The sequence below is a fragment of the Scleropages formosus genome, chromosome 11, assembly GCF_900964775.1.
Source record: "Scleropages formosus chromosome 11, fSclFor1.1, whole genome shotgun sequence".
NCBI lineage: Eukaryota > Metazoa > Chordata > Actinopteri > Osteoglossiformes > Osteoglossidae > Scleropages > Scleropages formosus.
Window position 1 is genome coordinate 14,686,141 of NC_041816.1, and position 144,179 is coordinate 14,830,319.

At 40.6% G+C, this 144,179-nt stretch overlaps 4 protein-coding genes across 6 annotated transcripts; 2 read left to right on the forward strand and 2 right to left on the reverse strand.

The window, feature by feature from the left end:
* The first annotated feature begins 29,176 nt into the window (after window positions 1–29,176).
* Window positions 29,177–39,306, forward strand: rgma (repulsive guidance molecule BMP co-receptor a). Of its 2 annotated transcripts, none has more exons than XM_018763745.1 (5): window positions 29,177–29,408; window positions 29,881–29,960; window positions 31,777–31,895; window positions 36,295–36,809; window positions 38,385–39,306. In XM_018763745.1, the coding sequence occupies exons 1-5, from the start codon at window positions 29,343–29,345 to the stop codon at window positions 39,072–39,074; spliced, it is 1,470 nt and encodes a 489-aa protein (XP_018619261.1). In that variant the 5' UTR covers window positions 29,177–29,342; the 3' UTR covers window positions 39,075–39,306. The 2 variants fall into 2 exon arrangements, with proteins under 2 accessions (XP_018619261.1, XP_018619262.1); XM_018763746.1 differs by having other exon boundaries at window positions 29,365–29,773.
* Window positions 39,307–45,008: 5,702 nt separating this feature from the next.
* Window positions 45,009–48,800, forward strand: LOC108941152 (membrane protein FAM174B-like). The gene is made up of 3 exons (XM_018763748.2): window positions 45,009–45,748; window positions 46,179–46,310; window positions 48,336–48,800. Exons 1-3 carry the CDS (start codon window positions 45,471–45,473, stop codon window positions 48,337–48,339), a joined length of 414 nt encoding a protein of 137 aa, XP_018619264.2. The 5' UTR covers window positions 45,009–45,470; the 3' UTR covers window positions 48,340–48,800.
* Window positions 48,801–52,183: 3,383 nt separating this feature from the next.
* st8sia2 (ST8 alpha-N-acetyl-neuraminide alpha-2,8-sialyltransferase 2) lies at window positions 52,184–69,350 on the reverse strand. Its single transcript, XM_018763258.2, has 6 exons — window positions 68,858–69,350; window positions 65,261–65,317; window positions 56,976–57,107; window positions 56,630–56,887; window positions 54,920–55,213; window positions 52,184–54,004 (listed from the first exon to the last, which is right to left on the reverse strand). The coding sequence occupies exons 1-6, from the start codon at window positions 68,947–68,949 to the stop codon at window positions 53,692–53,694; spliced, it is 1,146 nt and encodes a 381-aa protein (XP_018618774.1). The 5' UTR covers window positions 68,950–69,350; the 3' UTR covers window positions 52,184–53,691.
* An 11,243-nt stretch (window positions 69,351–80,593) lies between these two features.
* slco3a1a (solute carrier organic anion transporter family member 3A1a) lies at window positions 80,594–116,516 on the reverse strand. Of its 2 annotated transcripts, none has more exons than XM_029256035.1 (10): window positions 115,756–116,516; window positions 108,748–109,207; window positions 86,341–86,439; window positions 85,693–85,965; window positions 84,480–84,644; window positions 84,157–84,355; window positions 83,364–83,499; window positions 82,437–82,609; window positions 82,248–82,312; window positions 80,594–82,100 (listed from the first exon to the last, which is right to left on the reverse strand). In XM_029256035.1, the coding sequence occupies exons 1-10, from the start codon at window positions 115,909–115,911 to the stop codon at window positions 81,724–81,726; spliced, it is 2,103 nt and encodes a 700-aa protein (XP_029111868.1). In that variant the 5' UTR covers window positions 115,912–116,516; the 3' UTR covers window positions 80,594–81,723. The 2 variants fall into 2 exon arrangements, 1 of the variants encoding a protein (XP_029111868.1); XR_003797994.1 differs by having other exon boundaries at window positions 82,036–82,100; window positions 82,248–82,346.
* Window positions 116,517–144,179: the final 27,663 nt, after the last annotated feature.

Here is a 144,179-nt window from a genome sequence, read left to right on the forward strand (position 1 = left end):
GATTAACACCTCCTTTCTAATCCGTGAGGTAATAAGCATCTCGTGACGAAATGTAAGCTCTAACATGAAAGTAAAGGCTGTGAATTATTGAACTTAACATCATGCAGTCATTTGCAAGTGTATTTTGCCTTTCTAAGATGTCAAAAACTAAAAACGGTTCAACTCGTTCATATTATTTTCTGCATAAATATTAAACGAGAACACGTAAGACAACACCGCACTGTATATCACATGACTCCAAACTGTGGAGGTTCGTAGTGAAACGATAACACAGCAGAAGCACCCAAGAAGAGTCCTGCTGAGCACAGGGAGAATATGGGTTTGTTAGTGCTCCACGTTCGTATGTTTCGCTGTTTGAACGAGCCAAGTTCTTGCTGGCTTGTTCCCTGGATAGCTTACAGAGTGCCCCCCCCCTCCAAAAGAAAAGCCCAAGCCCCAAGAAGTTCCCTTAAATGACAAGCCCAGAGAGGCAGCCTGCCATTCCCTTTCCAAGGTCTCCACAGGACTCCTGGTGGCCATGCCAGGGCTGTCACAGTCTGAAGAGCAGCCGTCTTTGTCCCCATTGTTCCATCATAACCCCAGCTGCCCTGTGCCAAACTAGAACCATCTGAGGATATTGATCTGGCTGAGAATGACAGTGACTGAACTGGGGGGGTGCTTTCTGTGCTTTCATAATGAAGGGATTTCACTTTGATATTCTAATGCACTTGTTTCCCATGTTAAAATTGTCCGTAATACTATTGAAAGTCCGGAGCCCTCTTTGCCTGTGAAAAGCAAAATGAAGTGGCATAGCTAATCTTCTACTTCAGAAGTAATGAATGCCAAACTTAAATAATCACAGTATCAACACTTGAATGTCAACAATTTGATAAAAATTAATGCCAAACTTGAAGTTCAAAGTTTTTAATCCTGTTTCAGGAGAGGTCTGCACTCCTGTGCATCAAGTCTTCATTGTTATGTAAAGATTGCAACACCTTGGTAATGAAATGCTTTGCAGGTTCTCCAGAAATTCTAAATTGGATGCAAGTAATGAGATAAAAAGCCTCCTTTCTTATGCTTGGTAATAGTAAGACAGATATCCCATTTGTTAAAGCTGAAACAAACTTTATTATAAATCAGTTGAGAGGAGATGTCATTGCGTAATGCAGAAGAATCTTGTTTAGAAAGACAGCTTTTTGAAAGGTAACCAATAAATACAAAACCTTATTTCCATTCTATTTGTATTATAGCTGTCTATAAGGCACTATTTGTCTAACTGGTCACTTTTAACCCCCATATGCTTCCGTTCAACACTTCTCATTCACCACTGATCTCAGTATAAAGGTCAACGTGGAACTGCAATGAATAACTTAATATTACATCAGTTTCACCCTGACAGTAAAAATGCACAAGTGAATTAATATTTAACTCCATTCAAATATATAATAAAATAAAATAACATGTTTAAAAAGCCCCGTCCTGGGTGTGTCCCCTTCCCCCTCCGGCCTTACGCCCTGTGTTACCGGGTTGGCTCCGGTTCCCTGCGACCCCATATGGGACAAGCGGTTCTGAAAATGTGTGTGTGTGTGTGTGCGTGTGTGTGTTTAAAAAGTGTACAGAATTTCACTGGGCTGGAAGATACCTTCATCTGAAGCAGTCTGTTATTCTTCCAAGGACAGTGGGACTGCTCACTCCATACTAGTAATAGGGTGGGGAAGAGATAGTGGAACAATGAAGGATGACAGCGTGGACTCTATATGATGATGTCATTTGCGAGAATGGAGTTTAGATAGAGATGTTCGTGCACATAAAGTGACAGCAAGAACTGGCTGACCTTGCCAGAAAATCATTGTGATCACATCAGCGAGGCACTTTGGGAAGTAGCCACGAGTTGAGGAGAGAAACGACATTTAAAATATAACATGCAAACAATTAATTACATTTTATTATTCTAGATTAATATTTTTATCCTATACAAAGTCCTGATCAGAATGTAACTGTAAAATCAGAAAAAAATGTTTTAACTTTCTGTATTTGACATGATTAGGAATTTGCAGAAAATGAACACATTTGTGGTTAAATTGGCAGAGAACCTCTAAAATGAGGATGGTTTCAGAGAAGTGCGTACATTAATTTGTAGCTGGCTGTTGTGTTTCGGTTGCCTCGTGGGCATTGTTCTTGGGGTTCTTTGATCCCTTTTCCTCTTTGGAATTCACATGTCTCTCTCCTCCTATTCTCATAAATGGGACCCAGTCGTCAATCTGACAGTTGCCTGCATGAAGGGGTCATACTCCTGCACGGGGACTCAGGCTGCCCTGGATCACTTGTCTTCCACAGTTCCCCGTTTCACCCTCTGAGACCTTTGCTGAAGGAGACAAGCTCTTAACCATTTGTTATACCACTGAAATGTTTTTATTGTTGAAAATGTTCTTGTTTGCTCTTGTTATTGCTTTTCCCTGACCACAGTGTGCTGAAGCATAGGTTGATTCATTTCAATTATATACCTAAACATATATTTATTATTTAATTGAAATAAAAAAGGAACATTTCTACATAGTGCACTTTCAGGGACCCAGCTCCCAAGCCTGGAATAAGCTTATTTTCAACATCGGACTTTTTCACAATCTGCCGACCTCCACAGAGTTCAAGAAAAGACCCACCTGTTCTCATGACACCTTAAGACTGTTGAACTTTAGCTCTACTCAGACACTACATGGACTCTAGCTGATGTGTCTCACTGTGCTCTTCTAAACAGCTCAATAGTTTGATTACAAAAGCTATTCTCATAATCATCGTTATGAATCATAGTCTTAATATAAAAAAATTCATACATGCTAAAAATATGGAACACAATGAAAGTAACAAAAACAGCTGCAAATTACTGATCTCATGTACTGTGGCTTGAAATGAGCATTCGTCAGTCTCAGTTCTTTTCTGTGGCTTGGCAGCGTGTTTTAAATGCTGGGGCACTGAGTGAGCATGGAGGAATGGAACACCTTTCCTAAACAGGTGTGAAAACACTTTTGTCTCTGGTTGATATCCTCTGAAGGAGACACACACCCATGGAAAACTGTAAATGTAGCATTAAGCTTTGTAGTATGAATACTTTGTAGTATGAATTCTTTTAGCAGTGATTTGCAGTATGGAGAGCATGGAAATAAAGTGGTCACATAGTAACACCCCATTGTCATCAAGTGGACGACACACGAATCACTTGGGACACGACATTCTAGCTATTCACACTGCCTTTATGGTTAATGAATCAATACAAGTTCTATGAATGTTTGGCTTTCTTCTTTGTGATTCACAGTATGTCACAACTACAGTACTATGAACTATAGCAAAAATGCCTTCTTGTACCTTTGTACTGATTCCGTGTTGCTTAATGCCTTTTACATATGCAGTTTCACCGCTTGTTTCATCTTTGTGGTGAATTTATCCATCTGAAGACTGCACAATTTGACAACCAGGATTATTAAAAGTATTCATGATGGAATACTTACAATATGTTGAACATGTTCCAGCTATCGTTTAAAAGCTGTAATTATTTAGAAGTGTCAGTGTGAGCCATGAATTAGATGCTTGTAGAGAATTAAAGTAATTACTCCCTGTCAGGTCCAGCAGAATCAATAACGTACTTAATTAATGGTATAGTTCACATATGTCTTCAGAGAGGTGTCTAATTAAAATCAAACTCATATTTTTTAGCGAATAAGTCTTGTAATTTAAAATACAACGCTGAATAACTCTATATAGAGTTTTTTAAAATCTGTTTCCCAGAAATGTTATTTGTATATTTATTTAGTTCAGTTCAATTTATTTTTATGGAACGCTCAGACAGAGAGAAGGGGGATTAAGAGGACCTAGAGAATATTCCTTTTAATATCTCAAAGTATTTTAATTTCCCATAATTCTGCAAGTGCTTGATAATTTGTATTTTAAAGTGTTGTATATATCAATGTGAGCATCCAAGCAGATTTATATTGTACACACTGGATTTTTGAAATATCCTTACATCCTTTACAGCTACATATGCTTTTGAGGTTTTCATTTCCTTAGAAAAAGAATTGCAAATGGATAACAGCCCCAGTGTGAAATATGTAAGAAGCAATGACAAAAAGAAAGCAGAGAAATGCAGTGATTACCCACTGTTGCACTTCATAGGTACAGACAATTGCCACCCAGTGCTCCAGAGGCAGGGGGTATTGATGGAGCTGTCAGTCACTTGTACAACAGTACAGCACCACAAGACGTGCGTGTTTCACTCCCAAGTCACATAGCACCCGGCGCAGTCCTGACAGGGGGCAAAGCAAGGCATCACCTCCCCAAGTCTCATCACCATCATTCTACACTCCACACCTGTGATACACAAGTTATTTCAAACGCTGTTTCCACCTAAGCACTCAGTATTGAAACATCGGTTCTTGCATGTGCAGTCCAGCCATACATATATATGCTCCCCTTCAACACAAGGAATGGGGCAGTAGTAGTCACAGTTATGTCAGCTGGCCTTCTGGTCCAGAGTGCTGCGCTGGCAAGAAGAACTGTATATACTTGTGTACACACTGACTGTTTATACACTCCAGACACTTCAAAGTTGTTCCACCGACAGCCTATATTATACGTATATTATGTATATAATATATATTTCAGGCCAAATCTTTCGCACATATTTCGGTTTCTTTTATTTTAAACTTTTGCTGAGTAGCATGACAGCACAGCCAGTAGCAACAGTGCTTCGGAGCTCTTTGGCTGAGAGATTGGTAGTGGGTTTGACTCCAGCTCGCTCTGTTCCTCCTGTGTTCGAGTACCTTTCCTGTACGCGCTCCAGTTTCCTCCCAGTGTCAGAACGTGAGTGAACCGGTGACTTTAAAGTGCATGTTTGTATGAGTTAATATGTGTCTGTGTGTGATTGCCCTGGGATGGACTGGTCCCCTGTCCAGGGTGTACCCTACCTCGCGCTCTAGTTCTCAGAAATATTCTCTAGATCACCGGACACTGTTGGACAAAGAATTGCTGATGACATATGGATGTGTTGATTAAAGGTCTGCCATGGTTCTAAAATAAATGTAAAAGTACGTACACCTAGATCATCACGTAAAACCATTACACAAGATTGTTACTGTATTTAAATGGGTTTCATTTATAATTTTTTTTATAAATGTTGTTCCCATAAATTAGCAAATATGTGAAAAATGAGTGCAGACAGCAGACAGACATTCCTTCCTCCGTGAATCTTCTGTTTTGTGGGTCTTGTAAACAGGATCACAAGTGAGGCCATTCTTCGAGATGTCTGGGCTGGCTCCCAGACTGCACTGCGGCTGACAGAAAGCCTCTGTCGTTGCTCCCAGCTGTATCCTGACAAATCCACAGAGCCTGTGAGGAACAGTGGCGGGGGATTTCTTTCTGGCAGCTCCCTTTGGCCTTTCTGTTGACTGACAAATCTCTGCCATTTCCACGGAAGAGAGGAACATTCTGGTTGTGTCTCCTCCGGCGACACTTTCTATTCAGCAAGGTGTGTTCAATCAAGTGTCTCATAATTTGACAAAGTAATTTCTCCTCATCACTTGTCGTTTTGCAAAGCTTTTATGTCCTGTGTTTGTATATTCACATTTTTTTTAATTCAGCTGGTGCTTTTCTCCCATGAAATGTACAGCTACTTACAATGATTTATCCATTTATACACCTGGGTAACTTTTACTGTAGCAATTTTTGGGTAAAGTACCTTGCTCAGGGTTATTACAGCAGAGGGTGAGAATCAAACCTCTGATCTTTGAGTCCAGAGGCAGCAGTGTAAAATAAAATATATATTTTTGTCGTATAAAAATATAGATTTGTACATTTCAAAATAATTATTCCAGAAATAAAGGCAAAATTATTGAACGGAGTACTGTATATTGAGACTAACACTATTTTCCTGCGAGAATTCAGCAGTACGTGTGCAGAAATAACAAAAATACTGCGCACACTTATCGCTGTCTGCCAGGTAAGAAAGTATTCGCCTAAACAAAAGAACTCAGCAGGCAGCAGGAGTGAACCCACCCAGGTTTCAAATCCATGCTTTTACACTCACTGGGTGGTGATAATTGATGATGGCACAGTACAATTAATCCTTCGCTTTTGGCAGACCTTTTATAATTACTTCTATTCTTAAGCCTTACTTAGGACTCCTTTGATAGAGACAATACTACCTAGTGTCCTTTGTGAACAAAGAAGAGCTGAAGAAAGGGGAAAGAGGAGAGAGGAGACGCGCTCCGGTTTTGTGTCTGCAAAGGGGCCATGGGGTGCTGCTGCGACAGGGAGACTATTCCTCTGGACTTTATTCTGTTCTGACCCGGGTCATTTTTCCCAGGAGCTCAGCAATGGCTTCTGCTCTCTCTCCCCAGCTGAGGGATTAAGGATGGCTGAGGGAGAGGTCAGCTGGGCTTCCTCCATCTACCCAGAGCCAGTGGTCTTGCAGCCTAGGAAGCACACCTTCCCCCCATAATATTTTCATTGGCAAAAAGAAACAAATTGGCCTTCTCTCACACCTTCCTGCTGAGGCTGCAAAATACTGGGGGTCAAGGCACAGATGTTCTGCATGCTGCTCTCTCAACCTGGAGTGGTGCTGGACTGTGCTAGAGTTGTGCCCCAGACCTACAGTCTTGCGTACACCTACTCAGTGCCAGTGCTCTGTTGACACAGCGTACCTTTACATTTACTCACTGAGCTGACGCTTTTATCTAAAGTGACCTACAACGTTGAGATACCTTTAAATATTCACCCGTTTATAGAGCTTGAGTAATTTTATTGGAGCAATTCTGGGTAAGTACCTCACTCAAGGGTGAGTTTCAAACCAGCAACCGTCGGATCCAAAGGGCAGCAGCTCTAGCTGCAGTGCTATCAACTGTCCCCTGCGTAACAGTAGTATTGGGATTTTATCTCGATCCTTTTTAAATTCCTTTCTCTTGGTACAAATGAGCTGCCTGTGCAACATTAACTCTTATTCATTCATTTGTTCGTTCATAGATAACCACTTGAGCTACTGCAGCCAAGCGCAAACAATCACGCACACACAGTCGCTCACACACTTCCACGGTACATTGGGGCAATTGAGAGTCGGCTCTTCACCTGAACCATGTCTTTGTACTGTGGGAGGAAACAAAGCGCCTGGTGAAAACGCATGCGAGCGCAGGGTTGTTATTCATTTGTTTAACCTTTCAGATGATCCTTTTTTCTCCAAAGCAGCTTAGAGTTTTGAGATACTTACGCACATATAAGTTTGTCCAATTTTCACAGTAGAAACTCATGAAAAGGATAAGCTCAAGGGTACAGCAGGAGGTGGGATTCCACCCTGGGCCCTCCAGTGCAGGGCAACATTTCAGCACTGTACTCCCTGCTGCCCCATATTGTGTTTTGTATCATGTATTATGTATTGTATTTTGGCTGCTTTCAGTGTTGAACTAAGCAGAACTTCCAGACACACAGAGGCATCATTTATTTACACCACTTTCACACTTCAGGGCCAGTAACCACCATTCATCCTGTCCATGGGGCACAGTGTATTTCAGGGAGCCCTGGTGACCACTGCCTTGCTTACAGCTGGAACACAGAACTAGCTCTGCCTGAGGCCTTACAAAGAGCTAAGAACTGTCCCCAGACACCGTGAGGAATCTAAAGCAGCAGATGATCCCAGACATGTATGGGAAGCAAGGTTGGAGCACACTTGGCCTATTTAATGAAATAGTGCAGAACAGCACTTTTCCATAGCTTCGAAGCATGCGTGAAAGAACCTTGTGTACATTGTTTCTCTGGTAAATTTCATAGATTCAAGGCCTACAACTATTTGTCTCTCATTTTTACAGCTTGCTTAAATATTCTTGTAACAAAGCGCACATTTTCCTTTATGTAACTTTGTGGGTTTAAACTCTAACGTATAGAAGTACAAATGAAGAACTCTTTTCCGCAAAGCTAGAGAATACGTGGGTATGGATGATGAGTTTGTGACGTAGCAACCTTAAAGATTGTTTTTGCCTTTCTCTTTCACCGCAAATCTGGAATAGTTCCCCTTAAAGAAAGACAGACTTAAACAAGAATGACCATAAAACATTTTTGCAGCTCTTAATGTTGACAAGCGAAATGGTAAAAATGAGCAATATTAGACAAAGGGAGCACAGAAAGCAACAACTAAGGTGAGTTTTGCTGGTTTCATGCAGTTCAGCATTCGCTCTCTCTCATGTTTTTCCTGAATTGCAAAAGGTGAGAAGACATCAACATTTTAAAGCTGGCAGTTGTGGAGTTTTCTGCCAGCTATCTCAAACGAAATGGCTGTTCATCAAAATTTTCTCCTACTTTTGGTCACCAAAAATTTGTGAACTAGAAACTAGAGTTTTTGTGAATGTTATATAACGCGTGTCCCAGATAGCAAATACGCACTTGATTGCGCTTGTTTTTTGTCACCAAATACCATCATCAGGATTTCCTTTTATCAGATTTTTTCAGGCTCTAAGTAGTTAGACATTCTCAATATGGGGATTGATCAATAGACATTAAAAAACCGTACTGTGTGTGCAGTCCATGACTCATCGGAGTGTAATATTTTCCTGTCGCTTGGAAAATGTATTACTTATCACTTATCAAATTATTGTGGGTTTGTATTGTCAGATATACGTAACATCAAGACATGCCTGTGTGACAATCAGACTAAAGTGTGTGTGTGTGTGTGTGTACACACACACACACACACACACACACACACACACACACATACATAGTCACTCTGAATATTGCTTTGACCGTCACTGGCATGTCACAGTTCTCACCAGCACAATCAGCCAATTCCACCATCAGACCATCTAATGCAAATCAACTAATCATGAAGCCCAGAAATGATCATGTAACCATGGAAAAATTACTGGTGTGACTTTCTAATCAGAAATTGCCATGACTTTTGGTAAGTAGAATTCTTGAGGTAATGTTCAGATATTCATCTTTTTTATAATATTTGTCTAGGATATACAAGATGCAGAGCTGGACAGAAGCAATATTTCTAACATATAGTTCATAAAGGCTTTGCTATACCTTGAAAATGAAGTATAATAATGCACCAAAATGTTTCTAGGCTCTAAATCTGATACTTCATGCAATTGTGTGTTTTTCTGTTGCCTGAAAATGGGTTGTAGTCGTCTTCTTTTTTTTTTGTCTTTTTTTCCGTCAATATATTGCGCTTAGTAAAAGGCAAGAAAAAAAAAAAACCTTGGTATTCAGTGCACTACACATGGCCTTAGCTGGTGCTTCTCAGCTGTGTGTCTCCACAGCTCATGCCGTAATTGGAGTTCTAAAAGATAATAACAAGAGTAATATCCTGCCGGCGCTGAAACAGAGCTGGGGAAAGCGGTGGGGGGGGGAGGGGGAAGCTTGTTAAAATTCATGGGGGAAAATGGCGTTAACTGCAGACTGCATTTCTGAGCTTTGACACTTTCAAGGACACTAAAGGTCATGATATTTGTCTGGCTGAGTCTCTGGTGACGGGACCAGAGGGGATTTTTATACCAAGAAAAATGCAGATATAGACAGCGGAATTCCAAGCCAGACTCATAGATGCTCAGTTGTTTACTCTTCTTTTATATCAGTTTCTAGCGGGATCACCCTCCACAGACAGACTTCGGGCTGTCTGAGCTTAGCATTTTTGTGTTCCGTATATGCAACCTGAACAAAAAATACACGTACTTTTGTGTAGAACTATGTCATAGTCTCTGTAAACCATAGAAATTCCCTCTCTCTCTGCCACACACACACACAAACGCAGTGTCTCAGAGGTCGTCCTGACTCTGTGTCAACACTCCAGTCTCACCTCCTTGTTGACTCCACACTCCACCCTGCAGCTGTGCACCCGGAGGGACTTCCATTCCTGGTCGTCAGCGAACCCAGACAAGCGCTCGCACCTGAGACCTACACGCATGACTGGGAGCAGAGAGGGATGCCCCCTCCCCGCTCGGTTCATTCTCTCCCAACTGGGGAGAATGACAGTAACCGACGGAACAGGTGCGGCTCTGACAGACACTTGGAGCGAGAGAGGCCTCGTGATTGATGGCAGTTATTTTTATGAGTGGCCGTGTTATTATTCACTCTTAATAAAGAGCTCCATTTTAGTAATTGTATTTGAACAATGCCTTAGCTCTCGTATTGCCTGGAAGTGGTGCGGCTGAAGTTACTTGGTTGTTCTCCTGTTTGCAGTTAGTTGCTTAGAATTCAGTCTCTTTCCATTACCCCTGATGTTTGAAACGTAGGGCTGTTTGTGGCAAAGGGTAGCCTGCATGCCAGACAGCTCTGCGTTTGGAAACGTAAACGAATGTGTCAACCTCTGTCAGTATCTGGCACAAGCGTGGGTTGTTCTGCATGGACGGCTCATGGCAGCAGGTTTCCGAGCCGCCGCTCCGAGCAGGAGATTCACCGGTTGGCAAACTGCGCTGTTGCGGAGTAAGATGTGCAAGAAGCAGGAAAAGGATGGAATCCCAACTGAAGTCAATATGCATTCATTCTCCATATTTGCAGTCAGACCTATTCACAATGCTTGTAATATTTATGCCTCCAGTGAAGTTCATTATTTACCACTTTTCACTGGGGAATGTTGAGAACACCCTGAAAATAAACCAGAACAAATATTTGCTTAATTAACAGTCTTCTGCTCTTGGAAAGGAGTCAAGGAGAATTTAAACAGCGTGAAAGAATATGGTTTCATTTAGTGCACACAAATGTCTCCGTAAGTCTCTGGATGCTCTTTACCATTACAACGTGAAACTTCAGTCCGACTCGCTTCAAATAGCGAGGATTAGGGATGCAGTTGAGAAAATCTTTTGTGTTTTACAATTTCCTTCCAACTGGTCACTTGAATGGATTTGTGTTGCAAGCTAGGGTACTACTGTACAATTAGCAACTTTTATAATGTAAATAATGACAATGGGTTTTTCAGCGTAGATGGGATGGATAAGCTACTATGTCGATGCCCACATCCCAACTCCAGCTGTACTACAGCTGCTGACAGGTATCTCACGGCCCATCTGCTGCTTTCGGTCTCTGGGGTTCAGGCCCCGCCCACCACAGATGACTGATTTAGCAGAGGACACGACTGCGTCGGTGAAGGACGAGTTCCAGATTCCAGACGGACAGTAAATGCGCCGCATTGTGACAATGGAAACAAGCTGTACTGTACTCATATGTTGATGCTGTAGCTTATCAAAATGATGATCTTTACACAACTTTGTGCATTTTATTTTAAGAGAATGACAATTATTGATCTGCACCATCTGTAACTGTCTGCTGGTGAAATGCACTTTTGTTTGCTTTGGGGAAAAGTGTTGCGGGCCTGAAGCTCGAGCCCTGCTTGGGGTACCCTGCGACGGACCGGCATCCCACCCAGGGCACGTGTCCCGCTCCACCCCTGCGCTGCCGGGTAGGCTTTGGCCCACCGCGAACCCGCCTGGGACCAGCGGTCGTACACATTGGTTGGTTGGTAAAAAGCTGCAGTACTATTGAGGAAAGACTGAAGGTTGGGGTTCTGCAGACAGACTCCTTTGTTGGAAGGACAGAAAACATGCCAAAACGTATTTTAGAACAAGTGCTGTTGAAGGAGAATCTCTGCGCAGCTGAATTAGTCCCACCTTTACATTCCCCCGCTGTTGCTGGGAATAATCACGCTGGTCTATTTCAGCTGAACAGTACTTGGTATTTGTGAGGCCTGACAGTTGAAAAAGCCCAATTAGAAAGCTGTTTAAACAGAGCAAGCCCTCAGGGTTTGTTCCGTCCCTTTGTTTGCTGTTTCTAGTTGCCTAGCGCTGCTGTATTCATTGCAGCTACCAGGAACTTATTTTCTTTTTAGGACCAGCTCGTTGCAGTTTTGATTGCATTAATTTTTTTTTTTGTGTAGGGAATTGATTGGGGGCCTGAGATAAGAGCAGTTCATTTATGTGCGTTTCATTTCCAGCTCTCCCTGGGCGCTGCTGCGTGACCCCGCATAACAGCTGCTGCTATCCGTGGCTAATTGTCCTGATTTATTTCAGTCCATGCTTCTCTGTCCGCTCATCTGTTCCAAAGCGTTCCTCCCTGCCTCCTTCAAGACAGTGCCCAGCAAATATACCCATATCACACGAAACGAAGGGCTTCTGCACGTGTGCACATACGTACACATACGCACTCATTCAATACAGAAGAAAAGGCTCCCCCAGCAAGTGCGCACATAGGCTCATCCATTATGACAGTAAGAGGCCCTGCTCGTGCACATGTATTAATTCATTCAGCACAGGAAACAAAGAGCTCCCTGCAGTTCTGCACATATATGCTCATGCAACACTCAACACGAAGCATCCTGCATGTACAAATACATACTCATATATTAGATAAAACAAAGGGCTCCCTGCATATGTGCACTCACACATCATTCAAAACAACCCTGCCTGCACATTATGTGTATTTACAATCACATACGATGTGTGTGTGTGGTATAGTACGAGTATAGTATGTGAGAACAGGTATTCACCTATTCCGGTGTTGTTCCAATGAGTTCTGTCCCTACTTTGTTGTATGTATACTGCTGTAGTTACGTGTAATTTTTTTCATCGTCAGTATTTATCTATCTATATACCAGTTTATTACACACATCACACATTATCTGAAACCGCTTGTCCCACGCGGGGTCGCGGGAGCCGGAGCCTAAGCCGGCAACACAGGACGTAAGGCTGGAGGGGGAGGGGACACACCCAGGATGGGATGCCAGTCCGTCGCAGGGCATCCCAAGCGGGACTCAAACCCCAGGCCCACCAGAGAGCAGGACCCGGTCAAACCCACTGTGCCACTACGCCCCCCCACCAGTATATTAATATATATTTAAATATAGTGCTGCTTGAAAGTATCTAAACCCCTTGTGTCCATTAGTTTAACCACAAAGTCACTATTTAATCAGAACCAGTGTTTCCCATCTGATGTAATAGATGCATAATTACCAATTCCATATGCTAGTTTAGGGGAAATCATGCATGTAGAAGAAAAGTAGTGCAGGTGCAAAAATAAGTGAACCCAGAGTTGCTTTGCTTATCATTTCATAACATTTAGATTTTCGAAGTTTTTTTAAAAATTTTACAGAAGAATAAGGACTCTTCCTACCAGGTTCACATACTTTCAAAGAGCAGTGTGTGTATATACATACACACACAATTTACAGGAAACAACATACACTGATTGTATCCACACCAAGAAAAGCAGGATGTATAAAAGCTTTATACATGAATGTCTACATTTATTTTGTAATTTTGCCATATGTTTAATTTCCTGGAAAATAAATAACTTGAAAATAAAATGTAAATACAAGAGAAGGAATGTCAGCTGTCATAAGCAGTCAATGGCCCAGATTGCTGTATATATATTTCTCTTTACATAATACATAATAATGTAATCAGTTTCACCCATAGTGTGTGTGTGACAGAGAGAGTGTGCTCCACTTATGTATAGATGAGTCACCCATTATAAGTAGTGTATCTAGCAGTGTAAGTCATCTTGGTGAATAAGGTGTGTGGGCTGATAATACTACATAGTTTCCATTGGAAGTTGCTTTGGAGAAAAGTGTCTCCTAAATAAATAAATGTATGTAGTGTATGTACACGCTGATAAAGTCATTTAGCCAATTCCTATTTTTGATTTGAGAAAAATAAATTGTTTATTGCTTGAAAAAGTTTGGCAGAGCTGTCCCATCCTTTTTTCCTAATATATGGTAGAAAAAAAAACTGACCTAATACATTGTGCAATTGCTTCTCCATGTGTGATTTATTTAATTAATTTTACCTAATTCCACATTAAGAGAAATGTATTGATTTTACAATGTTTACCTCCAAATTTGCCATTCCAAAAATCATAAATTGTAGCAAAAGCAGAATATAATAAATATAAAAACAGAAAAAAGAATGAACTGAAAACTGAATTGCAAATAGAAGAAAGAAGGCAACAGATTAGTTAATTTTCTTTGCTTCGCCAATGCAATTTATTTTACTATTGTTCCTGAGTTTGCGGTCATTGCGTTTATCAGCCATTGATATCCTTGACAGGCCTACGCCACGCCAATTTTCATGCTTCAAAAGGAGATTACTGAGCTCCACCCCAAGAGGAAAAAAAAAAAATCAACAATAACAAAAACTAAAGATAAATTCTGCTGGGGACTTAAATAACTATATGTATTGGTACTGATCTTGGTGTTTTTCCAGATAGTGATAAAGATCTGGCAACACATTTTCATTTCCGCGGAACATTGCAGAACTTCTTTTCATTCATTCGCTCGACTGCAAAGGCAGCAGCGTGCTTACGGGCTCACTGTAAACATGGCAGGTGGGAACCTCAGCCACCTTGCACCGCCATACCAGCAGTTGCTCTCACTGGGTTCAGGGGTCACCCCGTTCCCACCATGGGGTCCTTTCATCGGCTCAGGCAACTGACACATCTAGCCTCTCAGTAGAAAGCGAGGGGTTTTGCTTCGCTTGCATTTGTGCTCTAATTAGTATTGTTTGAATAAGGAATCAGTAGCCCTGTGAAATTCTTTTATATAAACTACGATAGACTGCCACTCAGACCACACATCCCCTAGGTCTCATCACTAAGTGCCTCCTCATCGTTTACATCTCAAAGGTACGTTTTTAATACATGTGCAAGAATTTTGGGCTGGTGAGAAATGTGTTTCCTCAATAGACTTAGTACTCAAGGTCCTACTTTTATTCTCACCAGACATTTTGGCTCCCTCAGAGGTATTGTTTGTCTTCAGTCTTGTACAACATAAGCACTTGTCATCAGGACAAAGCTTTAATCTTAAATCTGTACCCTTAACAAATTACCGTGTTGGGTAGTGCCAGTCAGGAGCTTTTGCCATGTTTTTCATACCCTCACTTCTATATGTTTTGTGTGTACATGTGGCTGAGCAAGACATTAAACAGAAAAAAATATGGAACAAACATCTCATTAAATTACAGGAAAAGACCCACTAAGGTTTAATTAGATCCAGTATAATTCCAACTAATAATTTGAACTAATTCTGTATTGCGGATGCTCTGATGACTTTTTCCCCTAATTTCCTATTTCAGACACACTTGAATTTTTTAAATGCTCCAGTCTGTGATTAATACAAATTACTTCCCAAAAAAATCATCCAAGTATATTTCCAAAATTCTCATAATTATTATACACATTATGCATGATAACTATATCCTCTTTTTTTCGTAGCAGACATTTGTGAAAAGAAGCAAAGATAAAACAAACATCAAATGACAAACTCTGCTTGGAGCTTTAAGAGATATTTTCACATACCAGAACATGTGCTGTCTTGTGAATGATTGATTTCCTTTCAACTCAGCAAGTGAGATGAAAAAATACATCTAAAAATAAATTTTCCAATTACCCTCACACATTTTCATTCTCTGTTTTCGTATTTTTTTCCCTGAAACCCCCTGAACATAAATGAGCTAATACTCTATGTGGAGGTACTTTTACATAGAAAAGGTTGACCCATGCCGAGATTAACTTATTAGGTGACGTCAAGTCCAATTCCTTTTTCCATTACATTGATTAATATACATCTTATCTACAGCTAAGATGTCATCCCTTGCTGCCAGAAAACTTTAGCCTTAGAAAACTGAAACCATTACAGTGGCCTCGATGTTGCTAAGAATATGGATCTTAAAGCAGCACGGTTTTCCTGCTTATAGACATTTTAACAGATGAGTAATCCTGACCCAAAGAAAACAAAAAAATTGCACTCCATACAAATGCAGGCCCTAGGAAAGTCTTAATGATTTCAAGTAGCTTAATGAATTCATACATTCACACCGGAACACTGGCCAAAGGTTGTCTTTACTAGAAAATGCTTCCTTTCCAGACAAGCAGCAATTATAAGAGATTTATACCAGTGATTTACCGCTGACCTCCAATGCAATGTTGGGGTCTTCCTGTGGTAATCAGAGTAATAAGAAGATGCAAGACAAACACTGCAGACTTCTGAAGGCTAGGTCCCGGAGGCAAAGGTGGGTAATTGTCCACCTGTCAGCTTGTTACTCTGGAAATGAAAGATTCAGTTGGGCAAGCACTGATGAGAAATGCACCAATGTGTTAGTTTGTGCTATTGATTTATTGACTTCCCATTCTCTCAGCAAGTGATGAGCAGTTCTAGTGTTCTTACCTGTTCGCTGAATCAGATTTACACTGCGGGAGCATGAAGCACATGCACCACAGTGGCCTGTTACACGGACCATTTGTGACATTACTCATCTGGGTGATTGTCAACAACCGCTGGTCCTCAGGCTATGCGCTTGGGTGCAGGAAATCACATTTTAGAGAGCCTAAATAGAATGTAATAACCTCTCATTACCAGAGTCTTGGCTCTTGTTTTCTGGTTTCCTCTCAGCATTGTTTTCACATCATTTCAGAAGATATGACATTCTATAAAAGTTGAAGAAAATCAATAAATAGGAAATTATATGCCTTTCCTCTGTTGACACTTCATAACAAGGTCGTTATTTAGGTATTGATTTCTTTCAGTGTCTATTGCTTATAACCTTAGGGTTATATTAGGTTTTTATCTGCTGATAGTCCATTTCTCATCATTGATTAGGAAGACTGTGGCAGCTCACTGATTGGCTCACCTGTTTGCATATATGAAGAACGTCTCTTTCTATAGTCACCCTGATGACAAGTAAATTAAATGTTCAGTAATGCTGCTTTAAAGGAAAATGGTTGTGTTCATCCCTGCCTCTTTTGCCAAGGTGGTTTAGTAATGCAGGGCAGTTCTGCAGGTATTCCCCATTTCAAAGACCACACTTCTAGCATTTGCAGAAACACAAATACCCTCAGGAGTGAGCATGCCGGCACAGACCTGCTGTGGGCTGCAGGGAGAGGAAAGAAACATATCTTTGTGTTGTGGAAAGAAGTACGATGAGTGATTGTCATTTTTGTTTTACAGCAGAAACAGTGTTCGTTCTTTCTGTCTTCTCACTAGCCCTTTAAAAAAAAAAAAAAAAAAAAAAAAAAAAACATTGCATTGACGCTCAGGTGCCGACACACACCACATTCATCTGAGGCCAGTTTATACACACGCATTCCTAAATGCTGGTGGAGAGTCAGGATTTCAAGAAAACCAGGGGAGAGAGAAAAAAAAAAAAAAAATCCTTTGATTTTTCCATCATCGCTGGTGTATGTCAGAATTTAGCATGAGTCTTCTGCCCTGCCCCCAAGTCTCATTATATGGGATAATTTCGGATTCAGATTCTGTACGTAGTGTTGGCTACAGTCCCCCACCCCCGATTAGTAATATTGTTGTCAGTGACATTGATATCATTTTCTCATTTGCCTTATACGCTGCTTCAAAACACAGCAATAAAAGGCCACATATCCTGTTAAAACCTCATTCGATTATATCGTGTAGATACTTCTACAAATTTCATGGTAACCACTGCCTTTTGTAATTACATTCACCAGCAGAACTGTCAGATTATTGAGACGGACAGAATCTTGCTCTGATATGGAAGTAAATAAGATTGCTTCAGAGTTTTACCAAAAAGAAAAGAAGACAGAAACATTCACAACTAAAGTGGTAAAAAAAAATTTAAAAAAAAAAAAACATTTAAACAGGCATAAAATAGCAATCATTTTAAAAAAAAATTAAAAATTAACTGTGTTAAGATGTAAGTAAATTACTGAAGTAATATGACCTCTGGTTCTTCTCAGAGCTGTACTCACACAGCCAGTTGTGCCAAATTGCATGAGGAAACAAAGACCCAGGGTGTCATCACCACTTACTACATTGCAGCTGTATGAACCTTGCTGAAAGATAACACAAACTGTTTTACACTTTTAAAATCCATGTATAGGTCATAATCCCTAGACACTGGAATGCAGAATGTTTCTTTAGGACTTCCACGTACTGAATGCATGTGTCAGCTTTTCAGAAGCTTGCTAACCATAAGGGACATGATGTAACTAGTTAAGTTTCATTAGCAATCTGACAGTTCTATTTGTTCAATGTACAATGAGTATATAACAAGAAGTGATGTTTGAAAGCGTGTATAAGTGAGGGAAATAAATTACGTGGCCACCAGCTTTGCAAATGTAGTTTGTCAAAACCTATAGATTTCTGCTGCAAGGAAGTCAACCCTAAAATGACTACCTACAGGTTAAATAAGATGCACACTTCGTGTCTCCATCCATTGAGTCTGTCAAAGTTGAGAAGTTTTTAGTTTAAAAAAAAAATAGCATGAGGTGGAATTCAGTTTGCCACACAGCTGAAGCTCAGAAAGATAATTTGCTCATAGTACGTATATTCATATAAATGGAATTCTCTTCTTGTGCTGAGCTAAAAGTGTTAGCAAAAGTTAAAGATGGTTTCGTAATTACCTAAGTCTAAAAGCAGTTCATTTACATTTATTTATTATTTATTTATCAGATGCTTTTCTCCAAAACGACTTCCAGTGAATTCTATGTAGCGTTATCGGCCCACACACTTTATTCACCAAGGTAACTTACACTGCTAGATACACTACTTACACTGGGTCTCTTATCCATACATCAGTGGAACACACACTCTCTCTCTGTGTCACTTACACACTACATTTGGAAGATTTTGTACTTTAACAAAATAAAACAAGAATAGCACCTCTGTTAGTCTTGGTATAAAGTATAGCAGTAAGTCAGAGCTTATATAATTAAGAAAAGGGAAGATATCAGACCCCTAAAACAGGTGTGCCTATACACATATTAAAGGACCAATTTGTACATTTCAGTTGTAAGTGCAAGAGTTTGTTTCAGCAACAAAAAAAACAAGTTATACACTTACTTGAGTAGTCTGGAGACTAAGCACAAGGTGTCAGTTGCTCAATCAGTTGTTTTCCCATGGTGCTGTAATCAGGGGGAGCGCCAGGAAATGCCAGCACCTGTAGAGTGCCTGAGACACACTGATTGGAAATTAACAATTAGACTACTTTGTCATCTTGTAATTTCCCCAATGAAATTCTCTTCTAAATTGCTGCGTCTCTTCATTTTTGTCTCAATGTAAGTTGTAAGCAATGCTAGTGCTGTACAGTTACCCATACATTCAGACTATTCCATCTGCTACAGAAAAGCGGAAAAAAAAAAAAAATCACTTGATATTTCAAACTAGCTGAATGCCTTTTAATCTTTAAATATGTTTCTTTTGAAGACAGATTTGTCAAATTATATGCATCTTATTGAGCTATTTTGTACTGGCTTCAAATAAGCTGGTGCTGAAGTGGATACAGAGACCGCTTTGCTCGGCCAGTTATGTGCTTTTTTTCTTCTTTACACCAATACCTTTCAGGATATGACAAAGTACTGTACACAAACGTAAAATTTCACCTTAGGAAATCCAGGGCAACCCTAAAATCTGTTCATGTACTTAATTACACTGGTTAGGTTGATAAAGTTTTATTTGTGTTAATATATAAAATGAATACTTCACAGTTTTACCATTGTGGTTATTATTCAATCAAAAGTAAAAGGGTAGCTATTAATCCAGATTTTTACAATCATTCATTTGCACATTGAAAATCAAATTAGGTTCTTTCAAGAATATTTTTTATTTGTTTATCTTTCAAATGGTCACAAAGTGTGAAATATTATAGTTTATAGAAAAGGCTATATTGGCACACATTGTACAGTCCTTTGGCAACTCAGTTGTAATAGCAATTTTTCCTGGTTAATCATTTTCTTGATTGTAAATTATAACATTATTAACGACTGCATAATGCGCTTCTTTCGAATGTGAAAGTGATTTTATGAAAGTGGTACGACAAAGAAAAATCTGACAATACAGTGCTTTCTTACTGCAGAGTAGTCTTCAGGACCTTTCTTATTCTCATTACTCAGTGTCTGGTTTCTTAAATATTACAACTTAAATATGTTAAAAATGACATGATTTGTTTATCCAAAAGATATAGATAATGAAAAATTCTATAGTAATTATATAGTAATTAAATTATAGTAATTATATACTAATACCGTAACAGCATGTATCATATAGGAATAATCTGTTTACATTTATTACTCATAAAAAAGATGGGATAAAAGCTTGTACTCCAACTGTTCAAGTTGTTGAACTGTCACAAAAGCACAGAGTAGTCAAGAACTACACAACTATACTTTACTAGGAACACTGGTTCACTGCTACTTACCACCGAGGCCTTTGCATCTGACTTAGAACGTTGTAAGCATTTCTGCACTTTTTGGGAACTCTCACATCACCTACTAATCCTGAGGGGAGGCACTCATAGCCTGTGAAATCAAAATCTGCAAACTACTGAAAAAGCCTAATGAGTTCTGTAATATTAGTTCCTTAGTAGAACTCTATAGAGGCATTAATTAAAATGTTGAAAGATCGACGCAAAAATGAGGACTACTGGATTTGTTAAAGACTATCCTTTAGATTTCAAATGTAGATATTTAACTTCTGTTGCTTATAATAAATGCTGACTGTTTTAAACATAATGTAGATTTCAGAGAACAGGACAGGAGCTGCAATGACTTAATTGACCAATTTATTTCAAGCACTGATTAAAGGGGTAATTTATTGCCTGAAAGGAGTTAATTTTCTGCTATGGAACTTCTTGTAAGTAAAGCTTCAAAATATTTCTGAGTAATTTCCTTTTGGGAGTGAAGTCATAATTATGACAATGTCAAACACAAAAAGACATGTTTGTATCATTTTAGATGATATTCAGTAGTTACTGAACACGCGGTAAGCATGTTAATAAAAAGGGCACTGTATCTATGACACTGTATACAGCGCAATATTTCTTTTAAGACTATGTTTCCTTGAAGTTCTTTTAATTAACATATTGACAAAAGTCCAGTTATCCATTTAATTTAATGTGTTAAATGTATCTGAACATTTGAAAAATTAATCAGTAATCTCATTAGATTTTATTTGCATTTGTAAAACTTCCTTTTAAATATTGATGTAGAGAAAAATGTTATTACTGAGGAGAAGCCTTTCACTGTAAGCCTTTGAAAGGCCTGTGATTGAAGACAGAGCTGATGAACTCCATTCATCCAGATAATCAGGTTATTTCTTTTTTCGTTCTAACCCATGATTGTGGCAGCCTTTTCCGCAAGGTCTATAGTGCAGGTTCCTTCGCCTCCAGTCTTAATTCCTTCAGTGAAGTAATTATTTGGAAAGTAACTCAGCTCACCTGGTGTGTCTAGTGTAGCAGGTGCTCATTAAAATGTATTATGACACCAGTGTGACTCCAGCTCTCAAGGGCTGGCGCAGTTGTCCACTGAGCCAAACAAAAAAGGATAAAGCAATATTTAAGCGTCAAAACTCAATAGAACGGGGGTTGTCTTACTGCTCATTGTGTCAAAGAATTTGTAGGTGCAAAACAGCTTGGGAGCTGAAGAATGAGAGCAGGGACATATTGTAGAGGGAGAACCTGTGCGTGCGGTTAACAAAAAAAGACATTGCAGTCCCATGAGCCAGCAAACTTGAAAACAATGCTCAAATGAAGAAAAGAAAACCTGTGCAGGAAAGTTTAAGACTATTTAAGATAAGAAGAGGGGAAAATAAGCTACCCTACCAATACTTCCAGCAATATGTATCTTATTGTAATGCATAGGATCTCTGCTAAGAGCATAAAAAGTTGACATACATCTGCATGCACTGGGGTTAGGGTATTTCGTATATAGCAAATGAGGGACACCAAAATATTCCAAAGAACAAATGATTCACAGTTTTGTTTGATTTTTTCCCTTCAATGTGTAATAACATTTATTTCCAATATTTCGCTATACTAAGACAGTCTGGCAAAGTCCTGTTTAAATAGTGTTTCATACTAAAATGATTTAAGGATGGCAGAAAGGTAGTTCTTTGAAAGCTCAGGGTATGAGAATTTTGCTATTGTAATCTCAACATTCTACTTTGGTATATAATTATTTTATGAAATTAGTATTTTCTGTTTTTGCTCTACTTTAGTTTCTATTTTGTATGAACAAATGAATGTTATCTATGTAAAAAAAAAATAAAAACCCACACATTTTTTGTAAGATAAATCTTCATCAAATACTCAATTTGTGTTAGCCCAGACATGGGCACTCCCATTCTTTGCTTTATTTGGACATTAGTATTGTTTAAATAGGTATGTGTAATATTGTTTCAGTTTGAACATGTATAAAGCCTACAACCCACACCTTCTCAAAACTGCAGGAGCCTTACACTGAATCTAATCCCTACCCATTAAACATTACAATCCATTTATAAAGTTGATCCCCACCCACCCATGTGGAAAATAGGCTTGTATGAATCAGCAAAAGCATTTCAGCTCACTAAAACCAGATGGTATATTTTCATATAAATGTATGTTTTTGACATCCAACTAGACAACTAGAGATTAACTAAACAAAAGCTGCCCATGTTTGGGATTGGGCTGCATTATTTTCTCTGTTTCAGTTTACAGTTGGGTTGGTGGGGAAATGAAAGGCGGTAGGTAACTATACCCTATTTAATTAAATCTCGTGTACAGGGGGCCAGGCTACGTGTTGGAACAAGAAGCAGAATGACAGAACCACCTGAAGGCAATTGTGAATCATGAGTATTTTTGGCATTAGGACATGTATTGGGTTTCAGCCTTCTTCTGTTTCAGCAACACTGAACCTAAACGCTTTCTGAGGACCTATTTGTACCAGTCATTTCCTTGCTGTGTTAAAAAAGCTTCTGTTGGGGCTTTTTTGCTGATTCAACCTCAAAATAAGATCGCATCAATGGGAGAAGAGGGGAGAATGGCTATGCTTCATTTTTCCTGTGATCTGATATGAGTAAATGTTTGGGCACTGCATGGTCATCTGGTCTGGAGCCACATCTGACTGCATGGAAGCTCCAGTTATGCCTTTATTGAATTTTTCGGTGTCTCACTTAACTGTTGTAATTAGCTTCTTCTATGATGAGACTTTTAGAGCTGAAATTAATTCCAGTGCTTTGATTCAACCGAAATCCTGGATCTAAAGTACTATTCAGTAGGTTAAGCAGGTTACAGGAAATGCAATCATTTACCCCCAGTGAACTGGCATTAGTTTTGGCTTTGTTACTGCATATTATGGCTTAGTGTAGCTTAATTTCAGCATGTATAAATATAACATGGTGAAGTTCCCCTTCAGAACTGATACTCAGTGTTCAATATAAAGGCAGATAACACTGGTTATTTCCAAAAGTTGACACATAAATAAGGTACACAATTTGGCAAGGTAAAACATAGTCATATGATATATTTCTCAGTTCTCAGAATACTGGACAGTTTTCTCAATTCAGCATTTGATTCACACAATGAAGTGAAGAAAAATTATGCAATAACACCTTGTTTACACATTTCCAAGGCCTACACACAAGCTGGAGTGGTTGGATGAGGCATACGATCTATGAACAGAGCTCTGTTGTGATATAGATCTTTAATAAAACACTGAAACATACAGAGCTTCAATACTTTAGGCTTATTTCAGAATAATAAAATGTTTTAGTGAGTTTAACTAAAGATATAGTTTTTTGAATGTCAATTCATAATAATTATATTTATATTCCTGACATTGTAACTTTAGCTAGGGATTACCAGAATTTGCCTAATTTTGCCCCAGCGAGAAAAAATGTGTAAATTGGCCAACTGCAATAAAAATTCAGAATGTCTAGCGGTCTGTGGGAAATTCTGTCTTCCAGTTTCACAGAGGTTGAACTGTATGAATGCTGACCAGATGACGATGACAGGGCAAAAATAACTGACTTGCAGCTGCAATACTCTGCTCTCACAGTTATTGTGACAAGGCACTTAGGAATGGAGAGAAAGAGGCCAGCATTTGTGTACAGACAGCAGCACGGCTGCACGCTGAGGGAGTCAAACTGAAGACAAGAGGACACAATGCTACAGCATTACTGCATAGAACATCAAGGTCTTCAAAGATAAAGAAATACTGTATTCGGTCACGATAAAAACAAATCTGCCTCCACTGTTGGCAAAAGACATCGCTACATTTACAGTATATACTATTTAAAGTCAGTTACTGAGGACTGTGGCATTTATTTCTGCTTAACACAGCCTGAATGGAGAGATTAGCTGTAGCGAGAGCATCAAGACATCTGCTTGAGATTTTTAGATATTTCATCCAATGCATGGGATATCGAAAGAGAATTGTACCAATAATCTAACGATTTCATGACCTTTAGTAATTGCTGAAGATCACAAATACTCAGATATTGTAAATAATTCATTTTTTAATTGGCCAATTTTCAATTAGCCTGTTATTCTGTAAGAACGTAATGCCAGTTGTTGAGTAATACTGCTGTTTCTTGTGTCTTCAATGTAGAATTCATTGTACTGTATTGTAATTTTATTCCAGGGCCCACAAAGCCCAGTTCTGATCATGCTTTTGTCTACTAGGTAATCTGCTGTATTGACTCTGGCTCTTTTCCCAAGTGTAAAAACTTCCTGAGTATTTCAAATTGCATTTTTTTTATTATTCAAAAACTGTTAAAATATCAAAATGATAATATTCTCTATTGACATGTTTATATTTGGTGCGCAGCATTGACTTGTTGAAGAAAAAAATGCAGGAATAAATTTGACTGTTCTTCCACTGAACATACTGTTATACTACATTTAAACCACTATTTTTTCCTGCTGTTATCTGAAGGATATGTACACTATCATTTATGTAAAAACAATGCATATGTAAAAAAAAAATGTTACATGTAAAAAATAATACATGCTGCAGTATGGAATTTTTTTTAATTCACATAGTAGATTAAAAGTGAATGTGTATTGTGTGTATGTTTCTAGATACTATATTTATCCATAACGTAGAGAAAAATAATGCTAATGATAGCACATTATGATGTGCTACCATTTAAAAAGTATAAACTTTAACAGTATTTATAAATGCTGCAAATGAACTGTAAATATTTTTCAGATGTTTCGATTCATAAGAGTATGCTAATTAAGTCATGAATGTCTGAAAAGGTCTAATAGACCTGTGTGTGAAAAAGGCTGTTACCATAGCAACCGTGCTGCTTTTTCTAGTATTTATTTATTTAAACCCTATGATCTTATTGTTAGTTATTTGTTAGTAGCAGTTTATTAGCCACTTAATGTTGGCTACATCTTTTCAGGCTTGGGTATTTAAACCTGTGAGCACTTTTGTGCTTAAAAATTAGATCCATGTTAATAATTTACATGTTATTGAGCATGATTAACCCCACAGATAAATAATACTATAAATCCTATGCTATATGCTTCTTTCCAAGACACTTTTTAAGTAGAGCTTTTCACATGCACTGATGAGCTCACTATACATTTTATCACAGGATTTAATGGCTGTCACATACAAAGACTGCTGTTAAAAATATTAGATATATCCTCCCTGCAGCAAAGGAACTGTCTAGAAATAGATGTCCCCTTACAGAAAAGAAGGAAAGCTATTATCGTGGAAGAGGAACAATGAAAAAGTATGTACTGAACTCACAAACTATGATGCATTAGCATTACTGCAGACTGTAAATAGAAATGTGAACCACCCAGCATGACTTGTGAACAAAATATTAAGCTTTAAATAGCGTTGAAAAGAAATAAAAAGGAAATGTTGGGCAGTGCAAGAACTGATTCTCCATTCAAAACAAGCAAGAGAACGGCCAGATGACACCGTAATACTCTCTGAGTTGTGAGTCCTCCCCGTCCTGTCGCTGACCTACAGATGCACACTCAAATGGCATCAGCTCAAAGCAGTTCTTCTCCTCCAAAATGACTAATGCAAAGGGAAAATGGTCCAGTGCTTCCACAGTGGCCTTGAACACATTTTCTCTGGCATGGCCAGGATCCACTTATTCCATTAGTTAATACAGCTCCATAAATGACCATCATCAGCTCCCATGGTGCAGCATTTTACTCTGAGCTGTAGTCAAGCCTATTTTGGGTGTTCTTTAGGAATTCTATTAAATCCTGTTAAAAACATTGCCACGGAGCACATTGTGGAGGTGTGCTCTGAGCTGCAGGAGGGCAAGTCTACTGAGCCTTTGGCCAGTGTCCTCTCAGTCATGAGGCACCAGTACTACAGAGATGAGACAGAGGCCCCTACAACACGAGTCTCCATCTCTATCAAGTCGGCTTGAATGTCATTCTTTCAGATTTAAATCTAATCCCCTCATTACATGTAATAGCTTTATCAGTGCAGTTGTAATTACTGGTCAGTTGTTTTGGGGATTGCTGTATGAATTATTCATGAAGCCTGCAAGAGTTATAGACAGTCTTGGAAACTTCCTAAGAAGATGAATCTGTATCTTTATTGCACCAGGCACTCAATTTTTAGAACAGCAGTGTACTTTTCTGACCATCCTAATACATTATGAATGTCATTTTGCTCCTCATTACATAATGTCAAGAGACCTGTAGATAGATCAGTACAGTCTACGTCTAGTTGCAGAGGTGTCGATATTTTAATTTTTTGACAGAAGAGACATTTAGTTATATATGTATATATAGAGTATATTTTAGTGTTTCCTCGGTGCATTCAGATGTCATTGCCTCAACATGACTGATAAATAACATGAGGGTGATACTACGCAGAACATGAACAAGCTCATCACATAAAACAAATGGAAAACAATGGTAAAGGAAATTATGTTGTGATTTGTGATAGCAAAAGTAGTATAACTACAGTGCATTTATAACTGTTCAAAGGTTTTGTGTGTAAAGTGATTTAAAAATTATTTATACCTTCATTTATTATGGATTATTACTTCATATTTTTTAGCACAGATGATGTGCACAAGAGGACTTTCCATGAAATCTCTGTCATACATTCCAAAAGACAGACAGACATGGACATTATTTCTCAATATTTTCTCTGTCACTATTTAAAAATAGCTGCAGTACCATGTTCAGCTGAACTGGAAGAAAGTCAAAAAGGTTCCTGAACTATATCACCATACAATGTGTGTGTTGGGGCGTCTGAATAGGGGCCTTTTCTAAGCATTGGATACTTAACCAAAACCTTGTGTAACATGTACAGTGTATGATAATTTCTTTTACTACCACTATGACCTATGTAAAGCAGACATTTTTCCCACAGCAAATGAGTCGCTCATATACAGTTCAGATTTTTAAATTCCTCACTGATGTAAGACAGGGCTACAGTAAAAAGGCATGAAACACTTTCGATAAAAAGAAGTAGTTGTTTATCTTGCAGGGACGTTGTAAATAATGTTCATTATGAATTCATTTATGCATGCAAATAGAAACTGATAATGTCCAAGCTGCCTAAGAGGAGAGAAAGCTGCTATCTACATAATTGCACTCCATGTAAAGATAAAGCTTAGATAAAGACATCTTTGATCTGGGCACTTAATTTACTATACAGCTATTCAGTTTCTCCGAATAATACGCAAGGATGCAATGTCCTTGTGTCTTTGATTTATAAAACATGCATCCACTGAATTGAGTATTTATTTCATGAGACGTTTAACACCAAGTTACCCCCACTCAAACTAAAAATTAAAAGTCAGATGTGTAATATGTGGACAATATACACATACTTCACTCACCAGCTACTTTGCTGCATACACCTGCCAGTTTTAAACACACAGCTAACCCCCCACACACAGTGAGGCACAAGGCTCTGACTATATAAAACAGGCAAAAAGGGTCAAGAAGTCCAGTTACTGTTCAAACATTAGAGGAGGCACGATTTGAAATCTAAGAAACCCAGAGCATGGCATTATTGCGTTGCACCAGGTGCCTTGGCTCCAGCATCTCAGAAACAGCAACCCTCGTGTAATTATCAACACTAAAGGGTGTTCTCAGAGAATGGGAAATCAAGTCAGTGGTACACCTAAGAGCAAAAACGCAGTGCCAACGAGAAAGGCCGAAGGGGGCTCATGCAAGCGAACAGGCAGAACACATATAAGCAAATAACAGTTCAGTTCAAAAGCTGTATGCAGAAGAGCATCAGAATACATTAGATGGGGTACAGCAGCAGAAGAGTGCTTAGAGTACATCAGAACAAGATGATGAAGCTCCACTGGAAGTATGATTACCAAAACTGAAAACCGAACAGTAGAAAAAATATTGCCTGGTCAAAAAAATTCAGGTTTCTGTTGTGACATGCTGATGGAAAAGTTAAAATCTGTCACAAATCTTTGGATCCACCCCGACTTGTATTAATGGGACAGGCAGATGGTGGTGTAATGTTGTGCAGAATGTTTCCTGGTGTATATTTATGCTAAAATATCACTAAATTCCACTAAAATGGTCACAGTTACTTCAAAAGCTAACATTCATTATCAAAGCACAATGTAACAGCACCTTCCCTTCATTACTTACTCTATGGCTCTCCAGTAATAACATGATAGTATGCTCACTGTATATGCTCATTCAGTTTTCGTAGCTATTATGTGCTGTACATAGAAAGATGTGTTTTGGGTGAACTGGTGACTTTCAATAGCCCATGGTGTATGTGTGTGTGTTACACTGCTCAGGTGTATAGATGGGTAATTGATTGTACATTGTTTGCATGGGTGAATATACCACTCTTAGTCCCTTTTGGATTAAGCTGACAGCGAAATACTACATAATAATAGTTGAACTTTGCTTAGTGCCACTCAGTTGTCTGGTGACACACACACACACACAATGCAATCTGTTCACACACACACACACACACAATTCTGTTCTTGCAAATGTGAAAAAGTGCCCGAAGTAAAAAGAATGTCATTGATTGAACACACCTTTCCACCTCCAAAGTCATGCCTACGATGATATTAATTTAAGGACCTTGGGATGATTGATAATCAGAGAAATAGAATGTCACTGTGGACTCCACGTTTCAGGCTGTCTTGGGTAAAACTGTACCTTAAAGCCAGTTGGAGACACTTTGGGATGCATTTTCATGTGTGATGCTGGATCAACAGCAACTTTCTGCATCGTCGTTTCATTGGCACAACGCTCCAAATTACCGGCGTTTACACTGTTTCTTATGGGGAAAACGGCTTCGCTGTACGTTGCGTCGCCGTAGCTTTTCGCTCCACACCAGCAGGGTGGTGTTGTGGGGAAACAAGGCTCCGTACGTACGTACCTGGATTAGTTCTGCTCTTGAGCGTGACCGCATGTGTCTCGCGCGGCGCGAGTCAGTCGCTCCCTTCCCTTCGCGAAGCCCACGAGAAAAGGCACGTGCGCTCGTGTGCGCAAAGATGTTCATAAAGTCTCGCATAACATCACGGATGTTACAGTTGTAACGCTCACCCGTCATTGTGGGTTATTGGAGCACTCTATCTATGACAATTGCAGGAGAGTCCCAGCGTGGACGCGCACTGCAGCGCGTTCATGGTGTTATTACTCTTAGTTAACCGTTTCCGAACGTCCCGACGAGACGCCACAAAAGGAGGAGAGGTCTGTGTGCGGCGATCGACCGACAATTACACCACTAAATACCTGAAAGCAAATATGCATACAAACAAATTATAATACGTACGGGATATTAACAGTTAAATTGCTCGCGTTAGTTAGAATTATAGCACTTTCCTTTCCTAATAGCTCATGTTTATGCGAGAATGAAGGCAGCTTGGTGTCAGAGTAGTGTCAGTGTGCGTCTGATCAGAGTTGACAGGACCGGCATCTCCACTGTGGACCCATATTGTGAGAAATCACTTTCACTCACTGCACTCTACTCCGGTCTTGGACTCTTGCTTGCAGCTGCGGGAGCCATGGAAGGAAGGCTGCATTTTTTCACTCTCATCTGAATTGCCGAGTGCTCGGTATTTGCATATTGAGGCGACATAATCTGCTGTGTGTTTGCTTTTTTTTTTTTCATTTGGATTGGGATTTTTTTTTTTTTTTTTTTTTTTTTCTCTCCTCTCCGTAGGTTCGGCTCCACCGATTGCATCGCGGAGCTCGTTTCCGAGGAGCAGCAGGGCTGAGAGCTCCATCCATGCAGCCGCAAAGGTAAGAAGAGCAACGTGCAAATCTGTCATCGCATAACATTATTACGCCGGGCTTTTCTTTCTCCACAGCATTTCATCTGCTGCGCATTAAATACCCACCACTGCGACGCTGCTCTAACACATGCACGCGTTAGTAACGGCACGTTCGGTTCGGTACCGTACATGACATGATGATGTTCTCGATGCACGCGGTCGCGGTCTGCGCCGCCTGTACTCGAGCAGTTTCTGAATGCAGCATCTGAACAATAATGAGGAGCAGGCAGCACCAGCAATCGGAGCAGATGTTAAATTCGCGGGGCATATTAAACAATACGAATGTAATTGATTAAATCAGAATACGAAAACGAGCAAGGCATACCATTTGAAATGCAATCAAAATTGCTCTAGATGAAATTAATCTGAACGACATGCAATTGAATTGGATTTGGTGGGGGGTTGAGTTTTAAAACATCATCATGCCGGGTTAAATTCCATACTTTGATACACACGTTTTGACTTTAATGTTTCGATTACGCTCATATAACTTGGTCTTCTTGAAATTCCAATTTAATGTTATTATTCCCCTTTTTCCACAGATTGCTAAAGGTTCAAGGTAATGCACTATTTAAAAATAAGTTGTCTCACCCAGGTTTGCTGCAGACTGTGGGGGGGGGGGGAGACTGTCGCCTGTTGCTGCGAACCGCACCTCGGTTACTCGGAGCTCTATTGGCTTTGTCCAATTATAGGGCTTTTTTACGGTGGGATTTCTGTATCTTGGCCTTAATAAATCGTGTGGGTTTGAACTGGTTGTGGGTGCTATTTTCAGAAAGACTGAGGGGGGGAGAGAAATGCAAGCGCCACCTATCGGACCCTCTAGCACTAATAAGCACAGAATAATTTATTTATCCAGAAGGGAAGATTTCGGTCCAGATTTAAGGTTTTGTTAGCATAGAACGTTAAGTAGCTCAATATCTTAACATGATCGGGGCACTATCATTAAATTTAAAAGATTCGATCAACGCCAGCATAGTCTTTATTTTCGGTTATCGCTCAAGTAGTAATTTGAGAAAGAAACTGCAATAAGTGTATAATAATGCACAATTACGTTAATTCTAAACGAGTTTTGGGTAGCTGTAATGCTTAATCTTTTTTTCTCGCGTACCTCCACTCGTGTCGTTTTTACTGGTTATTGAATTGAAATGACATTTTAAGCGAAAGTCAAAACAATGGTGGTATAAATGACGCAACTTGAGCGTTTGAGGCAAACTGCGTTTTAATTATACTTGCATGTCCGTGTTATTCACATCGTATTAACACAACTTTGCCGAGTCTAACGCTTTAATTTTGTGAAATTGAGTCCTGTGCAGTAATACTGCGCACACGAACGCTGAGGGTCCGACACTTTCTGCAGCAAGGTCAGGGTGAAACTCGATACCGGAGCAGCGCGGGGGGGGGGAGGGGGTTGTTCGAAAACGACGCTTCCTATTGGTGGAGACACTCGCAGGCTGTGCGCTTTACCTCCCCCCGCAGCGAAAATTATTGCCCTTTCCTCGCGAAAGTTCAGACCCTTCGCGCTTCGGAGGAGAGGCGATGCGGCACGAGGTGGAAGCGGCGCGGCGGTGTTCTTGCTTCAGGAGGATGGTGTCCCGTCAGTGTGTTCCAGACCGCGTGGAGCTACACCTCCTGCACGTCCACTTCTTCCACTTCCACTTCCAGCTCCACTTCCAGCTCCACCGCCACTAGCGACGCGGCTCCTGCGCTCGCTCCTCGGACCTCGCTTTCAGCCCCGCGCTGACGCTCGCTGTTGTTCGTGTGCTCTGACTCTGACTCTGACTCAGGGGCAGCAGCAGCGCGGACGGGGCCGGTCCTGCATGGATGGTTATGGGGAAAGGAGCGGGACCTTCGGTGGCAGCAGCGGCCAGGATCCTCGCCGCACTCATTTACCTGTTTCCCGCGGGTAAGGCTGGCAAATAACACTTCACTTGGCTTTATTTTATATTCTCTGTTCAACGTGGTGTGTGATGCGGCGTGGGGGTGTGTGTCACTTTCGGGGTCGGCGATTTCATTCTCTCAGCACCGCTGGAGTTGTTTTTTCAGCTCTCTTTATAAGTTTATACTTTATTTAGATGATTGATACCATCATCGTGGGTGTATTGTCTCTATAAGAGTAGGACCTGCTGTGTGTATATAAATATTAATAAGTAAGTAATTGTAATAAAACACATGATGATGATGATGTTGTGGGCCAGCAGCTGCTCCTTACTTACCCTTCAGCAGGAATACCCTATGAGAATGGGTAAATCGCTGTGAAGTTGGTTATCCTAAAGTGTAACCTCCCGTAAATAAAGATATCAGCTAAATACAGGCTAGTAACTGAGGGAGATTTTGTATTCAGTCTCTATTTTCCAGTTTTTTTATTCTTTCATGAATCATGGACAGCTTCTTTTTTTTTGCCAAAGTTCATTAATGACAGCGAGCAGTCAGATTTGGAATTCTGAATGTGTTGACAAATGATTTATTTATTTTTTTTTAATCTTTACAAGTTTTTCAGCAATTTGTAGATAAAAGTATCATAATAAGGGCTTGTCTGTGATTCATATCTTGTCTTTGTAATTTATCAAATGGAAATGGTGTTTAAAAAAGTAGATAAACTATGTTATTTATAGAAGTTGTACATCTTTTATATACTGGTTGTCCAGGTTTTGCAAAGAATCAAATAAAGAAATAAGTGCAAGTGCTTGTAGCAGTTGCATGGGACTGTACATACTGCACATAGTATAGACACTTTACTCTTGGTCAGTTTATAGTTGCAAAATTTTGCATATACCAGATTTTCAAAATGTTTTTTGGTAATAACTTTTCTGTCGGACTCTCTTGTCTTTTATTATTTATGACTATTTTAAGTGCTTATAAAATCTTAGAACATGACCACTGGAGCAATGTGCAAAACTGCAGTCATTTTATACCTGCTTCATGATTTGAAGATGCTTGGTTTGTGTATTCTTTAAAGTTTATGCATAAACAAGGGAGTGGTGATCCAGAAATGTCAGAAAACTTGAAACTTTGTTCCATAACAGATGACTTTTGATCAGGCAACTTTTTTTTTGTGCTTTTTGCAACTATGCAGGTGATATTTATTGTCAAGGGAAAATAAATCTGACAGATTGAATCTTTTGTTTTGGATCTCAAGAGAACCAGTGCTAAACTTCCAATGAGCTGTTAGAGAATGGATTAAACTTTTGAATAAATTCCAGTTCAGATTCAGATGAAGCCAGGTGGAGCTTGCTGAACTCACTGAACCTGTCTTTGCAGACACCCAGTACAAACACCTGAAATACCCATTGCGAATGAGGTCAATACGTCAGACCTGATCACATTGCACAGAAGATCATAGTTGACAACCTCCCTCTTATTTCTTTCACTTTGACTTCTTTGTGCCAGGCTTGGCAAACTCAGTATAGCTTGAATGATATGTTCTTAACGTGTGAGAACGCCCTTGTTTATTTGTGTAACCCACTCGTGAATGGCAAACAAAAAACATTGCAGTTAATGCATAAATCTTTGTGCTCCCATTTGTCTTATGGATGCAGAAATTGTTCTGATGTGATTTCTGATTTCCAGTCTACCTTGGCCAGTATTGCCGTGTGTGCCTGCATTTGTTACCCTCTCTTCAGGTATTTCGCTTGGCTAAGTAGGGTTTAAATAATTTGTCGGTTAATGCATTGCAAGTAGTAGGTGTTTGTGTTCACAGCGAAAATGGAGCTATGAAAATATTCTTTGTGGATTTTTACCTCGGACTGATGATGTTTAGATGTCACCGCATTCCTCTCGGCTGCTGAAATTGTAGATGAAATGAGATACAGGAACATAGCGTGGATGCCCCAAGGCTGCTTGTGTCTTCATGAGTTATATGTGCCATCAGAGAGGTTTTTCTTTGTCGCTGCCTTAACTGCGAATGTGCTGCGCTTTCTTCATGTTCTTAGTAAGGTTTGTCTCTCCGAAATGGCCCTATTTTCAGCTAACGTCTTGCGCTGTCTCTATGTTTCTGTTTGTATTGCGTTCCAGTCAACCTAGTCTTTCTGTCACTATTGGTATTTTCCATATCCTGTGCACATTTACATTAATTGTAATGAATTTGATGTGAAATCCATCATCATGTATGCAGCATTTTCAGCAGAATATTAAGACCTTGTTGAAAGCACACTTCATGTTTACATGGGCTAAATGTAGCCTTATGTCGGAATCTGCACGTTTTGAATACTTTCTTCTGTATATTTTTCATATGTTCTGTTTTTTTTTTTTTAAATTTTACATCACCTTACCACCAAAGGAAAAAAATTTAAAAAATTAATAACATTCCTGCTGTCAACTTTGCAGTCAACAGATTGATTGAGACAAATATTGGCAAACTGTAAACACGTAAACTATCAAGACCTTTCTTTTGTATAGTTAGTTACAGGTAAATAGAGGGACACATTCTTTGTTGTGTTGTTTAATGCGTTATTTTTTTATGTATCAAAGTGTATGTTTACGTTAGAAGGTTCTGGGTCTCGGGTGGTTTAGAGTCACATTTTTGAAACCACCAGAAGCTTTTAAAGTAGTATTGAAACTATTGAGTAGTATTAAAGTAAAGATACTGAAATGATAGATACTGAAACTTCCATTCCTCACATAATGGGGATAATTTGTTCTGTGATCTCTCCCTGTTAGAATTACTGTTTTGAAGGATTCAAAGTAGCATTGTTTGTTTTTGGATGAATGAAAACATTTTTATACCCAGTTGGGGGGGGGGAGAGACCTAAAATTAATTGAAATACCAAAAGAAATGTTTTTTTTTTTTTTTTTTTTTTGTATGACAAAAGTTTATAGGATTTTTAACTATTTATTTCTACAGGAATTTTTATGTTTTCATTCGTTATCAATAAGTTTGTCGAAAGCAGGATCACGGCAGTCAGGAGGCTGTTCCGGAAGCACTGCCCATGAGACATGCTACACCCTAGATGGAGGCATTTTAATAAATTTCCTCACAGATATTTATGATATAAAGAAATAGAATCCACCAAGTCATTGCTCATGTCTTTCACTCTGCTAAGGATGCAGACAATATGCTATTAGAGGAACTGTATAGATCCACTGTCAAGTTCTTGATTCTTGATCCTGCTGTCAGACCCTGAAAAAGTTACCCTGACTTGCCCCAGTAAAAAAATTACCTTGTAAATAATTGTAAGTACCTTAATGCTGTAAAGACATCAGTATCAGCATAATGAACTAATAATAACAATAGTATTGAATCTGCTGCTTCACTTGTGGTTGGTTGAACTTGTCATAGGAAGCAGGAATATATAGTTGGTTTTGTTGTGTAGGTCGTTTGGTTGGTGATAAATTAAAGGACAATGGCCAGGTTGACTGCCGAGGGACAGAAACCTTCTGGGTTAGTGGCACCAAACACATGTCTCTGTTCCAAACTATCTGCTACAAGGCAGTGTACAGAATACAATGACCTCAAAACAAAAAAATATGATTTTGCTATGATAAAGGTATAGATTTTCTTAAGCTGCTGTAGTGATTCCCCCCCACTTCACTGTATGGTTCCCAGTTATATGAATGGTGATTGAATTGTTATTCTCAATTCTGGTGTAACAGGACAGTAGGAAGGCATTTACATCCAGGAATTAGGTAATCTAGTTTTGCGCTTAAAAATATAGCATGACACATTCTTTTCAGGGACTTTGCAAATGCCCTTTCTTTATATTTTTAAAATGTGGTTTTAAATTAATTTTCCAATTTACCACACACTTTGTGGTTTGCAGAGCTCAGCCGCTTCAGCGAACAGAGTAGTACAATTTGGCCGTCAGTCTTTGCTCTGCGTAGTTGGCTTGGAGTCCCAGGAGGCAGGGAGAACACGATTCCTTTTTCTTTAGGAGCTTCCACTATCTTGCCTGTGTGATGAAATTTGACCTAATCCATTGGTACAAGGGTAATTGCTGTTGGTCCTCTTAATGGCAAATTACATTGTCTCTATTCAGGAGGTAAAGGATGCCACTTCCCATACGCTGCCTTCTTTTCAAGCGTAATTTCTTTAAACGTTATTTTGTAAATATTCCGTTTCTCTAGCCAAGGACTTTTCTTGCCGCTTACTGGAGTGCAAAGGAATGCGATATTGTTACGAGAATGTTATGTGGGCAGATGTCTGAAGATTTGCGACTCTAAATTAGGCAAAATCCCCCCTAAAGCTGTATGTTTTTTTCAAAATTCTGTTCTAATTCTCTGAGAGTTTGTGCAGATATTCCTTCTGAGTGGACCTGTCATTTCTCCTTTCTCCCTGGAGGTCTGTGACTCTTGTCTCCTGTTTGCAGTCAGTTTACAGTGTAAGATCCTCAAGTGTAACTCGGAATTCTGGTCCTCCACCTCCGCTTCGGGCTCCGAGATGGACTTCTGCATTGCTCTGAGAGCCTACAACACCTGCGTCCGCCGCACGGCGCGGACCTGCCGCGGGGACCTTGCCTACCACTCGGCCCAGCACGGGATCGAGGACCTCATGGGCCAGCACAACTGCTCCAAAGACGGGCCCACCTCCCAGCCGTCCCAGACCAGGAGAGGATCTCAGGACCCGCTGCCACCGCCAGACAGCCAGGAGCGCTCCGATGGTCCAGAGATCTGCCACTACGAGCGCAGCTTCCCTCGGCACTCCGCTCCGCCAAACTATACTCACTGCGGCTTCTTTGGAGACCCGCACCTCCGTACCTTCAGCGATGACTTCCAAACCTGCAAGGTGGAGGGAGCATGGCCCCTCATTCACAACAAATACCTGTCTGTGCAGGTGACCAACGTGCCAGTTCTGCCTGGCTCCGCAACTACAGCCACAAACAAGGTGACAGTCCCGATTTGCAAATAGGTTAGCTCTCGAATAGTTTGTACTGTCGTTCACGTTCCATAGTCGCGTGTCCTTTTTAGGGCCGCCATGGTCCAACGCCTATCCCGAAATCGCTGGATGCAAAACTAGGAGTGCCGCACACCAGATGGGACACCATTCCATCGCAGGTGTTTGTGTATAGTTGTGTGAAAGCAACTTCTGGACATGAGATGCCAGAATTTTGGTGGTAGTATCTGTTCATGTGAAGTCCTGCTGTATCTGTGCTAGAGGAGATTGAAGAGCCCTTGGGTTTCTAAAACCACATCAACTTTTCCAAAGAATGTCTTTAAGTCAAATTGCTTCACTTTATTCGTCATTATTGATACCATCTGGAAATCTAAGAGTCTACAGTCAAATGTTTGGCAAGGATGTGCAGACACTTTGACAAATGTTATGCGTTTGTCAAAAACTATTGGTAGGCGGACAAAATGGGTTTGGGGGTCATTCGTTATTTGTATACAGCAGTTGCCATGGTTTGTCAGAATAGTTGATGTTGGCTGTATTTTAAGACATAACAACAGTAATTTGCTGTTATCTTTGGTTTTATCAGTTATCCAGGTACAAGTTTGAATATAAATGTAATGTTTGCTTTTTCAGAGGTACAGCAATTGTCTCCAAAAATGAAACATGCTTTAACTTCCATATCGTTCACTCATTAGGAGGCTGATATTTAGTTAGTATTTATCTTCTATACACCATCCAGCATTTTCCATATGAGAAATGGAAGTGATTCTGTGCTGAATGTATTTTGGGGGGGAAGTATTAACATGTGTCCCAGCTGTGCACAGAAGAGCTCTTTCAGCATGTACAAGCGGGGGGTGGTGGGGTGCATGACTGTTTAATTAAATGGCAGCTTTTTGCCCATTCCACCCCCCACACAGATCAGAGCTATACCACTGTCCCAAGGTCTCATGTCAACGACTCATTGCCCCCACTGAAATTGCACAGCCAGAAATCCAACTGGGCTTAAGTTGAATCCAGTGTTTGTTCCTTAAATGCTCGAAGGACTGAAGCTCTGCAGAGAGGGTTTGGTTACAACGGATGGGTTCTAAGCCTGAATTGCCTTTGTGTCCTTCAGTTTCTAGTCTGGTTCTCCATAACCTCAACCATGTGTTTATTTTGGCTCTTGTATGTAGAATTTGTGCTGCAGTGAAACACTGGCCAGGTTGAAGGCAGGGCGTGTACTGCACAGGCTTATGGTGCATATCCCTGTATACGAGCGTGTTGCAGGCAGTGCTGGTGCTTTGATTACTCACCGTTTTCCTCTTGCTCTAAAAAGAGTCCCCGTTTAATAAAGGAGAGGTGCATAGCTATTTATTTCTAAATATATGTGAGCTATTCGTTCACTTCTGGCAGTCTTACAAAGATGTGAGTGGCAGAGCTTTACGGTCCATCTTGATAGGCTGCACTTTTTATTAATACAGATATTGAAGACCTTATTGACTGCATTTGTTTTTACTTTCTTTGTATGCTCACCATGCAGTGATACTTAATATTCCCTGTCACTTCCTTTTTTTTTTAAATAAAAAACAGATAACCATCATATTCAAGAACTTCCAGGAATGTGTGGACCAGAAAATGTATCACGCAGAGACAGATGAGCTCCCGGCGGCTTTCGCGGACGGCTCAAAGAATGGGGGCGACAGGCATGGGGCCAACACCCTGCGCATCGTAGAGAAGCAGCCGGGGCAGCACGTGGAGATCCACGCCCGCTACATCGGCACCACTATTGTGGTTCGCCAAGTAGGCCGCTACTTGACGTTTGCCATCCGCATGCCGGAGGAGGTGGTGAACTCGCAGGAGGAGAAGGATGACCATGGTTTGTACCTGTGCCGTGACGGCTGCCCGCTCAGCCAGCGCATTGACTTGAGTTCCGCCAAAGACGGCCGCGGCTCAGCTGGAGAAGGAGGGCCCCCGTCACGCGGCTTCACCTACCAGTCAGCGATGGCTGCGTGCAAGGTGCGCCTCCCAGTGGAAGACCTCTACTTCCATTCATGCGTCTTTGATCTTATCACATCTGGAGATGTCAGCTTCACAATGGCTGCTTATTACGCCCTGGAAGATGTGAAAATGCTCCATTCGGACAAGAGCAAATACCATATTTTTGAAAGGTCGTGGCCTGTGAGCAGTTCGGTGCCAGGGAAGCCCCTGGCCAGAGCTCTGTGTTTTGTCAACTTCCTGGCTGTCGTCTTGTGGATTCAGTATTGTTCTCTGCATCTATAGTCTTTTACTTGCATTGACATTACAACTGCCCCCCTCCCCCCATCGTCTGTGCCTGCAAGTGACCCTTTCGCAGTGTCATACCTCTTGTTGTACAGCACTGTTCAATGACCTCATACCATCTGCTGTAGTCTGTCTTGTGGGAAAAGATGTACCTCGAAGCTTTAGGACCTCGGCATCAATTCAATTCAATTTTCAATTCAATTTATTTTATAGAGCGCTCTTCTCAAGCAGTGACACAGAGCGCTTTAACACAGGCAATAAGGCAAAAAAACAAATATATCGGAACAAAGAAGACAGTTGACTACAGACTGTTGTAACACAATGCATTTTTTAAAGCTGTAAATAAGTCTGCTAGCCATGGAGGGATGGAGCTTAAACTCCCAACTGAAAGTCAAGGGAGGGAAAAAAAAAAAAAAAAAAAAAAAACTTCTGGGGGTGCAAGTGCCAGTGGCTGCCCACCCCTCCTGGTGTCTCTACATTAAATAAGACCTCTAAGCCAGTTTACAAGTAATAATGGCATTTTTGCTGCTCAATCAAAAGCAACATTGTACATTGCCAGGCAGGTAGAGGCAGGTTCGCGTTTTGAAAATCTTTGACTGTGGTCAGAAACGGTGGTAACGTCAGATGTGAAGCAGGGGCATATTGGATAATTTCTGCAAGAAGGCAAACTAGAATGATTTGTTGAAGATTTCCTTTAACATAGACAAATGCCAGAGTGTCTCACTATAGCCTTGTACTATTAATAAAGAGGAGGTCTTTGCTACCGGTGAACTATGTACATTTGGAGATGAGCATTTTGGGAACCTTTTTCTTATTGGTTTTTTATGATTGGAAACACAGTGGCACCTAGTACTGGTAGCAACCTCTAATTGAAAAGAGCATGTTTTATGATGGACAAGATGATAAAAAGCTGAGATTTTCCATGCAAGACCCCGTCAAGACCTCCTCTTTATTAATAGTACAAGGCTATAGTGAGACACTTTGGCATTTGTCTGTGTTAAAGGAAGTCTTCAACAAATCATTCTAGTTTGCCTTGTTTACGAAAATGAAGAGCACTTGGTACTGGTACTACTTGTTACAGTTTTTAGGATATAGCAGACATGGATATTTTTGTTTACTAATGCACTGGTGCCCTAGGAATACTTTCTCGGCTAGACAAATACTGTGCTTTTTTTTAAGCATATCTTATGGAGGTTCCCGCTTGGAAAAATTTATGTATTCCACCCAAGATGTAGTTAAGTGTCAGTATCGCAAGAGATTCATAATTTTTTCCTAAAAATGGGCCCAACGCACACACAAATACAAGCAGACATTCTCAATTAAATGAATCAGTTTTCATCAATTAACAGGTTCTGAGAATTCAGGTCTGGTCTTTTGAAGATGTAATGGATTTCTACCTGCTTTCTTCCATGTGGATGTTTAAAAATTCAAATCAGATGATGATGCAGAGATTTGGGGTCAATTTTGAGTCCTCGCTGACAAGGCAGTAACAACCTTTCCCAGAAAAAATATTGATTTTGGTCTCTCCTGACCAGCTCAATCCGAGAGGTGGAAACTTACTTGCTGACGGATCCTTAACATGAAAAGTACATTTGTAAATTCAAATGGTTGTGACTTGGCTGTGCTGCAGGGCTTGTGGAATTACATCTCTCTATGGGGCAATGAATTTATGGTTTATAAGCCATGCCAGAGAACAAGTGCTCATGCCAGTGGTTTCCACATAGCTAACTCGCGCTGAGGAGGTTCGCAGTGGAATAAGCGTTTTGGACAGAGCCAACGCTTTGGTGTGGAGAACCGAAAGCTGCTGCTGAGTGGAAGTGTCAGGCTGTAGGAGGGACATGGTGGTCGTTACTTGTCCCTTGTGTCCGTCACACAGCGGCTTGGATATTTTTGCTATCATCACACAGTTGTCATTTATTTACAAGCCACGAAGCTTGCAAATAAATTTTGGTTTCATATGGTTTCATCATAATGTTTCTTTTGCACATTGTTGCCAGAGTCAGTGGGTTAGTTTGAATTAATTTCAAGGTTTAAGTTGTCAGTTCTTGGGCCTTTTTTTTTTTTTTTTAATAACCCTCCCACCCCCTCCCAACTGTAATATTGTATGTCACGTTTTGTATATGCTGTTTAGCATGTACAGTAGGCGATTTCTGAGGTTCTTATTTTTTAAGCCCTGTTACACAGGTATCAACTGGGTTCAGAACTAGTAACAGCCAAGCAGTTTCACCAGAGGAATTCATACCATCATGTTACTGCCCCATCTCATCAGTTGGCTTATGGTTAATTTCCACTGTACTGTTGAATGGCAGTAATACTGATCAGTTTACAATCTTAACAGAAACCTTTGTACTTGGTTTCGTGATCAGAGAATCTTATTTAAATAAGTGTGAAATGAGAATTTTTGCAGTGAAGTAACACCAACTGTTCACCTTTAAATTAGTTCTTTATGGTATTTTTGGTGCGATCTCTTACAGCTTGGGATTGGTTTGGAACCAGGCGATACATTTTACTTGAACAGTAACAATTCTTAAATCAAATGTCCATTTTGCTAATGTGTTCTAAGTGTTATGCTCACTGGTCCACTGAATTAATTTCTGGATATTTTTGGAGTTATTGCTTAAAAGTGAATGGAGATGATGTATGTTTAACTTTTAAAATTGCAATTTGCATTGTCTGTAATACCTTTAAAGATAGATGTGACTTGTACATAACATTGAGCAGCTGGTAAATTATTCTCTAGTGTTTTTAACTAAGTATTTTATATGAGGGGAGTGCAAGTGAATCAATTAAAAAAATGTTAACATGAATTCCACTGCAAGATAAGGCCTAATACACGACTAACTGGCACATTTGAGATCAGTTTGTGGTTAAGGTAATTTTATAAGATCTCAAAGTAAAATAAACCGTGGTCTTTGTGTTACTAAAGAGAAAGCACTTTACATTTTGATTCTCTTTTCTTAGCTCCTATCTGTTTGTAACATAATTGTGACAAGGACTTGTATTACAAGGAAAAAGAATCAAATTATAAAACTGTGTAAGGATGAAATGGTGTAAAGATGCCTGAAATATTAGATGTTTGTATTGTGACTCTTGTATATACTGTAAATTATTTATTGGAAGATTAAAGTCCTGTTAAGTCATGTTGTCCATGGTTTTGAATGAGACTTTAGCTCATGATTGCTGCACTATACTCCAATCCTATTAAAGAATGAAGGACTTGAAATTTAATGCAATAGACCGTGCTGCACTATAAGTAATACTGGTATAACTTTTATTTCAAAGAGAAACAGAATTTTTATACTGTAACTATTTCTGTAAGCATGTATTAGAGTTTCCAACAGGGGTACCAAATCAGCACCTAACTACAGTTGTGAAGTTATTTTAAATACTTTTATTTATATGCTTGTAGGATTCGTCAACTACTGCAGGAGGATTTAAAATGTTTTCCTTTTTTAATTAATGTATGAAATGATGGACAGGCACCTTGTACAGTGCGTGTTCTGAGAAAGGCTGTGGATCAAGGTAACCCCGAACCGAACAAGAGGTTTCTGAAAAGGGAGATTAGTCTAATATGGTAGGAAAAGTCCTTATGTGACCGGTTCTGTACAGTTTAATGTAAAGAAATCTGATAACTGAAGACAGGGCGCCACCCAGCGGTTCTCAGAGGTTTGACGTTTATAACCGAGCATTTTGTAATCAGCATAAATATACAGTATATTCCCCATGGAGCTGTTGCTTACATTAATATTGATTCACTTAGCAGATGCTTTTCTCCAAAGTGACTAACATCTCAGAGATAAATACAATGAGTGCATCGCATCAACTTCTTACAGTAGAGTAATATTGTTTGGCCTGTCTTGGCCGAACAATATTATTGTTCAGCTGTATCATCTCTGGTCTATCACATTAATTATATCAGTAAGCTACACAGAAAAATATCCCTGGAATGCAAAAGAATTACTAACAATTATGGCAAGTATTGCTTCCATAAAGTTATTATTAAAGATGAATGCATAACACTTTGAATATAAAAAGATATCCATCATTTCAAAACATTAAATCAGTTCAATATATGTGGAAGTGTTATTATTAATGCAATATCTAAAACACTGCAGGATATTTTTAGCATATTTAAAGATTTCTAATATGCCAAAATTGAAATGTCTCACAAGAAATCAGATGTTACAGTCTGTATCATATACTTTCTGTTAATTTACACGTCTTCAAATGTTAAATACGTCATTAAATATTTGTGTATCTAGTCCTGACATTTGGGCACATCCTCTATATAAAACAGTGTATATTCCTTTAGCTCATGTATGTCTACTAAGCAACTTGCCCTGTTAACCCACCTAGAGTTATTTACCCATTCATACAGGTAGTCAATTTTCATGAAGCAATTAAGGGTATGCATCTTACTCAAAGGTACTACAGAAGTAGGTGGGATTCGAACCTGTGACCTTTAGAGCCAAAGACAATAACAATGACCACTACACGATCAGCTGCTGTAGCACAAAATATGTGGAGGATTTCAATGTCATTATAGATTAACTGAATTTTGAGAATATTTAAATCAATTCATCTTATTCATGTCAGCAACCGCACGCAGTAATGCTTTTTCTTGTTGCCTAGAGAACCCGTGAACAAAAATAATTCTGAATTTTCTGTCTCTGAGCGCCAACCCAGCACATAATCATTAGCCTTGACAGATGATCCTTTTAACACCTGAGTCAACAACATGATGCTATTTAAAGCGATATATAGCAATACATCTATAATGTACCACATGTTTTTACTTATGTAATGTCCAAGCATGCTATTTCTATCCTTGGTGAGTTCATGCTGTGCACCTGAAAAGGGTATCACATCAAAGCAATGTACACTGACAGAAAAGTGCCAGATAGTCTGACTCCTGCAGACGTCAACAGCTGCCAGTGGGTTCCCACTGTCTACACCAGGGCATGATTGACAACTACTACGTACTGGACAGTTTAAAATGTGCAACTTCCAATTTCAGTTGTCACTCTTCAAACATGTGCATTCTTGCCTGTTCAGTTTTGACTTGCACATCTAAATGTATTCATTTAGCTGAATCTTTTCTCCAAAGCGACATCACAGAGAAAGATACATTGGGTGCATTACATCAGCACACGTCCCTGTTGGCTTGAATTTCTCACATCCCATTATTGCTCTTACCAAAATCATCTTTACAGTACTTCTTCATAACCAATTACAGTTACATCTGGTACATATTCCTTAAAAAATCAGTCCGTCAGAATCCATCTTTCAGAAAAATAGAAATTGATATAAGGGTGCAGCAGTCGGTTACCAATGTGGACTGAATGCACTTAGTTCGTAAAGTAGACGTAGTACCCTTCATCAAACGTCTACATAAATACCCTAATATGAATTGGTAAATCCTAGTTGATTAACATGTTTTGCAATACACCTTGGACAAAGAGCTCAGCTATTTAATAATAACAACAAGAACAATAATAATAACTCCTGCAATGAAGAAGGGCTTCTATAACAAGTTGGAGATGCTCCCATGTCTACAAAATCATGCATCCGAAGTTCAGAAGATCGCACTGGTGAGAACCGCACACATCTGCGCGAAGTGACTGTATAATTTCTTTGTTTTCTTGTTGAGATCTGAATTCGTGAAGGACTATTATTATCAAGAAATGATGAGTCAAGAATTCATTAAAAGAAATTACTCGGAGGGGTTAGGAATAATAATAATAATAATAATAATAATAATAATAAAATGTTGTATATTACTACTGCTAATAAAGTTAAAGCCAGTGAGTAAAGGCCAACGACATAATTGCGGAGCTAATTAAGGACCGCACCACAGACTACTGCTGTACATCAGCGCGATTTACTGCAGGGCCTCGCACGCACAGAGCTGCAGGACCTCCAGAGCAGGACACGTATGTCCTGAGCGCTTCCGGGTGTGTCGGGATTAACGCATCGTCCTGTCAACAGGCAGCGAGGTGCGGGAGGGTCACGGGACACGTAGTCTGATAGCGAGCGACGAGCTAAACGGCCACGACGACGACGCGGCTGCGTCGCGGTGATGCTTCTCTTGAAAAGACGGTGAAACCGCCGCAGAAATACTGCTCTCGTGGAGAAACGCGGCCATTCTGCGTATGAGCGACGGTAACGCGCTCTCTCGTGCTGCGCTAGGAACACCTGTGTTCCTCCATACCATATCATATGGTAACGGAGTGACAGCGAACGGTGCGACGCGCGCGGTGCTCGTGAATGATGATGGCTCCAGGTTCTAACGAAGCGCCGGCCGTGTAGCTGACACAATAGTAGCTACGCGACGAAGTGCGGGCGCGCTCCCGCGTAGTTTACCGAATAGGTGACGGTGAAATACCGTGCCCAGCGATGCCGGTGACCTCAGTGCACACGCTCTGCGCGCTCCTCTTCGCCGCTGCGCTGGAAGCATATGGAGAGGTGCACACCCTGCCGTGGACCCAGGCGAACGCGACGAGCGCCGTCCACGCGGGAGACCAGCACGCGCACAACAGAACGGACACGGCCTTGACGATAGGCTCGCGCGTCTCTACATTCGTGAAGCAGCTGCCCACGCTGAAGAACTTGGTCATTTTCACCTGCGTGTTCGGCGCCTTGCTGCTCACCTGCCTCGTGCTCCGAGTGTACAGGTGAGGCGCGCGCTCCGAGCAGTGATGCTACTTCTGCGCTACTGTACCACCACTGACCGATTTTATTGTAATATTATTGGCAGGTATCTGGAGTTATCCCTTAAACATTTTCAGGATTTTCACATTAATTAAACGGTGCCGTGTTGGTGCGGTTAACCCGAAGAACAATCATGAGCAATGTTGCGCGCGGCCTAAGGGTATGCCGTTTGATAAGTCTTAGCTTCTCGTTGTTTTCTGCGGTTAACTGGGCCACTGAACTGCATTACAGTAATGATTACTCGGATTAAGGAAAATATCAAAATGTACAAAATGGAGGACGCGTCCAGGGATGCGGCGAGTGCTCTTCCACCGCGGAGGAAGCGAAGGTGCACAGAGATTGCGCTGTTTCCCGTGAGCTTTGGAACGCAAACGTTTTTTTTTTTTTTTTCAGGTCCGGAAGAAAGGTGAGAAAAACTCGAAAGTACGACATCATAACGACGCCCGCCGAGCGCATTGAAATGGCCCCTTTGAACGAAGAGAACGAGGACGAGGAGGACTCGACCCTTTTTGACATCAAGTACAGGTGGGAGCGCGAGCCACGGTCTCGAGCCAAGCGCGGAAGAAGGAAAAAAAAAGCGGGAGCCTGAGACTCCGAGAGCACAACACCCTGCAGTTCTCAGGGCTTCTTAGGTGGCGAAGAAACACCTCTCACCGAACTCGTTGCACACCCTCCACAATAAAATTAAAAAAAAAAAATACTTAAATACATTTAATATTTAAATAAGTGGCAAACTAAATATACCTGGAGTTTCCTGAGAAATGTTTCCATTTTTTGGGCATTGCACTAGTGGTGGTTAAAGTCAAGCGACGTAAATCCTGAAATTGCTGGTCTGAGACACTCTCCTTGAAATATTGTAGCACCCTTAAGGTTCTTAATCTGATATATATATTTTTTCCTCATAAACTAACAAAGAAAGGTCTAATTTTGGATAAAAATCCAGAGAAGCAATTCATTTGTGACAGTTTTATAGCTGACTTCATTGTATGCTTTTGCATCAATCCAAGTGCAATATTGCTGAAGAAACTGAAGGCCACTGTGGGATGCTGCTCTAGTTCACTGAAAACACAATTTCTATAGAAGCACCTTAAACATATAGATGGATATAAGACAATACTTTATTAATCACACCCACACAACAGCTTAACGCATAACAAAATGCCCAGACACCTGAGAAAATGCAGTAACACCCAAACAGATGGACAGATACCAATTTGTTACTAGAAAATTAAAGAAAGGGCGGCAACCTTAAGGTCTCAAAGCATATTTCTACTTCTGTATTAAAGAATAAGCAGGACCTTGGGTGCATAAGCTCACCTTCTATTATTTCTACATGTGACTGAAGCATTTGTCCAAGGCAGCTTAGTGTTACTTCTGTACAATAGTGACTTATAGCAATCGGCTATTTACACAGCAGGATATTTCTACTGTATCACGTCGGTGTAAGAACTTGATAAAGGACGCTACAGCGGTAGGGAGACGTGAACTGGGTAAAATGGCCCTGTCATTTAAACTAACCTCTACCTCTTAATAATTCCATAGCTATTAATAGTTACATTGATTTTAATTTCACTTACAAGTTCTACCCACAAGGCTCCACAATAAATGTACATGCATTATTCAGAATGCCATATCTATTTCTTTCAACGTAAGAAGGGTGACTAAATATTTCTTAACGCTAATTCTGGTTTGAGGGGGACTTTAAAGTAGGCTTCAGAGTATAGGACCTGAGGTAAACCACATCTCATGATTTTTGTGTGGGTTTTGATCCTTGGGTGCTTTGCTTCAAAAAGGAGGTTTTTGATTGGGGTAGCTTTCTATAGCCAAACAAGGAGATCTGGGAAAAAAAATAATAAATTTACACTTGATACAAAAACAGTGAACATGTTTTCACTGCTTCAGCAACAGATTAGTTCAGAACTTGCCCTTCTAGTGAAGTGTAGAGTTAAAGATACATGCAATAATATAAAGAACTGTACTCAGATTGTTGTTTGTAGTAATTTGCCAGAACAAATGCATACTTATTTTCAGTGTATTTTTTGAGAACGGTAATCTCTGTGTACTGTTGACATGTATATTAAGTACATAAAAACAGTGTAGACAGCATCATTCCTGTTGTGCGACTTACCTGTAACTTCAGTACACTAGAGGGAACTATTGCACTTGACAACGTACAATATATCCTCCCCTTATGCACATGCCAAGCAGATATATTGCACTCAGCTATTTGTTTTTAAAATTCTGTAACAGTCATGGTACTGGTTCCATACTCCTTTTATTACATCTGTAAAATGGCAAATATTCATATCATGTAGGCCTGGCTGTGCATAAATGCCGAATCACGTTTACTCACTTATTAAAGTGATTCATGTGGCTTTCTGTTGCTATTGCAAGTGCATTTTACTGCAATAAAATTCAGTTGTGCCTAAAAGGGCTTTTATTTAAAGCCTTTATTAAGTTAAATGCTGATATTCTATTAACTTCATTGTAGAATCTCTTGTGTATCGGTATGGTTTTATGTTTTACCTTTTTTTCTTTTTTCCCCTCCAGATAAAGGCTCACACAACACAAGGCATAATATGTGGATTTTCTGTGCAATTTTTTTTTTCTTTTTTCCACTGAAAGTCAAGAAAGGAACGCATCCTTTTTTCCATACGTAGCCAAGAATCATTTCATCAGTCAGACAATCTTATGTGACTTTATATTGCCACAGACTTGTAACAGTTTATCTCATACATATCAACAGGAATGTAATCCGTAGAAAGTCTGTCGTGCTTGTTCCTTTATTTACTGCAAATTGGACAATCCCTGTGGAATCCATGCAAAATCGGGGCTTATACTTAAACTAGCTATAATCAGAATCTGGACATATTACCAAAAAGTGTAACTGATCTTTATTTTTGTAAAACTCGTGTTGAACTGTTATAAACTACCCTGTAAGTCTTTCCAGGAAGTTGATACTATGTTTTGTCCCTTGTTTCATTGTGTGAACTTGATTACATTACATTAAATTTACTGATATGCTAAGAATTTGCATAACTACAATGAGAATTTTAAAATGTCTAGGTTAAGTGTGCGACTTAACCTATTCATGAGCTGTTTTGATGTACATGGTATCTACATGATGTCCTTAGCATTTCAAGGGCAAGAGGTAGGGTATACTTAAAAACGATAGAATAAATGTGCAAACTCAACTAGTATCCACTGTCCAAATGGTATGGAAGCTATTTTCCTTTTCATGTGGTGCTCAGGTTCTTCCCAGAAAAAAATATATATACATATTCCAAAGTATATGTACTGTACAGTGATAGTTGGAAGCCTGATATAACCTTCAGAAGTTCTGTGCACATATTACTAGCTAGGTTACGACTTTTCCTTTACTAGACCTGGGGCTCAAGAGAATTTTAAGAGTGCCAGTATTAGCTGAAAAAAAATAAATAAAAGTAACATCACTAAGCAAATATCTTTACATTAAAACAAGTTTTTTTTTTTTTTTTTTTTTTTTCTTTCCCCCTCCCTCTTTCTGGAAGCACATGCTGCATTTGTGGTGTTAAAGGGGAAGTTTACCCATTTTAAAATGTAGGTTCTATATAACACTGCCCTTGCTGTATTGATACTTGAGGCCATTTGTTTCCATTATGCACACAAAAAGAAATGGCTCATGGTATCATTCCTTATAGAAAGTGTATGACAGTGCTTGAGCCAAAGCATCATCATGGGCATGAAGACTAAAAATGGACAAATTTTGTCTGTTAATTTATTTACAAGGTACAGTTCACCTAAATTTTATTAGAAAACTGACTTCACATAATAACTAATGATTATGTAATTTTACACCTATAGCAGAATTTTCTTCTGCAGAATAACAGCTGTCAGTTTTACAGAAAATGTTTCTTTTTTTGCCATCCAGAAATGAGGATTTTTATTAATGAAAACTGTCAAATATGAAAGCAAGTAATCTAAAAACAGTTGGGGTACTAAAATGCAAAGAAAGTGCTATAAAGAGCTCAGATATAAAAATGTTTAACCTTGCATTAAGTGTAAAATATTTGACTTTAAAAGCATCGATTATATACCAGTTTTCAAAAACAAAGAGAAAAACCTTATATAATGTAAGACTGTCTCAGGACACAAAATGTTCTATGTAACAACATGACATGACTACATTTACAGTACACACACACACATTGGCTGAAGCCGCTTGTCCCAAGTGGGGTCGCAGCGAGCCGGAGCCTAACCTGGCAACACGGTGTAGGGCTGGAGGGGGAGAGGACACACCCAAGATGGGATGCCAGTCTGTCACAAGGGACCCCAAGCAGGACTTGAACCCCAGACCCACCAGAGCGTGGGACCTGGCCAAGCCTGCTGCACCACCGCACCCCCTATTTACAGTAGTATATTGTATATTAAAATATAGTACTTAAAATACTTTTGAGCAAGTTCTACCCAAAAAATATGAAGCATAATGTCAAGGAAATACTTGTCATGATCCATGCAATGATTGGGAATGATTGGGAAATCATTGTAAAATGTCATTAAAATTATACAATATTCCTGTGACTGATGAGAAATTAAGTACAGAGCTGAGTGTTCACACATTTATGAAGTTTCTCCACCTGCCTGCATTTCAGCCAGTCATTTTTGACTCTTGTTACATCTGCATCATTTCCATGCAATAAATTAACCCCTTTATGTCAGGGATTGGGGATTTCGTTTGGATCAGATTAATTTCCAACGGCCAAGGTATCACAGATTTGGAAACCTGCATATTCAGCCCAAAATAGTAATGTGTAACTTTTCAATTATTTATTTGCTTTCTTTAAGTTTTCTGTGTAGATTCGTTGTGTGGTATTAGATAAATAAATTCTTGCCAAATCCTCACCAGTATTATTTTTATTCATCAGAATAGTTTTAATTTGAAAATTTTCAGTCAGTCAGTTGTATTTACTTTGGCTTGCTGAATACTCATGATTGTTCTAACACACATACAATCATTTCCCAGTTAATATCATACACATTGAATGACCACACACTTTTACCACCTGTTTTTAGACCATGTTCACAAATAAATTCTTTTTTTTTTTTCTTCAATTTGTATTCATGCCTGACCAAAACTGTGTGACCTATCAATAATATTTACCTCTGCACTGGCAGCACAGCTCACACATGTAGACTGCTTACAAAGTGTTTTAATTAAAAAGAATAATAAATGGTACAACAGGCATAAGAAGACGACAAGCACAACCCTTGGCACAAATTGCATCACTGGATGAATTCAGCAGTGTGATGACTCCTGCCTTCTGTCAGTCCATTAAATACTGTAACTATGCACAAGGTGGACAATTCAGGAGGTGGATGGGCCATGCTCCTCTACCAGAAATATTTTAGGTTTCTTTTTCATTTGTTTTGCAACAAATGTATACTAAATTTCCTACGCATTGCCATTTCCCAGCTGTTTAACTAAAGCAGTACCGGTCATAGGACCTCGCGGGAAGGGACATGTTCTGAATTACACAAATAGGAGACAAGTGCGGTTACCAGCAGAGCTTCAGTCCCTAAACCTGACATCAACCAGTAATGACTGTACGCCCAAGAAGTCATCAGGATTTCAGGTATCCTGTTTTATTTAGTTTGATACTTCAGGTAATTTTTTTCTCCAAAGAATTCAGAGTTAACTAGTTAGGCTAACTAGATAGTTAGGTTTACAGCTACTTGTTCGCTTATGCACTAGAAAACTGCTGGCACTGTACAATATTTTATAAGAAGTTTTTCAGATACTACTCAGAATGTTAAAGCAATTATGATGCCTGGTCAAACATATTGCTCTGCTGGTTCACTTCATTCTGTATTTCTGGGCAAAAGCACAGGTTTCAGGGACAGCCAAAGGTGCACGTGCTTTTGTCATGCAATCATGAGGTGATTTAAAGTCTGTCATCCTGCACACACTGGAAGCTACTATTAGGACAAAGTGTCTGTAGTGGTACAGTGCTTAAATAAATACATGGGATGCAGAACGGTAGCTATTTAAACATGTATCTATGATTGAAAATGAAAATAAAAACACTAATACATAATGTGTCCACTTAGAAAGTATGGTCTTAGGAAGGTGTGTTTTTAAGGAAAAAGCTACAGTGATGCTTATGGATTTGCACCACATATTAGCTGTTATAATGAGTAAATGGTAAGGAAAAATACACCTTGATGCAAAGATGACTTTAAAAGTTTTAACATATACTGTAATGGAATGTTAAATCAGTCAGAGAAAACCTGCATACAGAGATTCAGCACTGAAATGAACAAAGATGACTTAAAAACCCATTCCTGATACGGCAAATCCATAAAGAACCTTATACTGTTCACAAGGTATGCAAAATGCAATGTGGAAATTGAGTCTTCATGCCACCGAGTGGCTTCAAAGCAGGCTGAGGTTTAATTTGTTTCAGTGAGTTTTGCTATTTTTATAAATAGAGACAGCTTCCTCACACTTGGGAAAAAAAATTCTATTTTTAACATCAAAGCACATTAACTCAAAGTATAATCTCTACTTGTAATGGTTAAAAAATATAAAGAAAATATTAGCTCATACTGATTTTGCTGAACTTTGACAGAGTGCTGTACAGATCAAAAGATGGCTTTATAAAATATTGAATTTCTAAGACATATGTCAAATGCAAGAAACATCTGACAGATTTTTATTAGAACACCGCTATGATCGAGTGAGAAATACATTGATGTGCAGTTCACACAAAAAATCAGGCAGGCAAATTTTGAACATTTAACATACTGAGGAAGAAAGTTTAAAGAATAATTTGGTTATTGTCTAAATATATCTATGTAAAATGGGTGTGTAGAGGATTTATGTCTTTGCTTTCCTGTTATTCCATGTGCAGATCCTATACTGCATAAAGCAATTAGAGGTTTTGTAGAATTTGGAGAAAAAGCATATTCAAATAATTAAATGGAAGCAGTTTCTGATAAACATGCAGTCCACTAGTAATATTTAAATAGATTTTTGTTCCTATTCACAGAAGAGCCATATCATGAACAAAAACATGGAACTAGAAATACTGTCACCATAGTAAACTTCTGCTAAACTGTTGTAAATTGTGAGTCCTGTATAAAATGACCAGCATTCATAAAACACATATGAAACCTAAATTTGCAGCATGTGTTTCTGTCATTAAATTAATGCTTATGATTGGAGTAAATGACAGGATCTTAAAACCTGTCTTGTGGCAAAGTAGCGCTATGGAAACTAAAAACAAAGATGTGGGCTGAAATTCTCCTCATATTACAATTGCTTGAGCTACCTCCTCCCAAAAAATAACATACAAAGGGATAAGTGGTTGTTGACAATGAACTGGACTGGTTTGGTAAATTGTATTCTACTTATCACTGGCAACATAGTGTTGGAATGGGCAGCAGTCCTACTTGAGGATGAGTAACATTAATGAAGTCATTATGTCTTACTATTCACTAAGCTCGATGTTTTTCTTTGGCCTCATCCCAAACAATAGGCAGACAAAATAGGCAGACAATACAGACAATAAACAAAAACACTGTCATTCATAACAGCCCATGCATTATTGACATAAAACTCGATTGCACACACAATCCACTTAAAGATTTATCTGTGTCCTTGATAAAAAAAAAAACGCAATGCTGGAAGTAAATCTGAAATAAATACAAAAAAAGCTACAATTTATTAAAAAACTAGGCACTCTAGAAAACAAGTCACAACTTTATACAAACTGATCATCAATCAAAGCATAAAACCAGCCTCTGTTCTCTCAGTGAGCTATAGTTATTCTTCTCCTTGTGTACCTTGTGAACATTCACTCAGCCCTGTTCCCAGGGTGGTTTGTACATCTCAGCCTGTTCCCAGAGTCCTCCACTTGCTGTGTACTTAGCCAAGCCCTTCTTTGCTTATGGTCTGCATTCCAACATTACATGCCCCGGTGTGTAAACGCAGTGCCCCCTGTCTGTGAAGTGCCCTCAGTGTCTCAAACTCCAGCGGCATTGTGTGTGGGCCCACCTGGGATGTGTACTCGTACGTCAGAGCATCATAGTAGTGGTACTTAACTGGGTTTCCGTGCGGGCCAAGGAGGAAGGGCCAAAACCCGTACAGATGGATTTGCTCACAAAAACGCGTGGCCATGGTGTACATCAGCAGACCTGTCGTTGGCCTCTTAATTTGGACGTTGTTTGTTAGCCAGTACCTGGAAAAAGAACATAAGGCTTAGAGACAGCAACAGCTTCTTTGAAGGAATACTTTAATAAGAAAGTGTTGCACCATGCTGTTATGCAATGGAATAATGTATCCTAATACACAATATTATGCTTTTTGAGCGCAAGTAACCTTTATTTCCCCAAAAGCTATGCATTTTTCATGAATGCCCTCCTTTTTTTAGCTGTGTTCAAACCGCCTTCAACAGCCTGGTCTCAGTTGGTTTATACATCTCGATGTGTGCAGTTGGAGTGATCACTTGGCACACCTGCACTGTGTACCAGGTGCAGGTTGGCAGGAGAAAGACATTCTTTTTTTTTAAAAAAAAAAAAACATCATCTGGAGCATAACAATGAAACTGGAGGAAAAACAAGCCCATTCTAAAGTGTCTTCATTTGCAGGATATTCAGTTTTAATGAAAAGCAGGGATACAGATAAAAGTCTGCATTTGTGTTTCCTGGACCTATACCCTGAAATGCAGTATTAAATTTGCTATGATGGCAAATAGTGAATATGATGGGTTGTCTTAAAACCCACAGAGTCAACAAGATGTGCTATTTACAACAATTAGAAAAGCCTTGTTTTCTGTGTAAATGCCAGCCAAAATAGTAAAGTGATTACCATATTTTTCCTTGTGGTACAATTTATCCTCAGGAATGGATTATGAATACTGAATCCTGCAGCATCCCACTGGTTTTCAGTTTGAATTATAATGCCTTTTCAGGCTTTGTTTGGGCTGGTGTGATAGCTATTTAAGATTCCATTTTATTCTTTCCACTTTACTATTTTAATGGGTACAGTACAAATGAACTGCTACATCACCAGGTGACAGCTGTGCTCATGTCTGACATCTTTTCGAAACCAGTTAAAAGAACAGCTTCATTGACAGCTCCAAGGCTTGTGTTACCCTCTGACGGCGTGCAGCAAGCGCAGTGAAGGGAAAGCTGTGTGCACGTTGATAGCGTGCTGCAAGATAAGGCGCACGGCCCAGGCCACACGCTCCTCGCCACCCTTGGCCATGAAGGCTGGGATCCACAACACACTGCCATTGAGGCCCTGCAGTCGCCGTAAGAAGCGCCCCTTCCACTGCTCGCTGGCCAGGTCCTGGAAAGCACGTTGTACCACTGAGGGGTTCATGGTCACCAGGCTGGTGCGATGGCCCACATCTTGCTCGTACTCCTCCACTGGAGCCAGGTTACACCTGGGAAGAAAATCGCAATGACGGAGCGCCTAGCTAAGATAACCATGCAACCTGTGCAACTATTACCGAATACAAGGCACAAGAAGAGTTTCTCGTCCGCACTTAATTCATTTAAACACAGGAGCTAGAAGTTAAATTGCCTGAAAGAAAACTGGTGTAAAAAGAGGAAAACGGGACACCTCAGCCCCATCTGACGTACACCGCCAGTACATTTCAGGAAATGCTTCAGCTTGTTCTTTCTCAACAGCTGACAACCTCTTGTGAGCTAAGCCCTTACAGGTTGTCCAAGCCAACAGACTACAGAGACGGCTGCTCAAAGAAAATTAAAGATAAAAAAATTAAACATATATCAAATCTCCCTACATTACAAGTAGCTTAGGTGTAACTGAGGGGCTGAAAGCAGAGGACAACAAAGAATACAAGAACCAACGGTATTCACGTCTGTTATTTGTGTCCACACACACGAAACTTATAGTAATGCTACGTTAACTTTTCCAGCTAATTTGTTCTTGTCCATATGGCTGATATATGAAAATATTATTCATATTCCTGTAGGAGCACGCACTTTCGTTAGGTCGCCATATCTGTCAGTTACTGGTTGCTTACTGAGACGATTGTCTTTAAAATGCTTACCTTTGTAAAATCAAAACATTTATTATTTATGTATAGAGACACTAGGAGGTCCCAGCAAATAAGCAAACCTGCAGTGAAAACATAACAACCTACACAGACTTGAGTGTGAAACTGAGAAGCTTTGGGTCTCAGTCTTGTACAGTAAACTGATGTAACGGTGGACCAACCCGACATGTATTCGCTGGTGTGAGAGGCCCTGCAGAGACACTGGCTCAGTGACACAAAGCACCAAAATAACACCACGGTAGTAGCTCATGGTACAACAGAAAAATCTCACAGGAACCAATCATCTGTTTTAATAGCACTGCATTCCCAGACACAAGTGGTTTGTTATCTTAATGAGCAGTTTACCTTTGGCAGCTTTCAAAATGAGCCTGTCCACAAGTCTGACATTAAATAACACCCCTTTCATAGAAAAGAACTACAAACAACTGCCTGCTGTAACTTTTCGTGGTAAAGAAAAACGAAAGAAAAGAATTTTGAAAAATACGGACTCATTCTTCAGTTTAACGTTATACTCAAGCCATGTCGCGCTATACTTAAGCGCTGAAAGTGCATCAGGGTTTGACAAAGTTGCACGCCCAGTACTGCTGCCAAAAACAAATTAATTATAATTATAAAAAAAGGAATAATAAATTAGATTTATTATTATCTATTGTGAAAAGCAACTAACAATATCAGGTTTGTTCTTAAACTGATACACCTGTTTAAATGACATTTTTACAGTATCTATTCAAGGTAAGGACCTTGATAAAAGCAGATATATCCTTCTTTTAATTTTACCTGATGACAAAGTCATTGGAGTCAATCTCTTGCCCACAGCTGCTGTTCAGCAGGATGCCTGAGTTTCCCACAATAGCACAGCGCTTGTAAAATTGGTTTTTTAGAGGTGACACTCTGGGAAGGAGCTCATACAGCTCGTTGGGGACATTCAAAGTGCTTTGGCGATCAAAAACATAATGGATCACATCTCCAGGCTTCAAAATCCCCTTCAGTATCGATATGTCCCGCTCAGCATCGAAAAACTTCAAGATGTTCCTCCTTGAAAAGAAACAACTCAAAATGAACAATAACTCACAAAATGAACAACTGCAATGCGAGGAGAAAGAGCCAGAACTGAAGAAGTTACCTTATTAAGTCTGAAAGAGTCTTGTTGAAGTTCCAGTTGGAGGAAGATTGTGTGGTGTTGCTTGTTGAAGGAGAGGGCTTATGGTCTGTAGCATCAGATCCTTGAGAAGGATTTGACTCCAGGACAAGAGTTCTGAATTTAGAGATGAGAACACCATGCACCAATTTACTAAATGAACTGCAGTATGAAAAAATTCGGTATCATGTAATCACTATTAAGGGGGGCGCGGTGGCGCAGTGGGTTGGACCGGGTCCTGCTCTCCGGTGGGTCTGGGGTTCGAGTCCCATTTGGGATGCCATGCGATGGACTCGTGTCCCGTCCTGGGTGCGTCCCCTCCCCCTCCAGCCTTACGCCCTGAGTTACTGGGTTAGGCTCCGGTTCCCCGCGACCCCGTATGGGACAAGTGGTTCAGAAACTGTGTGTGTGTGTGTGTAATCACTGTGATCTACATTAATAAATGCTGTCAGTTGCATTACAAGGTCACAGAAGGATGTGGTCCAAAAGCACGGTTATTTGGAAATAATGCAGTAAATTCACTACAGTTTATTTAAAACTAAGCAACTGTTATGTTTCTAGGAATTACTATAACACATGAAGTTTGGAGTTTCAAAAAGAAATTTAGAAAAATGGCTGGTGTTACTATTTTTTCTGTGTTAAATCTGAAGGGAAGAACAGGAGTAAAGCGATGCCTCTAATTTAAGCTAATCAGAGACCGGTGTTTTACCAGAGAAAAGCAACGTTGCAGTCCTCACACCTTCAGCAGGGAATATTATGGCTGATGCCACTGCGGCAGCAGAAGAGGTCAGACTTCACAATACCCAAGACAATTCATAACAACATTATTATTATAACAACAGCTGGCCCCACCAATAATTTTAATAAAAAATTATTGCTTTAGTATAAAAGGTTTTAATAAGCAAAACAGCTAACAAATTGACTTTTTAAGAGCACGTTAATGCATTATCTTATGCTTTGTTGAGTATCTTCAGGGTCCTATGACACTTTGATGTATGGAAGTGTCTTGGTTGTCTGAAAAATTTACTCATCACAGAAACAGGCTGCTGCATTATATATTTTTGCGTAACTAACAAAAGAATTGTAATATAAATACACATTTTAAAATACAGGATAATACATCAAGTCTGGATTTCTAAAATCACTGTCATTAAGTTTCAACTCCAAGCAGCGTCCCTGGTATGTAGTCAGGGAAATGACATAAAACAGATTTTTCTGAAACAATTCCTTTTAAATTAAATTCCAGCTCCTTTCTTCAATTGTTGAGCCTTTGACACATTACATGTGTCTTAGAAGCACTAGGACAGGGTGTTTTCAGGTTGGCACAATGTGGCTAATAACCTGCATTAAATTAGTTCAATTGGATGTTCATGTCACAGTACCTGCTCCAAAACTAGATAACATCCCATTTTGCATTGACTTTATAGAAACTGGCTTCACATATCAAATTCAGGACATGCAAGGGTATTGGCTATGGTATTGGTATAATTCTTGTCGATAAAATCAATGTGTAGACTACACGATAAACAGCAGCTGAGCTCCAATATTCTGAACTGATAGAATGAGAATTTGTATCTTTTATAGGTCAAACTTTATAAAGCTGAATGGTTAAAGCTGACATTTGACCTATCCATTTTCCACTTGCCGGCACTGTAGAAGCAGAAAGTACAAAGCTTCTTCTTTGTGAAGTTATGAAGTCTTTTTTACATTTTCAAAAACCAGAATTTAAAGCTGGTAATCCCGTTTCTCAGAACACCCAAAGCTGCATACCAATATACTCTTGGATTTTAGGATTTGGACAAAGCTTAAAGTTTAGAAACTTAGGTGTAGATTGTGACAGGTGGCATAATAATCTCTAAATAGCCTGCCATAAGCATGAACACTTATTTACATTTACTCAATGTTCTTCTCCAAAACAACTTACAATTATTTACCCTTTATACAGCTGGCTGATTTTACTGGAGCAATTTAGGTTAAGTACCTTGCTCAAGAGTACTACAGCTAGAAGGGGGGATTGAACCAGTAACCTTTGGATCCACAGGCAGTAATGCTAACCACTCTACTACCAGCTGTCCTACATTCAAGTGCTTCATTGTTGTGAAACCCTTGGACCATTGTCCACCTCTACAGTCACACCTTAAAATATTTAAGTAAAACTGTAAGGAAAACTGCTTCCCCCAACTTATAAGTAATTAATTCCTCAAAAACCCTTTGAAAGGTGAATTGGCATAACTGAGAAATACAGTAATTACCAGCAGTTTCAAGAGGAAAAAAGATGGGTTTCAGAGCCCCAAAAAATGACACCCACATATGCTAAAATATCACCAAATCCCAATACAATGTAGACAATTACCTCAATAATTACCATTGGTTACCATAGTGCCACTTAACAAGGCAGTTTCCATTCATTAATTTCTCTGTAAGACTGTTTTTCTGTCCACCTGAGCTCTTTCAGCTCTTTGGTAACTATTACACACACGCACAATGTCTACAACCACTTGTCCCGAGCAGGGTCACAGCGAACCGGAGCCTAACCGGGCAACACAGGGCACAAGGCTGGATGGGGAGGGGACACACCCTGGAAGGGACGACAGTTCGCTACAAAGCACCCCAAGCAAGACTCGAACCCCAGACCCACTACTATTATGTACATTTAATACTTAATCACAAACAGAACACATGATACAAAGAGTTTACATACTGATTTAAGTTTGTGCATTATCCAATGCTGCAAAAAAACAAAAAGAACTAAAAAGATAAAAGAAATCAATTAAAGTAATGCCAATAAATTAACACTCTCTAAACAAGCTGACATGGTGTCTCACAGAGCTGGGCATAGGTTCACTGTAAAGTTCTTCCCATGTTCCAGGGGGGTTCCCTCACAAATACAAATACATGGTGTTAACACAAAGGCGTTAGCCGAGTACAACTTAGCAATCATTGTACAACACTTTGGAGAATAGCATCTGCTAAAAGAATGAATGCAAATGTCTTGCTCCACTCAGCTGTCTATAAATGCACAAAATCTAAATTCAGCCCTTCTAAATGAGTACAAATGCCTCATAAGACAAAGCAGAGGTATAAAGCAAAACTCCTCATCAAGCTGTACTCTCATCATTTCAACTGTCATATCTCAGGGTATGATTATTTCATAAAAAGGGTCACACATTTGGGGTTGCACGACTTCAGATTTTTTAAAGTCGACAGTTATGTGATGAAAGTTGAGTCAACGTTGACTGGTCGCTGATGATGTCATGAATAAAAACACAGGAGAAGGGAATGCTTTGCAACAATCGACAATCTGAATCTGTATTCTTGAACGGAATGCAAATGCTGACAACAGAAAGCTCATACATAGGATATATATACAGCTGTTATATATACATATATATACATATATATATTATATACAAAACAGATAAGAGGGGACATCGTAGCTGGGTTAAAAAAAAATGCAGTTTTTTTTTATTGTTTTTTGTTTTAAGAATGAAAAACGAATTATGAATTAACTATGTTTAAAAACCTTTTTTTGCTCAAAATGTAAAATATTTAAAATATGCCTCATTTATAGTTTCTTGCCGTGTTATTTTTTGACTTTGATCTATTTTGTTTTCTGGTATTCTTGAAGAACCTGCATGTAAGCGAATTGAAACCGTGCATAATCCATCAGTGGCTTCATCAAACATGCTGCCTTCGCTCAGAGTTATTGACCATAACTTCATGTGGATCACTAGGTGCTTTTCAAAAGCAGCAAGAGTGTCTTCTTCTTACAATGTTGTGCTGAGCACAAAATCTTCGGACACTCATTGCAGAAGAACCCCGTGCAGCACCCTGTTGTACTAGATTGTCTGCGATCTCTGAATATGTTGCTCTAGTTTCTATCATATTATTTATTATTTGTGCAAATGGCTCCAGAATGAAAATTTTTTCCAAAGAAAAGACTGCCAATAAAGCTAATTTTTACGTCCAGGTTAGGCTATTTGTTAGACGTTTACGTTTGTTTATTTATTTAGCAGACTCTTTTCTACAGCAACTTCCACTGAACTCTATGTAGTGTTATGAGCCCACACACCTTATTCACCAAGGTGACTTACACTCCTAGATACACTACTTACTGGGTCGCTCATCCATACATCAGTGGAACACACTCTTTCTGTCACTCACACACTGTGGGTGAACCTGAACAGCATGTCTTTGGACTGTGGGAGGAAACCGGAGCACCCAGAGGAAACCCACGCAGACACAGGGAGAACTTGCAAACTCCACAACACAACACACGGACGAATCGTAATGGAAACCCATGTCGTCTCGCACCACCGCTTTTCATTTTTCTGCTAGTTAATTCATAATTTGTTTTTCATTTTTAAGACAAAAAATGAATGAAGGTATCATAATTCGTATTTTGTTTTTCAGTTTCGAATCAAAAAACAATGAACGCAATGTAGTACACGGACCGATTTCGATTGTTCCTCTGCTAGTGTTAATGCCGGATGCCCATTTTCAGATGAGTGTGCATTGTACTTGTACTTTTGTTGTACTTCAGGACAGACTTGCATATTTTGCAAGTGATGGTAGCACAGGCTTTATCTGTAGTGAAGTATTTGCACACACTTGATGAACTGCTGTTAGTTTGCTGCAATGACCCACCAGGCTCCTTACCTGTTGTCTTCTTGGAGGCATCCATGCTCTTAGTGTCATAATCACGTGATCAGCGACTAGTTGACATCAAGCTTTAGGCGTCATCGCAGAGCAGTAAAGTAGACAAATCGACTACTCGGTGCAAACCCTATCACACACTACAGTGGCTGTATAATTATATCAGTATGATACCTCACAGGGTGCACCCCCAAAATACTGACTGGGATAAAGGGAACCTGTTTCACCTTGAATATCCTATACTACTGTACAGCATACATTATGAAAGTGTGTTAAGACCTAGAAGATACACTGCCCGGCCAAAAAAAAGTCACCACCTGGATTTAACTAAGCAAATAGCTAAGAGCCTCCCATTGGATAATTACTGCAGTGATGTATATATTTCAGCTGGCAACAAGTTATTTAACCCTAACTGATGCAGTGAGTAGCTTCTCATTTCTGAAACAACCATGTCGGAAGACATATCCTGTGGTTGTGGAAAAGATGTTACTCTGTTTCAGAAGGGTCAAATTTCTGGCCTGCATTAAGCAAAGAAAACAACTAAGGAGGTTGCTGAAACTACTAAAATTGAGTGAAGAACTGTTCAACGCATTAAAACAGGGAAGGATAGTGGTGAACCATCATCTTCGAGGAAGAAATGTGGTCGGAAAAAAATCTTGAATGATCGTGATGGGAGATCACTTGAACGTTTGGTGAAATCAAATTGTTAAAAAACAACAGTAGAACTCACGGCTATATTTAATAGTGAAAGTAAGAACATACCCACACACACAATGCGAAGAGAACTCAAGGGATTGGGACTAAACAGCTGTGTAGCCTTAGGAAGACCACTCATCAGTGAGGCTAATTGGAAAAAAAGGCTTCAGTTTTCTAGGGAGCATAAAGATTGGACTCTGGAGCAATGGAAAAAGGTCATGTGGTCTGATGAGTCCAGATTTACCCTGTTCCAGAGTGATGGGTGCATCAGGGTAAGAAGAGAGACGGATCAAGTGATGCACCCATCATGCCTAGTGCCTACCGTACAAGCCTGTGGGAGCAGTATTATGATCTGGGGTTGCTTCAGTTGGTCAGGTCTAGGTTCAGCAACGTTATGTGCCCAAAAAATTAGATCAGTTGACTACCTGAATATACTGAATGACCATGTTTTTCCATCAATGGATTTTTTTCTTCTCTGATGGCATGGGCATATTCCAAGATGACAATGCCAGGATTCTTCGGGCTCAAATTGTGAAAGAGTGGTTCAGGGAGCCTGAGACTTCATTTTCACACATGAACTGGCCACCACAGAGTCCAGACCTTAACATCATTGAGAATCTTTGGGATGTGCTGGAGAAGACTATACAGCGATCCGACTCTCCAATCATCAATACAAGATCTTGGTGAGAAATGAATGCAACTCTGGATGGAAATAAATGTTGGCATAAGCTTATCAAAACGATGCCACTGCGAATGTGTGCCGTAATCAAAGCAAAAGGCAGTCCAGCAAAATATTAGAGTGTGTGACTTTTTTTTGGCCAGGCAGTGTATAAGAGATGTTACTAAGTGTTACTAAGCCCTGTACATGTCATGAGAGTTTCTTAGACTTTATAGCTCTTGGAGAAATTGCTTGAGCTCAGTTGCTTCATTTTGCATAGAATAAAGTTTCCGTAATTTCAAAAATTTTATGTAGAACTAATTGTGATGCTCATTAGCAGTTATCTTGAGAAGGCAGGATCAAGAGCCTAACAAAACACTGATCAACACCTTTATACTGACACACGCTTGCTAAATGAATAGGAAATCTTAAACACTGCTAAAAAAAACCTTATGCCAGCAAAAGTAAAAGGCAAACAAAATACAGTACAAGCAGTTATCTGTTGTAAATGTAAATTCAGTGAAAATCTCTAACACAAGGACAAATGGGGAAAAACACCTTTTAGTAAGGGAATGGAAAGGTTTCTTCTATACTGCCTTGCATAAAGCCAGTGAGATGACTTTACTCATAAAAGTCAGTGAAACATATTTTTGTGTCCAAGGAAATCTTTTGTTAATCTTCATACCAGTGAGATAAGTTGCATGGCATGTTCCTGGAAACATATTATTGGGAAAAAAAAATTTCTATGACAATCACGTATTGAACTCACCCAAGGGCCCATTTCATGTTCAGCAGTGCTCAGCTTATAAGACAGCCAGCTATACACTGAGAACAATTCCTTGCCACATTGCCCAGATGGTACTGTACTATGCTTCGCAGTGGAAACATGCCTCTCTGCAAACCGCAGAAAATATATTTTTAAGTAAAGAGAGCAAAGTGGACCTCTTTCATGGCACTGACCATGAAATTAAAGAGGAAAAGGATTTTGTTCTGTTTAAGAAGAATGACAGATCCTTGAGGAAGTGGTCTGACAGGAAGGTCTGAATCACGCCAAGCCAAATTTCTAATACAGCATCAGATTTATTACAATTTAAAAAGTGGAAACTTTGAATTCATCCATATGAATTCAATAAACTCTATATATCCTGCACCAATAGAGAAATAAGGCTATAGTGCATCACTAAATATTTATACATGCATGACTTAACTACACAAAAAAACTGTGTAAACCGTGACTGACTTTCAGTCAAAACTATTCCTTTTTAATCTTCTTCAAAAAGAGAAAAATGCATTGCATGACGGCTCACAGTATGCATTCACCAACGAGATGTCTGATTCCTTATTCTTTAGCAAAAAAATACCAGTTTCATAAGCAAAAAATATGTAAGTACAACTTGTTGTCATAATCTCTTTGTAAAGCTGTAACTTAGTAACATTTTAGCTTTTTGTACTACTGATAGAATTACTCTTGCCTTTCTGCAGGGTCTATTCACTACATTCAAATTGCGTGCATGCAAGTTTTTAACCTCATAAAAATTACATAAGGCATTGTTTTACCCAAAGCTGTGCAATAAATGTTCATGCACCAATATGGTATAGTAATCATAAAAATCCTATTCCAACAAACATTACCCTTCCAGCAGGACCAATCAAATTTTCCTTAGCCAGTACTCTGGAAGCTGTTTTAGCTCTTAAGTTGAGAATAAAAGAAATTAAGGATTGTTTCACGGAACTGCAACTAAAGTGGGCTTATGCATTATCTGAAATATTAACTGAAATTACAGCCCCTGTGAATCAATGGTTTATATTTCTGAGAAGGATGCAAGTGATTCCACTGTTTTCATAACACATGGTTTTAAAGCAGAAACAAAATATACAAAAAACCAATTCACTTCAGATGTTAAAACACTGTAAAAGCTCAGTTTCTAATTGGGGCTTGGACAGATTGTCTAATTAAATAAGTATAATTTGGAGAACCATACTGCATGTTAAACCAGAGATTTCGTATATTTCTATGGAAACAGGCAACTTAATGAGTTTTTACTGGGGATGGTGATTAGATTAGGTGGTAGATTAGGTGACATTTTCCCCATTTTATTTCTAAACTGAAGCTCATGAGGACAGCAAATGACTGAATTAGAGAATGCTTGACTGTGTATTATGAACCTAACAAAAGATGTTGGGAATGTTCTCAGTGCACACCAAGGACACACGGTAGCTAGAAATAAAAATTCAGACCAAACAGCGAGCGGAAACGAACCTGTTAGACTTGGGAGGGAAGGTCTGCAAGTATAATTTCCCAATGTCTCCATGATTCCTAAACAAAAGAAAACATAAAAGTTTTACGTCATTCTTTATTAGCAGAAAAATATACAGCTGGAATAGCTTAAAGCAAAAAACTAGGGCACAAGAGAACACAGGTGTCATGTAAATGTGTCCATTTGTGTATAGTTTATATGATCTCCCCATGTTTCTGTAGATATCCCCCAGGTGTCCTGGTTTCCTCCCACTATCCAAAGGCATATTTAAGGTAACTGGTGACTCTAAACAGCCCTTAGTATGTCCACACACAGGTGAATGAGAGTGTGTGATTGCTCTACGACAGACAGGCATCCTGCCCAGGGTTTTCACTGCCTGGTACCCTATTCTGGCATAGGCTCCAGATCCCTACGGCCCTGAAATTAATAAGCAGTAATTAATAATGAGTGTATGAAAGGTAAAAACAGAAGTGCCATTTAATAATGATTTATTATAAGTGACAAGAACAGCCCAACATTAAATGAACCATCTACAATCCACAATTAAAATTCCAAAGCTGCAGTTACAACCAAAATACTCTTAGTCAAAAACTTGTCAAATAACAATAGAGCCTGTTAACAGCAAATCTGTCCAATAGTACTTAAAGAGATTTTCATAAGTACAGTACCACCGCAGTCATCTTTACTTTGTGATTGACTGTCCTTATTCTTGTCCCACTGCAAACAGTTGGGAAATCAACATTTCAGATGCAGCTGCTTTCACATCTGCACCTATCATGCTACAATGAATACTACACACTGTTTGAAAGCACAACGGATGGCTGTTTCTCATCTACTTGACAACTGTATACTTCTTGACATGCTTCAAAATTACAGTTTTGAGCAGTGAAATAAGCCAGTGAACGCTGTCAACTCCTTTGACTGTTATGTTTCTTTTCTTAGCAACTGCAATGTTTCAAATGAGGTGTGAAAATTTACTTGTGTCAAGTTGCCTTTTTTAGCATTTTCTAAAAATGAATACCACTGACACATGACAAATAAAAATAGCTAGGTACAGTTACTTTATATTACGCATTAATAAAGTGCAACTTCCTTCGACTGAGCCACTAAATCCTATGCCACCTGCTATGGGGTAGCCCTTGGCTTACAATCAAGAGATTGCAAGTTCACATCTCCACACCCATTGTAATATTTACATTTATTCACTTAGCAAATGCTTTTCTCCAAAGCTACATACAATGGATACTATGTAGTGTTACTACCCCACACACCTTATTCACCAAGGTGACTCACACTGCTAGATACACTACTTAGAATGGGTCACTCATCCATACATCAGTGAAACACACTCTCTCTGCGTCACTCACACACTACAGGGGAACCTGAACAGCATGTCTTTGGGAGGAAACCAGAGCACCCAGAAGAAACCCACACAGATACAGGGAGGACATGCAACCTCCATACAGACTGAGTGGGGATTGAACCCACATTCTCTCACCCTACCCAGGTGCTGTGAGACAGCAGCGCTACTCACTGTGCCACCATGCCACCCTATAATATCCCTGATCAGCGTATTCAGAGTGAGAACATCCCAGGGCATCAAAGGGTAAACTGTTGCAAGTGGCCTTGGACAAAGGTGTCAGCTAATATATTTCTTTCACTCTTCTATTAATTTTATTAATCTCGACAAAATCTGCATTTGTAATTTTGGATAGATTAGGTGACATTTTCCCCAGAGGTTGCTGACAGCCATAAGTAAACATGCACACAAATACAGGAAAGCCTACTATCTATGGAGTCTGTTGAATTTTATCCACTGGTCCTGATAACAGTTGAAGAAAGGAAACCAATTCTTTTGCCTCAAGCCCCCCCCCCCCACCATTTTCACTAACAGATCAAACATTAATTTCCTACCATCCACAGCCATCCAGTAAACAGTCCTTTGAAATGAATGAGATTTCGTTGAACAAACAAGACACACTGGAAGTGAGAGCAGACTCTCAAAGACTGTCATGCAGACATACAGCAATGGCTGGTTTGTGTGGTCACGATGCCATTGATTTAAGGTCACACTGCTGTTCTTTATTATCTTTGCGGTTTATTTTTAACCCTTTACCCCTGCATTACGGGGGGCGCGGTGGTGCAGTGGGTTTGGTCGGTGCCTTTCTGTGTGGCAGGGCTGGGGTTTGAGTCCTGCTTGGGGTGTGGTGGCCCTGTCTTTCTTCCTGTGTTTGCCTCCCCAACCATGCAGAGGAAGGACCTGGCAACCCACCTCTGTTTCCTCCTTGACTTGCCTTGAAAACCATGCGAGTAGTCGCTATGGGTTGACTTCCACTTGGCCCATACCATATCTCTGCATTGTGGACAGTACTGAACCTCAGAGGCAAAATGTGAAAACCTTCTTAAAGATGGTCCCCACTATAACAATAACAGCAATCCAGATATTTAAATATAGGAAGAGAGTCCAGAATTGCCAATATTTTTTTCTTTTTTTTTCAAAAAATCCAAGAATTGCTGAAAAACATCCTGAACTAATAGAAGAGGTTCCTTTAGTATAGGAAATCAAGACATCCGGCTAAACTGTGTAGCAGTCCAGCAGGAAACGTGTGGTCTATTCCACTGTCCAAGAAAGTCACAGGTTTCACCCCCTGTACAAGCTAAAAAGTCAGTCTCTTGACTTTAATAGTTATCTGGGATGTGGAGCAAGAGGACCTGCACAAATGGAGTGTGTGATTTCAACAATCACTGTCCAGAGACCCGCTGCTCACACACAGATTTCACTAGAGCAAGAAAAATGACACCACTACTTTTAAAATGACTTCATCTGAAGGATATGACTGCAGGAAACACACACACACACACACATTTTCAGAACCGCACATCCCATACGGGGTCACGGGGGAACCGGAGCCTACCCGGTAACAGAGGGCGTAAGGCCGGAGGGGCAGGGGACACACCCAGGACGGGACGCCAGTCCGTCGCAAGGCACCCCAAGCGGGACTCGAACCCCAGACCCACCGGAGAGCGGGACTGCGGTCCAACCCACTGCGCCACCGCACCCCTACTGCAGGAAACATTTAGGTGATTTATTTGGGAAACACAGCTGAAGATACACGCCCTGCGATGGACTGGTGTCCTTTGGGTGGAGCCTGTTTAACTCCCTTTTTTTTCCAGAAAAGGCTGTGCCCTGGACAAAAATGGATGGATGGATGGATGGATGGATGGAAAGTGCATAAAAAATGGAAAAAAAAAGTAAAAGTCAAGGTATAATAAAATAAAGAAACGGCCACTGTGCCCTACTATATAGAGGCGACGCGGAGGTGAGCGGGGAGAACATTATTCGTAAGACTACTAGAAGAGAGTTGACCGCAAACGCTTGTTTCGGTCAAGTTGAGTTTTGAACGCACTGCTAGGCAGAGAAAAATCCATATACTGTAATACTGGCGGCAGAGTGAGTAGAAAGACTTACTGAGAACTCGGACGGTGCTAAATGTGTCGGTCCCAGTGAGTTATATTATATCATCAGACCCCGTCTGCTGAACAGCTCCTCAGAAATGCATAAATAGAAACAGAACGGCGCACGACTCTGTAACACTTACCAGAGTCCAACTTGCCAAATGTCAGTGACAATGAAGAAAAGGGCGAGCAGAGCCGCGCTCCCGAACACCAGCGACCGAAAGGACGCGGTCATGACAGCGCAGGGCGCGAGCCTGGCGCGTGAGGGCGAGCTCGAGGACGGACGCGCGGCGGCACGAGCCCATCAAGTTCCCAGGGCGGCACGCGAGCATCTGCTCTTATCGGGCGCCGTGTCAGCGTCCCCGTTAATGACTGTACCTCAGCGCAGGTTCAGTCCCTCCCTGCCCGCGCTAAACCCGGCGTTGTGGCTCCTGAGAGAAGAAGGCGCTCTGCCAGCCGCGGCAGCCGGTGCTCTCTCTCTCTCTCTCTCTCTCTCTCTTTCTTTCTCTCGCTCGGTGTGCGAGCTCCCGTCCCTCCTCCAGCTCCGTTCACGCTCGAGCGCGTGCAAACTTTGAACGCGACTGTGTGAGATCCTCCACGCGGGACCTTCGGCGGGGAAGTGGAGCATCAGATACTAAATGGGGTTTAAAGGCGCAGCAGCCGCTCCGGCAGCCCGCTAACCTCATTTCGAGCGGTCGCGTCACACAGCGCGTAGAGGTCCGGGCAAAACGGTCCGTGGGCACCACTCCCAAAACTACTCTCTAAGCGGAATGGTCAGTTGATTAAAATAATAAATAAATAAATAAATAAATGTATGACTTCACTCATGCGTGTTTAATTTCTACACGATTGATAACGAATACATAAAGGAACCCGTCAACTGTGATTTTTAAAAAAAAAATGTATGTAAACAATTATGAAATTGTTATTTATCCAGTCCATCTGTTATCAGGCATTGTTTATTCATAATTCAGTACACACGGCCACGGTGGGCTGGAGCCTATACTAGAGCTGGCACGTGCACACACACACAGAGCGGGACTCACCTGAAACACGTCTTTGGGCTGTGAGAGGAAACATGGATGGATATGATCGCATGGGAACACGAGCAAACTCCAAGTAGGCTGAAATAGTGCAACAGTTTTTTTTTTTTTTTTTTTAAATTACTGATTTAGCTGACACTTTTCTCTAATTTATGTTACTCTTTTTGCCCATTTACTTACAGCAGGGAAATTTTTTACTGAAGCAATTTTTAGGGTAAGTTACCTTGCTCACGGGTATTTCAGCCCGACGTGGGGAATCAAACGTGCAACTTTGGATCCAAAGGCAGTAACTCTAACCACTACACTACCAGCTGTTCATGGTGTGTATCTTTGTCTATGCTGCATGCTTTCCGGATACTTTTTAATCCAAAGCATCATAAACACTGACTGTACAACTTTGCATTGCATTGACTAAGTACTAAAACAGTAATAGGTTGTGTACAAAGTAGCAAAGCTGGTAGCGCTGGTGCCTTGCAGCTCAACGGTTGTGGTTTCAAAGGTGATGCTGCCAGGTTAGTCACCTTCTGTGTTGTCCTGATGTTTGCGGTGTATTGGACAAGATGTTTTTGATAACAAATGTATGTAAGGAGGGGGTGCGGTGGGTTGGACCGAGTCTTGCTCTCCAGTGGGTCTGGGCTTCGAGTCCTGCTTGGGGTGCCTTGCAGCAGACTGGCGTCCCGTCCTGGGTGTGTCCCCTCCCCCTCCGGCCTTACGCCCTGTGTTGTCGGGTTAGGCTCCGGCTCCCCACAATCCCGAATGGGACAAGCGGTTCGAAAATGTGTGTATGTAAGGATGGTGGTTATGTGTAGGCTTCTTCGAACTCTTCAGCTGAGGGAGACTTAACATACCATGGGGAGCCAGGAAAACAGATGGATCTTGGCTCGAATCGAGACAGCATTTTCATTGGTAGCACAAATGACAAAACTGGGATGGTTATATTTTGGACATGTCATGTGAAGACAATTCTCTCGAAAAGATGTTCATGCTCATGAAGGTAGGTAGAAAAAGAAGATGAGGAGGAGCAGCAACCAGGTGAATGGACTCAATCACAGTAGTAATAGATTCACTCATTTCCAGTCTGAGGACACAAGTGGGGAATGAAGCATTCTGTAGGCATTCTGCACGTGTTCACCAACAGCTGGCGTTGACTCGATGGCACTTAACAACAATATGGACCTTGTCCATAAATACATGCTCTTCATCTCAAGTTCCTTAACTGTCACTCAAAATCCATTCAGCATCAAATTGACTGCACATCTTATTATTATAATAAATTCTTAGTTAGGTTAGGTTTTTTTCACTGACAATGATTTACCCATTTGAAAACCTGAGTAATTTTTACCGAACAAATTCAAGCTAAGCAGCTTGATTAGAAGTACTATAATTGGAGCACGGATTCAAACCTGTGTCCTTCAGATTGAAGGTGACAGCTCTAAGCACTATAATGGCACATGCATGCACTCTGTGCCCTTCTCTTTCACTCTGAGTGCTGGCTCCCTAACATAACCTGAGCAAAGAACTTGGCTTCTGTCCTATCAACAAATGGCCAGGGCCCAGATGCTTTCAGAACGCTCTCAGCATCTACAGCATGTCTGTAAACAACCTTGCTCAGCAATATTTTTTTCTGCATTTAGTAGTTGCTATCAACTGTGGAGCTTGCTAAGTGTCTACCCACTCTTTCCTCTCTTCGAAACATCCATAAAAAAATACCTTCCATCAGCAATTAAACTGCAAACTAGATTAACTGCTATAGTCTTCTTGCCCCAATATTCCCAGTTTGTGATTAAAAAAATATACGAAATGTAGTATAGCCAGCTATGTCACCCCTGAACTGTTACTACAGGCACCTGCCACTGCATCATGAATGAACATTGTTTTGGTTATATTTGCTGCTCTCACAGTGATGTATAGAATTTTGTTACAATGGCCTTGTAAATAATTCTGAATTAGAGATCCAGCTAAATTAACAAATTGTAAATAAGAACTTTCTCCTAATAAATATGCCTCTCAGCTCAAGCTCAATAATCTATAGTCTTTTGATAAACTTAAGAAAAAGCAAGTTGTTGACTGCAGCCGTGAGGTTAAAATCGGTAATTCGTGATTACATGGCACATTTTTTTCTTTTTTAATCACCTGCCTCGTAATGAAATGCTCTGATGCATTAAGTTATTACTGGCCAGCAATGTTATGTTGCCATGTAATTGCTTCTTGATGGCACTTAGCAGCACTGTACGTGTGTTATGCGTGAGCACAAATCACCACCAAGTAATGGCAGGAATAAGCAAATGGATTCATCACTTAAGGAGTGCAAGCAGTACTTCGCTGGGTGATAGCTGACATGTCAGGGTGTGAAATTAATTAATAATTAGTTAATAATTGTGTATCTATGGTGCGGAGTTGATTAAAATATTCCCTTTGTGCTCATACCCAAGTAGTGTGTTTGTTCACTCTAATTAATTACAATCATCAGATCTATAGCTGGTTTCTTGTTAATTATCCTCTAGTAGATGAAAGCAAGATGTAGAAATCTGCTCTCATTCAACAGATTGAAATGATTCATTAATTCTGCCGCAATTAGTCTGAGAGGACAGGTGATTATGTGTGTGATATCTGTGTAAGAGGGAATTGCTCCTGGAAATATACATCTGTTTAGACAAACAAAGGAGAAGAATCCTTTTACAATATGTGAAGATAGGCTGACATGGGTTTTAGGGTTGCAAAATTAATGTCTTGCTCTATGTGTCAATGGGGGGTGCGGTGATGCAGTGGGTTGGACCGGGTCCTGCTCTCCGGTGGGTCTGGGGTTCAAGTTCTGCTTGGGGTGCCTTGCAACGGACTGGTGTCCTGTCCTGGGTGTGTCCCCTCCCCCTCCAGCCCTACGCCCTGTGTTGCTGGGTTGGGCTCCGGCTCCCTGCGACCCCGTATGGGACAAGTGGTTCAGACAGTGTGTGTGTGTCAATGGGGGGTGCGATGGCACAGTGGGTTGGACCAGGTCCTGCTGTCTGGTGGGTCTGGGGTTCGAGTTCTGCTTGGGGTGCCTTGCAACGGACTGGTGTCACGTCCTGGGTGTGTTCTTTTGCCCTGTGTTGCCGGCTCCCCGTGACCCTGTATGGGACAAGCGGTTTCAGATGATGTGTGTGTGTGTCAGTACAGAATCATAGAGGACTGCTTGTGAAGCTTTTTGAATGGAGATGGAACTGCATTTAGGAACTAAATTTTGAAGACAAAACGCCCCTTGTATTGCTGTTGTGTTGCTGTAGAAGTCCAAGGCCCACAATACATTTACAAAAGTGTGCCAGTGAATTTCTGTGCACTTGTTTACGCCGTAATGTCCCACATGAGGAAACCACTTGTTATAGTCAAATCTGTCAACCAAAAGCCACATGAGCAGGAAGTACTTTCCAGCAGGAACCTGGAATCAAAAGAACGCTGTCTAAACGGAGCGTAACTAACTGTGATAGAAATCCCATTTTCACATATGCTCTGGAAGCGCCACGCCACAAAGGAGAATCTTTATGTGATTTTAACAGGGGAAAGCAACTTGTCTGTTCTGGTCCAGTTCTCAAATATTTCTCTCAAAAGGAGACCCAGAGAGGATTTTGTGCTTGGGCTGCCAGTGCTTCACTGGTGAGTTACCCAAGCTCCAGGGATTGAAGACATGGATTCTTTTTTCCTAAAGAATGACTTTTTGTACCATAAGCGTAGCTCTCCAAAGAGATTTTGACTTACATGGAGAAAGCCATTTCCCCCACTTTTTCACTTAGATTGGCTATACTAAGGGCAGCTGGAGTTATTTAAGTGGAAAAATTTGTTCGCTTGAAAATGTCCATTCTCTCAAACTCGCCGAACAACAAATTTCTTGACGTTTTGTATTAGACTAAAAATAATTAGAACAACTATCCATAGTGTCGCCATGAGTCACATGGACTCGACTGCACATAACAACAACAAAGATAATTATATTTTCAAAATTACAGTCATGCGTTGCTTAACGTCCAGGATACGTTCTGTCCAATAGGACGTTAGGCGATTTGGATGTTGTGCCAACATCATATATACTATACAAGTGCCACAGGTGCCTATATCTTATATAGAGAAATTGTTAATGACGTGAATTCAGGACCAGACCTAGAAGCGTACCCCCCTTAGCACCATGACGTTCACGTGCCTTGACCAGTAACGTAGATGTTTAATATCGCTATCGAATATTATGTATAGATATGTACTGTACCATTATACACCTGGCAGCACAATCGCTCTGTTTACATAGGATACACGCATTGCAGGAAGACGCACTACAACCGCTTACATCTGCTACATCCCATTAGCCAATCAAGATTTTTTGACTCTATTATAACCTTATGGGACGTCGGACGTATATGCGGTCGAACGTCATGCGGAAGGACGTTAAGCGACGCATACCTGTATTATCTGAGGTAATTGGCTGTGTAATGCTTGACCAGCAGGTGGTAGTAAAATAAATTTTCATTGAAATTCCAATGCACTCTTTCAAGGACCACTGATGATTGGCAGAATAAAGAGACAAAGGTGTAAAGCTGTACATGGCCCTTACACAGCACAACCTTTCTGCTTGCTGTGGACTAATTTGACCTGAACTACAAGTGCTGTCCTAGCCCACAACAGAACTGTTTTTCCTCTTTAAAACCCAAACTATGAAATATTCAGATAGGTTTTATTTTTATCTTGCTGATAAATGCAATTTGAATGCCAGTGACATGGAGTGCCCTCCCCGGGCGATGCTGAATGTCAAAATTTAGTCTTCAGCTCAATAACTATTCAACTCACTAACCAGTCAATATACATTTTTTTGACTTCTGGCCTTTAAAACCCACAAATTTCAGCACACAGATTTCACAGTGAGTTGTGACCCTGTGTAGTCACTAAGGAATGGTATTATTTCACATTTAACTTTGCCTCTGGCCAGACAAAGTGTCTGTCTTCATGTATCTTCTCCTTCACCTCTGGCTGTAATAGAGAGCCTCCCTCTTCCAAATTTCAGAAATATATAGTATTATCACCTAATGAGATCACTGCATTAGTATGGTTATATGAATCAAACACTCCAGATGTCAAAAGCATATACAGTATGTGCATCGCTGTTAATTATCAATGTTTTAGCACCGGCTAAAATCGAAAGGCCAGACCTCTTCAATCAAAATATGCTGCACTGTAATTTTCTTCCTTTACTGGCGATGCACAATTTGATTTATTAAGTGATACATTCATTAGCATGATATGAGAGAACTGATGAGAGCCCATCATCGCTATTTTGTGGACTTCCCTTCTGAGACTGAAGGATTGTCACGGGCTATTTTAGTACAAGCTTTTGTTTGGAGAAAGGAAAGTGTACTGGTGGCACAGTGGGTGATTAGTACCCTGGGTGTAGTATCTCTCAAAGTGTGGCTTTGTAATTGATGCGCCTGAAATAAATAGGGCAATTGGAATTCATGAGCAGATGTCCCTCATTGTAGCTGCTCTAAATAGTGTTTGGCTTTGCAGCTATAACCTCCTAGAAACACACTGCAAGTTAAAATGGCAAGATGTGGGCTCTCAATCTGTCCCCTGCTGCGGTGCTCATTTATGTCGGAGGTACATTCTAATTCTGTTGAGCCCGGGGAGGTAGCAGTGAGACTGTGCACTTCTCATTAGTTCCTTTCTTTATGTCCCAAGGTGGCACTTGGGTTCTCATACCGTGGCATCACCACAGCTGTTAAACGCTACACTAAACAGCAGTTTTATGAACTCTTATTGTGTTTTTCAGCCGTGGTGCTATATTCTTTAGACTTTACTTTCCATTTACTATAGGAAGCAGTGTGACTACAGCACTTTGTGTCATTATTTTCACATAGTACTTCTGCATGCTTTTAATTAACTGTTTCTTTACTGGGGAACATTGAACTATACTTATTTGGTAAAAAATGGTTTAATTTCGCAGCCATGCAAGACATAGCTTAAGCAAACAAATGTTGTAAATGTTAAAAAAACATAAATTTCAACGTAACAAGCTAGGTTAGATATGGGGAGTGGTGATTATTTACTTTTATCAAACAGAATTGACATTACAAAGTCAATCGTAATGTTCTTTTTGCATCATTCCTAGAAGTCAAGCTCAGAATGCATCATTAAAATGATGTTTTGATGAGTGAGGACGTGCTGGTAGTTATTTGTGCATTAAGGATCTGCCACTGACTGACAGGCCTGAAGCCTAAGGGGTCAACAGAGTTACGGTACAGAGCAGTTACCCTGGATTATTCAAAACAGCAATATACAATTCCAAATGAACTGCTGGTCTCCAGAGAAATTAATCTCCGGAATGAAGCCTAAATTAATCATATGCATGTGCACAGCGATAGTCTTGGGGTTGATTGATCATCTTATGAAACAGCAAAATTAAAACACGCAGAAAGTCCCGCACATTTTTCTGTAATATAACTGTTAAAAAATGTCTGCAGAAATAATTGCGTTGAAATGTTATTGTATATTGCATAAACAGTCATTGTAGCATGAAAAGGAAAAATTAAGTTTGGGACCACCAGCATGTTTGGCTATGGAATATGTCACGCTCCGTTGTGTTTATTATTTTAAGCACTTTGAGAGACACAACCACTACAAACTTTGATTTAATTTTCAAAGGTTAATGTGAACCTCAGAGAAGCACACTGAGCATTGCAGTCAAAGATTATGTACCAATTATACACACTAAACATCTACTGCTGTAAAGTATAATTTTAATGTGGCGTATGCAATTACCAAAGAGTGTCTACAGCAATCATGGTGAGTTAATGGAAAAAGAGAATACAGGATGCGGTGTTACTTTTCATTTATTTTTTTTTAAATCCTTGTGCCCACAATGCACACCATCTCTTCATGAGCAACATTCATATTTCTTTGGCGAAAACATAGATATGATCATTAGTGGATTAAATACTTGCTAAACTGTGGTCTCACCACCAATTCCTCAAAAACGTATTGAATTTAACTTCCTTGCTATAAACCTGGAACCAAAGGCCTTCGGTGAAGCCCATGTTAGCGCAGGCAGACCATCACTCACAGACACACAGTCAAGGTGGCTTGTGATTCACACACTCCTGTTGTATCTGTGGCGTTTCGATAAATGAAATGGTCCTGATGGGCCCTTTGATTCTGAGCAGCTCTCATTCTGTTAAACGACCCACTTTGTCACCTTGGCCAAATATTCAGAGAGAGTGGCTGTTGGCAGGAAACTCCTGCTGGAGGATCTTTCAAGACATGGAACCCTGCGTCTCAATCCAGACATTAGTTTTTTGGCTCTTGCTATTATTATTAACCTTTTCTGAGCTCATGCTTTTCTCCAAAGTCACTTACATTTTAGATACATGACTTTACAGTGATTTTCCCATTAATACAGCATAAGAGCCATTTTTACCATAACAATTCAAGGTGAGTACCTACACCACAGGCACAACAGCAGGAACAAGGATTCAATCCCAAGCTCTCCAGACTGCCAGAGAACAGCTCCTAACCACTATGCCACCTGTGGCCTGGTATTGTAAGTGTGAAAGTACTGTGTCTGTGATACAACTGAAGTGCCCTGGATACAGAAGAGTCAGCAGAGGATTTACTTTGAAAGCCAAGGTACATAAACCCCTTTTCTCTGGGGGTAAATTAGTTCATCTGTTGCTGCTAAAAGGAGAAGCAAAGCTGCGTCACTCAAATATTTAATCTACTTACAAGGAAGGTGGGACCAGAGGACTGCGAAGTTGTCGCTCAGTGATTTGTGAAACGTTACATCTGACTCCAGAGCAAAAGAGTGGCAGCAATAGTGACATAGTATGCAATGTAAGTGAAAAGAATTAGAGCCTTTATTTATCTTTATAGGGTTCAGCAATCTAAGCAATCTAATAACTGTTTACAGATAACATCAATCTACACTAAGTCAAAGTGAATAAAGTCAGAGTCATTAGCTGAGTTCTTCAGAAATAATTCCCACAGCCGAAACCAATGTATAACTTTTTAAAATGTAATTTTATATGAGATGGGTAGACAACCTTGCCCTTCCAAATTGCCATAATTTCTTTTTTTCTCCATTCTTTTCACTGAAGAGTACACAAGCCTGCTTTTCATCAGAGTTCTCAAGGACCTTTTCCCCTCATAGCACAGCAACGCCTTTCCTGCTATCTTGTACCTAATAAATATTGAAAATACATATATGCACATTTCAAAATAGAGACACAAGAGCACTGCCAGTCTTATTGGAGATTTGCATATACCTTCAGTATACTTTGAATAATAAAATAACCCATTTACAAGGATTCTATCTATCTATCTATCTATCTATGCTGATTTTATTCAAATCAGCATCTGCTAATCTAAGTTGTCTAATTTGTCATTCAAAGTCATCATTTTTATAATCTCTCTAATAACATGAAGGCATACACAGTATTTTTTTAAATTTCTTAACAATATGTATTGGTTCAACCAAATTCAATTTTATTTTTCTGAAACTTTTGTTAAAGGTGACATAATGTTAGATAATCAATTTGATTTATCCATTGCACCAGTTCAGGGCAATTTTTATCGCACCAGTTTAGAGTAAGTACAGTACCTTGATGAAGGGTGCTACACTACTACACTCTGATTTATATTTAAGTGTGAGCAGTAAGCTGCAAAAGACAGAAAACACACAAAGTGAACTAAAGATTGTGCTTATTAATGTAAATCGTAATGTAAATTTCAACCACTGCATGCTGCCCTTTAAGCCTGTAATAACGTATGTATTTGCAGACTTCTCCAATATAAATAAGTTTATCTTTCCCTATTTATAAGCCTTACATTTTTTTCCTGAACTAATTCAGGTTAAGGAAAATTCCAGAAACCGCAGAGCCTTTGAAGTCCAAGTTATTAACCGAATCGGCCCTGCCATCTCTTCCCTCCGTCCTATAAGATTACATATTAGAATATTTGGCACTGCTTGGTACTGTTTATGCAAAAGACAAACAAAAAAGAAAAGTATAAGAAAATAATCAAAGAATGGTATGCTATTTGGAGGCTTTTAAAGAATCTGCAATACATATTAAGAAAGAAGACCTCTGACATGCTTTACACACCAATTGTGAATCCAGAAGTTCGGAGGAAATCAAAGCATTACTTTGAAGGTGCCATAATAACAATTCTTCCAAAAATAATGAGGAAGCTGGAGAGAAAGGCTCTTCAATACTTACTAGATTCAGTATATGCAAGTATACATTTAAAATCAGAAATAAATTTTGGCCTTCATTCCTCAGAAACAGGTGACGTTTAAAACACATTTAATGTGTGATTTATGCTTCGCATGGACAAGTAGGAAGATGGTAAAGATCTTGTGCCGATGGACTCAGTCCTTACTCAGTCAGTAAAAATTACAATATTTGTTAATGTGCACATTGGGTACATTTTCACTAGTTTTCCTCACTGACAATGATGTTTTACCTATGAGGTTTTTCTAAAGGACATGACATCAAGCCTCAGTAAAAGAATAAAAGCATTGCCGTTTTAGACATAGACCTTTAAATCAGTTATACACTGTACTGTATTTAAAATAAACATGAGTAAGGGGCTCTTGAATGAATTAATAACACCTGATTTCTCCTTGCTTTTCCATATTACTTAGATTTACTTTTATTTATTTTCCTTTATACTATACACCAGGACTGTCTTATTTGCATTCACCTCACTCTTCTCAGCTATCGCCCCTAAGAAACACAAGAAGAATCAGTAAAGATGTATCCAAAAATGTACAAGCGGAAAGAACAGTTCTTGTGAATCTGTTGTGTGATCTATTTTGATATATAATGTTGAAGTACTGAAGGAGGTAACCTGCAAGAAAAGGTAGCATGATACACAAGGGAGAGTATTAGACATTAGAATCTTTATGTGCATTTTAATATATAAATATATAAATGCTTCTTGCTTAGATTATAGTGTCAAATAAAGTTCCATTATATTAGCATCATTCCAAACATATACATTAACAACTTTTAAAGCACAATCTGATAATGTTTCTTGGTTTCTCTGTGACTTAAAAATGTAACAAACAATAAAGTAAAATATTTTTTAAAAGACACATTTTGCATTAGAATAGTGCTTTCTTTCTTTTGCACACTTTTTTCTTTTTTTTTTTTTTCAATAAATGCTCACTGCTGACACATGCATTGCATAGTCAAAGGAAAGCTAAAACTTCTGTTGAAGTCACTGTCTGACTTTCTGGAAATGATTTATTCGCAGAGGAAAATAAGTTCATTATTAATACAAAACACCGTCAGAAATGACATTGTTAAACCTGTATTTCAAGCTTATATGAAAAGATCCAATGCAGCATGGATTATTCATTTTTTGCCCATTCAAAATCCAAAATGAATTTTAGATCATCAATTACTCAAGTATGCTCCTAAATCTTAACTCAGACAGTAATTCGTTGAACTGTCTGTGCAACAGATAAATTGTATGTACTTCCACTATTTTCTGCATGCATTCTAAGCATGCTTCTCAGTGGAACGCCACTATTTATGAAGCCGGAGCCTCTGTTTTCTATTGAATCCTTGTGCTAACACAGCATTTCAGCCTGTTATACTTCATGTCTGTACACTATTATTCATATCACTCACAAAGAAATGATATTCTGAAGATCAGATTTTGTTTCTTCTCTGTTAAGTGTTACTCTGATTGAAAGAAAAGGGCAAATATATGTTCTGACCAGTGCAATATGCAATCTGTTGACATAAACTCTCACTTTGATTTTTGTGAGTAGATAAAAACTTATATGAATAATGTCATAAAACATATATGAGGGATAAATAATGAAAACATAACACAAATTTGAGCATGCCATAGTTTAAAAAAAATGCTGGTTTTGATTGGTCTTTTACTAAAATCAGTAGGAATATTTCTATGACTAAGTCTAAGGATTTGAATCTTCATAAACTTTCACTGATAGCACACTGGTCCATTACTTACATAGTGACAAAAATTTTCATATTTGCAATAAACCTTTGACAGCTATAGTCCATATTTAAAACCCTCAGAGATAAAGAGTAGCATAATGTTGTCCAAGGTGAAATGGAAAAAAAAAATAAAAATGCAAATAAAAAGATACATCTGAGAGTGGAGTGCATTCTGTTATTAGTCATACTACGATAATCAGTCCAGTTAAATACTTTCCCTCTTTTGGTTTACTGGTGGTATTGTGATAGTGAGAACAATTATTAAAGTTTATTCAGTGTTTCTGGGGTAATCCAACTGATCATGTCAATACTACTACTACTACTACTACTACTACTAGTACTACTAATAATAATAATAATAATAATAATAATAATACTGTGGTAATGACAGTAATTGTTAGAATCCAATGTCTTTTGCTTAAAATTATTACTAAAACTTCAGAGTAATGGAGCAGCCCTTTAATTCCAACATTTAACACACAGATAATACTGTGTTAGAAATTACACTCTTATAATGTACATGAAAATGTTTAATGTGCATCCGAAAAAGAAACACATGAACATATGGACATTAAAAGGTCAATATAAACTTACGATTTTACTGGAAAGTGACTAACTAAGCACAAGAACATCTGATTCACCAAGAACCTAGTCACTGCTTAAGCTAAATGGGAAATGTTCAGAGGGATGAACCTCGTCTTAGCCCTAGACTGAGAAATCCCGGAAATCAAAGTGTGACACAAAAAGGGCCAACGCAATGGTGACAAGCTTATGGTAAAACCGCCGGATGCTTTTCTCATAGAAACTACACAAAAAAATGGATATATCTTGGATTTGGAAAAATAAGCAGCAGGAGTCTTCCAGCACCTGGGTGAGACTTTAAATGGATCATTAAAAAATGTCCTTCCCTTTAAAAAAGTAAAGATGGAAAAAGATTATCTTTCAAAATAATTAAATGTAAAGTGGACTGTATTTCTCTTCTTCAGGCTATAAAACAGATTCCATATTTTCACACCACTCATGGTCCTCCAGGTTGTATATAAATTTTGTCCTGTTGGTTGGGTTTTGGCCCATGTCTCTCCCCAGGTTATCCAGGGTCAGGTTGGAGGCGAAGAGCTCGGTGGGCGTCAGGTATCCATCGTTATTCTTGATGTACTTCTTGTAGTTTTTTCGTAAGCACTGCCAGGTGGTGGTATACAGAATGAAGGCGACGGACTTGAGTGCAATGGCAATGCTCACATACAGGTGCCTGTAGGTCACATTGTCGTACAGCATGCAGGCGCCCCGATCCCCGCACACGGTGCTCCAGAAAAGACATGTTGAGTCGATCCCGGCACCAAAGATCAGGGGAGGTGGGATGAAGCCTATGACGCAGAGGTTACAAAACATGATCAACAATCAAACAATAAATTACGGAAATGAGCAGCATTAAATGCTGGCCACACAGCAGGAACATGTTGCTAAAAGGAAAAAAGTTAAATTACAAGTCAAATGCGCAATATTCTGCTTACCAAGTAGTCGCAGAAGAAGAAAAAGTACACCAAGGGCATAGGACTTCAATTCAGGACTCACGGTTCTGCAAAATAAGGGAACAGAAGGCACTTCCAGATCTGTGTTTAAAGAGACAAAAAGACAAAGTGAATCTGCGATTAGGGGAAGGGGAGTTTCAGCTGTGAGTCTGAAGGCAGGGGTGGAGTTACCTGATGAGGATGATGACGGAAGGTGTCTGTGCCATAGCCCCGATCATGCTGCAAGCACACATCACGCACAGGAAGATGAGAAAGGCCTCCTGGCAGCCCGGGCTAGGACACTTTCCTGGGCTGGCTGTGCCAGTGTGACTTTCACTGGACATGCAGGCACACCCTGTCAGATTCTAGGAAGCGAAAGACAACATGTGCGTCACTTGTGCAGGTCTTTATGATAACTCATGCTCTGCCTTTGTGTAGCTGAACAAGAGAGTCTTACTGAGAGATATAAAACTTCCCATCTGCATATGTAAACACCCATCCATCCATTGTCAACAACCGCTTGTCCCAGCAAGCCAGAGCCGTACCCGGCAACTCAGGGCGCAGTGCCGAAGGGACAGGGGACGCACCTCGGAGGGGATGCCAGTCCGTCACAAGGCACCCCAAGCAGGATTCGAACCCCAGACCCGCCGGAGAGCAGGACCCGGTCAAACCCACTGCACCACCGCACCCCCACGAGTATACCATTTTAAATAATAATAAAAAGCAAAAGACAACTGCTTTAAAGTCCATCCAACATTTCATTTTTTTTGACAGACATTTGGGGAAAAAAATTCATCTGTAGTCATGGCGCTGCCTGCAATGTTAACGAAGTGACAGCTTTTATTTATGAAAGGTTATACTTCTGACAGCAGACAATAAAGCAGTTAATGCACAGTTTTGTCCCATAGAGACAACTATTACTAATGCTGATAGGAACATTAAAGAGTTTTTGTTCTCTGCAATGGAGCACCCAGCGACTGGCCAAGAGATAATGACGGACATATTTATTGTGGTAATAAAGTCGAAGTACTGGTATAGACTTTAAATTTCTCGGAAAACAGTGCTGGAATGAAAGATGCACAGCAGGCGTGACGCAGAGGGGTGAGCGGCTGTACTCACTGCTCTGGTGCAGCCGGCGAAGCAGGCGGACAGGTAGGTGACCCCATCAGAACCACACACTGGGCTGATGGCAGATGTATAACAGTTGCAGCTGCTCATGCAAGCTGCCTCTGGTCTCTGACCAGTCTGCAATGTCCTGGAAATCGGAGTTTCAGACAGCGGTGTCCTTCTCTTAATGAACAGTTGCCCAGCATTCACTTCAGTCCTGCCAGTGTCATTCTTAACAAAAATGTGCTTTTGTACTTAACCTAACCGTCTACAGTATTTATTATATACGTGCTGATATTATATTTTTGTAATATCCACTGTGACACCCAACCAGAACCTCTAATAAGACCATGACAAGAAAACAAAAATGAAAGTTCTTAATGCACAAAAAAGATACTATTAACATTAACTCATTTGTTTGACAAGATTCTCCAAACCAGGATGTTAAGTTCACACATTAAGATAAGTAAAATAACTAATTTATACAGCAGGGTATTCTTAATACATCAATTCCTGATAAGCACCTTGATGACGGATACTAGAGCACATTGAGAATTCAAAGACAGGTCCTTCAGTTGCAAGGCAATGTCTCTAAACGCTATTAACTGCTATAGTATTTTAATTAATAATATTGTACATTAACAAACAGAAACACTGTGAAATTAATTTGAAAAGAATTAACTAATTAAACTTGTTTGTGTACATAAAGGTTACTTAAGAATGCTGCACATGTAGATAGCATTTACGCTAGAGAGAATGCAGCACTGAAAAGAAAATGAGAGAACCCAGGGAATGAAATACTCACTCGTTGCCATAGGCGACAGTGACCCCAGCAACGGGTCCTGTGTCGCATCCCAGGAAAAGGAAGGACACGTAGCATGCTGTGGACACCAGGTTGACCAGCATGGCCATACGGATGGCTCCAAGTGCAGATAAGTTCAACTTCTTCACCAGCAGCCCCCCCAGGAAAATGCCAAGGCAGGCACAAGGAATGGCTGTCATGCCTAGAGATCAGAAGGCGCATGTTTTTCGTCAGACTGCAAATACAACAAAACATGCTAAAATTTAGGTTGAATATAGCTTCTGCTTTTTTTTCCCGAACTTGGAGCGCGCCCCCGTGGTACAAACCGAGTAGCTGATTGGCCGAGGAGGTGGTGAGGTTGAACTGCTGTTCAAGGTACTTCCCAAGGAAGGCTGCGAAGCCAGCAACAACAGCAATCTCCATACAGGCTGCCAGGATGATGCAGGTGAACACAGGATTGGAGAGCAGGTGCTTTGTCACCTTAGGAATCACTGCACATGTTGCATGGGTGGAAAGGCAAACCGTAGGTTCACATAGCGATAAGGATCACATTCACAAAAGGATCACAGGATTCACGTAATAAGAATCTAAAACGTGACTTTTTTGTGCTTGAACGAATATACAACTTTTCTAGAATGGACACACTTGGTTCACTGCTGTCATACAAAATCAGAACATACGAAAAAAGAATGCAGCTCAAACAAAAGAAAATCTTGCTGATGTGCATAGAGTGGTATTAAACAAGGGCTCATTAATGCATAATAAACAGTGACAAAAGGTTGCTTGTTGGAATTACGTGTACACATCTAAATGTTTTTCATTATTTCTTAGCTTGTAGACCGATAAAAGAGTCCTTTTCTACTATAAAAACAAAGAGAGAAAAAAATTACATTTAAGTAAGTGGAAAGCACAGTTAACTGTGTTTGCTTTAGGGGACAAACAGTTGGTGCTAGAGAAAAAGTTGTGAAATGAACACAACACCTGATATGTAAGATCAATGACTGGAGGAATCTAAAGGTTATTCTACTATGTTCTACATTCCTGTAAGACTCTAATAGCTTGAATAGGCTCCCCTGCCACAGTCTGCAGTTCAGCACGCAAAGTCTCTCAAATACAGCCCCCGCTGGGGGGACGACCTGGGAGCCGTGAGCTGAAATCCACAGAGGGTGGGCAAGGTCAGCCACAGGGTTCTGGCGTGTGTCCGTTTCGCACAGAGTGCCTCCTTTCCTCAGTTTCACTCTAACAGCAGCTTGGTTTTTGCTTTCTACATCAAAGCCAGGAATGTTTTCATATATATCTATAAACATTTGTGTTGGTTATACTTTTGGCTACACAAATTGTTCAAAGCAAATACAAGGGAAACCAACATTTACAATATGCAAAACGAGCGATATTTTTAAAGCTGAAAATGACAGCTTTACTTTGTTTATTGGGGTTATGTCGAAAGTACACAAGGACACGAAAAGAACGGAGGGCCCCGCTGTAACAGTGCTGGTACTCATGACTGAGCCATGAGCGCAAAGTGTTCCTCCTCCTCACCTCGGAGCTGCTGGCAGCAGGAGGAGCCGCCATTGGGCTCGTGGTGCCGCAGCACCCCGTTGCTGGGCTTAGGCCTCTCGTAATCCTGCGAAAGGGTCTTGGGAAGCATGGCCTGCTCGCTCTCGCACCCGCTGCCCCCATCCCGTTCCGCTAGAGATTGCGGAAAGCCGAACATGAAGAGCGCGGAGAAGAAGAGTAAGGCACCGCAGAGGAGGAAGCCCCCCCACCAGGCTCCGATCCAGCGAGGGTCATCAGGGGTGATGTCCAGCTTGCCTGCAGAGACAGAGCAACGCACACCATCTCATTCAAAAGCCTTCAACAGCTCACTGTTGCCATACAGCACTGGAAAGCACAAGTTCAGGAACTAAACACACAGACACTAAATTCTATGCCTGAGAAAAATCAGAGTTCCAGAAAATGTACTATTTGAGAGCTATGAAATTTAAACACAAATTAAACTGAACTGAAAATTAACATATGAATGAAACACTATTCCCTGCTATGAAAGCAACAAACTAAAAAGACTGGCAGAGTGAACCATTCACTTAGAAAGGTACCTTGGCAGTACAGGGGTGTGAAGAAGAGTAGAGCTACTGTTCTTTAAAATTCACTACACACCTGAATACATGTTTATTAAAAACGACTTACTGTTGTCAATGAAGACAGCATCCACATACACTTTGGTACAGAGGGACCCCAGGATAAACCCACAGGCGGGCCCGAACACAAGTGTTGAAAACAAGATTCCTGCAACGTGCAGAGGCACATAATGAATGAAAATGACATTCTGTCAAGGTTAGGGACTGACTAAATGCGCAATTACTTCCGCATGAAAACACACGTTTCCCACGATTTAAACAGATAATTTGGAATAGCACAACAGAGTAACCTTTTTGTCCAATTTTATTCAGAACAGTAAAAATATTTGTAAGCTTACATTGCTTTACATTGCGGGCTCACGGCAAGCTCCCGCTCAAAAGTGCTGCTTGGCAGCAGAGAGGCAGAATTTGAATCACTGCTGCCATCTTCTGCCCTGATGTGTTTATTTTGCAGCACAGAAATTGGAAAACATCACCTAACCTCTGGAATGAGTCAATGACATCATTAGTCGGTAAGAGCCAATGAGTGACAAAGAGACCAATACAAAATAACACTAACAAATAATATGGACATGTGGGACAGCGGACAGGGTAGTGGATAGAGCTCTAAGCTGAAGGTTGCAGATTCAAATCCCACCAACTGCTATAGAACCCTTGAACAAGATACTTAGCCTAAAATGTTCCAGCAAAAATACCCATCTGTACAAATGGGTAAATAACCGTAGGTAGCTTAACACTGTAAGTCACTTTAGAGAAAAGAGCCAGCTAAATGAAAAAAAGTAATGCAGAATGAAATATAAGGACCGGTGCATTAGGTGGTGTCCCAGTTATGGCCGTGACCTTGCAAAGAGAAGGTTCCTGGTTTGATTCCCACTGCAAAAGAAAGAATACCTTTCTATATAAATGGATGACTCTTAAGCTGATTCTCTAATGTTCTGAATTATGTAGACATTTTATTATTATTATTATTATTATTATTATTATTATTATTATTATTATGCCATCCATATGCTTTCAAGTTTTTTTCCTGATCAGGGCCGCAATGATGATGATGATGATGATTTTTATTATTGTATATAACAACAACAACAACAACAACAACAATAACAATAACAATAATAATAATAAAAATAATAATAATAATAATAATAATCACCATCATCATCATCATCACAACTGACAACTTATGATGTATGGCAGGGCGACGGCGTATCAGTTGCAAACGAGTTTGACAGTAGCCAACTACCAAATGCGAGCACACGGGGGCCCACTAGGCACAGCGCACAGCGCACAGTCTGCGTTCTCGTGGAGCCCCAGGACCAAGGGCACTCATTTCCAGCACTTCGGCATTTCTCACCTGTCTCCAGGACAGCGTCTGACGCTGCAAGGACTACGAAAGCAACCCAGCTTATTATGGGTAAATACCGGAACACAGAATTACCTTTACACTTATTCATTATTGTATAAACTCGGAACGCTGTTGTTCACACTGGCCAACAGCGTCTGCTAAGCGATGCGTAATAAGGACACCTTATAGACCTCGGCAAACACGCAGCATTTAACATTTTATTAGAATTTTTTCATGTGTTCAAAGTCTATCTGTGCTGATGTCCACTGTTCCTGTGTCGTGTGCTCACTGACCTTGTATTCAAATATTTTTCTAAGTGGACACGGCTAAAAGAGTCCATCGAATCATGCAAATTAAAATGTAAACGCAAATGGAAATTTCAGTGTGCAATGTGGGTGCTAATAGCAAAGCCTGTGCTGCGCCGCATAAAACTGCGCCGCAATCGGCGTAACTCTTCAGTGACACGGGCCATTACGAATGCAAATGGCATTTACAGGCGACAGGGTCCTGCGTTCAGGGCGAACTGCAGAACAGAGTGAAGCTGTGAAATATGGAGCAGCGCTAGGAGCTGCTTCACAGTAGAGTGAGTCACAGCGCCACGGCAGGGAGAGTGCCAATAAGCACTCTGAAAAGATGGACCTTATTAAATCAGCTCAGTGGTGCTGGGCCCGAGTAGCTGAAACTGGGTTATCCACGGCGGAAGAGCACTGCACAGGCGAATGGCTCTTTGCAGCACATCCTCTTGTTAGCAACCTGAAATAAAAGGCGGAACTGAACATGGAAAGACCTGGACGGCGCAAATCACAGCTGTGTCACTGAACCCCAGCCCAATCTGCTCGTGAGACAAAGAAAGGTACGAAACACATTGCTTTGTGTTTTCTTCTTTTGTGCTTGTTCACTCAGTCAAAATAAATATACAATTACAGTGAAAAGGCCAGTACACTGGGATTCCACTACTTTTATGACAGCACATGGGGATATGGAAGATTTCAGAAAAGTTCTGAACCATTATATTATGCAAATCGATCTCAGAATGACCCAAAACAATTTTGCACTTCAAGTTTTCTGCAAAATCAAATACCTTAGAAATCAAGGTAAGAAAAGCACTCTAGAATCTATGCACATATGCTATTGGTCACAGAAAGCAGCTGGAGCAGAAAGACGTATTCCAAATCCCCAGTGGGCCAGAATCCGCAGGGCTCAAAGGAGCCCGGGGGGAGAGGGGTCACTAAGCTGCTGCCTGTTAAAATATTCCCTAGGAAAATACACGGATTTGCACTCTTTCATTCCGCGGGTCCTTTCGGCCTACGCTGCCTGCGCTGTGCTGCTGTCCATTATTCTCTATTATGCATTAGGAGTATTTGAGGAGAGGCAAACTGCCCAAGGAGGTTAGAAGACCAGGGTGGTAGAGGCATCTCATGGAGGAGTGTGCTGCTGCCTCCACCCCACCCCACCCCTCTAAACCTCCCATTCATGCCCGCTGTCCTCGGGGCACCTCCAGTCCGCCCAGTGAACAAGTAACAGCGCTTGTCTGCAGTCGTGCATGTGCAGCACAACCGGAACAGCGCCGAGCTACAAGGCAGCGAGAACGTCAAGTGCCGCTTCTCCCAGCGAGAAGCAGGCTTGAATTGTACCACTTTTTCTACGCTGTTTTCTTGCTGCATATTTGAAAGAATTTTATGCATTCTTATGTGTACTTTGTAAGACACTCTTGTTACCCTACAACACCATTTTAATGGCCTTGTAACCAGAAGTGACTGTACATAAATAAGCCTCATACTGGTTTCTCAGACAAGAGATGAATGGCTGGGAAAATTTATTCTCTTTAGTGTTTTTCAGAAAATTGCATTGACAACCTAACAGGGATCCAAAGGTCATTCCTAGTGTATGCTTCACTCAGAAATGCAGTAATACTTATAATGACATAGACCTTACTTTTGAAAAAAGCAAAAATGACTAAAGAGAGTTCGTTCGTTCGTTCGTTCATTCATTCATTCATTCCCTCAGAGAAAACGCTGCGCTGGATTAAAAGTGACTATTTGGCAGGGTTTAGGCCACCTAAGAAGCTGAATTGCAACAGGATGTGGCTGACTGAAAGCTATTGCCTGGTGTGACGTACAGCAGCTCATCCCACTCATCCCAGGGCCCTCAGCTGCTGTGTGCCATTATAGAGAGGGCTGCAGGAGGTGCTCATTTACTCCATGCTGGCTCCGGGTCAGACCCGGTGCCGGGAAATGCAGGATGGGGCTACAGTCATTGCAGCAGATGTTGCTTGCAGCTGCTAATTAATGAGCAAGAATGGAAGAAATGACTCACTTTACTGGTCACAAAATTACACTAGCTCAGCCCAAAGCTACAGGCGGCAACAAGACATCTCGGAGCAGAACACACAGCCTCATTTCTCTCTGCAGATTTATAATCCCAAACAGAATCTTCCTGTTTCCAGGACGCATCTCTGTAAGGGTAGACTTTGTGAGTTCAAATCTGATTCAGTCTGAGTTTGCATGTTCTCCCCATGTTCACGTGGGTTTCTTTCAGGTGGTCTTGTTCCTTCCACGGTCCACATGCCTGAATTTCAGGTGAAATAGTGACTCTACTTTGCTTGTAGTGTGTGTGGGTGTGTGTGTGTATGAGCCCTGCCTCAGGGTATACCCTTCTTGTCCTTTTACACCGCATACCCTCCTTCACTTTCTGGGATAGGTTCCAGACCACTGCAACCCTGATTTAGACAATTATTGATAGTAAATAAATGTAAATATTGCTCTGTTTTTTTTTAATATAATACCAGCAATAAAAACACACAAACCATCTGAAAGCACTTGTCCCACACAGGGTTGCGGAGAGCCGGAGCCTAACCTGGCAAGACAGGGCAAAGGGCTAGGAAACACACCCAGGACGGGACGCCAGTCCGTCTCAAGGCACTCCAAGCGGGACTCAAACCCCAGACCCACCAGAGAGCAGGACCTTGACCAACCCACTGTGCCACTGCACCCCGCAGCAATAAAAACCTTTGCTTCTATATGAAAATATGTATGCAAAATCATCAAATAGAATTACCATAAAGCTAAAGCCAAGACTTACAGGAATTGTAATTTTAGACATAAAGCAAGGTGAAAAACTCGGGTGAATCCGGATTCGTTACCAGTCTATTATGGGCCACTCTCTCACAATTCACAAAATTGTGAGGTCACCAGTTCTCTAAAACATTGTTTTTTTCCCACATGGTGGAAAAAAAAAGTAGAGCACCAAGAGAAAACCCACACAAAACCACAGAAAACATGAAGAAAACATGAAGAAAACATGAAGAAAACATGAAAAGAACATGTGAACTGGGAACAGGGCTGGATTGCTGTGGGTACAGCAGCTCTCAGAGAACCACCAAGCAAGAGCGACTCCATCCAGAGTACACCCCAAGTGGAACAGTGCAGAATTATAACACACCAAAAGAGGACCTGTCATGTGCAATCTGTAGCCACACACATTTTCTTAAAACTTGATCTTTCAGTGTGGTTCACTCATCGACGGCACCCGAACGAGGTGGACACATGGAGCATGCTGAACAAAGCCCTCACGATAAGTTAAAGGAAGCGTGAAATTAAGAAGCACCTTCCTTTCCACAGACTTTTCTAAATGACTTGATAGTGGCACTATGTCTACAAAATTATACATGCTACCTGTAAGGGACAGTTACAGATGACAATGCAAAAGGACTGGAAGGAAACCGTGTGCAACCAGCAGTCAGGAAGGTCGATTTTGTGCAGTGTGCTCTTCCCTCTCACACAGGCTGATTGTGTCTCCTACGTGCCACCTAGAGAGCATGAAAGTGATGCACATGCTCAGGTGGAGGTGTGCTATTTTTGGAGCTGTCTCCTTGATTGGTCTCTCTGGGGATGAGGTGTTACAGAGCCTGCACATTCGGCAATGAATGGGCCTCTGTTGATCGAAAGCTGAATTCACCTGGCTCACAACTGAGGAGCCCCATGTGGTCTGTGTCAAGCACTCGTTCATGTGTCTGTTTCACACCTTTAAACCATGAGTCTTCCCAATATATCAGTGCTTCAATGTCCAGCATTGCAGAGAGGTAAGCCTGCTGGTTAACAGTTTAACCTGCTTTCTTAACATGGAATTCATGTTGTACTGTAAATGGCAAAGCCTTCAGTCCATTCTTGGTATTTGTAATGCCGGGCAGAGCTGTTCTTGGGTTAAGTTATCATGAGGCAATTTAATCATGACAAATCAATGTATAACTGAAAAACATTCTAAACTCTAAAGACAGAAGAAATATTTCTAAATAAAAATGAATACATTATCATAATTAGCATAATGATAATATTGTCATTTCCAGAATTACCTACGACAACACTGAATGAGGCAGTTTAGGGGGTTTTAAACAAAGTCCATATTTGAGCAATAAAAACAGACTCTAAAATTTGCTGTTGAGTTTCTTGAAAATGTAGTATCTATGAATGATGTCATAGTTCCTTTAACACAAATGGATTGTTATTTTGACAAACAGAACTGGATTTCTTGCATTCAAAGGACTGCGAGCTCTCTGCAAAAATGGAATTGTAGTACAGGCAGTCCCCAGATTACGAACAAGTTCCGTTCCTCAGTCTTTCTTTAAGTTGGATTTTTACATAGGTCTGAATAGTTGGGGGGTGGGGTGGCATGGTGTGGAATGGTGTGGCGTGGCAGGTTCAGTTGGGTCTGTGGTTCGACCCCTGCTTGGGGTGGCCTGGGACAGAATAGTGTCCCATCCCAGGTGTGTCCCCTCCCCCTTCGGCCTTGTGCCGTGTGCTGCCAGGTAGGCTCCAGCTCACCGCGACCCCACTCAGGACAAGCGGTTGTCGACGATGGATGGATGGATGGATGGATGGAATAGTTAGGTACGGTTTGTGTCTAATGTCAGCTAGTCAAATGTTTGTCTTAGTATATCGTGTACCTTTCTATGCATAAAAAACATTAAAGAAACACTTCCAGATACACTAAAATATCTTTAATATAAGAATACAGTAATAATAATAGAATGGAATAATAAGGATAATAATAATAAATGTAACTACAGTATTTATAATAGAGGGTCAAAGTGGCTTTATTCTCATTTCAACCATACACAGCTGGTACAGTACGCAGAGAGACAGAAAAAGAAATAATAATAAATGTTACTACAGTATTTATAGAGAGAGGAGGAGGAGAGAGTGTGTGTCTTGTGTGTGTAGGTATAAAAAACAAAGAAACTTTAATGTTCGCTTTTCCAATGTTCATTGGCATTTCACCTTTTTCCAATTGCTTTATTATTTTCACTTTAGTTTCAGTTGTGATTGTTTTCCTTTTCTTTGATGCATCACCATCACTTGCATCACATTTACGCTTTGATGCCATGGTTAGGAGGGTAAAAACAAAAAATTTAAAGCCAGTAACGCAGAGACACTGTTAACAGCAACATGGTCCGTGTCACATTGAGCGGGCAGGAGACTGAGGTACCCAGTCGAGCGATCTTTATTGTCGGTACACAAGGGAGCAGATGAGATTTGTGCTCAGGGACAGGCGTGGGTTGGTCAATGCACAAACGTAGGTCTTGGGGAGAATCCAATGTCGTAGTCGAGGAGGCGATCCAAGTGTCGGGAGCCGTGGACGTCAGGAGCGGGAACGAGGGATTGAGGAGAATGAGGGACTTGGAAGGACGGGTAGGTTGTCACGGGTTCACTCGAGAGCACTGGAGAGACGGGTTTCTCAAATGAGATTCCACAAACAGGGTGTGCAGGTGCTGCTTCTTTATACCCTGCTGCTCTGATTTCGGGCAGGTGCGGAAGTTCGGGGCGAGGTCGTGGGCGTGACAGTCTGACTGAAAAGAATAAAGTCTTTGTCCTACCCTGGGCTCACGCGCCCACGAACCAATAAACCACTGCAGACGTGCAATGTTTTGATGCGCATCACAAGGTAGCACCCATTTGTTATTACGAATCATTGGATATATGGGGGGGTGGTTCATAAGTACGGATTGTACGTAAGTCCGACGTCCATAACCTGGGGACTGCCTGTATTGCAAAAAAGTGAAACGCTGAAATACACGAAGGCTTCTGCCCATTTTCAGAGTCACTATACTTCCTTTCCAACTTAATTGACATTATACCATTTATACAGGCAGTTAACATAAAACCAGTAATGGGACACAATTGTAGAGTTTTTCATTTTATTCCTCCAAACTTTTGCATGTTAAAAACACGACAAAGCAGCTGTTCACAACCTAAAAGCCTCTGAAATGTTTATAACTCAGCTGTCTTGTCATGGCAGAGAGCTACAATCATTTCTTTCTGCAGCGCTTTGCTAAAGCAGTTAAGCACCCTGTGAATTATACTCTCCGCAGAGCATCTTGGATGTAATTTAATAAAGCAGCTGCACTCTGTTGTTTTTGCATCCCCATAATTTGTTTAGAGAGCAGTGAAAAAGGATCTCTTCACTGTGACCCATAACTCTGTCTCTTAAATGGTATTAATTAAGCCAGAGTCCCTCTGATGCACCATTATGTTGTGGACAAACAGAGACTGCTGGTCCTTAGCTATCTTGTTTGACTTTAAACTGAATAAACATCATCTCAACAAGGCATTGTACTAGAGATGTTAGCCTCCCTCCAGTATTTGTAGATATACATTGTTAAAGAGATGAACAATATAATAATAATTTATTATCGACTCATCATCATGGTTACAGAAATCTGAAGCCAACCTCAGGAAGCACAGAGTTCTAGGCAGGGTACACTCTGAATGGGACATCAATTCGTAGTGAGTAAATGACTGTTAAATATATTCCAGATAAACAAGGTTTTAAAAAACAAAGCTGACAAAACTGTTAAAAAAATGGCCGAAGATGTACAGAAAAAAAACACATCGGGGCAATTTGGAGTCATGAATAGTCATATTCACTTGCTTTGAAACCTGAAGATCTTAGTTTGAACTCCTCTCCTGCTCGAGCAGCCTTGATGAAGGTATTTGGCCTGTAAGAATACCCAGTAACAATACCTTGTTGTAAAATGTGCAAATGGATAAATAGCTTAGTACAGATAATTTTACCAACACTGCACCTTTTTTTTCTTTAAGGCAGAGCTATATTTAGCTTGAAATTAATATAGATATTTACTTTGCCTAGCACTAAAATACCACTTAAGAATGCATGGAACATAAACCCTGCAACACAACATGATGTTCCTCCTTGCATAACATCATGAAAAACCATCACACAGGCCACTCTGCAAATTCTAACAAGGGTGGGGTTTTTGCCATACAAAGAGAAGATTTATAATAGTTGCTATTTAAGGGAAATTGAGTGTTCGACATTGAAATATTGCTTTCACCACAGAGTTGCCCTTGACCTCTAATATGTGCTCAATAAATCATGGCCAAGGGGCCCATGAGCCCGTTCACAGGCATCTTAATAGATCTTTCTCTTTCATAGTTCTTTCTCTTGCAGTCCAGGTCCAAAATAGGCCACTATAGCCCATAGCCAGCAAGGGACTAAAAAATGTGCTGCAGCTCCTAAAATGCCTCATTGGATCTTGTGCAGTTTATTCTGTAATCTAATGGTCACTCTGAGAAAAAAACCTCAAGACTGCAATTTAGAAGTAGTGCCTAACAAAGTACTGTACTCACACTACTCAGTCTGGAAATATTAAAAATTACCCACTCCTAAAAAAATGCTATAAGGAAAGATATGTCATGGTTTAGAGCCATGAAAAACTGTGATAGCAATGATAATATTAGTTATACTAAGTAATTGTTTTAGTCTGAATTCTCACTACTGCATAAACAAGTTCAGCAATGCTGTTCAAACAGCAAGTACAACGATATTTTCATGAGTGACCAGGGAGACAGCCATAGTCCTTCATATGCTATATACTGTTACATTAATATATGTTTGCCATTACCTGGGGCAGCTGGTAGCATAGTGGTTAAAGCTGTTCCCTTTAGGCCAAGAGGTTGCATGTTTGAACCCCATGTCCAGCTCTAGCATCCTTAAGCAAGGTACTTACCCTGAATTGCTATAGAAAAACTACCCACCTGTACAACTGTAGGTATCTTAACAGTGTAAGTCACACACACACACTTTCAGAACCGCTTGTCCCATACGGGGTCACGGGGAACCGGAGCCTACCCGGCAACACAGGGCGTAAGGCCGGAGGGGGAAGGGGACACACCCAGGACGGGACGCCAGTCCGCCACAAGGCACCCCAAGCGGGACTCGAACCCCAGCCCCACCGGAGAGCAGGACTGTGGTCCAACCCACTGCGCCACCGCACCCCCAGTGTAAGTCAGCTAAATGTAAAGTATCTTTATTAACATGTCCCTTGTTAGATATACGAAAGAGTTGGTGAAATATTCGGAAAAATCACACTGTTATTCTGAAAGAGTTTACAGCAGATACAATCACGTCTATGTTGTGTATATCTGCTTTTAACACATCCTAAATTTAAAGTTTAAAATAAGCAATTTCTCACCTGAGCTGCAGCGTGGCACATTGTAATCATCTACTGATTTGCTTTGGCTACAGTTAGAACGTGGGTGGAGCAAACAGTGAGGTGGGGAGATAAAATGCCCCAGTTGCAATGAATGAGATCTATATGCTGAGGCAGCAGGCTCATCCAACCTTTGCTGTCTCAGAGGAAAAGGGCTATAACTCTGACCTAATGAAAATGTTTCACTGCAGTGGACAGCAAGGTTAGGGCTAAGCAAACTCCATCCGATCCCATTAGCAGAATGATGCGCGGTTGCCAATGCAAGCTGCGAACCACCACCTCCTCTTCTGCGCTCTGTAAGGCTTGGGCACTGGACTACAGGACACTGTTTGCCTCTCGCCTCTGCCTCGTTTGCTCTGTACCTGATAAACACGGTACGCCACTCGCAGCAAACACAGCAAGGCACATTTCTGTCATTAACAAAATCACAGATGGGAATACTGAGGGCTACCACCTGATGTGACATCATTTTTATTCTTCATTCTTATTTTATTTTCATTTAAACTTTTTATTCTCAAACTACAGATATTCCATAGATTCGGTTGACAATCAGCACCTTTTGGATCTATAATATGCCATATGGGTACTTTACAACATAAGAATATATTCCATGTAAAACAAAACTGTTCTTCCATAGTGGAATCTAGAAGGTATGTTGACCTTTTATTTTTAAAATCAGGATGCTACACACTAAGGCCCACCAGTGAGTGGTCTGTTCCATGTTCTTAATGAGGCATTGTTGTGTCTGCACACACTGCCTCGTCCTCTGCAGGCAGGAACAAGAGTATTGCTGGTCAAGCACAATTAATGAAACCGCAATACTGTCAAGTTAAACCACAGAACAGACATGGAAAGCGTGCCTGTGAATTAATCCTTAAACATTTTACTATGTAGAAACAAGACATGAGATTCTGTTACTACAATGTGCAAAAGTGTCCCTGGCTCGATTTCGGAACAACCGCGATGATGCCCCAAGTTGAGCTGATTTTACTGAAGTGTGCAACCATTTGTAAGGTTATACACTAAGTGCTAAGTTTTTATTTTTATTCATAATGTTTTCTATATCTAAATATAGTTCTAATGATGTCACTGATTATTTCTAAGTGCCCCTATAAAAGGAAGAGAAACCATACAATGCAGCAGAAAGTCAGAAGAGAACCGGAGACATGCTTCTTCAAAAGAGTTGCAGCAGACGGAAAGTCAGCAACTCCAAGGTCCCTAATAACCAACACCTGAGGTACTTAAGTTTATATAATATAAGCAAGACTGCATCCTTAGTTGATGGCGTTGAATGCATTATTAGCTACTGGGAAAGCGTGGGCCTGTGGCAGTGGGATTCATTTCCCTTGGCCACCTTCGGCAGTTCATTAAACATTTCTATCCATATATCACATTACATGGAGAGGAAGGAACCATGTGTGACATGAATGAATAAATTAATCTGTACATTTCACAAAATAACAACATTTTGAAGATCAAGCAAACAGTTTCAACAAAGACATATGAGTGCCGTACAGGAGGGTAGTATTATACTTTCATGAACATGACTGCTAATCATTTAGCTACTGTCAGTCTGGATAAAACAGAATACAATGTTACTGCAGCATCTGGTAACAGTGATAGAGAGAAAAAAATAATGTATTAGTCATGATAAAAAAGGCTCTGGGTCCATTATTCACATGTGGTTTGAATTTGTGCTGCATGTACACCGTAAATCCTGAGGGTTTATAGTTGCCCAAATTATCGGCTCTCTAAAATGTATGTACAAATAATTATTCCGGTTATTTAAAGAATTCTGCAGAAACAGGAGAAATGAGAGCAAACCACACTAAAACTATCTATGTGCAGAGGGAGGTTACTCAGGATCACTTGATACCGACCCTTGCTTCATAAGGTGCTGCAGCGATATGCTGGCATATTAGCCTAAATTAGGGACAGAAGCCATTGAGGTTTCGAGGTCTTCGGTTACGAGATCGACTTCATCCCGTGCCGCTCGGCACGCCTTCCCCAGATGCACTGGGGGTTGTTGGAGCTAGCGGTGTTTCGAGGCACATGACATACACACGGAGGTGGCATCCAGTCAGTGCTCCCAGTGTGATGTGACTATGTTTACTCACCATGCCTAACTGAAACAGGGCTGAGGCAGAGTGAGTGATTTGTGTTGAAAAATTTGAATGGAGGTGAGACGTTAATGTTCTACATTCTTAAAGATCACGTATACTGTGATTTCCTGTTATTTACTTCCCTGTTTTTTTTTTTCTTTTCCGGTTCAGTTATGTATTTCTGTCCTGCAAGGCAAAGAACGCTGCCAGATTTCTTTCTGTTACCAATTTCCTGCGTATATGAAGGGCTAAAGCGCAAAATGTGTCTCCTGTGTCCATGCTACAAGCAGTTTGCCAGCTACAAAATAATCCAAATAGAAGTCAAACATCTAATTGTCAATGTTTATTACATTTTCTGCTGTGGTCTTTTTATTTTAATCTAATAGTGCATGCCTGTGAACCTTTAATAGGAGAAATGACTAGTACACAGCTTTGCGGAAGCTATTTATGCAGTTTTAGTCCTTCCTCAATAACAAGTCCTCTTCAGTAATGACACTGCTGAGAGGCTTGTTACCGGAACCATCTTGAAACCCAGAGAAGTTCAATACTGTCACACAAGCATTCATTTGCCATCTTAGATTCAGCAGCTGAACTGGCAGCTCTTGAGTTCATGTGAATAACAGAAATCCTATGATAGTTTTCCACTGAATACCAATATTTTTGACACCATATCACAACTATTTTGGTCCGAAAAAAGGGAAATGCTGTATTAGATTATGGACGTAGATTAAGGAAATACAGATGCAAAAACAAGCATTCAGGGCTATACTCTCAAGAAACTAAATTGATCATTAAGTCTCTTTCAGTCAGCGTTCAGACAACATATTTCACAAAAAAGAAGATAGATGAACATAAATGAGATCGAACACAAACTCCCAAAAGCAGTGGTAAGCGGTTTACATGATTTACAGCTACCTTTTAGCTAAAGAGACCGACCACAACTGGACACAGTTTTTTTACTGGATGTTTGACCGTTCCATGCTTGGCCTTGCTGCAAGCTTAAACTGCTGTGCTTAAATACTAGGTAAAAAGGCTAAATATTGGAGTCTAGAGTGTATCACCTTTAGGTAATGACAGGACCCTTGTTTTGTAACATTTCAGTTTCTTTTACTAGTGAAAGGGTCACCATATAAACAAATTTATCAAGACCCCAACTCACTTCAGCCCGAGCCATATAAGAGATTGTGATAGGAGAACCTTCTTCCCTCCAAATACTTTCTCGGCTCCGGTCACTCTGACCTTTCCTGGAAAGTACCTGTTTCTGCCATATCTGCTTCTGAAGCCAAAGACAGCAAAGCTGAAAACAATAACTGGAACAAACACCTCCCAAAGGCGGAAAGAGGTTCTCATCAGCAGAGTACATGACAGTTCAATGGATTTACATAAAAGAATGACAATAACCACATTTCCTTCTCCCTGACCTTATGTTTATATATAGCATTACATCTCAACTATGGTAGGGTAAATAATGTTCGCAATGAATGGAATGAGCATGGAACCACTCTCCACTTTAGAATCGCCTATATGGATTATTAGTCTAACTTACTCACTCTGACTCTTAAATCTGATGTCGTTGTTTGTTTCCAATTACCTAACTCCTGTGCACAGTTCATGAGTCACAACAGTGATAGCTTACAGTTTCCTTGATCGTCAAAGCGATAGGTGATCTATTTCCTGCACACTATACAAACACATTCCATATGTTTGCAGACAGGGTGGGTATCTGGAACCATTCTCAGCAGTGTCTCCCAGTCTGCTTGTTCCACCCGCAGGGGTCAGAGGAGGAGAGAGCAGCTTGCTGCCAAATATGGCCTCCTGGTTCTTTGTGTACATTGCACAAGTGATCTCTTCCTTCAGGAATGGGTGGCCAATCCAAAGAGCCAAGTTGTGCTTTCAGAAGCAGATACCGCTGGGAGGTGGAGCAGACTTTTGCTGGGAAGCTGTCGCTGGATACAGCCTTTTGTACTGGAACAAGCCGTAACATTGGGGAGGTTCAGAGGCTGTAGCTCGGTGGCTCGGTCTAATTATAAAAGACCAAATGCCAACAGCATGGTTGTGGACTCTTTGTGGGTGCATTCAAATGGTCCAGGGTAAAAAAAAAAGTCATTCGACAATAAATTTCAAGAAACCAACCAAAGTGACTGAGAAAATGCATGGAATCACAAAAAAAGAACTCTACTATAAGCATTTTTAACTTTTTTTTTTTTTTTAAATTATGTAACTGCTAGGGGGCGCGGTGGCGCAGTGGGTTGGACCGCAGTCCTGCTGTCCGGTGGGTCTGGGGTTCAAGTCCCACTTGGGGTGCCTTGCGGCGGACTGGCGTCCCGTCCTGGGTGTGTCCCCTTCCCCCTCTGGCCTTACGCCCTGTGTTGCCGGGTAGGCTCCGGTTCCCCGTGACCCCGTAGGGGACAAGCGGTTCTGAAAATGTGTGTGTGTGTGTATGTAACTGCTGCATGGTGTGAATTAAATATGCAGGGGAAAAGGATCAAACAGTCTGATCCAAATACAAAGATATTATACTTAAATGCTTTCTAAATGCTTGTTGCCTAGAGACAATACACAAAATAATTTCATTTTGTAGGAAAGTTATATCACAGAACTCCTGCAGTGTATACAGCGTTACATATAAAATGCTCTGCTTTTGAATACAGATGAGATAAATATAACTGTCACAATTTATCAGTTTTACTGCAAATACAGTAGTACATATGAAATACAAATTAAAAATCGTAGTGTACACCTGTATCTGAACAACAACAAACCACTGCCTTTTTTTAAATAAACTTAAATAAATTTCGTATCTCCAACATAACGATTTAATATGGGGCTACCTCTTACTAACTACTTATGCCGAGTTCTAGGACTATCCAATAGGCCTATAAAAATTAGAAAGCCAATCTGGAAGTCACAAATCATTACGCAGACATAATACTGACCCATCACTCTGAAGTATGGTACCAACAAGTGATTGGTGTAGTAAAGCACCATCAGTTTTCTACCACACAGTGATCCTGTGACTGCGTGACAGGTAAGATTGTTGACAGCACTGTGAGTCTGATGAGAGGAAGGCCACAGTGAAAGGGCGAGGTATAGGCTCGAACTGGGCATTTCATTTCTGTAGTAAACCCATTCGGACACACAGGCTCTCCCCTGGCGATGGCCCACCAATGTACTTCATGTCTGTACAGCCCTTTTTCTTCAAAGAGTAAAAATATCCTTTTTAATCGGCATTGACAAGCCCTGACCCAGATTGCCTTTAAAGGCTTTGTGGCGATGGGCTTTGCGACAGCCACAGGGATTGGAGAGCAGAGAGGGTGAAGCGAGCAGGCCGGTTCTCAAATGCTCAGTGGGGAGCTGCAGGAGGAACGGAAGGCCATCTTACCCTCACAGCCATCACTTTCTTCCTGAGGCCAATGGCAGGAAGCCCGGGTTAAATTAACTGAATTGGAGCAGCAGTGTGTAGGTCTAACTTCTCTTCTCTCCAGCTTGGACTCACTTCCAAAAAAACAGTAGCCCAATTACTGTTTGGAAGGTGAACACCATGTTGTCACCCAGGATCAGTGGTTAAATACTTCCCCAGTGGTTAAATACTTCACCTGCCTGACCTCAATACCAAGTGAAAATTATTTCAATATGTATTTTAATGCTGGAGTTCATTTATTATGAAAAGTGAGAGTGACTGAAGGATTATCCCTGATTATGTTGACACATAAACAACAAGCATCTGCATTTGTTTTTGCTCTGTAGGACATGCAACAGACAGCTTACAGCTGGACACAATATAACACATTCGGAAGGCACTGAAAAGCATTAAAAAGGAGACACTGCCACATTTTTTGGATAGTGCAATGGAGAAGAAACTAAATTCAACAATACAGAGTTAATACCAGGGGTGCAGTAGTGCAGTGGGTTGGCCCAGGTCCTGCTCTCTGGTGGGTCTGGGGTTCAAGTCCTGCTTGGGGTGCCTTGTGATGGACTGGTGTCCTGTCCTGGGTGTGTCCCCTCCCCCTCCGGCCTTATGCCCTGTGTTGCCGGGTTAGGCTCTGGCTCCCCGCGACCCCGTATAGGACAAGCAGTTTTGGATGATGTGTGACGATGTAGTTAATACCAGTGCCAGGAGGGGTTTAACCTAAATTGTTTCAGCTAGAATGTCCATCTATATGGTATAAATGGGTAAAGCATTAGATATCAGCTATTTAAGTTGCTTTGGATAAAAGCATTTGGCATTACCTAAATAACTTCACAAGGTGTAAAAAGCACATAATCACAGTATATGGTCAGGAATCACATTAACTTTAAAGCTACAAACAACCCAACAGTGCACAACAGATGGCAATAATGTGATTAAAGCCATGAGACAGATCTGCTTAGATCGGTCTCTCAATTCACAGACCAAGTTGCCATTAGTCGTCAGTGTAAACAAAAGGATTCCCAGGTAATATCTAATCAACTAAATGGCGAGCTGTAAAGGGTGAAATTACTTGAGCACTCCTAGAACTGATTATCGGTTGTGTTTTGCCAAAATAACAAGACTCCATCTGTTTTAAGTACCATATTTGATACTGGATGAGCCCAAAAAATGGCTTGCTGCTGGGGGGTGGTTTTAGCTGTACGGTATGCGGATGTCAGGAGATAGAATTGTGCTTTTACTGAGATGAGAAGACGGTGGATTAGAAAGGGATTATCATACACAGCCTAGCTCCCCTTTGGCTTCCTGTCCTGGAACTCCTCATGAGCGCGACAGTACACTGCTCAATGGATGTGCTATGTCCTTCAACCTGCTATCGACACTGTTCAAAGAGTTAAAGCTTCAGGCTCTATGCGGTTAGGTGACACGTCCCAGTCAGCTGATGGGCCTATGGTGTTCATCTTGGGAAAAGACAAGCGTAAAATCCATCTGGTGCTTTGTCCACCATTAACGCCAGTTTTCCATCTGCACTGTACACACTCATCCATCTTTTTCCCCTGAGAAACATTTAGAAAAAGCACTCAGAATCAGATTCATGCTTGAGATTATGCTTAATCTGCAGCTAAATGTGCCTATCGTTAGATGTTCCTGGCTATCCGCTGGATGCATTGTTTCATCTTATAATGATAATGACTAACACACGAGGCAATTTTAACCTGCTTCCAAAACAAAGAAACTAAGAAGAAAAAAGACCAACTGCAAATTAATCTTAAATTCAAGAAAATTACAATACTCTGGACGCAGGACATATTGAGGGAATGGATTGACATTTGAGGAAATAGATGCTTTAATATATGCTTTAAATTTTATTACTAAGCCTTCTACTAAAATATTAAGTTATTTTAGACAATAAAGTTAGAAGGTTAGACATATCAGACAGGTTAGTGTTAAAATACACAAGTTAAGATTAATGTGGAAAAAATATTGTGATCCAAAACTGCTGTTCTCGATGGTCACTGAAATACAGAAAAATGAGTTCCTGCTTGAATAAATTTTGTACTGTAAGTCCAGAGAGGCGCAAAGCCAAGGCAAGTTCCAGCTTGGAGGACTTATTTATCACCCCATTTGTCACTTATTCATGGCCTTTCACATTGTCACAGGCACGGTTAGAAGACGATGACTAGGGAAACTGGAACATAAAATGTTGTGCTTTTGCTGCTGACTGCAGCTTGTGACACTGCCTAGAAGTGATTACAGAGATGAAGGTGGACGAAGACAGATAGCCATTCGTGACAACAGAGTGCCCCACGAGGGGTGAGATGACAAGATCTGAGATAATCTGGTTGCACTGTGCAACAACAGTGCCAGGAGAAGCCGTCTCTGCTCAAGCATAAAAACCAGGTTTGACTACAGCGAGGCAGGAGGGAGGAAAACAGTTCAATCTAAATGGATGCCCTAAAAAACATGCTGGCATTTTCTCAAGAACTCCTGAAAGTTCAGCGGATTGCTTTGTTCAGGGATGCTGCTGGTTTCTGATTTATAGAGGTCTCTAAAACAGATAGACCAAATTAAAGGGTGCTGTGAGTGGTGTAAACACTATATAGGACACTGAATTTACAACACTCTACACCAATTGCTTTTCGGCAGATAATTTAATGAATACCCTTCTTTGCTAAGGCAACAGACATTTGCTGGGTGTATTGTGCATGTCGGATCCATAGTGAACCCTTTACAGTGATCAAACAAGAAGCATATTACATATACTGTACTGAAATTCCTTAATATCTTTTAGGGTGACACTGTCTGGATTGTGCCGATGCTACATGGTGGTTAAAGGATTTTTTTAATTTACTGATTGAAACCTTATGCTACAACCCAAGCTATACCCAAGACGTATGCAATGTACCTAAGCAAATGAAGTGACTACAAAGTTTTTAAAAGTCAACAAAGGACCCTCTAGTAACCCCCTAGTTGCTGTCTGTATGTTTTTACCATGGTTAGCATGTAATTAGTCTGGTAAAAAATTGTTTGATACAGGTTCATAAGAAAATGGAGTGTCTGATCATCAGTCTTCTAAACAACCCAGTGATCTTTTTTTAAAACTGAGACACAGCTGTTTGATGGAGAATTTATAGTAACCCAGTGTGTCATCTGATTTTTGCTGTTTGATGTTGACCAGGCACTCTGACACTTCTGCTAATTATTTGAACACAAGACTTGAGAGGGTTCTCAGATCCACACCACACCCAAGAATCCATGGCTTGGTATACCTCCGCATATATATGGGGAACGTGGTTCCCAAGACAGGGTGTGGTGGCGTGGTGGTGCAGTGGGTTTGACCAGGTCCTGCTCTCCGGTGGGTCTGGGGTTGAAGTCCTGCTTGGGGTGCCTTGCGATGGACTGGTGTCCCGTCCTGGGTGTGTCCCTCCCCTTCCAGCCCTTTGCCCTGCGTTGCAGGTTAGGCTCTGGCTCCCCACAACCCCGCTTGGGACAAGCGGTTTCAGATGGTGTGTTTGTTTCCCAAGACTCAGAATTAAAGGCTATAAATTCTTATCTTCAAATTTTCTAAAAATTCTCATTTTTATAATTTGCAGAACACTAAAGACATAAACAAGCTGTTTGCTTGACACTGCAAAGGAACGCATAATCCTTGTGCATGCACTTTCTTGAAGTACGTGCTTGAGAGTAAATCAGGACAATATCAGCAAAATATCATTTTCCTTTCTTGCATTGCCCACTGAATGCCTAAAGCTTATCACTGAGATAGCAACCCATTTATAGTCTAATCCTTCAAGATGCATAGATAGAGTTTAAGTAGCTTACATAAGGATGACCCTGTGAAGCTATGGCTCAGAGTTGGAACATTGCACTAGGAATGCTGGCACATCTCTGTACAGAACACATGTGTTTCTGGCATCGCCACAATCACTGTTACTCATAAAAAGTTCACCAGGTATTGGCAGCAGTGCTGCCGCATCCACTAATGAATGGTGTGCATGTAATGGTCACGATTACAACTGCGCACAGGATAGCATGATGTTCTATTATATAGCAGGTCAAGGTCAGAAGTTGAACATGGCACAAAGCCTGAATTGGTCCAGTAGACTATCCAGGTGTATAAGTCAACTTTGGACTGCACTGAATAAGCAAGAAAACAACAGCAAGAATAACAACAGAGAGGCAGACATCCTTGGTGCACTGAATGCTTGCATTTCCACAGTTGTCTACTGTAAGGATGCTGTTTCCTCTGTGGGAGAGAAGGCTGTGTCATTCATCCACCGCTGAGTGGGCAGCCTGCCTGGCTCTGCCCCACAGTGTAAAACTAGAAGCTTTGTCTCCCTGTCAGCAGCTCATATCTGTCATTTCTGCTTTCCCTTTGTTGTTTGACAGAGCCTGGAGATGTGTGTGACGGCGACTGTAACTGGACTGACTGCACAACACTGCAATGTTCCACAGGCTGAGACAGAGTCTGTGCTCTGCTGAGATTCATGCTCATTTTCATAATCCCGTTATTCATCAACAGCGCTATACAGAGTATATATCGTTTTCACCTCCTCTGATAACTGGCCCACACAGCCATGATGGATTCACAAAGCTTACAATGTATGTTTATACATTAAACATTTACAGTTACCTCTGATCTGTTGGTGGCTGAAACATTATTTGAATGCGAAAATGTTACAAAAATAATTTCTTAAATAGACTGAAGTTGGCATTATACACAGAGGTGAAATAATTCCCAAAATAGTTTACTATGATAAAATCTGTAATGTCTGCATTTAGTGTAAATACAAAACAAAATTCTTCTGCTGTTTACTGTGTGTTAGCTACCAACAGCAGTCTGTAATCTTATATGATGAATACAGCACTAAATCACTTTTATGGGGATTTTCACTCCTCCTACCAAAGCTATTTTTGTGTCTTGCAGTTATTAATGGAGGACATGTCACCTCTTTCTAACAGGGGCCAATGGGGATGAAAGATGACAATCAATGTTTTACCACTCATTAAGCATCACAACCTGGCGTCCAGCTGAGAGCCTGTGGAAAACTGTCAAGAAACTGTACGTACTACATTCTGTAATTTATATACAATTGCACCACTACTAAGGTGTCTTCTTCTACATGGACATATATCCCTTTCAGTTTTAATGCTCAGTAATAAAGTCTATGAGCAGGTCCATAGTGCACTGTTTAAAACCTATAGTTATAATTTAATGAATAAAACATCAGATGCTAATAACAGCTGGATTTTATCATCAATAAATAACTTATTGAATACACATTTTATTTAATTATTACCATGTTCATTGGCATAGTCATACCTTCCAGTGTTATGATAATGATTGCAATGAAATCATTGTCATTATTATCTGTTGTATTTGTCCTTTCATAATACCTTTTGGGCTATCCATGTTGAGCATTTCATATTCTTAAGCAGCTAAAGCCTATTAACCAAAAACGGGGCTTCTGAACTTGGTCCAGAAAGTGTTAATATATTGAATTATGTTTATTTTAAAAGATACAATGTGTATAATGCTCTTTAAGTATATTTAAATACAGCTTCAAATCAATATTAAGGTTAGCAACAGGTTTACAACATACCACAATGTGGAAGTGAAAAATTATGAATGGTATTTGAGGAAAAAACATATGGGCAAGTTCTTGATAGGAATTCAAATTACCTATCAGGTTATCATTTAAAGTTATTTAATTATAAAACAATGCAATGACAAAGGGGGTGCAGTGGTGCAGTGGGTTGGATAGGTCCTGTTCTCCGGTGGGTCTGGGGTTTGAGTCCCACTTGGGGTGCCTTGCAACGGACTGGCATCCTGTCCTGGGTGTGTCCCCTCCCCCCTCCAGCCTTACGCCCTTTGTTGCTGGGTTAGACTCTGGCTCCCTGCAACCCTGTATGGGACGAGCGGTTCAGCCAGTGTGTGTGTGTGTGTGTGTGTGTGTGTGTAACGATAAATTAAAAGATAACATAAAAGATGTTAAACGTATTTAAACAACTTAAGCCGTATAGGCTAGAAGCTAGCAACATCTGAACTTGTATTGCTTATTTTTAAAAAAAAGGTGATAAACAAGGCATTAAACTACAGTAAGTTCAGTGCAATTCAGTTCAATTTCTCATACAACATCTATGAACTGCAGCATCAAAATTTTTAACACCATAGTACACTTGTTTTAGTCCAAGTACTCATTTACTAATATTTATTCCCTTGGTCAGAACCACAATCACAAATTACTCATTTTCATAAGGTTATTGTTTCCATCGACAACTAAGGCATTTTAATAAGCTTTAATTGTACTGTTAGGTTTTTGTACGTATTTATGGCAGTGTTGAGTAAAAATCAATTCTGATTTTACGAAAAGTACAAGAAAAGTTACTTTATTTTCAGTTTACTTGTTGCAGTGGTTTTCAACTGAGTACAGACTATCTATGCTCTCTGAGGATTTCTAGTAATTGAAGGAGTAAAACACCAATTACTTGGGCTTGTGTTATCATGATTTCAATAAATCCCAGCTGTGAGATATATAAATCTCAGAATTACACATATAATTTGCCAACAGTCTACTTCAACACTGAATATAGCCTCGTTTCCTGAGTGGCTGTCCACAGCTCACCTAACGGAACTACCTAGTATCTAATGTTACCTAAATATGATACTATGTGGTACTGAAATCCACAGTAGATTGACTCAGGAGCATGTGCCAGCAGTTCTCTCCCAAAACCGACAATAAGCAAATATTTGCATCAATTGTGTCTTGACTTCACCAGCTGCATCCTTTTTTGATCTGTAGTGCTTCTGGCATAAGAAATCAATATTCAAATACCAGTCTGATATTAATCTGTCTCCTCGTACGTCTATATATATTTATCAGTGGGCCTGGCTCAAAAATTATGTAACAGTTGGCCTCTGCATGCTTCATCACGTTATTCCATTTCTTCCTTTGCTTTACCGCATAAGTCACATTTTACATGAGAAATAAATCTGATCATTGTTCAGAAATACACAGTTCATGAATTTTTGTAGGCTTACTAAATGATAGGTTTGAGGAGTAGAACAATGTTTTAAATTCACTCACCTAAATACAGTGAAGAGTCCTTCCTTCGCACGTGGTCGTCAATATAGGACACGCCCAGTGGCTGCACTGGTGTGGCCCCAATTCCCAGCAGGACCTGGGCTCCAATCAGCAGAAGGTACATCATGTTGGTGTTGGCTCTGTTCCCACAGATAAAGATGGAGTCTCTCCCCTCTGGCCTTGAGGCATTGGAGCATACGTCCCGACCTTCCTCAGTGCGCCAAGATTCCCCGGCCTCATACTGGTACTGGTGGGTGAGGAACTCAGGGAGGGCTGACAGCAGGGCACCTAGTGCCATCACGATGCCCCCGCAGCCGATGAGCCGAGGCCTGTGGGCTTTGGCCCCAAAGTAGCTGACGAACAGAATGAGGGCCAGGTTTCCAATCTCGAAGCTGCTGGCAATCACGCCCACGTCCGCACTCTGCAGGTTGAACCTCCGCTCCAAGGTTGTCAGAACACTAACCTAGAACACAGCAGCATACTGCTTACAGCATGTACTACCAAGATTCAGCAGTCAATAGGGTTTGCACACTGTATGTATAATGGCCATCAGATGAAAAGTGAATTTTACCTTAAAACTACACATAAATTGGTGCCCAATTTAGGAACTTTGAGTATTGGCTTTTCACCAATACATACGCTACCATACTGAATTTATTTTCTAATAGAATGCATTCAGACAAAATACATTACTGTTGGTCATGTGAACAGCACCACAGAAATATGGAAAAATACGCAATTCTTATGTAACAGTAGTAATTAATGTAATTTTTAACTGTGCTTCCAACTTTGACAATTTCATTTCTTGCCCCTTCCGTGAAAACTCGCGGACCTATCCAATTGGAACAAATTTCAGCTTTATGACTAAATAATTTCTTGATGTTGTTGATGCTATAGCATCTACATGCAAATACAATAAAGTATCCATAAATGACACAGTTGTCAGAGCAGACAGTGACAAAATGTACAGTAAATCTCTGCTACAGAAGGGGTAGACCCTGAAAAAAAACAGGGATATATACAGTAATTACATTATTCACTGGTGACTGCTCAAACCAGGGTCTTGGAGGGCTTTTCAGGGACATTATGGATGACTTCTGTGAGTCAGGAAGGAGATGCTGATTTCCAGGACACTGCTTAAAGCTACCAGCAATACACATGAATTGATTTTACAAACAAATTCACACATAAATCGGCAAACTTTTTTCCCCAAAATGAATCAGTTCCAAGTGATATTTTATAACTGACCCAGCAAATAAATTACAATTGCAAAACATGTAGAACTAGTGCTTAGTATCTATTTTTTTTGAGAAAAAATGGCCAAAGCAACCCAGGGCAGTTTTCTGTCTCCAGGAATTATAGACCCAAGGTAATTCTCACTTTCCTTTTCAATTAATCAGTTCTCCACAAGATGAACAATAAACCAAGCAGGGATCCACTGAGTACATTGTGTTGATTGTGAACAACTTTCTAAAACTGTGCACTGAAAAACCATCCATATTCCAGTATGCAGGCACTCAATATGGCTGATAGACACTCCTCTGGAATTTCATACACTTCCCATAATGCCCCTCTGTCTTAAAGCAACAGTCTTATATTCTTAACACGCCAACAAATGAAGAGATGTGGATGCAGACGCACCACCTATAGTACATTAGTGCATTTCCACTTCACTCGAGCAGCATGTGACTTTCAGTTTTTTTGGACATGCTTTGAATAAATTTCCTTAGACTGAGTTTTTAATTGAAAATTGGGTATTAAGTGCCGTCATACTTAAATTTCCAATTAAGACAATTCGTAAATCAAGGCACTCATGCCAGGAGACTCAGAAAGTGCCGGTGTGTGTACAAGGGATCCCAGCTCTTCGGAGGAAGGGGCTGTCTGCTGCCTCTCTGTGCACAATCTGCTACTGGGGAGAGAGAAACAGTCCGCTGCGCCGTTCCCATCCAAAAAAAACCCCACTGTTGCCTGCCACCTTGCAGAGCTGTCTGAGTTGCTGACATTTACATTTATGCATTTAGCTTTTCGCCAAAGCAACGTACAACTCGTTAAACGAAAAGTGCCTTTCACAACAGATGAAGAGTTATAGATTCAGACACATGATTTTGTCAGTGTAGTCACTTTGTCCAACATCACTGTCTTTGTGAGCACACATTACACAGACAGCTGAGTATGGAATTGATGACGAGCCCGTGGAACACTCTGCGCCACATCAAAAAAACAAGCAAGTAATAAACAAATTCTTGGGTCCCAAATAAATTTGTACATAGAAGATCCCACTGTATATGTAAAATTAAATCTTTAGACATGATATCCAAGAAAAAGGAAGCTTACAGTACAAGTTTCTAAATATGTACTAAACATGTACACCCAGAGAAAGGTTTCAATAATGGAACTGAATAAAATGTGATTTCTAAGAAAAAATCATTAACTACGCATTTTTCCATTACGAAAATTACTTGCTTTCCTGTGATTATAGAAAACAAACAGTTTTTATTTTATGGTTAGAAAACATCTGGGCATTGAAGTCAGACTGTATCTAAAATGTAGAAAAAAGATTTTTCAACAAAATTTATGTTAAACCTCACAGTGTGGACTGCAAAATGTATTTTTTTAATTGGTTCTCCAGTTAACTTGGTTTTGTGTTTAATCCCACTCAGTTGCTGGGTGTGTATCCTTTCCTTTGGAGACCACAGCAAAGCGATCAGCTCTTGAAATGACCTAGAAAGAACAACTTCCCCTGACATTTTGGCAATTTCAGATACTTGTCCCAGATGGGTGTAAAAGTATAGTTCATATTGAGAAACTATTGCTCCAGTCTTTTTCAAAACTGTGCAGACTCATCTTCTACAAGTAAAGGCAGAATAATAAAATGACATAAGCATCATCACTGCAATCATACACATATACATCAATTATATTCTTGGACTTAAGATATTTTTTTACGAGCTTATGCATAAGCTGAGCATACTTTCAGTGCTAGAGTAACCTTTTGATGGATCTAACCATATGTGGTTTATTACAGTCGCAACTCTGTCCAGTATCTTACTTCGTCAGTATCTCATTCTTTCTTTGTTGATCACATAAGGAAAATTCAATTGTAACAGTACAGGAGATTCAACTCTTATGACTATGTTATATAGATAGTTCTGTTTGTTAAGGTTTTATAGGTCTCAATAAAAAGGCAAGCCATGTAATTTCAAAGGATACAGACACAAAAACTATTGAAATATCATTCAACTTGTATAATCTACTTTTCTACGCATTCTTAAGAAATAATTCTTACTAAAATCCAAAAGATGCTAATCTTCTGAGGAAGAAAAAATTTCTTCCATGCCATTACCATTACTGCTATCATTATGTGATAGTTCCAGGATTACTTTCAGGCATCAGGGCTAAAAATACTTTTGTTAGTTTTATTTTTTTTTAGTCAGGGCACCAGATACTGCACTATTTATACCTGACATACATTCTAATTTTAATTGCTAGTAGAATGAAACTATTTAAAGATGTTTACCATAATTTTTTCCATATTTATGCACATTCATGTTAATTTCCCACATTCATTTCCCTCAGTTACTTCAGCTCACCCCAATTTGTCACATTCTGTCAAATGTATTATATATTTGTAAATAGAAATATAGCCCCTTTCATCACCTCATAGGGTTATTCTTTTACACACACACACTGGCTGAAGCCACTTGTCCCGAGCGGGGTCGCAGCGAACTAGAACCTAAACCCTGCAACACAGGGCGTAAGGCTGGAGGGGGAGGGGACACACCCAGGACGGGACGCCAGTCCATCACAAGGCACCCCAGGCAGGACTCGAATAACTTGAATAATTTACACAATTTGCTTGAGTTTCTTCTTTAACAAATGCGGAATTAGGAACACAGATCCTGTCAATAACAACATTCAGTCACCCACTTTAGGGTCTCTGTTGGGACAGACACAATGAACAGCAACTCCACATGCTAAGAGAAGACTTTTCAGCTGCATCGCCATCAGTCCAAGACTTTGGTTTGAGGCTGCAATAGTCACTGGGGTACGGTTCACGCATCACATTATTGCAAGCTTAACCTTTCTAGAAGCATTTATGCTGACAGCATTTAGCCTGCAAGTCACATCATCTTTTAATAAGAACTACCATCATCCTCACTCATAACTGTCACTGTGTTCTGTGTGCGTTTTATTTAACCCCATCTTTGGGGGCAAGGCCTACAATTTATACAAGCAAATGCTCTGCATCTTTGGGTGGTGAGGGGGGTCTCCTTTTCTTTGGTTGATTCTTTGTTATATTCAGTGTAATATGTACTTCACATGGCCATTCATGAGTAGCATATAAGAGCTTTGGAGATGGGTATGTGTTAAAAAGTGTAACATTACAATAGTATGATTTTCCTGCATGGGAACTCTTACACTGTAACTTTATACTATTACAAAAATAATAATTACAACGTTCTAACAACAAGGCTAAACAACAGACACCACATGACAAATTTATATTATTTGTAATAATATGTTTCTGAAAATATTTATATTTAGGTGTATTTGGGAAAGTGTGTGTCTCTCACAGTATTATTCAACTAAAACTCTACACAGTGCAATAGGAAGAGGATTTGCTATTAGATATTTGAATCTCTCAGTTACACTGAATATTGTAAAACCATTTCTTTAAACGTTTGTGAGTAGTTACAGTTTTATAAGTCTTGAAAGATGAGCTTGATGTCATTTCTTCTTATGAAACTCCCTTGAGTTGGTCTTAATTAGCTTAACCTGTCCTTTCTTTATAGTCTTGTCTTATTTGTAACACTTTAAAATTGAAAATGGATTTCTATCACATTTCTATATAACTCTAAAAATGAACTTGATGTCATAAAATGATATGTAAACTGTTTTATATATTTAGGTTTAGGGAATGATGAAAAATACCCATTAACTGAAATTTGCCAGACAACATCTGTCAATTCTATGAAAAAGCGCAGCTCAAGCTAGTCAAAACAATGAGGTCTGCAATTAGTATATAACTTGGAAAAAACGGTATTGATCAAGTACAGAATTAAAACAATGTACAGTGTTCATATCCTTTTATTGCACATAATCCAGCAAGATTTCTAACAGTCCACTGAGAACTTGCCGGAAGCTTTGAAAATAATCATTACCTGCTCCAAATCATGTACAGCTTTTTTTGGACTACTACAGATAAACCTACACAGATGGTTTAGTTTAAAGCTGTGTGCAGCGTGAAATGGCATGCAGCCCAGGCAACTTCATGGGGCTCATTTGGAGCCATGGTCAGGGTGACTGTGTTGGACCATAAGTGGTCAGTCAGCCACCATACAACCTCCCCTCAAGTGGAGAGCTTAACTAAGGAGAAGCTTGGTAGGAGGTCATCAAAAGGTCACTGCGATGTCTGCACCTGGTGCTTGCTTTCACATGCATTCAAATCATATGGTGCCATTTGACTTAAAGGTGAAGACCGGTGCACATGCTGGCAGACATAAAATTAATGGTCTCATTGGTTTGGCTATTAAAGACAGACAAATAATTTGAATAACTTTGCAAAGCAAACCTGAAATATCTAATACAATTATTTCATGTAAGTTGCTCATGAAGCTTCATATTTAACTATTTTACAGCTTTCCAGCTATTTGTTCTGACGGTTTGTATAGCACATCTTTTTAATCCTTTAAAAATCTCTGAAGAAGTTCCAACCCTTCTTTCAGTACATATTAGACTGTACCCCTGCTCAAATTTCTATGGTAATGAAGATCACCAAATCATGCTGCATCCTGTAATCACTTTAATGCAAGACTGTATGTGCAGGTTTTTTAAAATATTTCTGAAAATTCCAGAAAACAATTATTCATTGATTAAATCTTGTTAGCAAAATGTCATGAATGTGGGAAATGTGGACATATTTTTGATCTGTCACTCAGAGTGACTTTGGAATCCGAGTCAGCGCTTGAGTGATGCTGAAGCCTTTCATACATCATTCATTTCCTATAAATCTTTTATATATGCTATTAATTTGAACAAAGTTATTAAAATGCTTTTGTAAGTTTTACATTATCCCAATGTTTATTATTTATTACTGTGATAATACTATACACAGTAAAGAGAGTATAGTGTTCAGGGCCATCAGAAGATCATTGAGTTGAATCTCTGCTCCTGCTGTAGAACCCTTGATCAATGTTCTAACCTTGAACTGATACAGTAAGAATACCCAACTGTGTACATGGATAAATTAATGTAAAAATGATTATTTAACAAAGGTTTTAGCAAAATAAAGAGTAATAATCCCTATGCCTTTATCTTCATCTTGGATGTCCTATGTTCTGTATACAAACAATGCACTGTGTACAGAATAGTAAGAAAAATTGCAATAACTACAAATCAAAGTTAAACAGGAAGGAGAAAACAGTATATACAAACAGGATGGCTCTTAAGATGCTTCAAAAACTGAGAAAAACTGAGATTTCCCACGTTGATCACATCACATTTACAAGTATTTGAGATATCTGGGCCATTTGAGAACGAAATGTAAGCAGACAAGAAAGAAGGCTGACATGTCCTTTGATACACTTCGATCCACAGGCCGATCATTTTAATTAAACGCCTGTCAGTGTCATACGTGCGCGAGACAGAACAAACGATAACTGTTGATAATCTTAATCATAATGTTAACGATGAAGTTACCCGACACGTCCGCTTGGTGTGTTTCGCAGCTGAACACATGGCAGATGTGTGTCACTGGGTGCAGGTATGTATGTGTCAGCGCGTATATTATAATCCTGTGTGTATGCAGCGTGTGTGTCTCGCCATGTGAGCGTTAGTCAAACCCAATCCAGCGCCACTTCTGCTGCGCCAAGTTTGCGTTTCGTCAAGTCATAACACACGACGACGTTGCCACAGGAAAATCCATGCAGCAATGCACACATTATATGATCATACACACACAGAATGCGCACGTTATGACAGCGGGCTGTGCCGCGTGCGCACATAACTCACCAGGTAAGCCCCCACTGTTCCCTGCGCCAGCATGAGCGCACATTCCGACACCAGAAAGATCTTTATGCTGGAAAAACACGACGACTTCGGCGGGTCGTCGGCCGGCTGCGTGTCCCCGCCGCTTGTGAGCGAGCAGCTCTGCTTCTTCACCTGCATCCTCCTCCTGCGAGCCGCGAGCCCCCGGCGGAAGGTGAGACACGGGAGAGCTGGAGAGCCGCGGCTCGAGCATAAACACGAACCGCGCCGTTCGGCTCGTGCCCCCCCCCCGCGCGAGGCTCTGGACGCGGCTCCTGCTATTTTCGCCGAGCGCACCCGCTCGCTCTCTCTCTCTCTCTCTCTCTCTCTCACACACACACACACACACACACGTTGAGGTCTGTGATAGTGACTGCGGGTTTAAATCCAGACGCGGATACGCACTGTCCTCTGACAGCTCCTAAACGTCTCTGCTCCAGCGTCGGATACGGAGATGCGCAAGAAGGACATCATCGTCGCACCTCCTCGGAGCGTTTCTCGAGCGTAGAGCACAGCGCCTGACGACGATTTCCCCGCAGAGCTGCATTTTCCCCCTACAAACACAATTTCGGTGCTCTGTTAAAGAACGCAGATGAGACGGTTTGCGTGGAGCCTGTTAGGGCGGCGACGTGAGAACTTCCTCAGTGCGCCTGTAGTGTTTCGGTGTGTGAACAGCGAGTGCGGAGACCGTACAGCGGCGCTGTCATGCGCCAAACGCTCAAACAGCCAACAACTGGACGCCGCCACCACACTCTCTCTCTCTTTCTCTCTCTCTCTCTCTCTCTCTTTCTTTCTCTCTCCTCAGTGGTCCAGCTTCCTACTAATTCATAGATTTTTTTTTCAAATATCCGTCTGTCTGTCTGTAACTTACTACTTTACATGGAATTTTTTCTATGAGCCAAATGCCTTAATTACTGTGTGTATACCTGCTCTATCTGCTTGCCAGCGCTGGTTGTGCTGTCTGTGTGTACTAGACTGATAATTCACTTTCTGTCCTGATTATTTCCTTATATGTAAGTGTGATTTTTCATTCTACAGATCGATCACACAGCAAGGATTGTTGGGAAGCTATGGTGTTAACCCAGGATTTTACACTATGTGTGTCTTAACAACTGTCCTCCCTGCACATACCTTTTGCCTGACAGTAGCAATCAGTACTTCCACTATGTCTAAGAGGAAGTGTATTCTGTGATGTTCAACTCTGGTTTAATATTTGCCTGTGAAGTTCTTGCTTATGCTGACATAACTTTCACAAAACTCCCATATATTAATACATGGTACAATTTTATCGACTTATATAGATACCTCTGGCCTTTCATATATGCATGTGCCTGTGAAATTCCTCACCTTCCATCGACGTAAAGTACGAATATGCAAAGTATTCCAGCACACACTTGAAAAGCTCACTCAATAACTGTGTGCAACAGCATGCAATCATTTCACTCAGTGACTATACATGTAACAGGTATTTTAGGGTTTATGAGCTGCTTCTCACTGAGAAAAACATGTGTGACTATGAACAGGATTTCTGCATTTGGATGCATGTGCAACAAGACCACCAATTCACCTTAAATCTGCAGCTTTGGACTACTGGAGGAAGCTGGAGCACCCAGAGGAAACCCACAAGGAAAAAATGCAAGCTACACAGAGTCGGATGCAAATCGGAATTTAAACGCAGAGTCCGAGCCCCGCAGTGAGGCACCGGTGCTGCCCACTGTGCCACCAACCTTTTTCCACACATCTCAGCTGGAATTGTTCTGTGAATTCAAAGTTTATTTTCCTGTGCTTTGCTGTTTGAGTACAGGGCTGAGTGTTAAAGATGGAAATTTTCATAATCTCCCCACACACACACACACACACACACACACACACACACACACACACACACACACACACACACACACACACACTTTCAGAACTGCTTGTCCCATACGGGGTCACGGGGAACCGGAGCCTACCCGGTAACACAGGGCGTAAGGCCGGAGGGGGAGGGGACACACCAAGGACGGGACGCCAGTCCATCACAAGGCACCCCAAGCAGGACTTGAACCTTAGACCCACTGGAGAGCAGGACGGTGGTCCAAGCCACTGCACCACCGCACCCCCTTCATAATCTCCGCTGTACACTAAACGTGCTGACCTTGGTCATCACTCAGTGTGACAGAAATTGAGCTTCTCTTGGAAATCTCATGGAAATCTTCATTCTGCATTCTGCAGGGTTATGGAAAGCTATTCTCTCTGTGTCTTTTAAGGTTACAGGGGCTAAAGAGACATCCTTTTTCTTTAGCAGAGAAAGGCTTATTAACACACCAAATAAAAGCTGTGCCATGTGGAGCACATTAGCTTTTCACTGTACATTTTCCATGAAAGTCAGTGCAGTATTTTCACAGGTTGTTTTTTGTAAATATGCATACGGGAAGTAGAATCACTGAGGGAATTTCTTAGGATTCTTCAGCATATAAAATGAGGAGTTCAAAGAAGCATACACCTTTCTTAAGCTTTAAAAACACATTTTAACTGGCAGAGGTCCCGTCACTTTAAAGAAGCTTATGGAAATTCTTGGAACACAAAAATAAAGTTAAAATGTGTGTTTTAATAATGGGATAAAAAAGAAACACATCTATCCTTGAAACCCCAGCACAGCAGCAGGCTGCAAATTCCTGAAGTACTCATGTACATTAAATGTACTCCACAATTCAGGTTATTGTAAACAAATCACTTTTGTTTTGCCACGATCTTTTTTGAACATCTATTACAGACTTAGCTTGTCATGGCAGAAACAAGAATATGTGTTGGTTTTTTCAAAACTGTTTTCTGGTGTCGAGGCACAAACCTTGTAAATATTACATGAGAGATGCTCAGCTCATATTAGGAAGGGATCTGGAAGCATGTTCACAAATCCCATTACACGGTTACAGCTGATCATTTGTCTCCAGAGAATTTGCTGTTCTTCCACACTTTACATCCGTGATGTAAGATCATTGGACTGATTTCTTGTAAGGCCCAAATACGGCAGGCATTCAGCAGGACTGAGTGCCAGCCACCAGAATAATTACAGTATGTAAATCTGAGTGCTGAAGAAGAATTCATCATTGAGAGGGAGAAGTGTGAGGAGACTGAGCAAGAGAATAAAAACCTTCCACGAGGGAAGATCTGATTGTAATCATTGTGCCACCTCTGCTCCTGCTGCGAGAGCAGCCCTAGTATAATGTTGTGGCAGTGTCATTCGGTTGCCATGGTAAACAACATCAGAGAGCACTAAAACTGGGAAAAAATAAGCAACTCATACGGGTATGCAAAGTACATTAAAATGTCAGTGAGAGCTATGGCAAAAGACAGCAAAATGTCTCCTTGTGTTAGTCTGCACTACGCTAGATATCAGCATGAACTGCTTGTATTTTTATTTTTATTTTTTAAATCTACATTTGCCTGTACAAAGTAACTGAATCTGGATTGTGAACAGACAAAGGTTAAGAAGTTTTGCAAGTGTAGAACCTTGAAATGAATGAATGAACCTTCAAGAACAACAGTTGTTAATGAAAGGATAATTATAAGCTCAGTATGTACTGAAAAACCTATAACAGAATAATAAATGTGCTGGATGAGTACGAAGGGAGGGGGTGCGGTGGCGCAGTGGCTTGGACTGGGTCCTGCTCTCCAGTGGGTCTGGGGTTCGAGTCCTGCTTGGGGTGCCTTGCGACGGACTGGCGTCCTGTCCTGGGTGTATCCCCTCCCCCTCCGGCCTTACGCCCTGTGTTGCCGGATAGGCTCCGGTTCCCTGTGACCCTGTATGGGACAAGCGGTTCAGAAAGTGTGTGTGTGTGTAAGTAAGAAGGGGGAATATTCGGAGGAAGCCAAGGAAACACCCGACCCTATTATCACTAACTGTGTATTCTGTGGGTTAGCAGGGATCAGAGGGCAGAGCGGCCAGCCGGAGGCAGAGCGTATTAGTGGGACAGGTGTCCGAGCTTCGGACACTGTCCTCTTCCGCCCACTCCGAGGAGCATGAGTCAGGCGTTGAGCTATTGTATGTGGGCGGACTTGGCTAACACCAGGAACGTATGAATGGAAAATGCATCTGAGGATTCATGCAGTTCTGGAATGGTAGTTTATTTATAGAGCTGAAGAGGAAAAAACACTGAATGCCTGCGGTGGCCAAGCCCTTCTGCCAGGAGATACGAGGAAACAAAATAAAAATGTGAAATGGATCTAACTTGCTGCTTTAATGCTGAAACATCAAGACCTTTTTATTGCACATATAATATCGTGTTAGCATTTTCAGGTTGGAAAACGACGTTGCATGTTATGGCACATAGTGACAGTTTGCTTTCTTTTTTATCTCTGTTTTTATTTCTATATGCTACAGTAATCGTGTTCTCTGATGCATAGGTCTGCTAAAAGTGTAGTAAACATGTCCATTTAATGTATAAATGTACACATCTGAAACAGCATAATACAATGATATCATGAATAAACCAACAGGCAAGTCCAATGGGTCGTCAAAGGGTGGCATGTCTGAATTAGTCTGAGCGCACTGGTTGTAAGAATGACATCATAGCTCCCACATGCCCTCCACTGTGGAGTACGTATCCAACAAGGGCTGCCTCGGCTTTGGAATATGAATGGAGAGAGCGCTCTGAAATTGAATTTCCCTTTATTGATCCGTGGCAATCTGGGCCAAGCTAGGCGTATCTTTATTGTATAATGCTGTAGTTACCAGACAGCTTAATGAAAGGCTATTGATGATGAGAAAATTATAAACTTTGCCCGTGACCATATTTTCTTGATGTCTTACTGTACTAATGTTTGTGAATATACATTATAAATAAACTGTTATTATAGTGCAATGATATTTGTTCTTTGTACTCTGGCTTTTTATAAATATAATACGTTTATTTTAGTTTTTATCAAATTACATCACCTTGCACTTGCTTCTGGCAGATAATATATCCAAGTTAAACCTTCAAATGGCTTACATATGTGATAAACAACAAGCAATACAAATATCCAACATAATTAGGGCCAACATAAATATTAGTTACCGAGAAAAGGATCCTGTACCACAAGTGTTGATAAATAATGCCATAATTGTTTATAAGAAACATAATAGGGCTTGGAGCTTGTATTATGGAGTGACTAGATTTAAGATATTTCTATATATGTAATCATTGCTCAAACCTGTTTTGCATTTGTCTTAATTTTTTTGGAGTGGTAGAATTCAAAAATTGCAAATTACCACAAGGTCAAAGATATGGAGTTATTTGGGTTATTTCACAAGAACAATACACAGGTTAATTACATTAATTTTTAAAACTTATTTCCTGAAAATGTGCATTCTTCTAGGAAGGCAGCATGGTGGTCAAGTAGGCTGTATTTTAAACCAGCAGTTTGAATCACAGGTCCTGTTTGAGTAGAGCAAAACAAGATTCTTAACCGCTGAATTTTTCTCCTCATGTATTTAGTTATACAAATAAACTATTAGTCACACACACATTTCAGAACCGCTTGTCCCTTACGGGGTCACGGGGAACCGGAGCCTACCCGGCAACACAGGGTGTAAGGCCGGAGGGGGAAGGGGACGCACCCAGGACGGGACGCCAGTCCGTCACAAGGTACCCCAAGCGGGACTCGAACCCCAGACCCACCGGAGAGTAGGACTGCGGTCCAACCCACTGCGCCACCGCACCCCCTCTGTACAGAAGTCAATTAACCAGAATAGAACAATTTCATAGAAGAGCTTCCAGAGACTTGTTAATATCTTGGTAAAATACTGAGCTGCACTTCAGATAAAATCATCAACATAGCAGCAGTGGCAGCGGCAGCAACAACAACAACAACAACAACAATAATAATAATAATAATAATAATAATAATAATAATAATAATAATGTGTACTGACATCAGCAAATCAGCAAAGAGACCCCCAACAGAAACAGACCAAAATCCTCACTGCGACTAAATGTTCTCTTACAAACTGTCTCCATAGCAACAATTGTAGGATTAGAAGAGACATGAATATTGGACTGGATGCTGGGATTCTGCAATGGGTGAGATGAGGATTATAAACTGTCTGTTTGGTTGCTGTTCTTATTGGAGACATTCTGATTCATACTGGGGTGAAGCATATGCCTTTGCAAAGCTATCTCACTTAAAGAGCACATTTTATACTTTTGTCACTCTGAGCGCTTGAAGGCAAATGTAAAAGTGACAGATAAATTATACTTGTGCTTTGTTTTTTTGAGGGGGTTAGATAATGTTGTACAAGTAACTATTGTAAAAATGTCAATGAATCTTGTTTCCCTTTCACCATTTTGGGGTTAAAAAAATTACAAATAAATGCAGCATGTGTAGGCTTTTTTGCTTTGCCGACAGCACCTGCTGCACCAACATAAGATTTAGTATTGCAGAATATAAAATAAATCTTTACATGTAGACATTTCAGATATTAAATAAATTTCTTAAAACACACAACTCCTACGTGCATTTATCTTCCAGTATGATTGATAGAACAGAAGAAACATCCAACAAGGACTGAGCTGTACAGTGGAGTGGATCTCTGAGTGGTCCTCTGTAGCTTTAAGGTGAAGCCATTCGAGATTCGGGTGACTGCTGTTGAACTGCTGAAAATAGTGCTTGTAACCAGCATCGAGAGGTTCTGTAGAGAAGCACTGCCTGGCAGAACCGTTCGCAATGATCGGTAGTCTTTTGGTAGTGAAAAAGGCCCCAGATTCTACAGTTATCCATTATTTGCACTACATACTGTTTTGATTTATTTATTTAAATATACTTATTTACTATTCCTCCAACTGTATATATAATTGTACATATTTTTATCTTGTATTTTTCTACTTGTTTTATATTTTTTTATATTGCAAGTATTTTAAGACTTGTATTCTGCTGCTGTAACATAATAATTTCCCTTGTGGGATCTATCTATCTATCTATCTATCTATCTATCTATCTATCTATCTATCTATCTATCTATCTATCTATCTATATCTTCTTAAGTACCCTCAGATTAATTGATAGCAAAGGTGGCCCAGTTTGTGCCATGCGCCACACTGACCAACACATGCATTATTATTAAGGTCAGTGTGATACTCTGGTTACATAATGTTGCAGTGATTAACATATGCCTACAAATGGCACATGGCAGTCATTAAACATATCTCTGGCCGGTTAATTCTTTCATAAAACATTTCATGGACTACAATGGGCAAACGAGAAAAGAATCAATCCAAAATGCTCATTTCATACTAGGACACACATGAAAGAAATGTTTTGGAATTGGTTAAAGTATTTCCCCTGCTGAAAAAAATGCAGATCTAAATAACACACACACACACAGTCTGAAACCACTTGTCCAAGGGTTGCGGTGAGCCCAAGCCTAACCTGGCAACACAGGGCATAACGCTGGAGGGGGCTGGAACACCAGTCCGCCACAAGGCACCCCAAGCAGGACTCGAACCCCAGACCCACCAGAGAGCAGGACCTGGCAAAGCCTGCTGCACCACCGCACCCCCCAATCTAAACAACTATGACATGTATTTTTAATACTCTAGTGAAGTATTACTGATTTTATTTTTTATTAGAGAATATTTTGAAAAAATAGCATGAGGCCAAAGACAAATGAATAAATAGTATAGTATTCTGTTTTACTTACTGAAGTTAACCTTTCAGATTCCATTAGGTCCTGCACTAACTGGCAATGGCAATTTCATGGGATTCTAGAATGACAGGAGAGATTGTACACTGCAATAACATTTGTGAAACATGAGGGAGGATAGAGGAGACAAAATGAGCATGATAGCAAATGTCTTTTCTAGTTTACAAAACAAAAGTGCACACAGTTAAATTCTGTTTGAGAGCAACACAGTAAACATTCACTTTATTGTTGTAGTCTTTTAAATGTTGTGATTCAACTGTTTATCACAAAGCTGCCTTTAAAACAACAAAAACCGTATAAGTGACTTATTAAAAAAATCTACTGGCATTTTGCTGTAGTGTAATTTTGCCTAAAATGTACAGTTATTGTGATTAAATATTTAAGTTTAACAAAACACCAATAATTTGCAGTATTGGTTTTGACAGAAGCATAACTCAGTGACTGGTAAGCGTAAAGGTTTCTGGACATTTCCAGGACAAACATCTCACAGACACCAGAGTTTTTCAAGAAGTCTTTTTGTTCCCATGGCAACTGAGATCTCTTCAGGTGCCACTGGATCTGTAGATTATCCTACTACTACTAACATTTTCCAAGTGGCCTAAGAAATTATCCCTGTCACTTACAGTTGAATAATTTTGCGTTTCACTTAGGTGAACAAATCTTACGTGCATTAAAATTTAAAACATTCTTACTGTAATTTTTGGACCATGTTCATAGAATACTCACTGCTGGATCTTTTCTCTGAATAGTGGATGTACACTGAAAAGTATTTTTTTTTTGTGAAAAACTTTTACTAATTAAACTGAGCTAATAATTATTCGGTTGACATGATGGTGCTGGAGTATTTTGGGTGTTTTTGAATCCAGCTCAACCTATGCAGAACTTGTGTGTGGCTACCCTGTGATGAACTGAATTCCATCCAAGGTACCCCTGGACCTTGTGTCCAGTGATTCTGGGATAGGCTCTGGACCACTGAAACCCTGAGCAGAGCAAGTGGTTAGTGAAAGTGAATTGAAGAGAAGTGATATATTTCTTTGTATTAAAGTATATTTTGTATTTATATTTTGTATTAGTAACTGTTCACTGACAGCTAAGAAGTTGCATCTCTAGTAACAGCAAAGTCTGAATAAGTAATTCCTACTAGAAGTTGGGATCTAAAATGACACTACTGTAGTGCTTTTCATGTCCATGAATACACATACAGTGGAACCTTGGAACTTGAATGCTTCTGAACTTGAACAATTCGGAACTTGAACGAGTTGAGAAAAAAATGTCTCCGAACTCGAACGAAATTTCGGAACTCATACCGATGAACCTTTCAGGCTAAAACCTGCCGGACACATGAGGAGTCTTTTTTCCCATAAAACGAAGGGTGCATATGACACGTATGACTCAGTATGAGTCAATCTTGCCTGAAAACTCGCAGGCTGAACATCTCACTGAATTGTGCTGTGAATTTCCACGTGTTTTTGTGGGTTTTTTATATCTTATTAAAAAAGCCATCATGGGTTCTAAGAAGGTTACTAGTGAAAGCAATCAGCCAAAAGGAAAATAGTGAGGGCCACGATGATAGAGGTTAAAAAAGAAATAATTGAAAAACATGACAGAGGTGTTCGCATGGTTGATCTGGCTGCACAGTATGGAATGCCTAAATCTATGATTTGCACTGAGTTTTACACTTTTTATTTCTGGTTTTAGCATCAGGTATGTATGTATATAGGTTTAAATAGGCAATCAATTGGGGGTCTGAAATAGATTAATCCAATTTACATTATTTCTTATGGGAAAAAAATGATTCAGAACTCAAACTTTTCAGAACTCAAATGCCCTATTGGAACGAGTTAAGTTCGAGTTCCAAGGTTCCATTGTATATTATAAAAACAGCACAAGGATCATCTGAAACAAAATATATGCATATTTAAAACATTTGAATTTATTATGGTGTTTTTTGCTTTTGCATTCTGAAGTCCCACACATATACTCATGTAACTATGTTTTAACTTTTTATTCCTGATTGTGAAATATGTGACTTTTTTTGTTTGTTTGTTCATTCCTTCATTCAGCAGATTTGTTTACTTATTCCTCAGATACCTTTACCCAAAGTAAGATTAAAAGTCAGGATAAATGTCATACATTTATCTTAATGCCACATTCTTTCTTTAGGCTATGATGAATAAATGCTTCTACTTGAAATGAATGAACATGCAAAATTTTTTCAAAGAACTTTTAAGTGTAAAGATCCACAACATCACCCCTCACAGAAAAAAATACATATACAGTAGATATTTATACATAATGTATTTAGTACAAATACACTATACTAGACTACATACAAGCTATTTATTGAGCAACACAGACTGTCACACAATAAGAGCGATCAGGATTCACCAGTTCACCCAAAACATGTGTCTATGGACAGCGGGAGGAAACTAGACACCCAGAGGAAAACCTATGTGGACATGAAGAGAACATGCAAACTCTGCAGAGTCGACTTACAAGCCATTTCTGAATCCACAGCCCAGAAGGTGTGAGTCACCTGTGTTTCTTTCTGTGCCACCTTACATGATCTATATACATATGCTGTATATATATATATATATATATATATATATATATATATATATATATATATGTGTGTGTGTATAGAATTATAAGGCTTTCAATATACAACATGCATATTACATTTACATTTACTCATTTAGCAGACGCTTTTCTCCAAGGCGACGTACATCTCATAGAAAATACATTTGTACATTACGTTAACAGAAAGAGACACGTAGTTGCAGACGTGTGATTCTTAAGTAGTTAGTTTGTTTCTTTCCACCATATGCACCAATGTTCATCACACAAGTATTAATATGATATTAACTCCATCATAGTGACATACAATATTGTACAATGTTACTTCTTCAGCCTTGGATGAAGAGTCATTTTTGTTCCTCCCTCTCATGTCCTGAGTCATGATTTAATAGCAGTTACAATATCTACAGCCCCTCTGAAATTGTAGCCTCTGATAATCGGATCCCGAGTGGTGTGTTCCAGTCCCCCAACAAACCCCTTTGCAAGCCATGATAATTCTGAAGGGTTCTTAGTAAGAGCCTCACCATCAGGGCCAGGAGAGATCAGCTGCCACTGGGGAGCAGCTGCCTCACAGAGGTACTTACATGGTAGAGGAGGAATGGCTTAGTTACACTCTTAAAATAGATACAGAGGAAGAGGACAATAAGAATCTGACTAGTTATGAATATGCCTATAGACTATTCAGTTGCCAAAAATTGCTACCTCGTACTGATGTGTCCTACAAAGTTATGTGATTCTTTATGGAAATTACACCAGAATATCCTCTTGATGATGATCAGCTGCCGTTGCGCTGACATATAGAGCTTAATGTCATGATGTATTTTTGCACTGTGATTGTGGCCAGAATAATTGTAATACACTGTATGTGTTCTTCATCCCAGGGGACCCAGGTTAGGCTTTTGCCCTCCTTTTTCATTGGTGTGTCAGTGCTGTAAGCAGCATGCTTTCAGACAGCTGCACCAGACGGCACACAGAGGGGCATTCGCTATGATATCACCCATGTGGAATCCAGCTGGGCTGCAGTTTTTAGGCGCCTGGTTACTCAGTCACATCTTCAGTTCATTTCTGAGGTGGTGTAGGCTTTGGTGTTTGGCATGTCCCCACATTTGCTGCTGTGAATAGAACTTTCACTGGGCATTTCTGGGACTACTGTTACAATAGTTAGCTGGAATGGGGATTTTTTTTATTCTATAATCCAAATGTAATGCAGTGTCAAGACTCAAAAGTGGCAGGAAAAAAACACACACATTGGCTAAAACAGCTTGTCCCATACGGGGTCATGGAGAGCCGGCGCCCAGCCCGACAACACAGGGCATATGGCTTAAGGGGGAGGGAACACACCCAGGATGGGGCGCCCGTCCATCGCAAGACATCCTAAGCAGGACTCAAACCTCAGACCCACTAGAGAGCAGGAGCCGGTCCAACCCACTGCGCCACCACACCCCCGGCAGAAAAAAAAAAAATAGCACACAACTCAAGCACAGCAAGAAAATGTTGCCCCACAAAATCACAATGCAAGATGGGCCATTGTGCACAATGAAAGGGCTGAGAGGATGAGAGAAGGAGGAGACAAAGCTTCCTCTGTTAGTCCTGAGAAAATACGCTGAGGTAGGAATGTACGACACGTCATGTCATCTGTCACACAGGCTGCAAAAATACCCCGTCAAGGTGAAAGGCAAGGATCAGGCAGACATTGGCATTGCAGAGGTCTGACAATGCAAAATCAACCAGACATGGTACAAAGTCCCCACGGAGGAACGAGGTGGAGGTGCGGTGTGGCCGGGGGGTTGGGGTGGTGGGGGTGGGCGCATGGAGGCCATGTAACCCGATTCAACATGGCAGGGAACTCAACTGCTTCCCTTTCAGACTCTCTGCTGCTTGGCAAAGGAACTCATGCGTAGCACATAAGCTCTAGCAAGCGCAGTGGAAGTTTCGGCGGTACTCCAGCTGCCAAAGATCCTTCTCTGAGAAACTCTCACTCGTCGTAAATTTTACTGTAGGGCGAAAATCATCGCAATGGAGGAATAAACCCTCACTGTAAATATACCTTCTGGCCCTTGTTTTGTATTTTCATTTTGCTGCCAAGTGTTTGTGACACGCATTAGAATTATTGTTTACATTTCAGGAAAATATCCGACTCACTGCTGACTTATGCTGAGGGGTGCGGTGGAGCAGTGGAGCAGTGGGTTGAACCACCGTCCTGCTTTCCGGTGGGTCTGGGGTTCGGGTCCCGCTTGGGGTGCCTTGCGACAGACTGGCGTCCCGTCCTGGGTGTGTCCCCTCCCCCTCCGGCCTTACGCCCTGTGTTACCGGGTAGGCTCCGGTTCCCCGCAACCCCGTATGGGACAAGCAGCTCTGAAAGTGTGTGTGCTGACTTAGGATGTGTACAAAACCTACATGACTAGGTGTGCATTGGTTTTTGAAAGACAATGAACGAGGGCTTCACTTTTTAAGAAGCTTTTCTGAAAATCCCTTCGTGATCTATAAATAAAATTATATGATGGATAAATGAAGGTAAATATTTCAGTTTGGTATTTTTGTCCAAACAATAACCAAAACACACAATTAGAAAGATGGTATATACATATTGCACTCAGACCAGAAATGTACTGCATAGTACACCGTGAACAAATATTTAAGTACAGAACATATTTTCTAGGATAGGTTCTATGCAGGTTCTGGGTCCTACATTAGCTGCAGAACCTATTTCAAATGGTAAATTTGCTTAAAGTATTACTGTGTCAACTATTATATTCTTGCATAGAGGGCTGTTTAATAGAGAAAGAGTTCCATCAATAGCACACTTTTCCGACTGAAGGAACTCTGCGATTTTCACAGTATTTTTTTCTTTCTTTCTTTAATTTTAACAACCCCGTAATCTTTATAATTAAAGACTTCCCAGCCCAGCAATGCTTGAATTGGCAGTCATGACACGGTACACCAATAAATCAAAGGACATTCTAGGCTTTACAGAAAGCTGTAATTGAACTGAAAACACAGGCCTGACTATATGTGAAATATACACCAAATAATATACATAGATTTTTTTTTTTTTTATTTCTATCCATTTTAATTTTGCTTAATTGTAATGTAACTCGTATAAGATCTTAAAATTCTTACTGCATATTTTTTGTGATTGTGGCTTTATCCAAGTCTTTTACAAAAATTATGCTGTGTACAAATTGAGTTACTGTTTGTGTACATAATAAAACTGAAAATGGCTAAATGTAAGCATTGATGTTTATGAAATGCGTGGTCAAAAGCTGAAAAATTGGTTTTCAGTAGGAAGCTATGGAGATAACTTTTATTTATTCTACTTTTTGTTTTGTAAGTAGACAGTTTTAGGGTTGAGTTAAGAAAAACTCCCATGACAGAGTGGAATTCCACCCAGGAAGTACCCTGCCTTACACACTATATAGCCAGGATAGAATAAGGACAACACAACATTAGATCAGAGGCTGATGGAAAAAGGGTACATAATTAAAGGTCTTACAGAGAATTTTTATTCGTTATAGCTTTACCTGAGTTTTTAAAAACCTAATCCATAAATAAATCAAGATTCCTGTATTATTAAACATTTATGATGTGTTGGTAAAAGTGACTTTGAATTTACAAATACATAGTTAGAAACTTCCAGTCCTAATTGTATTTGTGAGATAAGAACTCTGCGTGTTTCATGAAATTACCATTGCATGATGTGTAGGGACAGCACCATGTCTTAAGGCTTATGTATTCTCCATTTTAAAATAGCACAAGCACAACTGGGAGGTGACATTGTCCTGTTAACATGAAAGTAATCGACATTCTAAATATGCTTATACATTTAATGCTCCAGTTAGAGTCTACCAGCACACAGGCTCCACTGAATGAAGGGTCCTGCTACTGAAATCTGGCAATCCATCACATTATACTGTAGTCTGAAGAACAACATTTTAAGTCACTTTGGAGGAAAGCTTGAGCTGAATTAATAAATGTAAATGTAAAAAATTGCTCTCCATTCATCCATCTTCCTCCGCTATCCGGGGCCGGGTCGCGGGGGCAGCAGTCCAAGCAGAGTCCTCCAGACTTCCCTCTCCCTGCACACCTCCTCCAGTTCCCCTGGGGGAACCCCAAGGCGTTCCCAGGCCAGCCGGGAGACATAGTCTCTCCAACGTGTCCTGGGTCTGCCCCGAGGTCTCCTCCCAGTGGGACAAGCCCGGAACACCTCCCCAGGGAGGCGTCCAGGAGGCATCCGGAACAGATGCCCGAGCCACCTCAACTGGCTCCTCTCGATGCGGAGGAACAGCGGCTCTACTCCGAGCTCCTCCCGGGTGACTGAGCTCCTCACCCTATCCCTAAGGGTGCGCCCAGCCACGCTGCGGAGGAAACTCATTTCTGCCGCTTGTATCCGCGATCTCATTCTTTCGGTTGTGATCCAGAGCTCATGACCATAGGTGAGGGTAGGAACGTAAATTGACCAGTAAATTGAGAGCTTCGCCTTACGGCTCAGCTCCCTCTTCACCACAACAGACCGGTACAATGACCGCATTACTGTGGACGCCGCACCGATCCGTCCGTCAACCTGCCGCTCCATTTTTCCCTCACTCGTGAACAAGACCCCAAGATACTTAAACTCCTCCACTTGAGGGAGCAACTCCCCCCTAACCCGGAGGGGGCAATCCACCTTTTTCCGACTGAGAACCATGGCCTCGGATTTGGAGGTGCTGATTCTCATCCCCGTCGCTTCGCACTCGGCTGCAAACCTCCCCAGTGCATGCTGCAAGTCTTGATTTGATGAAGCCAACAGGACCACATCGTCCGCAAAAGGCAGAGATGAGATCCTGCGGCCACAAAACAGACACTCTCCGTTCCCTGGCTGCGCCTAGAAATTCTGTCCATGAAGATAATGAACAGAATTGGTGACAAAGGGCAGCCCTGGCAGAGTCCAACATGCACCGGGAACAGGTCTGTCTTACTGCCGGCAATGCAAACCAAGCTCCTACTCCGGTCATACAGGCAACGAACAGCTCATAGCAGCGAGCCCCGAACCCCATAATCCCGAAGTACCCCCCACAGGATGCCACAAGGGACACGGTCGAATGCCTCCTCCAGGTCCACAAAACACATATGGACTGGTTGGGAAAACTCCCACGAACCCTCCAACACCCTAGTGAGGGTATAGAGCTGGTCCAGTGTTCCACGGCCAAGGCGAAAACTGCATTGCTCCTCCTGAATCCGAGGTTTGACTATCAGTCGGATTCTCCTTTCCAGTACCCTGGCATAGACTTTCCCAGGGAGGCTAAGGAGTGTGATCCCCCTATAGTTGGAACACAATCTCCGGACCCCCTTCTTAAAAAGAGGGACCACCACCCCGGTCTGCCAGTCCAGAGGGACCATTCCCGAGCTCCACGCAATGCTGCAGAAGCGTGTCAGCCAAGACAGCCCCACAACATCCAGAGACTTGAGAAACTCGGGGCGGATCTCATCCACCCCCGGAGCCTTGCCACAGAGGAGTTTTTTGACTACCTCAGCAACTTCAGCCAGGGTAATGGACAAGTCCCCCTCCAAGTCCCCAGCCTCAGCTTCCTCTACAGAAGGCGTGTCGGAGGGATTAAGGAGATCCTCAAAGTACTCCTTCCACCGCCCGAGGACATCCTCAGCTGAGGTCAGCAGCGCACCACTTCCACTGTAAACAATGTTTGTGGAACACCGCTTCCCCCTTCTGAGTCGCCGGACGGTTTGCCAGAATCTCTTTGAGGCCGACCGAAAGTCTTCTTCCATGGCCTCACCGAACTCCTCCCAAGCCCGAGTTTTTGCCGCGGCGACTGCCAGAGCCACGTTCCGTTTGGCCCGTAGGGAACCCGTCAGCTGCTTCAGGGGTTCCATGGGCCAGCCAGGCCCGATAGAACTCCTTCTTCAGCTTGACGGCATCCCTTACCTCCGGTGTCCACCACCGTGTTCGGGGATTGCCGCCGCGACAGGCGCCGGAGACCTTATGGCCGCAGCTCCAAACCGCCGCCCCAACAATGGAAGCGTGGAACATAGTCCATTCAGACTCAATGTCCCCTACCTCCCTCGGGACCTGGTTGAAGCTCTGTCGGAGGTGGGAGTTGAAGACCTCTCTGACAGGGGCCTCCGCCAAACGTTCCCGACAGACCCTCACTATGCGTTTGGGCCTGCCAGGTCTGTCCAGCTTTTTCCCTCGCCATCGAATCCAACTCACCACCAGGTGGTGATCAGTTGACAGCTCAGCCCCTCTCTTCACCCGAGTGTCCAAGACATATGGCCGAAGATCAGAAGAAACAACTACAAAGTCGATCATCGACCTCCGACCTAGGGTGTCCTGGTGCCAAGTGCAGTGATGGACACCCTTATGCATGAACATGGTGTTTGTTATGGATAAACCGTGACTAGCACAGAAATCCAATAACAACTCACCGCTCGGGTTCAGCTCAGGGAGGCCGTTCCTCCCAATCACGCCCCTCCAGGTGTCACTGTCACTGCCCACATGGGCGTTAAAGTCCCCCAGTAGAACGACAGAGTCCCCAGTGGGAGCGCTTTCCAGCATGCCCTCCAGGGACTCCAAAAAGGCCGGGTACTCTGCACTGCCGCTAGGCGCATAAGCACAAACGACAGTGAGAGACCGTTCCCTGACCCGAAGGCGCAGGGAGATGACCCTCTCATTCACCGGGATAGACTCCAACACATGGCGGCTAAACTGAGGGGCTAATAATAAGCCCACACCTGCCTGCTGCCTCTCACCCCGGGCAACGCCAGAATAGTAGAGAGTCCACCTCTGGTCGAGAAGAGTGGTTCCAGAACCCAAACTGTGAGTGGAAGTGAGCCCGACTATATCTTGACGGTATCTCTCAACCTCCCACACCAGCTCAGGCTCCTTCCCCGCCAGTGAGGTGACATTCCAAGTCCCAAAAACGAGAGTTGGCGCCCGAGGTTTGGGTCGGCCAGGCACTCGGCCCCGACCACCGCCCAAATCACAATGCACCGGCCCCTTACGGTCTCTCTGGCAGGTGGTGAGCCTACCGAAGAGTGGCTCCACGTCATGGCTTTCGGCTGAGCCCGGCCAGGCCCTGTGGGCATAGACCTGGCCACCAGGCACTCACATGCGAGCCCCCCCCCCCAGGCCTGGCTCCAGGGTGGGGCCCCGGTGACCCCATACCGGGCAGGGTAAACCTGGTTTTAGTCTCTTCATAAGGGGCTTTTGAACCGCACTTTGTCTCGTCTGTCATCCAGGACCTGTTTGCCATGGGAGACCCTATCAGGGGCATATAGCCCCAGGCAACATAGCTCCTGGAGTCATTCAGGCACTCAAACCCCTCCACCACGGTAAGGTGGTGGTTCACGGAGGGGAAAAAATTGCTCTCCCTTACCTTAAACTAGACTTGACTACTATTTGTATTGTGCAGGAGAGAAAGGAAGCATTACGGGAACATCTCATTACAGGAAACCTGTGAATCTCACGTTTTAAGATCTGCTGACTGCAGCCCAAAATCTCCCTCTCACAATTACTGAAGAGGGAAAACAGAGATGGCCTCTTCCACTAATACTGCGAGGAAACCCACTTGGGTTCAGTCCTTTATAGGTATGATGGGGTGTGTTGCTCTTTGTGATTTGACAGAGCTCATGGTTTATACCCTCTGAAATCTCTTTAATATGTGGATTTGACTATGTCCAAAAAAAGCAAGGCTTTGCTACCTTTTCCCAGTGTCACATTTATGTGTCGCTCAAAGAGTGTAAAAGGCTGATAGAGCTGCAACTTTTCAACAAAACGAAAAATGGCATGTTCTTGCAGTTAGAGTCTGTCTTCTGTTTTATTTGTATTGGCATTGCTTTTCCAGTAATGATATTTGATGTTTTTAGTATTGTTACCTTGGTACAAGATCAGTGAAACTGTTTCTAATATTACTGTGAGAAAAGCTTTACTGCTGTATATCTCATACACTTAACTATTATCCTCAAGTCCCGTGCCATAGCTCAAGAGTGGAATAAATATACTGCACAGAATTTTAAGCAGAATGCTTGTAAAATACACAAATAGCATTTATTCCTCTTTTGCTTATAATTCCTTTATGTTTTCATCACCTGTTGAAATGTTGGTATTTATGAAATATTTGAAATAGTGATCAGGCTAACTGCAAAATACACAATGACGGTCCACTGCAATATTGTTTTAGTAATATTCTACCTACAGGCAAATAGGAAGCAAACAATAAAATGAGATTTTTTGGATTAAAGACACTTCTCATAAAAAACTACTACAAGAAAGTTCAGAATAAATCAACATTAGATTTCAATAACATTCACTGAAAAGAAAATTCCCATTCTGTCTGGATTGCCATTACCTCCCAGTGAAAAATTTGTGATAACCATGTGCTGTATGTAAAAGGCAGTTTAGAAGATCATATCATTATGCCTCCCATTAATGCCACTTAAACAGCATGTGACACGCACACAAAATAGATGAGGGAAAGTGTTTCTATGAGGACACAAGGGGATGTTCATTCAATACAGAAACCCTTCCACTGTTGCCATCTCACCTATCGGAGCGACAAAACATGTACCACTTATCCACTCACTCCTCCATGACAACAAACACATTCAAAACAAACATTACTTTTCAGTAATAAACCTGTGAGACATTTTCCACATGGTCAAATAAAAGCTATTTACTGGAAATGTAAGGCAAAGCTAGACAGTTTTCTTTTTTGCTTGCATTGTACATGCTTAGGGAGCATTACAAAACTCACACCATATTTGTGGCATAAATTATTAATTCTTTGAATATTTCATCCATGAACAAAATTCTTGAAGTGAAATGCAACCGAAATAAAACCAACACGTACAGAAATATCCTTTGACAGCTGGTGGTTAACGCATCAGACGGACAGCCAAACTTTTATCAAGGGATTTTTTTTTTTCTCTCTGAAATAACCAAAAATCAGTCATTTGGGTGACTTTTTCAAAAAAGTATTTTTGTTTACAACAAAATTTTTACATTTTTCTGTATCACCTTAAATAGCCCTTGTGCATCTCATAGAACAAAAAGGGCAGCAGAAACTACTATGATTCTATGGATACTATGGAGGTGCCTTTGAAACATACTGTTCTACTGACTACGAAAAGTTAGCCTTGCAGAAAATACACAATATATATTTTTTAAAATAGGTAATACTCAAAGAGAAACAACACATGTATTTTGGATGTCTTTGCATTTCAGTCAAAGTAAATTCTAGCAACTAAAGATGAACTATTTGACAAACAGGACTTGACTTAAAGCATTATTTCAGTACTAATTCAGTGGCACCAAAGGCAAGCACAACATATTGCTCAAGTTACAAACTGTACAGGAGAGAACTTCTTTCTTCCAGTACAAGCAAGTGTGGTTCAGAGGCTTAACATTAAAATCACTGCCTGCCTCTCTTCCGGTGTTTAGATAGCTACAGATGTGCTTTTATATTTGGTATAAGACAGATACAGATGTTTTAGGTTGAATCTGGAAACCATATATTTTCAGTATCACCCTTCCTAATATCAGAAACCATGACATGACCTTCATAAAGTGTTATAGCAAATACAGAAGCAAAAATGTCTGAGGTTAGGACTTCTGAAATGTCATTTACTCAGCTGAATTGATAGTTTCTGTACTTTGCAAGATAGTCTTTCTGTTCTATTTCTTGCTATAGTGAAGTATTATGTAATAAATACAGGGAAAATCTACTATGACACAATGGTTCAGTAGAAAATTAAATAAAACTGGTACTTTACATATTTACAGTTTTTTACACCTCTGTTATAGCATGTGTTTTGAAAGCCTGGATGTCCCTTTAGGCACACCATGGAGAGAATGTCAGTATTGCTTCTGAGGCCTAGTGCCAAATCTTCTCATTTGGATTTGCCCTTAAAGGAGGACAGAAGAGAACCATATGAATGTCTTTGTGGTGCCATGAGATTTCAGTTTTATTATCCTTGGCACAAAAGGTTTAAATTATTTTGCATTTATCTTTAATAGCAGGAACACTACACCTCTCTAACTTGAAAATGTTTAATTTTTACAGAAAAATCGAGACACTAAGTCATACAAGATGACATGAAAATTTTTCTGAAGTTATTAGACAAAAAATCCAAAGATACATTGAATAAAAATATTTTTTAAAAAATCCTTCTATAAGCGTCATATACCTCTTCAGAGTCTGATGTTTTATAGCCTTGTCTACCAAAGAGCATTAGCATATGCCCAGTTCTGTAAGTGACCAGGCATAAGGGAGCAATGGGTGGACTTACAAACTCTGTTTGACCTTTTTCTCACAACAAAAAGAACAATGATTCCACAGTTAGACATAAACAAAAAAGAAAAGGTTATTGCAACTCAAAGAGCCAAGAAGAAAGGCAGGGAGGAAATGCACTTCCTGAACTAACAAAACATTATTGAAACTGCACATTCCATGACTTTATACCCTACCCTTTCACACCCCAAATGAATTCTTAAAAAGTGTCTTAACTGCCTTTTTAAATGGCTGCATCTGGCCCTCATTTTCTTTAATGAGCCCTAACCAAGGTGCAGCTGTCACTCAGAGGGTGGTGGATGAGGCTTCAGCAACTCGCTGATACAGAGCTCTTTGGAATACACATGGCTTTTGTGTCCAGCAACACATTATGATCTCAGACTCTCCAGCAATAGTTCCAGTTCTTTAGCTGTGTATTATAATCTTTATAATGTCATAATCAGTCTTCATTGTTCCTATATCTAATGATTAGAAACCATATAATGCAATTACACAAACTGGCCTGTTTTTAAAAGAGGTGGATAGTAATGATAATGCTGACAGTTTATCTTGTTGCACAAGATGCTGCAAATTACAGCAGTGCTGCATATTCTTGCCTTTGGGCAGATGCAGTGGCACCAGTAAACGCAGCACTGTGCTCCATTTCTCTTATTGTGTGGTGCTCAGGGCTTGGCAGCAGTGCACTGATCTATGTGACATCTCACTGGGTTTTCGCAGCAGGATATAAAATAATGCAGGGCCAATAATTCAGCATAATGCAGCATCTATAACACTGGCTGTATAAGAATCAGACTGCAGAGATGAGCTACTGCAACCCTTTCCATGAGTCACATTTATATAAAGAGGCCCAGGTTTTCTGCAACTACATTATCATATATAACTAATATGAATGCCTGTAACAGCAGTAAGTGCCTATAGAATTGAGTCTGGTTAGAAATACAAAGGTGATCATCAGAGATGACACAACGTATGGAACTGTTAGGAGGTCAGGAAAGAAGGGTATCCAAAAGAGATATTTTCAGGCTCTAAGCACTGCAGTTCTTGAATGCCCCAGCACTTCTGAGGGAGAACACATTGCATCACAACTAACCAACTAATTTCTAGAACCACTTCTCCCAAGTGGGGTCACGGCGAGCTGCAGCCTTACCCGACAACACAGGGCACCACGCCAAGGGGGGAGGGGACACACCCGCCATGCCACCACACCCCCCACATTGCATCACATTAGAGCCAAAGTCAGAGATTTTACAGATTTTTTTTTTGACTCCTTGTCACAGTGAAACCACCACGGAGCCAGAGGTGGGGTATGCAAAATGATCAGGTCTCTTAGGTATCAGAGTGCAGATCCTTTGTTTTGAAGGCCCTAACCACAGTCTTTAAATTGACATGGGGAACCACAGGATACCAATGAAGAGAGGGAAGGAAGAAACATACAGTCCTTAGCAGGTATCAGCATTCTGAATCATGTGGAGAGGCTTCATCAAAGAGGCTGTAAGACCAGACAAGGAGGAGTTGCAATAGTCCAGACAGGACTTCACGGTGGCCTGGACCAGGAGCGTGTAAAGTATGTTCTGAAATATTGACAGATCCTATAAAAATTATCCTTAAATTTTAAAAACTTGTACCCTTACATATATATCCAAGAATCCACCTTAAAGAAGGGTTTTTCTTTTATTAATTACCTTTGTAAGACAGTTGAAGGCTAAATATTTGAGTTTGTCATGTACTAATTTAATTTAGTCCTTCAGCAGTTTCACTGAAGGCTCATATTCCTGTAATGTTTGGTTCCTGAAATTCCAAAAATGTATATATAAACATGACAGACAGACACACACACACACACACACACACACTTTCAGAACCACTTGTCCCATACGGGGTCACGGGGAACCGGAGCCTACCCGGTAACACAGGGCGCAAGGCCGGAGGGGGAGGGGACACACCCAGGACGGGACGCCAGTCCGTCACAAGGCACCCCAAGCGGGACTCAAACCCCAGACCCACCGAAGAGCAGGACTGTGGTCCAACCCGCTGCTCCACCACACCCCCCCACAAGACATACACTGTCTTTGAAATACTAAAGGTGTGACATTTGAATTGAGAATTGAGCAATGTGCATTTTGAAGACACAAGCTGTATTGAACTACTTAAGATATTTTTAGAACCTTTTGAAAGAAGATTGTAAGAAATTTCAATTCCAATGTGAATTTAAGGCAGACTTGTAAAAAAGGCTGATTAATCCCCTAGACCTATTTAACAGACAGTGTTTCATTGGAAGCTCTAATATCAGGAGTAGAGCAGAATTATTAAACACATGAAAGTGAGCCAATTCGTTTAGCAGACTCATTAGCATAAATATCTACACAGCTTGGTCTCGCAGAGAAAGACCGGCATGAAAAATTCAGTGACAGCTTGTGCTCTCCGTAAAAATGCAGTGACATACCTCGAAAACATCTTAACACCATCCAAGAATCATATTTGTCATGAAGTATGACACAGAGATAGATAATTCACACTCAGTTTGTATGGCCTGTGGCAGCACGCAACTCCTTAAAAAGTTTAAATTAGATAATCTTTTCTAACTAAATCATTACAGGGAATTCTTGTGAAACAACAGAAATGTGGAACACATTTTTAATGTCTTCAGGTGAACTTCTGGCCAACACTATGAAGAAAAGAATGGTGTGTAATAAAGTAGAATGAAAGGTTTCTTAAGATGAATATTCCAGAATGAAAATTTAATTGCTACATTAATATATTTGTCTAATAAATTAATATGTTTAAAATATTCAGACAGCCACAGCAAACCTGGTCAGGGTCATTGTGGTCCACAGTCTATCCTGGAATCATTGTGGAAAATGCAAAGAGGGTGTACACCATGAATGCTACATCAGTCCATTGCAGGGCAGATACACACTGTGAAAGACTAAGCTGTCCCAGTATGACCACTTAGCTCCAGAAAAACACAACCATTCATACTAGAATGGCAATAAGATCACATCAGATCCCACGCACCCAGCCACCCACATGATCTAAAAGAAAATGTGATTCATCAGACCAGGCCACCTTCTTCCATTACTCCATGGTACATTTCTGATGCTCACGTGTCCATTGTGGGCACTTTCGGTGATAGACAGGGGTCAGCATGGGCGCTCTGACAAGTCTGCAGCTATGAAACCCCATACGCAGCAAACTGCAATGCGCTGTGTGTTCTGACACATTTCTGTGGGCACCATTAAGGTTTTCAGCAATTTGTGCTACGGTAGCTCTTCTGTGGGATCGGACCAGACGGGCTAGCCTTCGCTTCCCACGTGCATCAATGAGCCTTGGGCGCCCATGACCCTGTTGTCGGTTCACCGGTTCATCGGTTGCCCTTACTTTTGATAGGTACTAACCACTGTACACCGGGAACACACCACAAGACCTGTTGTTTTGGAGACGCTCTGACCACTCTTGTCTAGCCATCACAATTTGGCCCTTGTCGAAGTCGCTCAGATCTATACGCTTGTCCATTTTTCCTGCTTCCAACAGATCAAATTCAACAACTGACTGTTCACTTGCTGCCTAATATATCCCACCTGTTGACATGTGCCATTGTAACTAGACAATCAATGTTATTCACTTCACTTAGTGATTTTAATGTTTTGGCTGATCGGTGTATATTGTTTCCTCACTGTCAGACAGAAGTAAGCCGCTTTGTCTGGCTTTGTGTGGCATAATGGGAAGTGTCTACCTCTCTTGGACAATATACCATCATGACAGGGGTTTTTAAATGTGTTGAAAATTGTTCAGAGCAATAAAGAGACCAAAATGTATCTGTTTATTTATCTGCTTATATATGTATTTGTTTTTGGAAATATGTGTCAAATAAATGTATTCATTTATGGTGTTTTTCATTATGTGTTTTCTGTTATTCTGGGTTTTGTATGGACATGTTATGTAGGTTTGTTCTAAATATGGTATGATGAGGCTATCTGTGATATCAGCACCCCATGTTGACAGAGGCTGATGCTTCCTAACATGTTGGACGGGATATGCAAACTGGAACATCAAGTGATTAGAGATCAGCTACAATTAATAGTTGTAAATTGACTTAAAAGTCTTTTTTTTTTTAATCTAGAAAGCCCAGGAGGGATGGGAAGCCACTGGAACTTGGACCCCAGAGTTTTTTTCTCCCTTGACTTTCATTCGGGAGATTTTTGCTCCTTTCCTCTATGGCCAGTAGGCTCACTTACCTATTTAATAATTGCATGGTTATTGTAGCAATTTAACATACTATTGCCAACTATCTGTCTGTTGTATGACTTTGTTCAGGGCTCTATTTCACTCTGTGAGAAGAGTGCTCTATAAAAATAAATTGAATTGAATATGGTATGGTCGAAGGGGGTGTAGTGGCACAGCGGGCTTGATCTGTGCCTGCTCTCTGGGGGGTCTGGGGTTTGAGTCCCGCATGGGATGCCTTGAAATGGATTGGTGTCCCGTCCTGGGTGTGTCCCTTCCCCTGCCAGCCCGACACCCTGTGTTGCCGGGTTAGGCTCTGGCTTGCCGTGACCCCGCTCAGGACAAGTGGTTTCAGTCTGTGTGTGTGTGTGTGTGTGATGGTATGGTCTAGGTGTGGGACTTGTGGCACATAAAGTGACCTTGACCTTTGGGATGGATCCGTGTCTCTGAGGATATAGCCTTCACACACTATAGATAATTTAGCATGTGTTTGAACTGTGGGAGGAAACCGGAGCACCTGGAGCAAACCCACGCAGACACAAGGAGAGCATACAAACTCCACATAGACTGAGCTGGATTTCAGCATGTACCAGGCACTGTGAGGCTGCAGTGTCACCCTGTCACCAACTATCAATTAAACTGGCTTAAAAAGACTAAATAAAAATTTCTATACAGTGTTAATTTTTGACTGATGCTTATTCTTGGTAATCCTTAAAATTGTTTGTTCCTCACATTGTCAGTGATAACTCTCACGAACACCTGTAAACCTCATGGAAGTGAGTTTAATTAAAGCTGTCCTACACTCCTCTTCTGCTTGGGTGCCTTGGCCATCTATCTCCTGGATGTAGTTCACATTCATTCTGCCACAGACAGAAATTTTTGTGAAAAATGTAATTAAAAATAAGCTGAAAGTTATCTTCATAAATTTGTCACTCAGCCATTCATAATATGAGCACCCATTGAACATATTCGTATGTGTAGAATATTGAAAAATATCTTTGATATATGTGTAGTCATACACATTGTCAGGAAAATTTATAAATTTAAGATGTTGGAAAAAAAAATGGTAAACTGTTCATAGAAAAAGTAGAGCAAAACAATAGAATTATAGATGGAGGACTGCTTTTTTTCTTTCTTCTTGCTTCCTTTTTCCACCAAGCAGCTTTTCTACCTTATCAAAGATATGTGAATAAGAGCATATCACCCAATAAATGACACGATAAATAGAAGGGATGGACAGGAGAGCTACAGCATATGCAGAAAACAGGTTTGGGCATTCCCATGTCAATAATCAGAGTGAAATGTGTGTTCTAAAAGGTGTAGGGTTAGGGTTAGGGTTAGGGTTAGCACCTACATGATTATTTTCTCATAAAGAGGATGAATTTAACTTTCAAGTTGCAAGGAAAAATTTGTGTTCATGCCATAGATGGCATGACAGGGAACCTTGTCAATGTACAGTACATCTTCACATGAATTATGGCAATGTGCTAAATAATACTACAGCAGTCTCAATATTTTGGCTGTTTATAAGCATTTGAAGATTTAGATAACATCAGCAGAATACGGAAAACAAACTATCGCTGTCATGCAGACAGATTCTGGTGTAGGTGAATTCAAAAAGACTGAAAACCTTTTCCTTCTCTGCATGTGCTCCTTTGAAGTCAATAACCTTAAAGTAAAGGTCAGACTATTCCATTTTGCACATATTAAAAAATCTTCTACCTTTCTCTCAATTGTAGAACTAATAAAGAGGAATAATTTAAAGTACCTCATGAAGTTTTTGACTATTTATCAATTATTACAGAAATATGTAGAAATTATAACAGCATACAGTTCAGAAACGATTAATTTCTGAATTTGTATAGTAACCCTTGTGAAACAATGGAGCTGTCATTTTAAAAAAAATGACTGCAACTGTGTATAGTTTTCACAGAAACTAATGACATATTAATTGTACATATACATATGTATATATATATATATATCAATTTTATATAACCCAATATTTCATTTAACATTTTGTAAAGGAGTAACACACCTGAATCTATGACAACTATGGATTACAGAAGGCAGCTCCGCTAGTATTTAGGTATCATCAAAGGCCAATATTTATTATGTTATTATTTGAATAATCGCATATTAAATTTTTATTCCATCAATTAATTCGTTGAAATTTTCTGTTTTACTAAACATTAAGGCTGTCTGGTGTTTATGAAAATATGCTACAAACTTGAAATATTACTTTGGTACCTGCAAGGTGTTCAACAGTCGGTTTGCAGCTCAAAGCTACTTGCTTCTCTGCCACATAAAGCAACATAGTATGAAATGCAAAACAAGCTGCATTTTATTGTAGACAATATAAATTAACAGAACAAATGTAGGACTATTTCATGATATGTAGACTCCTGTTATAAAGTACAGCAAATGTATTCATGTATACTAGAATAAAATACACACACACACACACACACACACATTTTCAGAACCGCTTGTCCCATACAGGGTCACGGGGAACCGGAGCCTACCCGGCAACACAGGGCATAAGGCCGGAGGGGGAGGGGACATACCCAGGACGGGACGCCAGTCCGTCACAAGGCACCCCAAGCGGGACTCGAACCCCAGACCCACCGGAGAGCAGGACTGCGGTCCAACCCACTGCGCCACCGCACCCCCTTCTAGAATAAAATATTCAAAACAATTTCATTGTCAACATACTATATTTGTGACATTTTACAAAGGCAACACCCCACCACACTAATGTAATGGTTAAATATTGTTATAACGCAGTTATCTGGTTTGAAACAAGGAGAGACAGCTAAATAAATTTAGAATCTAAATCTAGCAGGCTAAAGAAATTGTCTGTGAGAGTGGAAGTCATACACAACAACAGCAAAACAGCTCATCCAACTATTTTTAGGTTTGAATTAATCATTCAAGTCTTAGGTAATGTGATTCATTCGGAGACAAAAATTTGTTTTTGACATGCCAGCTATCCCTCACACCTGATTTTTTTGATCTTTGGTGAAATTAGTTATTCATAGAGGGGGTGCGGTGGCGCAGTGGGTTGGACCACGGTCCTGCTGTCCGGTGGGTCTGGGGTTCGAGTCCCGCTTGGGGTGCCCTTGTGACGGACTGGCGTCCCGTCCTGGGTGTGTCCCCTCCCCCTCCGGCCTTACGCCCTGTGTTACCGGGTAGGCTCCGTGACCCCGTATGGGACAAGCGGTTCTGAAAATGTGTGTGTGTGTGTGTGTGTGTGTGTGTGTGTGTGTGTGTGTGTGTGTGTGTGTGTAGTTATTCATATTGATGATATCTAGAGAAAGAAAAACAGGCACCATCACAGAAGAAAAAGAAATACTGGGGTCCTACCTATTCTTACAGCCCTGTCCATGAGTGCATGTAGCTTCTGCTCAACACAGAAACCATCTGTTCCACTAAATATAGTAACGATTTTGAAATAATCTGTTCTACTAAATATAGCAATAGACCAGAAACACCAAGGAAGCTGCTAATTATTACAAGTAATATTTGTTGTGTGCATAATGGTAACAGTTGCATGTATGCACGTAGGCTATGTTTCTTCAATGGGACCTCTTGAGGGGAAGAGTTTTCAGAGAGGAACAAACATAACAATTTAATGTACATTTTCAATAAAGGCTTTTGTT

Excerpts from the sequence above, each read along its gene's own strand:
- rgma (XM_018763745.1), top strand. The coding sequence starts at position 29,343 with ATGGTGTTATTACTCTTAGTTAACCGTTTCCGAACGTCCCGACGAGAC. Across the intron at positions 29,409-29,880 it reads ACGCCACAAAAGGAGGAGAG|GTTCGGCTCCACCGATTGCA; the intron begins GTCTGTGTGCGG and ends TCCTCTCCGTAG. Across the intron at positions 36,810-38,384 it reads CAACTACAGCCACAAACAAG|ATAACCATCATATTCAAGAA; the intron begins GTGACAGTCCCG and ends AATAAAAAACAG.
- LOC108941152 (XM_018763748.2), top strand. The coding sequence starts at position 45,471 with ATGCCGGTGACCTCAGTGCACACGCTCTGCGCGCTCCTCTTCGCCGCT. Across the intron at positions 45,749-46,178 it reads CTCGTGCTCCGAGTGTACAG|GTCCGGAAGAAAGGTGAGAA; the intron begins GTGAGGCGCGCG and ends TTTTTTTTTCAG.
- st8sia2 (XM_018763258.2), bottom strand. The coding sequence starts at position 68,949 with ATGACCGCGTCCTTTCGGTCGCTGGTGTTCGGGAGCGCGGCTCTGCTC. Across the intron at positions 57,108-65,260 it reads TTCCCTCCCAAGTCTAACAG|AACTCTTGTCCTGGAGTCAA; the intron begins GTTCGTTTCCGC and ends CTCTAAATTCAG. Across the intron at positions 54,005-54,919 it reads TTGCTGCACGCCGTCAGAGG|GTACTGGCTAACAAACAACG; the intron begins GTAACACAAGCC and ends TTCTTTTTCCAG.
- slco3a1a (XM_029256035.1), bottom strand. The coding sequence starts at position 115,911 with ATGCAGGTGAAGAAGCAGAGCTGCTCGCTCACAAGCGGCGGGGACACG. Across the intron at positions 85,966-86,340 it reads TGCTGTCTTCATTGACAACA|GCAAGCTGGACATCACCCCT; the intron begins GTAAGTCGTTTT and ends CTGTCTCTGCAG. Across the intron at positions 84,645-85,692 it reads CTGCTGCCAGCAGCTCCGAG|TGATTCCTAAGGTGACAAAG; the intron begins GTGAGGAGGAGG and ends CAACATGTGCAG.